The sequence below is a fragment of the Meles meles genome, chromosome 3, assembly GCF_922984935.1.
Source record: "Meles meles chromosome 3, mMelMel3.1 paternal haplotype, whole genome shotgun sequence".
Lineage (NCBI taxonomy): Eukaryota > Metazoa > Chordata > Mammalia > Carnivora > Mustelidae > Meles > Meles meles.
The window spans coordinates 96,224,064-96,368,242 of NC_060068.1; the positions used below are offsets into that span (position 1 = coordinate 96,224,064).

Genomic DNA, 144,179 nt, shown 5'->3' on the forward strand with positions numbered 1-144,179 from the left:
CTTTTGCCACCTTTACCTCTATATCCTGTACTTCCTGTCTATCTTGGTTGGCTTCTGCTCTTGGCCTGCTTCAGGGACCATTGGGGAATATACACATTAATTCCTGTGTTTACAAGGCTCGCCATGCTTCCTAAACTAGAGTCCTCATCATACTATCTACTGTTCATGCTTGGCATGTCATGCTCAAATCTGGATACTTAGGGATGACGCCATTGGGGTCTGAAAACTGATACTTGAAAGGTTCCATTTCCCATATGGCTGCAATGCAAAGGATGCATTTGACTTCTTGATTTAGTTTTTGCTTTTTTGGCCCACTACCCATACTATTCCTTCCTGAAATCACTCTCACACTGTTTTTTCACTTTAAATAATAGAAATTTGCTTCTTTACTTGTAAATGTCTATCTTTCTCATCCAAACATGAACTCACCATTCCCCCCCTTTTTTTTTTCCATTTAGAACCTGATAAGTTTCTCAAGAATTTTATTTCATTTTCTTCTTTTGACTTCAATATTCAGCCTCTAAGATGATGTTTGGACACTCTAAGATGATGTTTCCCAAAAGGGAGTACAAAGACTTCACAGACACAATCCCAGCTGGCTTCCTCTCTCACAGGAGGCCAGCCAGATGCCCTGTACCCTTTCTTGTAGCCCATCAGCAGACAGAGCCCAAGCTCTAGAACTCACCTGCTTGGGTTCAAATCCTGACACTGCCACTATCACTGTGTACCTTTGGTTGGTTTAGTCATTAAACTTCAGTTTAATCTTTCCAAGATGGGGATGATAATCCTAGGTGCTTTGTAAGAATTATCATGAGGATTAAAGAACTGATGTGTACGGGGGTGCCTGGGTGGTTCAGTGGGTTAAGCCTCTGCCTTCAGCTCAGGTCATGATCCCAGGGTCCTGGGATCGAGCCCCACATCAGGCTCTCTGCTCAGCAGGGAGCCTGCTTCCTCCTCTCTCTCTGCCTGCCTCTCTGCCTGCTTGTGATCTCTGTCAAATAAATAAATAAAATCTTAAAAAAAATAAAAAAGAACTGATGTGTGCAGTTAGAACATTCAGCACCAAGACTGGCACACATGAAGTCATCAGCAATCACAGCTTCTTATTGTTCTTGTCATTGCTGTTTCTAGGAGGGGGAGGGGCAGACAGACAGGCAGAGAGAGAGTCCCAAGCAGGCTCCTAGTAGGGAGCCCGGCACAGGCCGATCTCACAGCTCTGAGATCATGACCTAAGCCGAAACCAAAAGCTGGATGCTCAACTGACTGAGCCCCCAGGTACCCCGGTAATCACAGTTTTTATTGATACTCTCTCCAGCTTTCTGGGTCAGAAAACAGCCTGGAGCTCATCTCAGTCTTAGATGATATGTGCTTCACATCAGCAGTGGCTGAGCTACTGTGAATACTGATGCTTCCAACTGCATGACCTCCCTCCTCTGCTTTTTCTCCCCTTTCCTTGAAGTCAAGACATCTTCAGAGGTTCATCCACAACACACAGGAATCCATCCCTCCTCTTAACAACTTTTTCACACATCAATCAAACTAGCCAAAAACTGACCTATGGCATATTTTAAAAGTTAAGATTTAGGAAGTACTGCCATAAAATCCAAATCCATCAAATGCAGTGTCCTTTAAACATCAGTGGGGAGCCCTTTCACCCTGGGGAGTAGAATTTGGTCTTATTCACAGAAAGTAGGCTAGTACAGGTTGGGGGCTGAGGAGTTGTGGTCAGCTATACCATAAAAACAATTCCTGCATTCAGATTATCCTTCCAAGTACACTCTGGAACTGGCCCATATGTCCCTCACCAAAGCTACTTCTTTCTCCTTCATGCCCACACTTGCCTTAAAAAAGTCAGGTTTTATTTGGGGGAGAGGCTGTTAAATTTTTTTCATTTTTTTATATCTTTACAAAGTCCTATGTATTAAAACAAAAAGCAAATAACTACTACTACTATTAGCTAATAGTAATAACTAATAACTATTATTGGTGGACTTATTTTAAGAGATTATTGAAGCTCTATGTTGGAGACTTCTCTGAGTAAACATTTATAGTTTCTAAGATATGATTAAGTCATTCCATCAATATAAAACATAAATAAAATCATATTTAACCATAAAAAATGAATTTTTTAACTTATAAACATGGTCAGCCATGCCTATTAAGGAATAGATTAGAGTGTATAATTTAGAAATCTTATGACCTAGGGCACCTGGGTGGCTCAGTGGGTTAAAGCCTCTGCCTTCGGCTTGGGTCATGATCCCAGGGTTCTGGGATCAAGCCCCGCATCGGGCTCTCTGCTCAGCGGGGAGCCTGATCCCCCCACCCCCCGCCTACCTCTCTGCCTACTTGTGATCTCTGTCTGTCAAATAGATAAATAAAATCTTTAAAAAAATCTTATGACCTACCCACCCACATACTTGTTTATTAAACAAGTGTCAAATATCCACTAAGAACAGAGCACAGATGAAGGAGATTCTCAGAGCAATCTACACCGTGGGAGAGGTAAATATGTGTGCCAAAGCTACAAAGAATGAAAAAGAGTGTGGGGCACAAGGAGAGAATGAAATAAAAACCAACAAAGAAAGCAACTGATCTCAATGTTCTAAACTGGATCCCCAGGGTGGTGGCAGAAAGGGGTCTTATTAACATTCTCAGTCTCAGCAGTATGGTTAAGAGATGAGAGTCTGGGGACAGGAGATAATCACTAAGGCATGGCCTCTATGGGCACATGTGTGAGGAGCCCCTAGTCACATCCTCTGCACCCACAGGGGAAGTTCCATCCAATTCTAGAGTTCTCCTCCCTTCCTCATGCCTGTTAAGATTCAGACTCCCATTCCAAAGCCATGCTAACCCTTGTGGAGATACCTAGTTCCAAATACATTCTGGATTTCTGATTTTATCCAAGCTGGTGGTGCTCATGCTGCAACGTCCCCTCCACTGGCCCCTGGCAACCTCCTGCCCATCCTCTGAGACTCAGCCCAGGGGTCCTCTTCCCCCTCCTCCGGACCCCAGGTCCAAGGGCTCCTCCCTTCACCTTTATACACTCTGTGCTCCTTTTCTGTATACATCAACCACATTGTGCCCTGTTACCTGTGAATGGCATTCCACACATTAAACAGCTGGGGCAGCACAGCAGTGCCCATCAGAACCCAAGCTGGCTGTTCCACATCCATGCACAGCAACCAAGGTTAGCTTGCTCCAGTACGGCTTTCACCCACAAGATACCAAACTCTATAAAAATAAGGGCAAGCTTTTATTCACCAATAGATCACCAGGGCCCAGCAGGTTTAGTAAGGGCTTGTGGATTGACTAAGTCTAAGATTACTTAGAAAGGAAAGATCATGAGAAGCTTGTGATGAGGATTAGAGTACAGCTTCAAACCACCTCAGCTTGTTATCCTTACATACAGTGCTCATGCTCATGCCTTACTCAGGGTTTGTACAGCTATATCACAGTCAGACTAGGCAAAAGGAAAGAAAATGATATGTTATCCTTCCAAAAGTTCATCATAAAGGCCCCCAAAGGTTTTAGATGTAGGTTAACTAGCTAAGCATTCATAAATTCCAGTCAGAAAACTTACTACCTTTGGGAACAGTATCCCAGAGCCCAGTATTTGTAAAGCCATCTCCTCTATCTCACTCATATGAATTCTTACTACTTTTCATATTTTTAAGTAGTCCAATAGATGATATTCTTAGTTGACTACTGAATTATAATATATCCCTTTCGTATGACTGGGGGTTAAGTTTAAGAACCGAAGCTTATTTTAAGAATATATAACTGATAAAAATTCTTCTGGTACACCAAAATTACAACAGAGGTTAGAAGGTCTTCGAGCAAATCACACATCAGCTTCACTCTCAAAACATCAATTATGTTGTATGATCTCATTACCAAACTACTCTTGGCTCAAAGGCAATTATAAGGGGAGTACTATAGTAAATCCAGAATCTAAAGGCTGCACTTGGTGCCCTATGGACTTCTCTGCTGACATGGCTTTGTTCTATATTCCGGATCAGAGAGTCATACATGGTGACTGGTACTAAAAGCAATGTGTTTTCTTTTCAGTTTTGTACAATGTGTGTGCAGTTTGCTATGGCTCTAAAAAACAAAAACAGACATTTCCAGATGTTTCATCCTATAGCCATAAAACATTATTTTAATCAAAACCTTGCTTGGGGTGCCTGGGTGGTGCAGTGGGTTAAGCCTCTGCCTTCAGCTCAAGTCATGATCTCAGGGTCCTGGGATCAAGCCCCGCATCAGGCTCTCTGGTCAGCGGGGAGCCTGCTTCCCCCTCTCTCTCTGCCTGCCTTTCTGCCTACTTATGATCTCTGTCTGTCAAATAAATAAATAAAATCTTTAAAAAAAAAAAAACCCTGCTTGTGTTACATGAAAAGGAAGGACACAAAACCATCCAGTGTGAAGGTTTGAGGGTGAGTTCTTTAATTTTGTTGAAGGAGAATTGATTTTGCAGTTACAGAAAAAATTAAGGGATAGAACAATCCTGGTCAGAAAAAAAGCAAAACTATGCATTTGTAGTGAAACACATTCTACCATAATGGACTCTCAGCAGGAAGGTTCCGAAGGCACATTATAGGAAAAGGACTGGGAAAACACAGAGAAAAGTAATTCCAAAATTCTTTATCATGCTGTGCTCAAAGATGAAGACTAGACACTTACAGCCTGGTGGTACCATGATTCTCTAAGAGGTTCATGGGCAAAGACACCAGCCAGCTAGTTCTCATGGCCTTGAACTAGAAGGTACATTGTCAAGTACTACAGAGCTGCTGCTACATCTTACAAAAATGATAATTAATTAATTAATTAACCCAGACAAAGGTGATTTTGGAGAACTCAGATGTGGGCATGAAAAACTGCTTCACTTTAGAAGAGCTGACAGGTAGATTATATCCTATTTACACAGCACAATGGGATCAAAATAATGAACTTTCATAATCGCTGTTTCTCTGTAACATATTACTAACATTCTACATTATATCATGGAACACATTTTACTAGATAGTCTATATTTTTATATTGAAAATAAAATCCAAACAATCCATTAATAGGAAATGATCAGGGGTGCCTGGGTGGCTCAGTAGGCTGAGGCCTCTGCCTTCGGCTTGGGTCATGATCCCGGGATCCTGGGATCGAGCCTCACATCGGGCTCTCTGCTCACCGGGGAGCCTGCTTCCCCTCCCCTCTCTCTCTGCCTGCCTCTCTGTGATCTCTGTCTGTCAAATAAATAAATAAAATCTTTTTAAAAAATAAGAAATAATCAGGGTGTAAATACTGTATATCCTAAAATTGAAGGAAAGTATTAACATTTTCCTAACCATACAGAGGTATGCTGTTATATAATACATTACATGAATCTTGAAAATCAAAATGTTTTAAAGATCAGCTCAAATACATCATTTCAAAATTTATCATATCACTTAATTATGTGCATTATTGTACAACTAGAGTTATTACAAATAAATGAAATTCCTATAACCAGCATTTTTTTTTAAAGATTTTATTTATTTATTTGACAGGGAGAGAGATCACAAGTAGGCAGAGAGGCAGGCAGAGAGAGAGAGGAGGAAGCAGGCTCCCCACGGAGCAGAGAGCCCGATGCGGGGCTCGATCCCAGGACCCTGAGATCATGACCTGAGCCGAAGGCAGTGGCTTAATCCACTGAGCCACCCAGGCGCCCCTCCTATAACCAGCATTTTACCTAATAAATCATGCATCACAGTTAGTCATTGAGCCTCTGTGCAGTCAACATGGACCCAATAACCCTAGTTCCTGAAAAATGTCTGGGCATAGTAAGTGCTTAGTTTGATTTGATTGTTAGGAAATTATAACAAGAAAGAAAATCTGGGGGCACCTGGGTGGCTCAGACAGTTAAATGTCTGCCTTCAACTCAGGTTATGATCTCAGGGTCCTGGAATTGAGCCCCACATTGGGCTTTCAACACAGCGGGAAGCCTGCTTCTCCCTCTCCCACTCCCCCTGCTTGTGTTCCCTCTCTCGCTGTTTCTCTCTCTGTCAATAAATAAGTAAAATCTTAAAAAAAAAAAAAGAAGAAGAAGAAAGAAAGAAAGAAAGAAAGAAAGAAAGAAAGAAAGAGAAAGAAAATCTGTAGTGGTTTACTTTATTGATCACTTTATTGCTTTTAGTTGTTCTCTGATGGATTAGAAGTCTATTTAAGATCCCTAAATTTTGCACAACACAAATGCATGGTAAGTACAGCTATCAGGCCACCCTTGGCCATTCATTATTTTCATCCATTAAAATGATTTCAATCATGACAACATCTTGCGGGATTAGGACCTTAATAGGAAAGAAGTGGAGTTTTCAGCATTGGGCTTCTCATCAAAACAATATATTAAGAATGAAAAGTAAAGCTGGTGTGGAGAAAATGGACCTAGAGGGTAAAGTGAGGAAGGAGTAGTCCTCCCAGCAGTGTTCCCATACCTCACACTAGTTTTCTTTCATCTTGCTTGGACATCTCCCACTGCAGCGGCATCGTTATGTAGAGACCGAGCCAATGCATGCTGACAACCTGTGTGTGGGTTGTCTAATTACAGTAACCTCAGATTTGACCATTTGGTAGCCAATTTTCTCTTTATAAAGGAAGGCCTACTAATGATTTATATAATCATCATCATCATTATTAATACCTCAAAGGCAGCTCCACCCAGAAATGCTGGGAACTGGTGGGACTGGACATGGGTGGGGCCAGTGTGTACCTTTAAATACCTGTCATCACAGCACAGGATCCCCTCTCTGAAGGCAGCTCTAGTGTTTCAGCCTGTTCATTCTCTCCGTCGAACCTGTTGTCTGCTATTTACTCTACATTTAACTTCGGTTCACCTGTCTGGAAGATTCCAGCCAGCACCATGACTGATGATGAGCTGTCTGCCTTGGTGGTAGATAATGGGTCAGGGATGTGCAAGGCAGGTTTTGGTGGTGACGATGCCCCCCGGGCTGTGTTCCCCTCCATGGTAGGACGTCCCCGGCATCAGGGGGTCATGGTTGGCATGGGACAGAAGGACTGCTACGTGGGGGATGAGGCTCAGAGCAAGAGAGGCATCCTGACTCTTAAGTATCCAATTGAACATGGAGTGGTCACCAACTGGGACGACATGGAGAAGATCTGGCACCACACTTTCTACAACGAACTCCGTGTGGCACCAGATGAGCATCCTATCCTCCTCACCGAGGCTCCTCTCAACCCCAAGATCAACCGGGAAAAGATGACTCAGATCATGTTTGAGGCCTTTAATACACCGGCCATGTATGTGGCTATCCAGGCTGTGCTCTCCCTCTATGCCTCCGGGCGGACCACAGGCATCGTAATGGATTCTGGGGATGGGGTTACTCATACTGTGCCCATCTATGAAGGTTATGCTCTGCCTCATGCCATTCTACGCCTGGATCTGGCTGGCAGAGACCTGACTGACTATCTCATGAAGATTCTGACGGAACGAGGCTACAGCTTCACCACCACAGCCGAGCGGGAGATTGTTCGTGATGTCAAAGAGAAGCTGTGCTATGTGGCCCTGGACTTTGAGCAAGAGATGGTCAGTGCTGCTGCATCCTCCTCACTTGAAAGGAGCTATCAGCTTCCTGATGGGCAAGTCATCACCATTGGTAATGAACGCTTTCGATGCCCTGAATCCATTTTCCAGCCTTCCTTCCTGGGCATTGAGTCGAGTGGGATCCACGAGACAACTTTCAACTCTATCATGAAGTGCGATGTGGATATTCGCAAGGATCTATATGCCAACATCGTGTTGTCTGGAGGCAGCACCATGTACCCTGGCATTGCTGACCGGATGCAGAAGGAAATCATAACCCTGGCACCTAGCACCATGAAAATCAAGATCATAGCTCCCCCAGAGAGGAAGTATTCCGTTTGGATTGGGGGCTCCATTCTGGCCAGCCTGTCTACATTCCAGCAGATGTGGATCAGTAAGCAGGAATATGATGAGGCTGGTCCTCCCATAGTTCACAGAAAATGTTTCTGAATAGTTTTCCTGCTAATAGGTTTACATTTTTTTCCTTTTCTAGGTCATAGTGATGGTACTGCTCCTGTCCACTTTCCACTGAGTCAAGGTAAATACTGTGCTCTTGCTAGTGTAGAACCAGTAAACTGATCTGGTTAGAGTACTGTGGGCTCCTGCCCAGCTAACCACATCCTCGCCTTTATCAGCTCAAGGAGAATTCTGATACCACATTCTATGTTCTTCACCTGTAGAATGCAAAGATGTGTTGTCCTGCTTAAATGAAAATTAGTGACCAGGAGTAAAAACAGAAGAAACATCCTTTCAGAATGGATAACTAGCATTTCCAAGCTTTAAAAACTAGTTCATGCTTTAAATATTTAACAATAAACCATCTAATCCTATAAAAATGTGTATGTTAGCAAACATGTCTTATTAGTTAGTATTTTTTGTTTTGTTTTTCTCCTTTGTATAACAGAGATAATGAATTATATGTGTCAATAATATCCATGTATACATAAGTACCTGGGAAATAAAATATTATAGTAAAAGACAATGATAAATTGGCTATCTAAACAGCTAATGGAAAATTTTTAACTCCCCAACAGTCACTGTTTTAGTAGCTACATATTTTAATTGTTTCCTTATTAAATAAGTATAATGAAACAGTCAATATTCCATTAATGTTGTTTATAAATCAACTAAATTTTCAGCTCAGAGTGAAGTTCTGCTGGTGAAACACATATTTTAATGTCTAATTTATTGAATTTCATTCTATTTGTAAAACCATAATGCCTAACTTTTAAAATAGAAATATTGGGGTACCTGGGTGGCTCAGTCAGGTAAGCATCCAACTCTTGATTTTGGCTCAGGTCATGAACTCAGTCATGAGGTTGAGTTCCGCAACAAGTCTCCTGGAGAATCTCTCTCTCCATCTCCCTCTGCTCCTCCCACACTCACACACACGTGTACTCTTCTCTCACTTTCTAAATAAATAAAATCTTTAAAATAAATAAATAAATAATAGAAATGTAATATCAAATTAAGGTCATCATGCTACCATTTGATAAAGAAAATTTTATTTCCATTTCTTTTTTTTTTAAGATTTTATTTATTTATTTGACAGAGAGAGAGATCACAAGTAAGCAGAGAAGCAGGCAGAGAGAGAGGAGGAAGCAGGCTCCCTGCGGAGCAGAGAGCCCGATGCGGGGCTCGATCCCAGGACCCTGAGATCATGACCTGAGCCAAAGGCAGCGGCCTAATCCACTGAGCCACCCAGGCGCCCCTTATTTCCATTTCTTAACGTAACACATCTTGAGTAATTTCTGTAGTCCATAATTTGGGTATTTCCCTAATCAAGAATTTCACTATGGGAAAGCATAGTTATAGCTTCTTACTAAATTATAAATTCTAACATCAGCATAGTAATTCCAATTTTATTCTGAGAAGATTAGAATAATTCTGCTTTATTATACCCAGTAAATAGAAATACTTCTTCATGCAGAGTGTCTCTAAAATACTGACATATTGGAAAATACTAGTGTATCTTCCTACAATCTCTAAAAATTTTTAATGAACCCAATGGTGATTTTCAACAAATTTTAAGGACCAGTATGTTTATTTCAATCTATTCTGGGATTTCTGATTGTCTGAATAACAGAGTTATTTATATCTTTCAGGGCTTTTTTCTGAAAAATTAAAATATATTTAAGCATTGCTTACTAAGGCATCATAACATTCTCAGGAAAGAATAATTTCTTTTTTTTCCTTTTAGTTGGGAAGCTTATACTTGTATTTTAAAAGTCTAAGTTGGAATCTGTAAGAATTTTTTCCTTGTGGCAAAACTTTTGAAAGAATTTACTTGTTCCTTATTTCCTTATTCTGACAACAAAATTTTTAAAAATGTTTTTAACCAAAATTAATCTCCAAAGGCACCTTATTTTATAAAACTTGGGTTTTCTTTTCTCCTTCAATTAATTTTAAATAAATTAAAATTTCTTCATACTTACATGTCCTGTTATTTCTCCTCAATTCTTCCTAAAGAAATGTAGAACAAGCCAGAGAGGATCACTTTTTATATGTGTGACCTATTCATCTGTATGTTATAATTTTGCACCTGGTACTTTTGATCATGTAAACATTAAAAGGCAATTTTAAAAAAAGATAGCTTGTCAGATAAGGTTATAAATCCCTCATAATCTCAATTTAAAAGTTGGGTTTTGGTGGATGATCTAGTCTTCAGGTAATTAGTAGGCAGAGGTAATAACAATAATAACATCTATCATAATATTTATACAGTGCAACACTTTACATTTGCAGAGTAGTTCTCACAAACACTCTGACCTACATTCCCAAATACCAGAAAAAACATACCTCAGCACACATAGAAAATTTATGGAATAGGTAAGGTGAACTTCCAAGAGACAACTATTGAGCTCTGAACCATCAGATGAAAATACAAATTCTATAATGCAAACAAAAATTTAAACCTAGGGTCTTTGGCTTTTCTCCTGTTTATCAACATTGACTGGCTAATGAATTAATTTAATGAAGCCACATTCCATCTCACAACTTCATATTATAGAGTCAATGCCATCTATTTAGGTAATAAACTGACTTGTTTTCCACCAGCAGTTCACCAGATGGGACAACTTGGAAGTAATCTTCACAAATGAATTTCACACCATTGTGATCCCCACTCTCCCTCCATAAGCCACTCTGAACAGCAGTCTAGGGCTGGAATTGTACCACAATCCCCACCTCCCACAAAATAAAATATTAAATAAAATAAGATAAAATAAAACCATTACTTCTTAGTCATAGGCAACACTTTCCTGAAAGTATATATGATCCTAAGTCAATCGATACTACTCTTCCTTAACTTTCAGATGTACTCATTTTCCAGTAGTGGAATAAAGCCATGCTAGGATACAGGACGAGCCTTACATTCACAATTCTGAGAATTTACAGAAGGGGCTAGACATGAGTATTACATGTTTCAGATCACCAAAGAATAATTCTTCGAGTTGAGGGGAGGGCATTACCACACTTATTCACTCATTTTGTAACTGTAAGTTCAATGTCATATGCCATACTTTACCAGAAACATATTTCAAGAACCTTGGGCAATTAACAATTCAGTAGTGGGGGGAAACTATGTGTGCAGTGGAAAATCATATGGTCTCAGGCCGGCTTCTAGTCTAAATTCAGTCCAAGGTACTAAGTACTATGATAATTCAAATATGGACAGTTCAATCCAGATGATCAAAGAATGGTTCAACAAGTAGAAGGAGTCACTAAGTTAAGTCTTAAAGCACATCTGAGTTGTACTAAACATAAACACTTGTCTTAGATGGCTCTGGCACCATTATGATCACTGGCTGGTAGGTGATTAATTTTTATTTTGAATGTTTCCATTAGATTATGCCAGAAACTATAAAGAAGTACATATCTTTAAGGCTCAATTCAATTGTCACCTCTTCTACAGAGCCTTTTCTAGTCTTCCCTCCCTCTTTTGCCGGAAGAAGAAGGAAAAGGAGAAGGAGGAGACAGAGGAGGAGGAGGAAGGGAGGGAGTAAGAAAGGAAGGAAGAGAGAGAGAGAGAAGAAAATTGACAAGTTACTCCTTTGCACTCCCACTGTATCATTTTCATGCATTGGCATCGCCCCTGTAACATGTATCCACATTCTTCCAAGCTTATCTGTCAATAAACTCCTGGAGGATAGAGACAGGGATTGTATTTATCTACCCTTGAAGCTTCTAGGATTTTCCTAGTACCCAGAATAGTAGTAACTCAATAAATATGGTTGGAATGAATAAAATACTGAATTCATGGATTCGGATATACATTGTTAACAACATGGTTCTACCTTATCTGTTTCTTACCACCCTAGTCTCAGGTCTTTGTCTACTAGTGTCTGCTACTTTTATTGGTGTTGTCTTTCCTTTGAGGCATATTTTCTCTTTATCCTTTCTTTCTCTTCTCTTTTTCCTTTCCCATCCACTTCTCCCATGCTTCTCATTATGGAGATCAGTATTTTTACATTTTTTGCTTGTCAATAAAAGTTTCCCATTCTTGTAATTGGTCAAAGCATTAGTTTACCTTATCTTTTGGAGTGTGTGCTAGATATATAGCTGCTGATATTTTAGCCGGCCTCCCAAAAAAAGAGAGGGAAGGAAGGAAGGGAGAAAGGAAAGGAGGGAGGTAGGGGATGGAAGGGAGGTAAGGGAAGGGGAAGGAAAGAAAGAGAAAGGGAAGGAGGAAGGGAAGGGAAGGAGAGAAGGAAGCCCTTCAGCTAGTGTAACAGTATATTCAGCTCTTCTAATCTACTTGCATTCTTGTTAATATTTTTTCTCATTTCCTAAGCTCCAAATTGCTCCAGAGTTGAGTTTAGGCATCTGACTCCCTGATAACTCAAACACTATAATATATTGAAATGCTTTTCTGGTAACTATTCACAGGCCCTTTCCAGAATTTACAAAAGATTCCTGTAAAAAAATGCTTTTTGAAGTTAGAAGCTAAGCATGTGGTTTGCCCAATACTGCTTCCAGATGTTGATAAGTACAGTTGGAATGTCTTTAGGGATATATATATATACACACATATCAGCAGAGAGACTGCTCATTAAAATTAATTGATACTTTAAGACTTCCTTTTTAAATATGAAAGGACCTGTCAGAACTATAGCTGTCATTTTTTTTAAAGTTAACACCATAAGTAATAAAGACTACAGAGCCTCCATGAGTGGCCTGCCTTGTTTTTCATCCCATTCCAAATCTGCTGTCTTAACAACCTTATAATTTTTGGGTTCAGTTAAATCCAGTCAACAGATGTGCCTGTATGAGATGATGACAGATATTTTATCTAGACAACACCCTAACACCACTTGAAAAACAAAAATCTTATTTAATTGGCTATTTGACAACATGTAAGTCAAAAGCCAAGTTGTACTCTCTGGAACTAGGAATGAGGCCTTTCTAACTATACACACACCATGTGAGACAGTGTCTGCTGAATGAAGGAGAACATACACAGACCCAGCAAGAGAGATTAAAATTCCTGCTCATATCCCCTTCATGAGTGTGTTACAGTAAGAGAAGTCTTTCCTAGCTATTTTATAAGTTGGGGTGGACAGAAAATGCCAGACCCTAACATGGTATTTTTAATTCCATGGCTCCTATGTGTTCTTCATGACCCATTCAGAATGTCCCCAGATATCATTCTCTCTTCTTTTAACTGAGAAATTTTAGTTACTCAATGTTATTTTTTCCATTTCTGGATAATGAAGGAAAAGCAGACCTCACCAATGAAGACAAAGTTATGTTCACCAATGGGAATGCTGGGATCTTCTAGAACAATCCAGAGTGTGTATGGTTCATAAATGGAAGGTTTCCATGGAAATATCAGCTTTTTATAAATCTCCAGTTACCAGAGTGATTTAGCAGTTTATTGTATGTGAAATCTACAATGTCTAGATAATGAGTTGGTGAAATGCTAGAAGAAATATAGAACATGCCCCTATTTATTATAAAAATGGCATTAAGTCAATGATGAGAATCAAAATATTACATCCTTGGCTGACTAGCCAATTTTATCAAAATGGAAGAAATTACGTGCAACAAAAACAAATACAAAACATACAATTTTTAAATTTTTATGGACTCTGGGGAAAGAAAATTTGGAGTAGAAAAAATTGTATTGATGAAACAGAAGGAAATAATAAAATAACAATTAAAAGACCATTCTTCCCCTTTACCTGGTCTTGGTGCTGCTTTATTAATGTTTGATACTAGGTATGTCACTGAGTGATTTTTTTCTAATCAGCCAAAATTACAAGTAATAAAAAACAAAATTATAAAACACTACGGTAGTATGAAATATGAATCAACAAACCTTTGCAACAATTGGCATAGTGGGAAAAAGGAAGAGAAGGAGTTGAGATTATAAATGAATGACTCCTATCACAAAGTTTAAACCATCCCCAATTTGAGTTGTGACTACTTCCATATTGGAGTTACTATGGCCAGTAGGTTTGACCACTCTTCAAACATGGGCCCCACAAAGGGACTCTGACCACTCACAAAGTCAGGTACACAGGCTAGGTACAATAGGTGGTCATTGTTTCATTTGGCTTTTGTCTTGATTTTTAGCTAACCCCCAAATGAGTACTCCTTTAATTTAGCAAGAATTCCCTTTTATGTGGATACTGGTGAGAGGCAAGGCCCAGGTTCATAACCATTCATTAGCACCTATAGCCTAAGTTGTCTATCAGAGAGGTCCATCCTGAGATTTTTGACGGTTGGAACATGAGAAAGGGACCCAAAAATGCAGGAACTCTTGAGAAATTATTCACAGCCTCAGTGCATATGGAAGCCATCAGTGGCTATGGAAGGTCCCATGGTAAGAATCCTAAACAGGCTATTACTTTGCCATGACTACAGCTAATTTTCTTATTTTCTAAACTTTTAGTTTCTATTTTCCAGGAATGGAATCTGTTATCTCATCATCCTTCCAAAAATGCCTTTTCTGGCTGAAGCTATCTAACATCAATTTCTCTTACTTGAAATCAAGCATGTTGATTGAAACATATTTTGATACCTGGAAATGGAACTGCAGGTTATAGCCCCTTAAAGAAATGAGCAAATTAGGACTGATCATCTGGCCTGATTTTAGGCCGAAGGCAGCAAAAATCCCATTAGTATTTAGTAAAGGGAATCTTGTAGCTCATGGCAAACAATGGAGAAATAGTTCAGTAAAATATCCCCTGGAATCACTTAAAATGTAGTGCTTTTTGAAGACAAGGCTGTGGGGGACCAGGCTTTTCCTGTCATGGAACAATATAAAATATATGAGTAATGCTACATGGATGAGTGGATGGCTGATTCTGTTGGCTCTGGCCAGTTTAAAAGAAAGAACTGCAAACTCAAATCACTAGATAGGTATATCAAAGCACTAACTAAGCTAAAAAAAAAAAAAAAAACTCCTGTCTCTTAGAGACATAAGACTGAGGTACCTAACAAACAAACTTCAATGATTGAATTCATTCAGTAGACCTTTCGAGTTAAATTTGAGCAATAATGGAAAAGAAAGGGAGTAGAGTTTTTAGGATTTGAGAATTTAGAGGGCCTAAATATCCAGCCACACCCCATTGTAGCAAAGCAACCTCTTTCCCTCACCCAATGGCTCCTTTATCATGAGATTGCTCAGACATGAATGAAACAGCCTTAACTGACGGAGGTAGCTGGAAAGGAAAAGTTAATTTTATCAGTTAGGATTCTTATAGGTAACATATAGAATACCTAAAGGATTTCAACTGAAGAGAATTTAATCTAAAACTATTTACAGAGGTCTGAGAAGGACTATGGAAGAATTAAGTATGATGAGGTAACCAATCCTAGCACCAGGAGGAAACCATCATTTTATCAATAAGACCAAAGGAGCAAGGAAAGGGAGAGATGTGACCAGAACACAGTGAGAGCTGTGAGACAAGAGGAACACCCAATAGGAACTGTGGTTATAAAAGAATATAGTCCCTGGCAAAAGAAAAAGTATTAGGGAAAATAAAAACTCTGAACTCTCATCCTCTTTACTCCCCAGGGCCCTCTGTCTTCCACTGATCGAAACCAACAAAAAGCCAGAGGTCAAGGGAGGCCAGGTGATGTAATCCTTAGAGGTTAGCCTATGAAAGCAAGCAGCAAGACAGGGAGGATAAAGAATGGATAGGAAGGAGCAAAAGCACAACAACCAGTACACCAGTTCTCTCGTCCCACACCATAGTCACTTCTACTATTTCTAGACCTAAAGCCAGAGGCCAGCATGACTGAGGGTGCTCACGTCTAAAGTCAAAAATCTAGGAAAAAGGTTTACACACAAGAAAAAGGAATTATAGGACTTTGCTAGTCTCTTTAGGAAAAATCTTGGAAATCTGTGTACAAAGGATCTCTACTCTTTGCAAAGAGAAAAATCTGACATAAACAGTGCCATGCTAAGGACAGAAAAACATAGTTTTACATCAGGTTGACGTTCTACTTATGAGTTTTTTTAGTAAGTGTAGTTGATTGAATAGTTGGGTGGTGACGCAACTATTGTAAATGTGGCCACAATAATTGATGGAAGCACAGACTAAGTGGCAGACCCAGTTAGATCAAGTTGAGATCCTAGAAATTCCATACTGCAATACAGAGGTAGGAATCAAAAGATTTTGCAAGATAGGAATAACAGAATAGACTGATCATATCCTCTCCCCAATGATATTCCTCTAGAAAACCTAGAGAATGCACCATTCCCCGAGTCCTTGGAATGGAACCTACAGCATCACTAAACAATTCCTATCTGGTGTATTGTTCAGTGTGGCACATTTCCTGGGTTTTTAGATAAGGACCTACACCCAGGGAAGAATGACTGTGGAGTGAAGGTGACATGCTTCACATGGATTCACTGGGCAGATGGAATAGAATTTCAGTTAAAAGTGAACATTTGCTTGGAACTTTTAAAGCATCAACCACTCACATCGGTAAAGTCTGTTCTCTTTGAAAATACAGTGTGAGAAATTTTTGACATTTGAAATTTTTATTTCCAGTCCCAGCAATATTAAGGCTTACAGCTTTAGAAAGGAAACACATGTTATAAAATGTGATGAAATATCAGGCCATTCCAGGGAATATGCTTGAGTAACTTAATATAACTCTAACAAGACTTAAGAGTAGAGATAACCCAAAGGATTCATCTTCTTCCAAAGGCAAATTTCCAGTATTTCCACTAGGTCTCTGTTCATTTATTTCATAAATTGACCAAATTATATATTGCCAACACTAATAAAATGAGGTATAATATATTTAGCTGTATTTATTTCAAAAAATAAAGAAAAATGGTATAAATAAGCACTCTTATGTAGAATCTTCCTAGAAAGGCTAAAAGGACTACCCACTAAAAAAATTCAAATCTAATAAAACTAAGAAATAACTCAACCCTTCCTGATCGGCTTGAATTTAAACAACAGATTGAGCACTTCAAATTGAAAAGGAAAATTAATTTCAAGTAAATTATATAGAACAGGTTGACACTATATACAACTCATGAGTTTTCAGTAAAAAACTGGATTAACGTTATCATTTCAATTCATTAAGTACAGACAATTCCAAAAATGATTTAGTCTTTGCTCCTGAATTTATAATGGAACTTCCCACTTCTCATGCTTGCTAAGTGATTCAAAAAATCTCATCACAATTCTTCTTAGAAATCTCAGGCAGGGACACATTGTGTCTCTCAGTTCTGAGTCAACATATACATCTGTCCAATCCAGCAAGGCAGTCCATGTCCTTGGCTAGAATAACAAAATGAGAAATTAAAAAGAGAATAATGAAATTGACTTCTGGTGGCTTCTCTACTCTCCCATATGGAATGCATATAAATGTGCTCTGACTCCTTCATCTGGCTTCCTAAGAGAGTCTTAGAATTTCAATAAATTCAGAATAATACAAAACACACATTTCAGAAAAGCAAAGAGACCTGTTTCTAAAACCTCTGAATTTGCTCCAAATCACAATGCAAACTGTAAACAACTGGGCAGCTCCCTTTAATTATGTGTGCCATATGTGTTCCTAGCATTTAATGACTTCTTTTTCACAAGAGCTCCTGTCCCTTTTAGAATGACTGAGCATTATATTAAGACATCTAAGTTTAGCTCTTGGTTTTTTGGTTTCAAAACCAGAATGCTACCAGGAAAAACAAAGTAAACTCAAACAGGTGGTAATATAGGTTATTCAAAAAGAGTGAACACTGACAAATGCAGTACCACTCAGTAACTAGATTGTTAGGTTACTAACCTGTGGTCAAGAAGTCATGTTGGAATGAACCAACATGGAAATGAAGGAAGGAAATGTTGGGAGGCATCATGGCTGTCTGTCTAACTAGCCACCAACAGTGACTCCCTCAAAGGATCTGGGTGAATCAGATGATAGGACTGATAAGCACTAAGACATGAGGAGCACACACATTATTGACCCTATCTTAAACCACTTGCTGAGTGAAGAAGAGTAGCAAGTAGACTCTTGAGTCAGACTCACTACTCACTGTGTGGATTTAGACATGTAAAATAACGTCCCCAGAACTCGGGCTCCTCATCTTTAAGCTTAATCTTATAGTAGAACCTCTCTCATAGGATTACTGGGGGAATTCAATGAAATTGCATGCTACAAGTGTGAGCACTGTGCCAGGCACACAATAAAAAGGAGACAGATACTATTTATTAATGATGGTTATAAATATGTCCAGAGTAAACAGAAACCAGAGACAAAAAATGAAATAAATATCACCAGTATCTTTCTGCAGGCAGATCCATAGCTCTTTTAGTGATTGAGAGGAGATGGAAAGAGAGAAGGGACCTGGACCAGGGCCCTCACACAGGCTCAGAGCCGCCAACTACAGTGAAGTAATGGGACCAAAGCAGCTAACATCCCTCTTAGCACAAGGCAAAGGGGCCTCTGGTCAGGGTCTTCTGTTTTAGAAGACCCTGCAAAACACAAAGACTGTTTTTCTTTTTAGCCTTATATAAAAGTTTTTTGAAAGTTTAGTAATTGGTTGAGTGAAGGAAAGGTAAAGGAGGAGGAGGAATGGGTGGAACAAGCCACTGTCAGGCAGCAGGGGGAACTGAGAGCCCCGCAGTATGGTTGTGGTAGACGGCAGGAGAGCGTCAAAGGGGATCAGAACCTCTGCCTTTGCTTTTAAGTTGAAACAACAAATTACGTGTCAGATGTATCTGGGCAGATGGATTTCCCCAAATAACTGCACACCCTCCCTCTCTTGTCTTCTGTTCCAGTAGTATAATTTTCAAAAATGCCTAGAACTATGTAAAAACCCCAAGAAAAAAAAAAAAAGAAGTATAGTGCAGGACAACACATGCTTCCCAGTTCTGTAGGAGTTAGACTTGGTCTGTAGTTTCCATCCTGAGTCCAGACAGTCCCAGTGATCCAGCAGGAGTACTGTGCATGAACCCAGCTTCCACGTGACCCCAGCAGATCTATAATATCGCTCCAGTTCATGGGAAGTAGGGCTGGACCCCAGTGGAGCATTGTTCCTTAGCTTCCAGAGCACCAACTTCTGGTCCCAGGTAACAGCTTGCAGGGGTCCCAAGCCGGAAGCTGGCCAGGCTTTGGGTATAGTGTGGCTTATAGTTTGCAAATATTGGGACATACGGTATGTGCACCCCAACTGTACTTTTGCCCTGGGTGCTGTTAAATACTAGGGGCAGACCAAAGGCAGTATTTCCTTTCATCATCCCTAAACCCATCACTAAAGGAATGTTAATGAACCAGACAGGCAGAAGGTAGCCATCTCCTACCAGCTCACACACAAAGACTGAGCCAGGGTCATATAAAGAACAGAAGAGCTTAAAAAAAATTTTTTTTAATTTAAAAAATTAAAAAATAAAAAAATAAAATAAAATAAAAAGAACAGGAGAGCTGAACAGAGAGGACTCTGCTGGAGAATAAATATCTTCCAAATAAATTTAGTTCTCGAGATGTAAAATACAGTTTCTCTGCACATCAATTTAATGAATTCTATCTGAAGTCAAGAGAAAACAGATTCAGAATTCCAACCACATCCTCTATGGTAAAGGAAATTGGATTTGCATTAACAGAATGTCCATAAAACTCTACAAATCCAATCCTCTTTCATGTCACATGGTCTTCATCTGAGAAAGGATGTGGTGGTCTGGCTTGTTTCATAAGATAGCTCAGGAGAACGGTGTCTGGCAAAGCCCTGGGAGGCCAACAGCCTGGTTTCCTCAGGAACTCTCATCTGCCACTGTCTCGAATCCTTGCCAATTTCTGTGTCTTGAGACCCAACCTTCCACAGGGAGGTTGACCACCCACAATCCATTGTCCCAACCCATCCTGTCTGACATTTCCAGTATGGAGTCTCATCTAAGAAAAACTGCTGCACAAATACACAATAAAATGTCTTTCTATGGAAATACTCCAAGAAGGAAAACAATCAAGGGTAGTGAAGCTGATCAGAAAGAATCCTGTTAGCAACAAAACCCCAACTCTTCAGCCAAGAAAATAAATGAGCACGTATGGTGGAGAAAAGGCGGGGAGGGAAGCAAAGAGGGCAGTCATGCTAAGCAGTCCTAGGTGTAAATTCAGATGGCAGCTTCAAGCCAGGGGACAGTGCAGGGTCAGAACGTCCCTCCTCAACCATGCTGGGGGCCTGGGGACACACCTCCGTCTCCTTTCCATCCTCACCTTCTTTGTCCCTAATGCTCACCTCTCTTTCCTCTTGTTCTCTATCCACCGCTTCATTCCCAAACCTATAAGCCAAACACATGGACACCAAGGCTATTGTCAAATGTCTAAATGGTGCCCATGGCATATCACAGCAAAGGAGTCTATCTCAGGAACAAAGAAATAAATAGAGACCTCAAGTCCAGAGCTTTAAAAAAAAAAAAAATCAATCTTGGCATACAGAAACTGCTTTTAGAACAATCAGTGCACAACATTCCACACTTCCCCCTCAAAGCCCTCAGGCTCTTCTGAAAGGTCAGAAGAACACAGACAAGGTAGTATAAAGTCTTTTCCTTTCCTAAACAATGTAATCTTTGTAAGTTTAATATTGGTTTTCTGAAGTGCTCTGTAAATTCCTGTCTCCCAACCCTCAGCTTCAAGAGTGCAATACAGCTCCCTGGCACAGGCTCCTTTTTTCCTTCAAGGGCACACTTTTATTTTATTATTTAAATTCAATTAATTAACATATAGTGTATTATTCGTTTCAAAGGTAGAGTTCCATGACTGATGAATGTTATACAATACCTAGTGCTTAGTACATCAGGTGCCTCCTTAATGTCCATCACCCAGTTACCCTATTCCTCCACCCCTTCCTCTCCAACAACCCTGTTTGTTTCCTATGAAAAGAGTCTCTTATGCTTTGTCTCCCTCTCTGATTTCATCTTATTTTATTTTTCCCTCCCCTCTCCTATGATCCTCTGTTTTATTTCTTAAATTCTGCATATCAGTTGAGATCTTATGATAATTGTCTTCCCCTGATTGACTTATTTTGCTCAGCATAATACTCTCTAGTTCCATCCATTTCCCTGCAAATGACAAGATTTCATTTTTTTGATTGATAAGTAGTATTCCATTGTATATATATACACCACATCTTCTTTATCCATTCACCTGTTAATGGACATCTGAGCTCTTTCCATAGTTTGGCTATTGTGGACATGGCTGCTATAAACATTGGGATGCACATGCTCCTTCAGATCACTACATTTGAATCTTTGAGGTAAATATCAGTAGTGCGATTGCTGGGTCACAGGGTAGTTCCCTTTTCAACTCTTTGAGAAACCTCCATACTGTTTTCCAGAGTGGCTGCACCAACTTGCATTCCCACAGTGTAGAGGGTTCCCCTTTCTCCGCATCCTCGCCAACACCTGTTGTTTCCTGACTTGTTCATTTTAGCCATTTTCACCAGTGTGAGGTGGTACTCATTGTGATTTTGATTTGTCTTTCCTTGATGCCAAGTGATGTGGAGCATCTTTTTAAATTTTATTATGTTATGTTAATCACCATACAGTACATCATTTGTTTTTGATGTAGGGTTCCATGATTCACTGTTTGTGTATAACACCCCATGCTCCATGCAATACATGCCCTCCTTAATACCCATCACTGGTCTAACCTATCTCCCTACCCCTCTACCTTCTGAAAACTCCAATTTGTTTATCATCTCCCCCTCTGATTTCCCCCCTTTCATTTCTCCCTTCCTTCTCCTAATGTCCTCTATGCTATTCCTTATGTTCCACATATAAGTGAAACCATATGATAATTGTCTTTCCCTGCTTGATTTATTGCAATTAGCATAATTCCCTCCATGGTCCATATACACAATGGAATATTACTCAGCTCTTGGAAAGGACAAATACCCACTTTTGTATCGACTTGGATGGATATAGAACATTTTTCCATGTCTGTGGGCCATTTGTGTGTCTTTGGAGAAATGTCGGTTCAGGTCTTCTGCCCATTTCTTGACTGGCTTATTTGTTCTTTAGGAGTTGAGTTTGATAAGTTCTTTATAGATTTTGGATACTAGCCCTTTCTTTATCTAATAAAACATTTGCAAATATCTTCTCCCATTCTTTCAGCTGTCTTTTGGTTTAATCAACTATTTTTTAATCTTGAAGTCCCAAGAGTTCATTTTTGCCTTTGTTTCCCTAGCCTTTGGACACATGTCTAGCAAGAAGTCACTGTGGTGGATGTCAAAGAGGATGCTTCCTGTGTTCTCCTCTAGGATTTTGATGGATTTCTGTCTCACAGTTAGGTCTTGAATCCATTTTGAATTTATTTTTGTGTATGGTGTAAGGAAATGGTCCAGTTTCATTCTTCTGCATGAGACTGTCCAACAAATGTCCCAACATCATTTGTTGAAGAGACTTTTTTCCATTAGATATTTTTTCTTCCTTTGTTGAAGATTAGTTGAACATAGAGTTGAGCATCCATTTTTGGATTCTCTATTCTGTTCCATTGATTTATGTGCCAGTACCATACTGTCTTGTTGATCATAGCTTTGTTATACAGCTTGAAGTCCAGAACTGTGATGTCACCAGCTTTCATTTTCTTTTTCAATGTTGCTGTGGCTTTTCTGGTTCCATACAAATTTTAGGATTATTTGTTCCAGTTCTATGAAAAAAATTTGATGGTATTTTGATAGGGATTGCATTGAATATACAGATTGCTCTAAGTAGCATAGACATTTAACAGTATCTGTTCTTCTAGTCCATGAACATAGAACATTTCCCATTTCTTTGTATCTTCCTCAATTTCTTTCAAGGGCACATTTTAGAATGAAAGGAATGGTCTCCTCCATCATGCAGGCTCTTCTTTAGCAGGAAGGAGACTGGAGGAAAGCAGAAGCCATTGGCTACTAACCACTGGACTTCAGTGTTGGGGTTGTAGTTCTCCTATTTGGGATCTCTCTGATGCCACAGTCCCTCTACCCTCCCACTCCTACATCAACTGCCTTGGATAATAAATTGGAAATTTCATGATTTCCTCAAAACAATTCCCATTTCTCTGGCTAGATTAAAAGCCATTCATCTTTGTCTTACCCCACCCCATTTCCATATATCCCCTAGTCCAGAGCTTTTTCCAGTCCAGTAGATTCTGAGTTTTGTGTTTGCCACCCAATAGCATAGCCAAGAGTTCTCTCCTTCCTGGAAAATGGGGAAGTGTAATATACAGAGACCCCTATGGGCAAAGATGAATGCCACAAAGCAGCTCCATATACTGAAGAACACAAGCTTCAGAGTTGGACCAAACTGAATTCAACCAACCTGACTCTGCCAGTCCTTATAACTTGGGAAGCTACTTTCCCTTTTTGCACTTGTTTCTCTGTCTGGAAAATTAAGATAGTAGCACCTACTTCATAGCACAGATATGTATAGAGTACAGTAGATGATATAACTGAATGACCAAAAAAAAAAAAATCATTCACTAAGTGTCATGAGGTGATTTCATTACTTTTTTTTAATTTTATTTATTTTTTTATTTGTTTATTTGTTTATTTACAGCATAACAGTGTTCATTGTTTTGGCATCACACCCAGTGCTCCATGCAGTACATGCCCTCCCTATTACCCATCACCTGGTTCCTCAACCTCCCACCCCCCCGCCCCTTCAAAACCCTCTGGTTGTTTTTCAGAGTCCATAGTCTCTCATGGTTCATCTCCCCTTCCTTTTAAGAAATAACAGCTTAAGAGAATCAGGGGTTAGGGTGAGATCCCCAAGGGCATGCTCAAGCCATTGAAAGTATTTGCTAAACTGATTTCAGAAGAAGGTGACAGCTGACAAGTAGAAACCTTTGGTGTAGCAAGACAGAGTTGAACTACTCTGGGTAAGAAAAGAAATAGGGAGGGGCACCCAGGTGGTGCAGTTGGTTGGGCTTCCAAATCTTGGTTTGGGCTCAGGCCACAATCTCAAGGTTGTGGGATCAAGCCCTACATTGGGCTTTGTTCTGGCATGGAGTCTGCCTAAAGTTCTCTCTTCCTCTCCCTCTGATCCTCCTACTCATATGCTCTCTCGGTCTCTCTCTGTCTCAAATAAATAAATATTTTAAAAAACAGAAATAAGTTTATGTTTGGGAGCTGGAGAAGGGAAGTGGGAGAGGAAGAAGCATTCATGGATGATTGCAACTAGGGAAAAGAGAAATCAAAAGACCTCATAGTGCTTGAGAAAGGGCTTTATGGAAGAAAGAATGTGCCCATGAGCATTAGTAAGATGTTTGCTACAGGTGAGCAATATAAATGTCCTTTCTCATCTCTCCTGTGAAATTATTAATAATGTCTATATTGTTGACCTGCATGTATTCTTGGGGGCCTTAAAGAAATGCTTGGTTCTACCCCTAGGTGGACCTGAGAGAAATCAGAGGACAGGACAGCTAAGCTTCACATTACATCCCAGAATTCCTTTACCAAAATCAAAATGGATCTTATGGTTGACATATTTATGTAATATGCAATAGTTTTTCATTTTTCCCCAAATACTGTTCCAAAAATCAATGGCATCTTACAATTTAAAAAATCCAATATTTAAGAAGTTTATGGTTTGAGTACTTAATGAGTGACTTTTTTTTTCCCTCTACTCCCCCACATGCACTATGTGTATACAAAAAAGAATAAACAGTATTATCCCACTAGGCTTAGAAGAGCTACAATGCAATAGGAAAGGGGGAAAGGCCAAAAATAAACTTGAATTTTTGAAGTCATAGTAGAACCAATATACTCCGATCCTCTGCCAAGAACTATTGGCTAATTGTTACTGTTCACATAAAGCACTTTCCTCAACCCACTCAATGTACTGCTTCTGCTATTCAGTACCAAAATCCTTGGTTGGTACCCCTTCCCTAGGTGGCAGGGGAACACCCAAATTAATGAAGTACCCCTTTGCCCTGAAGGAGATTACTGTTTAAATGGATATGGCAAGTCCAAAAATAATAGGGAAATCAAACTGAATGTGCTAAGTCCTTGAAGAAAGGAAAAGAAAGGCAATGGGTATCAGAGAAATGAGACAAGGTACTCATTTGGTGGAATCAAGAAGGATTCCATGAAGAGGATGATACTCAAGACGGAAGCTAAAGCTAGGTACAATTTTCATAAGCAGTTTTGAGGGTAGAGAGGACATTCTAACCATTACCTTATGTTATTATCACCCATCCTCACAACCACAACCATTACCCTATCTGTCAGCTGGATAAAATGTCATGTTTTATTGGATTTTTAATGCACCTCCCACTTCAGATTCTTCATCTCTGGTTCTCTTTTCTTATCACGTACAGATCAAAAGCTAGACTATAAACAACACATCTCAAAACACCCAAGACACCCTCAAACTATACCACTTCTCTGGGTTCACTCAACTCTCCTGGTTGTGTCCTTTCCTTCTTCCTTTCCAACATGTTTCATTCTTACCTCTCAATTTGTCCTCTCAGAGCCTAGTAGTACATAGCATAGTGAGAACATGAACTCTGGAGTAAGAAATACCCATGCAGAACCTATTTCTGCCACATATCAGCTATATAATATCTAACACAACAGGTAACCTCTCTGAGCTTCCAGTTCTTATTTATAAAGTGGGCTTAGGACTAAATAAAACAGTGTGCGTCAGGGTGCCTAGAATGGGTCTTTTTTTTTTTAAGTAGGCTGCACCTGTGGGTCTTCAAATCATGACCCTGAGATCAAGACCCAACCTGAGATCAAGAGTCGAATGCTTAACAGGTGCCCCTAGTATGGGCCTGTCTTAGGAGGTCAGCCTGCTACCAGATCTTCCATTCTCCATATGTAGGATGCTTGTCTATCAGCTCATCACCCACAAATAGCCTTTACTCAAACTTGTGCATGAACTCCAAGAGAATTTACCACCTACCGGAAGAGAATGAGTGTCTTTTCCCACTGGGACACACTCTAACCAAAGCATACCCTTCTCTCTCAGGACATGGCAGGATAATTTTACTCCTCAGGATAAATTTACTCCTCTCAATATGAGAACATTTTGTTTCTAATCAGTTTGTTTATGCTCTGTATCTGTTTGTATTTAAACAATCACTGATATGTTTTTTTTTCCTATTTATTTATTCTCTAAAGTGAATTTAGCTTAGGTGGCTATCAAATGTGTCTTGAGGGCTGAGATCGGACCTGTTTCATCTGGTTTGCACAAACCAGATTCATTGTCTGAAGGGGGCAATGAAAGGAAAAGCACTCAATCAGTACTGTCTAATGTTTGCAGATCTACAGTAAACAGTAATATTTTCTAAAACCTTCATTCCTCACAACAAACTGTCGTCCCAGCAGACCTTCATGAGGTAGGTCAGAATTATCCCCATATATAAACTAAGAAACCAAGCACAAAAAGGTGGGAAGAATCATGCAAAGCCGCACAGTACAGTGTCAAAAGACTCTGGTAGCTGAAGTTTCTGACTGCTGGCCCAAATAGCAAAGTGGTAGGGGCAGCACAGTGACATAGAGAAATGCCAAACTTGGATTTTAATCTGGGGTCCATTTCTTTTTCTTTTTTTTAAGATTTTATTTTATTTATTTGACAGAGAGAGATCCAAAGTAGATAGAGAGGCAGGCAGAGAGAGAGAGAGAGAGAGGGAAGCAGGCTCCCCTGCTGAGCAGAGACCCCGATGCGGGACTCGATCCCAGGACCCCGAGATCATGACCTGAGCCGAAGGCAGCGGCTTAACCCATTGAGCCACCCAGGAGCCACTGGGCTCCATTTCTTAAAACGTTTATGAATAGGGACAAGTGATCCAACCTCTCCAAATCTCGGTTTTATCATCTTTATCATCATAGTGGATACCTACACTTCGTAGAAACATGCTTAGGATTAAAGGAGATAACAAAGGCTTCTAGAAGAACTCTTGCTAAATAGTAGGCTCTCAACAAATCCTGCTGCTTTCTCTTCTTTCCTTCTTGGCTTTGTGAGAAATTCTAGGGACCAAAAGATATGCCATTTAGCAGAAAGTGGATCAAAACTGGAAGAAGTTCCTATTTGGGGGCCATGGTAGCCCATGACCAGAACAAAACTGTGGCATGATTATTTACAGGAAACCTAGAGCTATGAACTAGAAGCAGAATAGTTGTTCCTTGTTTTAGGCTTTGACCACTACTCATGATTTACCCCTAGAATCACTTTCTTTACTCTCCTCTGGACCTTTGACCCATGGTAGACACTGAGAGACAGAGCACAGTGGCAGTTAACTAGAGGAACAATGCTTTCTAAATAGGAAAAATCACCTAAAGATCAGTCCTCTCTCTACAAATCCCATCCCCATCAGCTACACCCATGATCCCCATGCTGTGAAATTTGTGAGCCTTAGGCCAGCACTGGCCAGGGTGGATAGAACTTTCTCAAATCAGTTCTTATCATTCAGCCTAACAATAAATGGCTCCATCTATGCAGTAAAGGACAACCAAGACAATGAACTCAGCTTCTAAAGGGGCAATGCTCCCAAGCACAACACACAGATTAGTATGGTTGGGACATCTACAATTTAATTTGTCAATAAAGTGTCAAATATAAACTTATTTTGGTTGTCCCATGCCTAAGACCAGAAGCCAGCCACATTCCATGCCCTGGATTCTTCAACAGAAGCATATCACTTCCTATTTTCTTAACTAGTGACTAACAGCAAAAGACAGGAGGCTTCAGAGATAACCCATTACAGGAAAATCAGCTAAGCCCAAAACAGACATGTCCAAGCCCTCTCTTCTCTGTTTATGCCCTGATGCTGGTTTTCTCTGGCAGAATCAGGAAAAAGTGTAGAGGGACTGCCCGGTTCTAAGAATGGATATTAGCAACATGCATGTTGCCTTTTGCATTGTGTTACAGTCCTTGTGAATCAGGCTCACCCTCTCTGAAGACATGGCAAAAACAGTGTTCAGCTAGTCACAGGAGAGACAATGGAATTCAGATCTCAGAATGAGAAGCCCTTTGGTAATGTATCTTGGAGAACTCCCAACTCTAACTCCGAGTTTTGCTTATGTTGACCAGAGATGGGGGTTAGCAATTGTCACTTCACCCATTGTACCCTGCATGGATTCCAAAGAAAATAAAGCAAAAATTCAGTACAATGCAAATTTTATTTTCATCTGGTCTGCTGTGAAAAATAAATAACATGGTATCACAGTAGGAATGAGTGTTTCTAGATATTTTGATTATTTTGGATCCATGGTCTGAAGTCTTTACATTCCATGCAAAGGCTTTGTTAGACTGTGAAATCTTCTAATTTGGTGTGACAGAACCATATACAGGGAATCCTATCAAAGAACATCATCTGGCTTCTTGGCTTACTCTGAATATGTAGACCATTCATTCCTTTTCCCCAGTTTTCCTCACTCCTTGAGTTGATCTCTCTTGACTGCCTCAAAATTTATCCAGCAGTTTACCCAGTGCATGTTCAGAAAAGATCTCTTAGGTGCCCTGCCTCAAATACCCAATATAGCTGGGTGTTCTAACCATTGCCTCCAGTGTGGGTCAGAAACTGAATAAAACTCAGATTCCCTCCACTTAAGGATAAGCCCACCCCTAGGAAGAAATGATCCCTTCATATGGGCCCCTTCTTGGGCCACCCCCCGTCATTACACAAGTTCAAGCCTTCTGCATTTCTTACCTATCTCTTGCACTAGCCTCCTATTTGAAAGCTCCACATTTCACTTCTCCCCATTCCAATCCAACTTCCACCACTTTTTGATAAAAATTTTTTAAACTCAGCTCTGATTATAACAACCAACTGCACAGAATCCTTCCTGGACCAACTCCCTACTGAACTGAAGTATGGGTTCTACAACAGCCATTCAAGGCCTCTCATGGCCTGACCCAATCCACCTTTCTATCCCTGTCTTCCTCTGCCTTCCTAAGAATGACCTCCAGCCAATACAGACTGCCCACTGTGTCTTGACAGCACCCAGTAAATTCTCATTTCCATGCTTTTGTGAATACTTATTTGCCTAGAGTCCCATCTCAAATCATAACAAATTAGGAAAACCTAGGTATCACCCTAAGAAATACTACATTCTATTGTTTCCTTTTTCTGGCCCATTCCTTTCTTTAAAATTGTCTTAACAATCCATTCTTCCTGTGTGGTTATTTGTTCATATGCATTTGATAATTTTGCTGCGCAATGTAATCTAATCTTTACATTGCCATCTTGGATCTAATAGGTTGTTTTGAGTTGAATTGTGTCTCTCCAAAAAGTAGATGTAAAAGTCCCAGCTCTCAGTACCTCAGAAAGCAAACTTCTTTGGAAATAGTGCCTTTACAAGGTAATCAAGTTAAAACTAGGTCATTAATGTGGGTCCTAATCCAGTGAGATTAGAGTCCTTATAAAAAGGTAAAATCTAGGGGCATGTGGGTGGCTCAGTGTGTTAAGCCTCTGCCCTCGGCTCAGATCATGATCCCAGGGTCCTGGGATCGAGCCCCACATCAGACTCTCTGCTCGGCAGTGAGCCTGCTTCCCCCCCTCTCTCTGCTTGCCTCTCTGCCTACTTGTGATCTCTGTCTGTCAAATAAATCAATAAAATCTTTAAAAAAATAAAAAATAAAAATATAAAATATAAATACCAAGACAGAAACAAACAAAGGGAAGACGATGTGAAGAAACACAGGGAAAGGATGACCTTGTGATTGAAGTGATACATGTATGAGCTGAGGAACACCAAGGATTGCCAGAAAACACCAGATGCTCGCAGAGGCAAGGAAGGATTCTGCCCCAGAGGCATCACAGAGGCATCCACATGGTCCTGCCAACACATTGATTTCAGGCTTTCAGCCTCCAGAACTGTGAAACAATAAATTTCTGTTGTTCTAAGCCACCCAGTTTTTGGTACTTTGGTACAACAGCTCTAGGAAACTGACACACAGGTCCTCTTTGCTCTCTTCTTAGGCCTTTTGACTACTCACTGCCTCTTCTCCTTTATTTTTTTTTGTAGTTTTCCCTCCATTTATTTCTCATATACTCACTCTTTCTACTTCCAAGCTTTATATTTGTCACATGAGTTTTCCTGTCACCTTACAATATTTATCTATATTTTAAAAGCAACTCTGAAAGATTTCGCCAATGTTTTTGAAGGAAACACATGAGTCACCACCTTTACATCCTCACTCAGACAACTCTGGTCCTCCCTTGGTGACTGATCACCACTACATCCTAAGTCACTTATTGAGAGAGAGAAGGCAGCCCGTTACACCCCAACATCCGCACCAGCTCTTTAATATGACTAATTGGTAGGACTTTCTGGAAGATCAGTAATTCCAAGACCCCTCTGGAGAGCCAGCTCACAGTGAGTGAGTTTGTTGTTGTTGTTGTTTTAAGAATTTATTTATTTATTTGACAGAGAGAGAGCACAAGTAGGCAGAGAGGCAGGCAGAGAGAGAGGAGGAAGCAGGCTCCCTGCTGAGCAAAGAGCCTGATGCGGGGCTCGATCCCAGGACCTGAGATCATGACCTGAGCTGAAGGCAGAGGCTTAACCCACTGAGCCACCCAGGCGCCCCTGAGTTTGTTGGTTTTGTCTAAGCCATCCACACTTAGGATTTTTCAGGATTTTCCCTCAAAACTAGTAATGGCCAGGATTACTCAAACATAAACCAAAATATATATTTATTTGTTTGATAAATATATATATGCACTTCACCACCACCTTGGACAAAGCACTATACTAAACACTAAGAGAGAAAGGATAAGAAGTCAATGTGTAAGACACAATTACTCCTTATAAAGTTTCTTAGGATAAGCAGTAGAGACACACACAAATTCCACAAGAGTTCCTAGTGCATAAGCAGATCCAAAATTGGACCCCAGGGTAGAAAGTCACTTTCAAGTACCACCTAGAGGCATGCCCCCCCAACCAAGATGTTTATATCCTAATCCCAAAACCTGTGAATGTGTTGCCTTACAGGTAAATGGGCTTTACAGGTATGATCACGTGTAGCGTCTTGAGTTGGTGGATTATCCTGGATTATCTGGAAGGCCAGATCACAAAGGAATCACAAGGGTCCTTGTAAAACCAAGAGGGAGGCAGAAGAGCTAGAGTCAGAAGAAGGACCTGTATGGACAAAAGAAGAGTCCCAGACAAAGACAATAGAAGATGCCATGCCATTGTCTTTGACAATAGAGGAAGGGGCCACAAGCCATAAGATGAATGTGGGTGGCCTCCAGAAGTTGAAAAAGGCAAAGAAATAGACTTCCCCTGAAAGCCTCCAAAGAAACACAGCCCTGTCAACCCATTTTGGACTTCTGACTTTCAAAACTGTAAAATGATAATGTATGTTGCTTTAAGTCACCAAGTTTATGGTAAGTCTGTTACCACAGAAATAGGAAACTGATACACATGGTTGTCCAGGAAATGGGAGGATGGGCTGAATGACAGATACACTCTTCCAACCTGCCCAGGTGCAGACCCATTCTAGTCCTGTGGCCTAAATTCCAGGAATCCCTAAGAGCTCTCCAACTGCCCCAGGTTCTGAAGTGTGGAACTTGGTCCCCCTATGACCAACCAGCACTTCCTCTAGTCCCTACAGTGCTGTCATAGGAATGCATGATCTGGCCTGCAGGACATTAATAAAGAGAGTGGTAATTTACTGACAAGCCAAAATACAGTGGGTATTCTGCTATGCCCACCATATATTCTACCTCCAATTTCCCCAATTACTTTACAGAGTAAATGGTAATATTCACATTTTAAAGATGAAGAAATTGGACATTAAAGGGACAATATGAGTTACTCAGATTTTCACAGATTTGAGCCCCACTTTGACTAAAGTTTGATCCTCTCTGCCTCTAATGTTTGGGAGGTGTCTAAAGTGATGATCCTCTCTGTTCCCATCATTCCGGCACCTCATGTTTCACTATCTCGTGCACAGATGAGCAATATCACAATTTCACTAAATTCTGATCTCACCTGAATAGTACAAGCCCTCCAGCTTTCTGTCAGTCTCACTAATTATTTCTGATGGGGCCCACAGGATGTCTCTGGAAATCTCACAAATCACCATCACTGTCCTCCCCTCAAAGCCCCCTCATATCGAGTCCTGGAAGGCCTCAAGAAGACAGTGGCTTCAGTCCGATGCACTTGCTGGTGTCTATGCCCTCTGACAGTATGGTTCCTAAGGCAGGAGTACCTCCAAGACTCCCAAAAGAACACAGCCTTCCTGCAGCCCTCACCAAGCCACAGCCATGCTCATTCCTGTGCAGGGGCTCAAAGAAGAGTTTTGTCACTGCTCTGTGTATCCAGCCCCAAAGCAATTCTGCTTGAACATCTGTATCTCAAGAAGTCCCTCTCAAAATAGCCCCACCATCTGCTTGCAGCCCTCCTCTATAAAATTCCCTTTCCTTTGTTCATCATACTTCTCACCATACTTCCTCCTGCCCTCCTCTTTGCAGACTGCTGCCTTCCCATACCCATCAACTGACCCAAATCACTGCCAATGGGTTGCCAGAGTGACCCCGTCATAATAAACCCTGAGACAGGTGGAGGACATGAATCCTGGATCACAGCAAACTGGAATGGCTCCAACTTTACACAGTGTGTGCAATTTACATGCCTGTCACCTCCATTGTCATGCTTGGTCTTCACAGTAAGCCTCTGAGGAAGTGATCTCATGTGTTTGTTATAGAAGAAAAACCTAAGACTTGAAAAGGGAAGCAGCTTGTCCAGTGATCTAATAAATGGAGGAGCCAGGACTAAATCCTGGGCTTTAACTCCTATGTTCAGGGTTCGTTCTTCTCAAACACGCGCACAGAGGATAGGGGTCCTAGTAAGGCAAGCATGCTGGAAAGCCTTGAGAACTGAACCTACCCTTGGGCTTGAGCAGACCAAATTGTTGGAAACTTCAGAATCTTTGGAGACTGAAGCTGTAACTCAACACTTCCCTCCTCCAAGAACAATAAGTGCGCCTTTCTCTCTAGGACAAGCAGGCATTCAAAGAGAGAGACAGAGGAGGCCTAGCCAAGGAAAATCTGCTGTGTATATCCAAGGAATATGAGCAGAGAGGCTTTTCCCTCTTTGTAGGAGACCAGCCTTGGGGGTCGTCTATGTCTTCCAAAGTGAAAACCAGACAAGCCAGAAAAGGCCCGAAACCCAACTGAGTACAGAAACTTAAGGAAACACAGAAAAGAAAAAACAATAAATACTAAGGGCTAGGGCTTTTGTAAGCTAAAAAAAAATTTTTGATTCTCCATCCAGACTAAAAGGCTTGTTTTCCATGTTCACTAAAATAGAATATGGCAAAGATAATAAATATATAAAGAATAAAATGCTTTATCTAAAGTCTGCAAGCTTTCCCCAAATTAAAACTAAGTGTGGTGAGGTATAAAGAACCCTTTATATAAGCCCTTGTGATTTAAGCTTCTCCAAAAAAAAAATCATTTCCCAAGTCTGATTCATACTCTGCTCTTATAATCACACACAAGACTGAGGTCCTAGTAATGTCAAACAGAAAAGGGAAAAGAAAAGGGCTTCTCAGTCACTATTGGGAACAGGAATCCAGGGCAACCCAGTCTCTTACAAACTCCCCGCTGGAAAGACCAAGGTGTGTGTGAACATCACACGCTGAACAAGTCACTATGTGACTGAATTTGATTTTCAGGCCAATATGTGCAGTTCACATCTGCGGGATTAACATGGGATATATGTTCACACCTAAAACACCCCACACTATAATTCTTCTCTGGCCCATTGGGCTGAGGGACTGGGGCTAGGTCAGATATTCTGTGAGAATTTTATCCATTGCTTTGTGCCCAGTACCTAGAAGAGTTCATAGCAGATCATAGGTACTCAGTAAATAAACAGTGGATGGCAGGATGAATAAAGATAGCAGCAAACTTGCCTGATGCCACTTTGGCCTCCTACCCTCATTTCCCAATAATGGAAGTAGCAGTTATAGACAACTTGGGACCCTATACAGTAACGGTTAAAAGAAACTTCAGAAGGATGCTTTGATTCATGAACTGTGGCCTCCCCGAAATGCTTTGAGGTGACCAGCTTCACCTGGAAAAACAAAATTCTCAACCACTGTGGAACCAAATTTCCTGACCAGTAAGTAGCTCCATTGTTCTAAAGGTACTACATGATTTTCGATTCAGCAAAGCTGATAAAATCTGCTTCCATGAAAGTATTCCAAGTGCTGTTGGTTGTTGATACTCCTAGAGTAGACCAGCAATGTTCCTTTAAAACAAAAACCAAAAAAGTAGCTTCTTTGAATTCACCTACTTCTCTCCTTTATCATTCCTCCAGTCACTAGTGCTTAAAATCCCGACACCCACATTAACATCCACTTACTTTTCTTAGGCCAAATGCAATCAGTATAGGCTGGCTGGCCTTTCCTTTGTATCACCTCAAATTTGTTCCTAGATGTTTATGACACTTGCCCAAGTGATCTGGCTGCTTTTCAGACTTACCCTTTCCACCCTGACACCACACCTGACACTGATATTGAAAAAAGAAAATCTGAGCCCCATTGACTCTCAAACTTATCTCCCCACTACTCACACAGAAAGCCTTGGTGCGGTCATATTTCCCATACGTACCAGCTACATTTCTGCACATATCAGGTACATTTCTGCCTACACTACTCCTCCTGCCACAACTGTCCCCTCACTTGCTCTTTACTTGCCATTAGCATAGTTAAGTGCCTACAATGGAAAAAGATTAGGACTTGAGGCCATACTTCTATGTTTGAGACTGCCTCTTTCTCACCAGTGCAGTGGGAATCCTTTTGCCAGAAACTGCATAGAAATGAGATCAGCAGAAGAAATAAAGAAATAACCTGCTTACTGCTCTACTCTCCCTCCAGTACATTCCAAGTATGTGCAATAAACCATTTCTTCTTCCCTAGAGAAGGAAGGTGCAAGAGGTGATGAAGGTCCTGAGGCCACAGAGCTGCCTCTTATTCCCAGGAGTATACCTCCTTGAGGGCTGCCCCTGGACCCACTGCTAAATGAGACCTTTAATAACCCCCTTGGGACTCAAACATTCAGGGCAATAAGTATGCAATTCCACAGAGCTGTCATTTCAGGGGTCACACAGAGTTGACCTATCTCCCTTGCACTATTTTTACATCTGCCCAGCACAATTTTTTGCTCAGTCCCAGGTCCACAAGCCAGCCAGGATTTTCTTGTCTGGGAGCTGTGGCCTCTCTCTCAAACACCCTGGATTTAAATAAAGCAACACTCCCCCCACTACCTCTCATTTCTTCAAAACCAGCTCTTCCCAGACACTGATGAGAACCAGTTGAGAGTCAGGATTGGAAACTCTAATGTCCACGTCCATGTCTCCCCATCCCTCATCATCACCTCCTCCCACAGGGCAGAATGAACAGCAACCGATAACTTTCAGATAACATAAGTTCCAATAGCAAAAACACACACATGTATACATTATAAGTCAATTAAGTCACTCTCAGCATTTTCTCTTTTCTCAAATAAAATGGGTTAGAGAAGTCCTGCCAATCAATGTTTCTGTGTGAACAGATTTTATCTACTGATGTGCTGGGACGAAGAAGCATAGAGGGAAAGCTCCAGAAAGCAAGACACCCAAGTCCTACTCCCATAAGTAAATATGGAGGGGCAAACCTGAGCAAGTCTCAGTTGCTTCTTCTTCTTCATCTTCATCATCTAACTTCATTTGTTGAGTGCAAAGAGCAACATCTTCCTTGCCTGACAGAAAGAGGGCTAGGCCAGGTAATCTCTTTTTTTTTTTTTTTTTTTTTAATTATTTTTTTTTATTTATTTTTTCAGCGTAACAGTATTCATTCTTTTTGCACAACACCTAGTGCTCCATGCAAAACGTGCCCTCCCCATCACCCACCACCTGTTCCCCCAACCCAGGTAATCTCTTGATCTGCCTTCCAGCTGTGGAGTCTATGGATGGCTTGGGTATAGCAGGAATAAGAACAGGATATGGAAGCCTGGCAACAGTAGTTCCCAGCAGGCTAGGGGGAGGACTGGATTTTTGGTTGCTATACATGGGGGCTGGCTCATGGGGGAGCAGGATGCTACTCGTATCTAGTGGGTTGAGGGTGGGCGCTTGTGAATAGCCTATAATGCACAAGATAGCAACCCCCCAAGCTAAGAACTGCCTAACCTAAATGACAATAGTGCTGAGGTTGAGAAATCTAAATTAATCAAGATAGGACCTTTGGGAAAGGTGATGGAGTGAGTGAAGGAGTCCCAACATCCCCTATCCCAAAATGAGGTGAACTTTTCCCATCTTGTGCTTCAAACCAGGGAAGGGCAATATTTATATACATGAAAGTAGAGGAGTTTCTGCTACCAGGTAGATGGATACAGGCTGAAGGAAAACACTGACTTTTGAATCACAATTCTTCTCCCCTAGGAGGTGATATAACCCCACTTCATGTAAACATGAAAAATCTGTCCCTCATGTGGAAGATTGAGACCTGAAGACAAGGTAAGCTGAGGGGACAACCAGGAAGGCCTGCCTCCACTCAGCGTCCATTTTGCTCCAGTTGATGGGGCAAATAAATAAAATAAAGCCATCAGGTCCAAGAGCAAATACAGCTGCACCAAACCAAAAGCCTGCAAGTGGAAACAGGAGGGGTTCTCATGAGGATCCTTCTCAATCCAGTGGAACTTAGGATCTCCATTCTCCCTTCATGGGGACCTTCTTTGACACACTAGCTAGTTGTTCCAGGATAGAAGTGACACCCTTGGGTGTCAGGCTATGCCTTTAGGTGAAATCTGGTTGCTGAGAGCTTGCAACACCTGTAGCAACTTCCATGGCACAGAGATTAAACTTCATAGAGATGAATTTCTTCACTATTAACTCCTCAAGAGGCCAGGTCCCTCCCAATATTTCCCTAGCCCATGAGGATTTCCATCTACAAGCATCATTAAAAAGTACCAGTCTCCCTGCAGAGGTGGTTCAACATCCACAAATCAGTCAATGTGATATGCCACAATAATAATAAAAAAAAGGATAAGAACTACATAATCCTATCAATAGATTCAGAAAAGGAGGGCACCTGGGTGGCTCAGTGGGTTAAGCCTCTGCCTTTGGCTCGGGTCATGATCTCAGGGTCCTGGGATCAAGCCCTGCATCGGGCTGTCTGCTCAGCAGGGGGCCTGCTTCCCCCTCTCTCTCTCTGCCTCTCTGCCTACTTGTGATCTTTCTCTCTGTCAAATAAACAAATAAAATCTTTAAAAAAAAATAAATAGATTCAGAAAAGGCATTGATAATATAGCATCTTTTCTTAATAAAAACAAAAACCCTCCACCATGTAGGGTTAGATGGAACATACCTCAACATCATAAAAGCCTTATAGGAAAGACCCATAGTGAATATCATCCTCAATGGGGACAAACTGAGAGCTTTTCCCCAAGGTCAGGAATACCACAGGTATGTCCACTATCACCACTGTTGTTCAACATAGTACTGGAAATCCTAGCCTCAGCAATCAGACAAAAAAAAAGACATAAAAGGCATCGAAATTGGCAGAGAAAAAGTCAGAATTTCCCTCTTCACAGACAATGTGATACTCTATTTAGAAATCCCAAAAGACTCCACTCAAAAATTGCTTGAACTGAAAAAAAAAAACAAAAATTGCTTGAACTCATACAGGAAGTCAGCAAAGTCACAGAATATAAAATCAACACACAGAAGTCTGTTGCATTACTGTACACTAGCAATGAAGCAGCAGAAAGAGAAATCTAGGAATCAGTCCTGTTTACAATCACACCAAAAACCCTAAGATACCTAGGAATAAACCTAATCAAAGAGGTAAAGAATCGTACTCTGAAAACTAAAGAACACTTATGAAAGAAATCAAGGAAGACACAAAGAGATGGAAAAACATCCCATGCTCATGGATTGGAAGAACAAATATTGTTAAAATGCCTATACTACTTAGAACAATCTATACATTCAATGTAATCCTTATCCAAATACCATCAACTAGAGGTACCTGGATAGCTCAGTCATTAAGCATCTGCCTTTGGCTCAGGTCGTGATCCCAGGGTTCTGGGATCAAGCCCTGCATTGGGCTCCCTGCTCAGCAGGAAGCCTGCTTCTCCCTCCCCCACTCCCCCTATTAGTGTTCTCTCTCTCTCTCACTGTCTCTCTCTTTCTGTCAAATAAACAAATAAAATCTTTTTTAAAAGTACCATCAACTTTTTTCACAGAGCTGGAACAAATAATCCTAAAATTTTCATGGAACCAGAAAAGACCCTGAACATTCACAACAATATTGAAAAAGAAAATGAAAGCTGGTGGCATCACAATTATGGACTTCAAGGTGTATGACAAAGCTGTGATCATCAAGACAGTATGGTACTGGCACAGAAACAGTCACCTAAATCAATGGAACAGAATACAGAACCCAAAAATGGACCCTCAACCCTATGGTCAACTAATCTTCGACAAAGTAGGAAAGAATATCCGGTGGAAAAAAGTCTCTTCAACAAATGGTGTTGGAAAAATTGGACAGCCACATGCAGAAGAATGAAACTGGACCATTTCCTTGCATCATACACAAATATAAATTCAAAATGCATTCAAAACCTAAATGTGAGACCAGAATCCTCTAGCAACCTCTTTGACCTTGATCACAAAAACTTCTTGCTAGACGTGTGTCCAAAGGCAAGGGAAACAAAAGCAAAAATAAACTCTTTGACTTCATTAGGATAAAAAGCGTTTGCACAGCCAAGGAAACAATCAACAAAACTAAAAGTCAACCTTTTATGAATATACCAAGATATTCACAAATGTCTTAACAGATAAAGGGCTGATTTCCAAAATATATAAAGAACTTATCTAACTCAACACCCAAAAAATAAAATATCCAGTCAAGAAATCGGCAGAAGACATGAACAGACATTTTTCCAAAGAAGACATCCAAATAGCCAACAGACACATGAAAAAATTCTCCACATCACTTAGCATCAGGGAAATAAATACAAAACAAAACCACAATGGGATTCCACCTCACACCAGTGAGAATGGTGAAAATTAAAAAGTCAGGAAACAAAAGATGTTGGTGAGAATGTGGAGAAAGGGGAATGCTCTTACACTATTGAGGGGAATGCAAACTGGTACAGTCACTCTGGAAAACGGTATGGACGGTCCTCAAAAGTTAAAAATACAACTATACTATGACCCAGCAATTGTATCCAAAGAAAACAAAAATAGTGATTTTAAGGGGCACATGCACCCCAGTGTTTATAGCAGCAATGTCCACATAGCCAGACTATGGAAAGAGCCCAGGTGTCCTTCAACAGACAAATGAATAGAGAAGATGCAGTATATAGAGACATTGGAATATTATTCAGCCATCAAAAAGAATGAAATATTGCCATCTGCAATGACCTGGATGGAACTAGAAAGTATTATGTTAAGCAAAATGACTCTTAACTATAGAAAACAAACAGAATTGCTGAAGGAGAGGTGGATGGGGGGATGGCATAATTGGGTGATGGACATTAAGGATGGCACATATTGTAGTGAGCACTGGGTGTTATACTCAACTGATGAATTTTTGAACTATACATCTGAAACTAATAATGTACTATGTGTTGGCTAACTGAACTTAAAAAAAAAGTCAGAGAAAGACAAATACCATATGATCTCACTCATATGTATAATTTAAGAAACAAAACAGAAAAGGGGGAAGGAGAAAACAAAATAAAGTAAGATAAAAACAGAGAAGGAGGCAAACCATAAGAGACTCTTAACTCCAGGAAGCAAAGTGAGGGCTGCTGAAGGTAAAGTGGGTGAGGGGATGGAGTGTTTAGTTGATGGGTATTAATGACTGCACTGATGGAATGAACACTGGATGTTATATACAGGTAATGAATCATTAAATCTTACTCCTTAAACTAATAATACATTCTATGTTAACTAAATTGAATTTAAATAAAAAACTAAATATAAAAAAAATTTTTTTAAACTAAATATAAAAGCAACAGTTTCAAGCTTAACATATGGTTAGGTGAATCTAACTGCAACCAGGTGAACTTGAGAAGACCCAAACAAACACAGTCAAGTTTTTTAGAATCACTACCATGCTGAAAACATTCTCTTCTCATTCATGGATGTGTAACCTAAAAAAAAAAAAGAAATTTTAGGGACCCTTATGTTTATTATAGCACTATTCACAATAGCCAAGATATGGAACCAACCATATCTTGATTGGTAGATACCAAAGTATCTACCAATAAACAACTGAATAAGGAAGATACTGTATATATACGCCATGGAATAATATGCAGGCATAAAAAATAATGAAGCATCCCATTTGTTACATGGATGGAACTGAGGGTATTATGCTAAGCAAAATAAATCAGATGGACGAAGACAAATACCATACGATTTCACTCATATGTGAAATCTAAACAAAACAAATGAGCAAACAAATGAAAAACTGAATCAGTCCAGTAAATACAAAGAACAAACTGGTGATCATCAGAGGGAAGCAGGTAGAAGGATAGGCAAAATGGGAACAGGGGAGAGGGAGATACAGGCTTTTAGTTACACAACGAATAATTCATGGTAATCAAAGGCACATCATAGGGACATATAGTCAATAATATTGTAATAGCATTTTGTACAGTGGCAGAAGGTAGCTACACTTCTGGTGAGTACAGCGTAACATACAGAGAAGTTGAATCACTATGTTCTTGCACACCTAAAACAATATAATATTGTGTGTCAACTATACTCAGAAAAAAGAATTAAAAAAAAAAAACTTAGGGATCCTGGTGGTAGGTATTAAGGAGGACACATATTGCATGGAGCACTGGGGGTGGTGCATAAACAATGAATCTTGGAACACTGAAAAAAATAAATAAAAAATAAAAAAAAAAACTTGGGGATCATGAAAGTATTCTGCAGCATTTAAGAAAGAGGTAGACAGGGCGCCTGGGTGGCTCAGTGGGTTAAGCCACTGCCTTCGGCTCAGGTCATGATCTCAGGGTCGTGGGATCGAGTCCCGCATCGGGCTCTCTGCTCAGCAGCGAGCCTGCTTCCCTCTCTCTCTCTCTGCCTGCCTCTCTGTCTACTTATGCTCTCTCTCTCTGTCAAATAAAAAAAAAAAAAATTTTTTAAATAAAAATAAAAAATAAAAAAAAAAAAGAAAGAAAGAGGTAGACATAGTGCAAAGGAGACCAAAGAAAACAATTTGGAAGAAAGACTTACCATTTTAAGAAAAATTAGGCAGCAACTGTTTTCCTTGTTAAAATTAATACAAAATCTTGATTTTAAGAAATAAAAGATGTGGTGCCTGGGTGGCACAGTGGGTTAAGCATCAAACTTTTGGTTTTGGCTTAGGTCATGATCTCATGATCATGAGATCAAGCCTGTGTGGCGCTATGCACTCAGTGTGGAGTCTGCTTGAGACTCTCTCTCCCTCTCCCTCTGAGCCTCCCGTTCGTTCATACTCTCTCTCTCTAAAATAAATAAATAAATCTTAAAAAAAAAAAAAAGAAATAAAAGATGAGAGGATAAGACCTAAGAATAAGTAAAAAAAAAAAACAAGCCTCCAGAGATAAAGAACAGATGCAATAAAAATGCTATAACAAAATTTAAATTTTTTGTTAAAGCAGTACTAAGAATGCAGAAAATTAAATCACATGTAAAGGATAAACCCAAAAATTTCACCCAGAAGCAGAAGAAAATGACAAAGGGAGGGAAAGATTGAAAGGGAAAATTATTTTTTAAAAAGAGGGAAATATTTATGTGCATGACAAAAGCACCCGATACAGGGATGATTAGTGTTTTTTTCAGAAGCAATCAAAACAAGTGAATCAGAAGTTATATTATAAAAAGAATGTCCAAGAAGAAAACTTCCAGGAATTTAATAAGGATTACCTTAACCAAAAGAGTATGGCAGCAAGTCACATTCAAGGGCAAGACATAACAACGCAATGTGTTTTCTGCTTTGTTTCACTGGGACTCTCTCCTTCTCTTGGAAGCCAGCCTCCATGCCATGAGAAAGGCAAGCAGTCACATGGGGAGGCCACGTGTAGGTGCTCTGGCCAAGGCTTCCAACTAATGTCCCAGTCACAGGCAGCTTCAAATGCCAAACACGTGAGTGAGCCTTTGGGTAATTTCAACCCCCAGGCAGCAAGTTACCTCTAGCTTTCAAATGTCCCCAAATGCCCCCAAGAGGAGCTGTCCCTATAAGCCCTGGACAAAATGCAAGCTCATGAGCAAGCTGAATGTCGGTTGTTGTTTTAAGCCACTCTGCTCAGGGGTTTTATTACACAACAATAAATAGTTTAAACCAACCAGAAGCTTCCCAGCCCAAAGAAGGCAAAACAGATTATTAAGCAGTGGCTCTTACATGGTGACTTGGTGTGGCTGCCTCAGAACTGAGACAAGAGTAACATGAGGGGAGCAGCGGATTCAGATTCATGTCCCCCCCCCCACACACACATTATCATGGAAGTGGCTGCCATGGAGCTGTTCTGGGCCCTGAGAAGACTAAATCTTCAGAGGCTTTCCAAAACACCCACCGTGGTTATCTAAGAGACTCCTTGGCAATCGCCTACGGTTAGTATCTGTTGGACGAGTTCTCTACGCACATATACACCAAACACTGCAAAGTTATTTATGTGACTAACAAAGACATCTTTCAATATTTACAGTTCAACTTGGAAAGTTCTTTGCCAATGGATCCAGGAGCTACTTTGATGGGATAAACAAGGAGGATTATACTCCAGTATTTTTAAACCAGCTTTGAACTGTAGCAAACTACAACTCCCCAAGGTGTTGGGGGAAGAAAATTGCAATGTCTACCTAGCACCTGCGGATCTGAATTCTCTTTGCGACTGACGCCCCATTCCCAATGGTTCCTGAAGCCCTCCTTCACTGTGTCCTGTGGAAATGGGACTTCCCACTTGCCTTGGGCCACCACCACCAGTAGAACCTAGGAGCTTCCCAGGAGCTGTAAGAAACTGTTCTGGGCAGCTGACTCATCCCTAATGTACTCCCTCTGAGAGAGCCAGAACAGCTGTTTAAAACACATAATAAACCACATGACAGTTGGGGGGCGGGGCACGGGTTGAGAGTAGAAAGTACTGAACCTTTTAAAAACAAAACAAAGGGCTTAGTATGTAGTGGCCAAGTATACAAAATTTACTCCTGCCCACTGAGAGGCCAAGTAGGGCCCATTGAAAACAGAGGTATCCTTTTTTACCTCAGAAATGAACTTCAGTGAAACTCAAAACAGAGATGGAAGAGAAATGAGGGTAGGCCCAGTGTGGCTTAATGAACAAAGCAGGTGGGTGTAGAGGAGACACTCACCAGCCTTTCTGATATCATGTCCCAGATTCCATCTCACCTGGCCCTTTGGGCCCACTTCCTGTCACCAGCACTCTCCTTGCCCACCTCAGCACCTCACTGGAATGGTCCTCCCCACCTGTCCCTCTACTGACCATGAAGACAAGTGCAGAGGCCTGTTTTCACATAATAGTTTTATAAAGAACTCTACAAAGAAATTTGACAGGGAGCCTCAAAAACAACCAACACAGGGAAATAACAAAGATCCAGAAATCTTACCAAGTTCTAACATCTCGGGGTGGAGCAGGACAGCAGCCAGGGGCCACGTGGGATCTGACTAATCACGTCCTCACTGGAGGCTCACAGAGGAACAAGCCCTGAGAAGATGATCAGCCTATAACTGCCTTTCTTCTCTCCTGGTCCCAACCAGGCTTTGGGAAGGCTTCCTCCAAAGACTTCATCATGGTCTTTATTGTCAGATTAACTCTGCCCCTTCCAAGAAAAAAAAAAGTATAAAAGTTATATTTTTAACAAATGTTCCCACAGGAAACCAATAGTCCCCTAATCCCTCCCCTCTTTACTTGCAAAGTTGGCATAATTTGAAACTCCCAGGATCTTAAAGTCTAGACAAGCCATAATTCCTCAGGTTTGAGAATTTTCCTGTCCTTTACTGAGTTCATTTCCTTCCATTTTTTTCTCATCTCTTTTTTTCCCCTTACACTCACTTTAGTCTAGAACATTATCTTTTTCTTCCCAAAGATACCAACCAAGTTTTTTGAGCTTCTTCTATACCTAAATTTTAGTCTTTTATGCCCTGGCATTCTCCACCCAGATTCCTATCATCCCCTCTCCCATGTCATGCATAACAGACTTCACTTCCCACTATCAGGGATTCCTAGACTCCCAGGCCCCCAGTGGAGCCATTACATAAAGCCTCCTGTCCTACCCATGTAGTCTCGTGCTTAGTAACAGCTCTGAATTAGCTAACAACTCCCACAGCCTGTAACACTAATAGAAATATGGTAAACTATTCAAAGATTAGCTTTGGTCCTAACCAAATCTTTGTATCCAGTGAGTAAATCTGTCTATCTGCAGTAGAAAAACAAAACAAAACAAAAATTATAGCTAACATTTAGTAGTGCTTTCTATATGCCAGAAATTATTCTAAGCATTTTATATACATTGTTTCATTTATTCCTGATTTTACCTACTCTGTGAGGTTATTGTTATCCCCACTTTACAGGGGAGGAAATGGGGGCCCAGAGAGGTTACACAAATTACAGGTAAATTTTCCTGCAGGAGTAAGTGGCAGAACCAGGATTCAAATTTGGGCAATATGGCTCCTGAGTTTGGACACGTCACCATGATGCCCTATTGCCCATAAAATATGAAGAAAAAACATTTGGGAAAAACCCAAGATCACCCTTCATAGTGGAAAGAGCAATAAATAGAGTCCAAAATCAGCGGTGGCCCAAAATAGCTATATGATATGGAGCAAAATACTTAACTATCTCCACTTCGGTTTCTTTATCTATAAAATAGGAAGAACCATACTAATTCACAGTTGAAATTATACCAATTCATGATTAAATAAGAATATACAGGTACAATATACAGGTTGTACTGTATGTACAACATACAGGCAAATAAGAATAGATAGGTACAGAATATACAGGTACATTATCCAAGAATATACAGGTACAAGAATATACAGGGAAATGTACTCTAGTAATTGCACTCCTTTGCTTGACAAGAGAGGCCAGAAATAACAAATACCTCAAAAAGAAACTGATTTAGATCACATATTTTAAAAAAAAAAAAAGAAAAAAAGAAAAAGCAAGAGGTAGGCAGTCCCAGTTTGGTTTTTACATCTCCACTGTGTCATTAGGGGTCCAGATGCTATGTTTCTCTACAATCCTTAGCACCACCTTCAAGATTATCTCATGTCCAAGATGGCTACTGCAACTCCAGCCATCATGTCTACTTTCCAGGGGAAGTAGGTATTAAATATTAGAAAGCGCCTGCACTAGTCTTGCTAATTCTCTCCAGGTTAGTGGACTTTCCCAGAATTCCCACCCAATAACTTCCTACATTTCATTGGTTAGAACATAGTCACATGACCATATCTAGCAGCAAGGGATGCTGGGAAACAAGGTCTCATTACTGAATGAAATCAGGATTCTCATCCTAAATAAAAAGTAGATGGGAATATTGGTTAGGCAACCGGCAGTCCTAGCCACAAAACAATACTAAATTTTATTGAACATCAACTTCCTGCCAGACATTTCACGTAAATTTTCTCATTTGATTTTCGTAACAACCCAGAGAGATTTGGAAGTCATCATTACATTTATAGAGAAGGAGATGGGCTCAGAGAAAATAAGCAACACAGGTCCGTTAGGGGAGCAGATACAAACCAGATGTAACTTCAAAATTTGAACTCTATCCTCAGCATTCAGCCTGCAAAGTTTCCTCCACAGAAAAATACTTTGCAAAACTCGGGTACCATGTTCATCTTTAAGACTTCTGTTGTATTAATACTTCAGATTATTTCTCAGTTTCTTCCCTGGAGAATGTGAGGGAGTAACTTCAATTACTTTGTAAGAACTGCAGAAACAGAGCTGCATACCATTTCCGTTTGTGGGGGAGAAATAGTCATTAAACATACACACATATGCGTCCCAGTTACTGATGTCCATACTTTGAAAGCATTTCCTGGCCTCTCTTTCCATAGTCAAAATAAACAGGCAGAAAAGGTCACTTGTGCCGAAAGCAGACTATCAATGTGATTAATACCTAGGCCTCAAGTTCCAAGTCCCCCTTCCTGCAGCCAGATTGTTTATATTACAAAGAAAAGATGATCTTGATCAGTTCTGAAAGGAGGGATGGCAGAGAACACAGAAGCACCACAACAGAGTTCCGCCTTTGCATGCTGGCTCCATTCCAGAAGTCAGAGTGTTGGAAGAGTGAGGAGGTGCAATGCAAGGAAGGAAACAGCAATGTCTGAATTGTTGGAAACAGGCTTTCCAAACTTTGTGCTCAATCTCAGTAGAAGCTTCCATGTAATTCACTTCCCTGCCTAACTAGAAGACAATCCTGATTTGCACCCACTGGGCATAAATTGTTGCCATTACTCATTCTCCCTACAGAGTGACCCTCAGGATATGTAGATGACTCACCTGAGAGTGAGACCTTGTTTTTCAGCTCCCTCCACACTGCAGGTAAGGAGGTTGATTTGCAGGCATCCAGGCCCTCATGACTTCTACAGTCTTTTCGAGTGTCCAGAATACTACTACCCTGCCCACACAGCTATATCGCTTTGGGGAGAAATCAGGTCTTTTATTCCACTTCAGAGATACTATATATATGACCTATTAGTATTCTTTCCCGATAGCTGATTTTGAGAAGAAGAGAGAATAGGGACAACATTCAAAAAGAGTCTGGTAAATTGAAAATGAACTCCTTCACCTTCCAAGTTTTTCTTTTGGATTAATCTAGATAAAAGTTTTTCTACTAACAAAGGTCTTGCGAAGCAAAAAGAGTTCTGATGGCGGGCAGGAGGGACGGAGGGAGGAAAGAAAGGAGGGAGAAAAGGGGGGAGGAAGGATGAAGGAGGGAAGGAGGGAAATGGAAAAATGGGGAGCAGATATATTTTCAAAGTATAAAAAGCATGAGAAGAGTTGGGTAGGGGATGAAGGAGCCAAAAGAGGAGAGAAGGGGCATCTAAGAGTTGGAGGAAAAGAACTTCTGGGAGGCAAGAGAAAGACAGAGAGCTAAAAAGAAGCCTGAGGCCTTCTCCACCTTTATACTACACAACATCTCCTGGAACCAGCATCAAAGTACAACAGAAAGGAGTTTTCTCAGACTGAATTTGTACCAGGACTCACATGGACTTCTAGCAGTGAAGCTGGAGGGCAAAACTTAAAACAAGGAACTAGAGGATGGGGCATTTCACGCCAGTAATACAGGAAAAGACAATTGGCTGGAAGTTTGGCACCTACACTGGAGGCTGGTAAGTGCCGTCTGTGTGCTCTCTATGCCAGGTAAATGCTGCCCCTGATGGATGATGCGAAGTCAGAGTGGAAAGAGCCTCTGAACCAGGTTTCAAGATCTCTTGCTGACTGTCAATGCTGTTCTTAGATCCAAGTAAAGGGTGGTCCTGTCTTGGACACATAACTGCAGCTCTGACTAGTTTCTATAAAGCAAGGATTTCATATGGCCAAGGGGAGTTCACATCTCCCTTCTGGACCACTCTCTGAGTACTGAAGGTCTTGCTTACCCAAACGTCCCCAAGCCTGCTTGCTGGCACGGCACTAGGATTCTTCCGAGGTCTGCCCTACTGGTAATGGGCGGCACAGCTAGTGTGTGCCAAGGCAAGGGGTAGCTTTTTGAAGGAGGGAAGAAACAGAACTTGGATATGGGCACACAAGCCCCTTCTAGTCCTGTTGGATTTGATGTTGAAAAGGAAAAAGAATGAGTGATGTCCAGGAACCAGTTCTTCCGTGCTATACCACAGCAATAGAAACTGTGAAGAGTTTAGAAAGTCAAATTTTAAACCTGGCCTTCCAGATCATTATCGAGATATGTCTGTCAAGATAGAGAGATAGAACATATATTATTCAACACCTTGTAGCTTAACTTAAAATGTTGACCATTTAGACATAAGATATGTGGGCTTCTGTTTGTACTCTTGCCCTTGCTTTTCATGTTTGGGGGTGAGCCCACTGGGTTTCACTAAAATCACTTCATTCAAGCATTAGACCCAAGGACAGGACATAATGGAAGGAAGGGGAGAGTGTCTAGGTTCTGTCACCAACTATCTGTGTGCCCTCTCAAAGCTAGGAGGCAAGAAGTTCCACTAAGTTTCAACATTCAGCAACCAAGGAAATCTAGGGCTCGATCCACCAACAGGGAAATGAGGCAGACAGGGTTTTTCTAATGTTAAGCTAATGAGGATTAATGCAAAAAGAGCTTCAATATCCTGCCTTTGCATTGTTCATTTTTCCACTGAGAGAACTATTTTTAACAGACCCCTGAATAATAAGAAGAAAACTCTCCACAGACCTAGAGTTGTGGAAAATCTGGCACTCCAGGACCCACATGATCACATTTTTGTGTGATTAGTACAAGGTTTTTCAGATAGGTATTTGTTTGCATTGTAGAAACAGTTCCAAAATCAATAAGAAATGTTATACCTTATCGCTCCCCAGAAGGGAAAAACAATAAAGAATTTTGTAAACCACGTCTGGGAGGCTGAGAAGTGCATGCATTCATGTCTAATGCAGAACAATCAGAGCCCTGGAGACAGCATTTATCACACCTCACGTCAGGAGCCGTTTCTCCCAACCAGAGGAATCAGCCCAGAGAAACCACAACACAAGAAGATAAGACTAACAGATGATTTCACTTTCCTTGACACCTGTGTTCAACCCAAACAGGAGAGGGAAGCAGGAAGCACAGACCCCATTAAAATGCACAGGAGCCTATGCTTTCTGTGAGAGAACAAACTAGTTTCTGTTTGAGTGATATGATAACTCATTTCCTAAATGGACAAAGAAGCACATAGAGCAGTACATGTCAGGGAAGTGCCAGCTCAAAGCAGAGAGATAAATCATATCACATGAAAATGAAAGAGAGCTAGTCAGGGGCAACAACATGTATGAGGATACAGCAGTTCACAGAAACCAAAGAAAGACAGATCATCCATTGTGATGTGGCTGTCTACACCATGATGATGGGGTTGGGAACAGAAGAATGGGATGCAGGTGTGAGAGAAGAGTGTTGACGTTGTATTTGGAGAAAGAAAAAGGAGGGGCCCAAAATAGTACAAAATATAACCTTGGGTGAAAAGAAAAATCATGCCACCAAGAGAAATGAAGAAGGATCTGGGACGGGTCAGACCTAAGGTTAAGGTGGTAGCTGGATATCTAGGTAGGGCTGTGCCATAGGTGTCTGGAGATATGAAGAAGAAGCCAAGAAAAGAATACATAGCTGGAGCTGTGTATTGGGAATCATTCAAAATTGGATCAGAGATGAAACCTCCAACGCTACTTTATGCTGAGAGGAAAAAGTGGATATTGCATAGAGGAGCATGGTTAGGTTCACTGTTATGGAATGGAAGAAGAATATGTGGCCAGATAGGAAAGAAAGGAAAGGGAACAGAAGTGGAGTATGGGGGGGAGGAAGGGAAGGATGGAAGAAAAGGAAGGAGAAAAGAAAACAATATCTGGAGAGCTAGAAAGAGAAGCAGAACATGAGAGTAAAGAAAAAGATTCAAAAAGCAGAGTGAAACCAAGTTTAAGTTAAGAAACCTAAGAAAAGGGCGCCTGGGTGGCTCAATGGGTTAAGCCGCTGCCTTCAGCTCAGGTCATGATCTCGGGGTCCTGGGATCGAGTCCCACATAGGGCTCTCTGCTCAGCGGAGAGCCTGCTTCCCTTCCTCTCTCTCTCTCTGCCTGCCTCTCTTGTGATTTCTCTCTGTCAAATAAATAAATCTTTAAAAAAAAAAAAAAGAAACCTAAGAAAACATACGAGGATGTTCAAATTGGAAGTGACATTTGGACAATAATTTAGAGGGAATGTCAGAGCTAATGTCAGGCGGACAGGTTGAGGATAAGGGCAGAGGAATTAGAAAATACAAGTGTGCTCTACTCTTTTGAGTGGTTAGGCACCAAAGGGATGATAGCCAAGACATCAGCAGCAGAGGACACAAGAGCATGACTTTAAGAAGGGAAAACCAGTCAAGTACCCAGCAGGACAGAGGTGGCAGCTTCCTGAGGCCCATTCTTGTTCCAAGAATGCCAGAAATGAATAGGTTACCCCACAGCTACTGGGCAAGTGCCAAATAACCTCCATGTTTCTCCAATCTGCTTCACGGCTATCAGTGCTGATTAGAATTGAGGGTCTGGAATGTGCCTGGATTTCCTCAGAGAAAGAAGTAAAAGAAACACAAGACATTGTGATAAGCAACACATGCACAAAAGTTGGCCAGAGCAGTTCCAAAGGTAAAGGTTGATCTTTATGGGAAATGACTCAAATGTCCCCATGGATCTACTGAAACAGGGCTTTTACAGACTTGAGTACAATAGGCTATCAACATGAATTTAGGGACAAAGGAAACCTATAATGGCCACAGAGCTGCCATTCCCTTTGGGTGACCCAAGACAAGCTCCTCAATGTTTGAGCCTCCATTTTCTTATTTAAGAAAAATAATATCTCCCTGACCTATTACACAGGGTGCTGGGAAATGAAGATACATCATAAACTAGAGAGATCTCTACAAATATATATTTTGTAATTTTTTTTGTACCACTGAAAGAGATAAAATTGAATTGTTAATGGTTTCAGGCACTTGAAACATCAATTTTAGCAATTCAGTAATGTGGCAGGATACAAAAATCAACGTGCAGAAATCAGTTGCTTTCTTATACACTAACAAGGAAAATATAGAAAGGGAAATTAGAAAATCAGTCCCATTTACTATAGCACCAAGAGTTGTAAGATACCTGGGAATAAACCTAGCAAAAGAGGTAAAGGACCTGTACTTGAGGAACTACAGAACACTCATGAAAGAAATTGAAGAAGACACAAAATGAGAGAAGAGCATTCCATGCTCATGGATCAGAAGAATAATCATTAAAATGTCTATACTGCCCAAAGCAATCTATACTTTCAATGCCATCCTGATCAAAATTCCACTGGCATTTTTCAAAGAGCTGGAATAAACAATCCTAAAATTTGTATGGAACCAGAAGAGACCCCAAATTGCTAAGGAAATTTTAAAAAAGAAAGACAAAACTGGTGGCATAATGTTGCCTGATTTCAAGCTTTACTGCAAAGCTGTTATCACCAAGAGAGCATGGTACTGGCACAAAAACAGACACATAGACCAGTGGAACAGACTAGAGAGCCCAGATAGGGACCCTCAACTCTATGGTCAAATAATCTTCAACAAAGCAGGAAAAAATATCCAGTGGAAAAAAGACAGTCTCTTCAATAAATGATGCTGGGGAAATTGGACATCTACGTATAGAAGAATGAAACTCAACCATTCTCTTATACCATACACAAAGATAAACTCGAAACAGATAAAAGACCTCAACATGAGGTAGGAATCTATCAGAATCCTAGAGGAGAACAAAGGCAGGAACCTCTTTGATATTGACCACAACAACTTCTTTCAAGACATGTCCCCAAAGGCAAAGGGAACAAAAGCAAAAATGAACTTTGGGGACTTCATCAAGATCCAAAACTTCTGCACAGCAAAGGAAACAGTCAACAAAACAAAGAGGCAACCCTCGGAATTGGAGAACATATTCACAAATGACACCACAGACAAAGGGCTGATATCCAAGATCTATAAAAAACTCCTCAAACTCAACACACACAAAACAGATAATCACATCAAAAAATGGGCAGAAGACATGAACAGACACTTCTCCAAAGAAGACATACAAATGGCTATCAGACACATGAAAAAATGTTCATCATCATTAGCCATCAGGGAGATTCAAATCAAAACCACATTGAGGGGCGCCTGGGTGGCTCAGTGGGTTAAAGCCTCTGCCTTCGGCTCAGGTCATGATCCCAGGGTCCTGGGATCGAGCCCCACATCAGGCTCTCTGCTCAGCAGGGAACCTGCTTCCCCTTCTCTCTCTCTGCCCGCCTCTCTGCCTACTTGTGATCTCTGTCTGTCAAATAAATAAATAAAATCTTTTAAAAAACACTCACACATTGAAATACTACCTTACACCAGTTAAAATGGCCAAAATTAACAAGACAGTAAACAACAAGGGTTGGAGAGGATGTGGAGAAAGGGGAACCCTCTTACACTGTTGGTGAGAATGCAATTTGGTGCAGCCACTTTGGAAAACAGTGTGGAGACTCCTTAAGAAATTAAAAATAGAGCTTCCCTATCACCCTGCAATTGCACTACTGGGTATTTACCTCAAAGATACATATGTAGTGAAAAGAAGGGCCATCTGTATCCCAATGTTTATAGCAGCAATGGCCACAGTCACCAAACTGTGGAAAGAGCCAAGATGCCCTTCAACGGATGAAAGGATAAAGAAGATATGGCCCATATATACAGTGGAGTATTATGCTTCCATCAGAAAGGATGAATACCCAACTTTTCTATCAACCTGGATGGGACTGGAAGAGATTATGCTGAGTGAAATAAGTCAAGCAGAGAGTCAATTATCATATGGTTTCACTTACTTGTGGAGCATAAGGAATAACACAGAGGATATTGGTAGAATGAGAGGAGAAGTGAATTGGGGGAAATCAGAGAGGGAAACAAACCATGAGAGATTGTGTCCTCTGAGAAACAAACTGAGGGAGGGTGGTGGGAAGATGGGTGAGCCTGGTGGTGGGTATTAAGGAGAGCACATATTGCATGGAACACTGGGTGTGGTGTATAAACAATGAATTTTGGAACACTGAAAAAAAAATAAAAAATTTTTAAAAAGAAGTATCAATTTTAAACCTTGTATATCATGATAAGCTTACATCAAAGTTGCACTTAAATCTGCTGTCTGAAATAGTCAAGAGGAAAGATCATGCACACGGAAGTAACTTGGGAACCTGCTTTTCCCTCTACTCTTAAGATTAATGATGCAAACAGTTTTTGATGAAACATGTTTATGTGTACTTCTTCCAAAGTTTCACTTTGAGTGTTATCAGCAGAGAAAAATGGAAAAGTAAAAGAAATCAGAATTCTTCCCACTGATCAGGGGACTTTAAAATTTTTTAAGTTTTGCTTCAATCTGACAAAAGGATTTTTCATTTTATATTTTATGTGGGTAGAAAACAGACTAGCAAGGGACTAATTCAATCAAGCTGTTATATTTTATGAGTTCATTTGAATTTCCTGACTGAATTACAGCTTCTTAATTCAGTTTTTTTCCATTTAAATTTTGGTGTTATAAAATACATTTCCATAGAAAAAATCTGGTCTCTTTATCTGAGAGCTCTCTAAATCTGGGAGCACTTAGTAGCCAAAAATAGAAAAAACAATTTCTTTTTTTTAAGTTCAAAGAATCAGCAGCTTTTGTTCCTACAGAAATCAGAAAGGTAGAGAGATTAGGGGTCAGGTATGATTAAATACCAAGATACAAAGGCTGAAATACCTGACTCAAAAATTTAAATTGGAGCATAGTTAAGAGTGAAAAGAAATAATTTTACTCAGATATACAAAGGGCCTTATTTAAAATGGAATACCAATGATATTTTGTTTCTATTAGGAAACAAATATATATCCTAGTGCTTTGCCAGTGTCGAGAACATATCAAGGTTTTCAATGAATATATGTCAAATGACCTAAATTACACCATAAGGAGCTGAAGTTATATATGATGAGATGAAGAATAATTCCAAGTGAAATAACATAGCTACCAGCCTTACTCAGACATATTATTAGTATTCAAGCCCCTCACTTGGAAGTTAAATAGAAGGCTGGATTCTTAACTCTTTGACATGGTTTGCTTGCAGTTCTGCCTCAAGACAAAATATTTCTAGACAACCTACCAAATCCATCCCTTACAGGGATTTTATAAGATATCCAAATTTGAAAGTGAAGTAGACTAGGCAAAGTGAAGAAATTAGGTCTGAAGGATGTTTTTCTTCCCGTAAACAATGCTGTGGTTTATAAACCTATCTCTGTTTCTAAGTTGGAATGCTTTGGACAAATAGTAAATATGGTGCCTTCAAAATACAAAATTTAAGAACATCACCATGCTTAGTGTAAGGCCCCATTTGCTTCACTGGACAAAGACTATAAATCATCTGTACTTGACCTTCCTTATGATATTCCTCAGCTAGCTCTCAGACACATTTATTGAGTATCTACTATTCTCCTCAAAATAACCCTGCAGAATTCAAAAATAGAGATAATCTAGCTCAAAACACCTACGTAATAATTGGCAGGATCTGGGGGCACTTGAGTGGCTCAGTCTGGTAAGTGCCTGCCTTTAGCTCAGGTCATAATCCCAGGGTCCTGGAATCGAGCCCCACATCTGGCTCCTTGCTCCATGAGGAGACTTCTTCTCCCTCTGCCTGCCACTCCCCCTGCTTGTGCTCTGCCCCTCTGTCTCTGTGTCAAATAAATAAACAAAAAATCTTTAAAATTAAAAAAAAATTGGCAGAATCTGGATTTATATCCAAATATGCCTGATTCACCTTTTTGTTCATGTGGTTATTTCCATCTGACAAAAAAATCAGAGGATAGTTTACACTCACCACCTCCTGTTCCTTCCATATAAGGAGAAATCTATACTCTAGTGATTCCCCGGAGTCCATGGCCCAAGGAGTCAACTCCTCTGTGAACTGGAATGTGATCTCAATGACCAATATTGCAAAGAGCTGTACATTATGGGCATGAAGAATCATGCATGCTGCCTCTCTTCATCAAAGTGTGGCTCCCAGCGACAATACAGGCCAAAGAAAAGAGGCCATCACCTCCTAACCTGGTCGTTTTCCTCCCCAGAATGTTTGCCAACTTCTGAACCCCCTGGAAAACCAATATTTCCATTGAGTCCCTTAACAGAATGGCCTTCCAACTGTGTTTGCTCAGTCTGCTTGTATTTACTACCTAAAATTTCAACTTTGTCCAGTGCCCAAGGGTCTTGGCAACAGGAGGTTTCCAAAAGTCTAATAAATAATTATATGCAATATTTACTGCAGTCTATTCCTATTACACCAGATCCCATTAAAATCAAAAGAAAAAAAAAATGCTGATTCTTTTCCCAGAGCACTAGACCATATGCTGTAAAGTATCTCCTTGTTAGGCAAAATAGGCAAAAGGATTTGGGGGTTTTTTAAAGACCTTTTCCCTCAACTCAAATAGAGCCTTTCTGATATAAAGACTCTTTGAAGGTTTCATTACCACTTGTTAGTTATGAGTGCCTCTCCTGTTATGTATGGTTTGAGCCAAGGCTAATGATGCTGAAATGCCAAAGGAAAACCTTTTTTAGTGGCATACATCATCTTTCCAACTGGAGTTGGAAAACTAACATTTGAACATTTGCCTTTGAGATTTTCCTGCTTAATTTAATAAAGCAAAACTACACATCTGCCCCTCGATCAGCTCCTGCCCCAACGCAACTTCTATTCAATTCAAAACATATTTGCCATACTCCTCCTTTTCTCCATTTCCATGAGAGAAATTGATGAAGAAAATGTGGACAACAATTACTGTCTAATAATGTCTTCTGTGGCATTGTCTGACTTCCATAGCATTTCCATAAACACCATTTAATTTAGCCTTGCAAAAACTCCGTGAAGTAAATACGAGTGTAGTGATTTTCCAGATAAGGAAATTATGGCTCAAAGAATTCTAGCCCAAGATCACACATGACTGTAAAGAAAAAAGGATTTCCTTCTAACTAGGTGGGACCATACCATTAAGTTCTATCTAATAGTATTTAAGAAAAAAAAGGCATATGCAGCTTCCAGAAAGGGTGTGAGTGGTACCATGCAGTCTTTCACACCTTTCTTCTTCCTACTTGCTAGAATGTGGACACGATGGCAGGAATGGGAGCAGCCACCTTGGATCATCAGGTAACCTTGGCCGTGGAGGTCCTACTGGCAGAGCCACAAGCTAGAAGGAACCTGGGTATCTGCCAACCTTGCGAGGCAAAGCAGCCACATGATACTAAACAGCCTACATCCTGACATTAACATGAAAAAGAAATAAAGCAAGATGAAAAAGCCAACTCTTAACTTTTTAAAAATATTGTTATTTTGATTTTATAACTTACTCACAGTTGAACTTACCTTTAACTGAGAACTAAGTCTAACTGATAAGCAGCTTGACTTCTCTACAGTATGATGGAGAGAAATAACAAGAAAAAAATGATTTGATGAAACTCGATGGCTTCTTTGCAAACAGCCCATTGAGATGGTGACTCTTATGGTGCTTAACACAGCTGTTTGACCAATTAATTTGCATTAAAACTCATTTTGCTATCTTAGTCCTCTTGGGTGGAAAAGCAACCATAATTGCATACTCCCTCTAAACCAAACTATCTAACCTCTCAAATGTTAACCTTCCCTAAGTAGCAGCTAGTGGAAAGGCAAATCATGGAGGTAGAAGTTAAAACCACTGATGTGAAGTTTTGAAAGGTATTCTGCTAAATGTCTAGTTCTGATACCAAATCATTCATTACACCCTCTGTCTGAGACACAAGACTCTAACAAGTGGTCTTTCCACCCTGAGGGCAGCCCCCTGAGGAGCTCCCATTGTCTTTTCATTCTAGGTCTGGGCTGGGGGACTGCCAGGCAAATCCTATCAAGCTCTGTTGGAAACCAGGCAGTCAAGAACACATCACAGGCCCAAGCTAGAGAACACACCTCAAAAAAGCCCATCCAAGGCATAGCTCATCTGGGACCAGGCCATAGCTGTCTGCACCAGGCAACTGGGGGATTTGGGCAACAACTGAGAAGTCCAAACGGGAAGCATGGTAGGGAACAGGCACTCCTAGTATTTGCCAAGCCTGTAAATCATGGGGTGTAGCACTGGACAATGAGCTCCAGACTCTGCCTATAAAACCAGAGCTTCTAAAGGCGCATGCTTGGCCAGAGCTGTAAGCCCTTATCACTAAGTAGCGTCTCTCATCATTTGGATGAGGAGGTAAGGGCTTGGAGAGGATGAGGGACTTGCCTGCAGTCTTGCATGGATTTAGAGGCAGTGCTGAGCCGAACACCCATGCTCACCACTCTAACCTCCCGCCCTTCCGCCCTACTGTGCAGCCTCAACCTGCTAAAGTTTTTAAGGACGTGGCCTAAGCTCACTCCCCAACTGCTGTACCCCACACCACTCGAATAAGGAAACTGGGAATAGGGTAGTCATTCCCCTACATGCAGCACCCAATCCCCCGTGCCCAGCAGGTCTCGCTTATCCAGGAGTTCAGTCACCATCTCTCTCAGGAAGCCACTCTGATTCCTCAGAGTATGCTAAAAGCCCCTTCTCTGTGTCCCTAAATACTCTGCATGTGCCACAATCTTAAATTTTATCCTGTTAAAATAATCTTGTTTGCTCAGATGTCTTCCCCCACTGAAATTTAAACTCTGTGAGGGCGAAGACTCTTACTTATTTATCTCTGCCCCTAATGATCTGCACTGTTTCAGTATTTTATTTATAACATTCAATTTAATTCTCACATCACCCTTACTGTACCCATTCTACAGATGAGGAGATGGGGGCACAGAGAAGCTCTGGAACTTGACTCAATTCCACAGGAAAACTATGTAAGGGGCAGAGCTGGGATTTAAACTCCTAAGAACCTTGAATCACTCTGTTGTACTGTTTCATCTACATCAAATTAGGAGTTCCATCCTCATTTTTCAACAGATAGTCAAGATACTTGTTTTGCCCCATCATCTCCACACCTGGAATAAGGTGGCTGTAGCAGACCATGGCTATATCCTGCCTGTGCCCAGGGTATGTGACACCGTGCTCAAGTGATGTCCAAATGCTAGTAACTGTGTCTCTTGCCTCTGGGGCTTTTTTCCAGAAGTCTCTGCCCACATGAGCCATATCAGAATGCCAGAGAATTTAATTTCTCCAAGGAGCCTTCAACCAACAACTCTGGGGAGTTGCTGTTTAAATGCCCCAGCTCCCTGGGGTCATTCTGAAGCATGTGTTTGCACCATTTCTCGGAGTTCCCCACAGGATTAAGCCCCAGGTGCCCACTGTGGTAGCCTGCATGGTACCACATGCTGTATTATTGCCTTCCCTTCTTGGTATTGGAGTCTGATTCCCCTGTGAAGTACTCTGTACTTCCCAAGCACACTCTTAACACTTTCGCCTCAAAGTCTACTTCTGCGGGATCCCAGGTGCTGTGTTACACAGCCATGAGGGGCTCTTTCTTCTTATATAGCTCAGTGGACAATTCCAGGTATCTCTAAAATGCTATCAGTTCAACTGACTCCCATTTGATAATGATTTATGGAGCACCTACCATGTGCTAGGAATTATATTAGGTTCTGGGAATGCAAGAATGAACACGTGCAAAGGGAGATGGACAGCAAAGTACAAAACTGTCAGGGGGTTACTGGAGTAGATACAAGGGGTTCCTAACACAGATTAAAGGGGAGGGTGCCAACTAAGACCTCCTAGAAGAAGTTCTATCGAAACTGATGAGTTGAGATAATCAGGTTTACCCTGTGTCAAGGAGGAGGCAGGCAGAGGCAAAGGTGTGCAGGGGTAGTCTCTACCACAGTGAGCAGACTCCACATCAACTTTCATTGATCACAGCTGCACTGGACCAGTAAACTCCAAAACCTCCCCACACGACTCATTTTCACAGGATTCCTCTAATCACTGTTTTCCTTTGGAGCCAGGTTCAATGTTTATGAATAAAGGGTTAACAAAAACATGGTTCTTTCCACCTGAGAATTCGACCCTCAGTTTACTTTCTCCCTCTGTCTCTTGGTTAAGCTGATAAAAATGATGTCATCTCTGCCACCAGGACACATTGCTCATAAAAAAAAAATTGGTCCTGATTTGTAAACTGCTTCAGGACAGGGTGGAACTATGAAGGGACCATAAGCACAGGAGGGGAGTTGTTATAAAATGTCTGGGGGGCATGAGGTTTCTCCATCAGGGCTGTTTCTGTACCCACTGGACAGGTGCTTCCTTCCTTCCTTCCATATGTGGGGCCCAAAGAGAGTCACTCCGGGCCAGCTGCTGGGCAGTGGCAAAGACTGCTTGAATGCCTCCCACGGAAAGGAGCACCTGACGCTGGCCCGCTGGTACTCTGGGCTTCCTGGTCCATGGCATCCTGAATAGACCGGGGCCAAGGGGGACAGGCGCATCACTTGAGTCTAACTGATTTGTTTTTTAAGACTTTATTTGTTTATTTGTCAGCAAGAAAGCACACAAGCAGAGGGAGTAGCAGGCAGTGGAAGAAGCAGACTCCGCGGGAAGTAGGGAGCCCAATGCGGGACTGGATCCCAGGACCCTGAGATCATGACCTGAGCCAAAGGCAGATGCTTAACCAACTGAACCATCCAGACGTCCCAAGTCTAAATGTTTAATTGACTCTGAGAAGAAGGTGCTCTGGCAGGCATTGCAGTATCTATGCAGAAACTCATCACTTAACTCTCAAACACTTCTTATAAAAGCCATTGTTGAGGAAGGACAATGAAATAACCATATAATTTTTCCTGTATTTGTCCCTTTGTCACAGTCCCTATGCTAAAAATCACACTCATCATTATTAATTATGAATCAGTTTTACCTTGTACTAAGGCCCTTTCTCTCTCCGAAATCTCCCTCCCTCTGTTGGCTTCCCACTCACACACCAAATATCATTAAGTCACAGCACTTTTCAAACACTATTTGTCCTTCCACATTTTTTTTCCTTCCACATTTTAAATTCAACCTAGGCTCCTTCCCGAGCTCCCATCTATTTAGATCCCCTCTTACTCATTTTTGTTCTGATTTATCTCAACACTTCTATGGGTCCCAGCAGAATGCTTTCCTGGACTGCCAAGTACATGTTACGCTCTGAGAATCTTTTCTAAAGCAAAACTCACCTCTTTACTGAAGGCTTTCCATCACTGCACAAACCTTTCTTGTCACATCCACCTGACCCCCCCCCCCCTCCAAAGCATAAATATAAAGAAAATAAACCTATAAAGAAAGAAATTACAAAGCTGTCAAATGGCCAGTTTTCTCATAGGTTGGTTTTTAGCATTAAAAACACTTTTGCCAGTATCTTTTGTTACCTGCTTTTATCTTAAAATAGTTTTTCTACAGAAGAAGAAAAAAATAGTAAGCGAACAGTGGTGTTGTGAGACAATTTAGGTCCTTTCCACTGTGGTTAAAAAAAGAGACTTCATGTGAGGCTTTCACAGCTCCCCTAAAGATGCAAGACTGTGACTTCAAGATCTTGAAATATCTACAGCAGAGGAAAAGCTGTATGCATACTGGAGAATTCAATGAGAATTCTGGGCAGGGAAGAGAATTCTGATTTCCTAAGAGGAACAAGCATCTGGGAACCAGCAGTTTTCTTTCTAAGAAAAAAACTGTTCTGCTATTTGAGTATGACAAAAAAATTAAAAATAAAACCATAAGTGAAATGCTCTAGGTACATTTAAGAATCAATTCAAATTAAAAATGTGTAACAGAGATTCTGTGTAGTATTATATTTTTATAAACATATTTATATTTATTGATTTTTCTAAATCATATTATCCTAGAAGTCTAGGGGTTTTAGCTAATGAAGATACGTTTAAAATTCCTTGTAGGGGCGCCTGGGTGGCTCAGTGGTTTAAGCCTCTGCCTTCAGCTCAGGTCATGATCTCAGGGTCCTGGGATTGAGCCCCGCATCAGGCTCTCTGCTCAGTGGGTAGCCTGTTTCTCCCTCTCTCTCTGCCTGCCTCTCTGCCTACTTGTGACCTCTCTCTCTGTCAAATAAATAAATAAAATATTAAAAATAAAATAAAATAAAATAAATAAAATTCCTTGTAAAACAAAAGGCTAGAATTCCTTTATGGGTAAGTATCCCACCGCCATGGACCTTGAAAGTTGGACCTTAGGAATGGTAACTCTCTACCACCCCTTGCTGGCACCATCCGTAATTGCAAGCACAGCTACTGAAAGGAGAAATTTAACCCCTGAACCACTGAGGATGCCATGAGCTCCAGGGCTTTGGAGCAGTATCTACTGTTGTCTAGTTTGTTTGCTCTGTTTGACAACATTTAGACAGAGTTTTAAACATTGAAAAGTAAATGAGAGAGGAAGACTAACAAAGGAGAGTAGAGAAAGACTTCAAAAAAAGAAAAAACTGGGTGCCTGGATGGCTCAGTCCGTTAGTCCACCTTTGGCTCAGATCATAATCCCAGTGTCCTAGGATTGAGCCCTGTGTCAGCTGCAGCAGGCTTCCCACTCAGCAGGGAGTCTGCTTCTCTCTTCCCCCAACCTGCCCACCTCTCCCCACCCCCAACACTCCTGTGTGCACGCTCTATCTAACAAATAAATTAAGTCTTTTAAAAAATGGAAAGAAAAGATTCTCTACTTTCAAGTTCCATCCGTATATAAACTGGCGATATTCCCTAGTGTCTGTACGTTTGTCTTCCTGACTTTTATGAAAATATATTCGATTTTGTTTACTTGACCGACACAAGACTTCATTAATCACCAAAGAGCAATAACATATTACTGAGCTCAATGATGTCCCAACCATATCGTCATCATCACTGCACTTAGCAACAGTCTAGACCATGTAACCACTTATTATCAGAAACCAATCAAAGAAGCTCCTGGAAACAATGACTTCTTCATATGGCTCAGTCCCCAGCTCTCAATACCCTCACTCGCTCCTTTCCAATCAGTTTTATTTCAGTTTCTCAAGTACCCCACTATTTCTCCCACATCCAGATCTTTGAATATGCTGTTGTTTCTGCCTGGAATATTCTCCTGCTGCTCACTTGGCTCACTCCTCTATCAGATCTCACATCAGCATCATTTCCTTCAGAAAGGTCCTCCCAGGTCCCTCTCCCAGACAAGTGTAGGAGCCCCATAGCCCTCTGCAGGCCCCAGCACAGCACAAGTCCATTAGCAATTCATCATTTAAAGTACCTGTCCCCACTAGACCCTGGGCTTCAGGGAAGAAGGGACCATCCTATTGTACCTACTACCATATCCCTGGAACACGGTGATATTCAATCAACATTTACTGAATAAACAGATGAATCAATGAAACAAATACACAACTCAGGCATAATCTGCATTAATACCACATTAACACATGGCAATCCTCCACAGGTTGTTAGAGTCAAGACTCAGCTAGTGACAACAAGCACAAAAGCAGTCATGCATCTTGGGGCGCCTGGGTGGCTCAGTGGGTTAAAGCCTCTGCCTTCGGCTCAGGTCATGATCTCAGGGTTCTGGGATCGAGCCCCGCATCAGGCTCTCTGCTTGGCAGGGAGTCTGCTTCCTCCTCTCTCTCTGCCTGCCTCTCTGCCTACGTGTGCTCTCTGTCTGTCAAATAAATAAAAATCTTTAAAAAAAAAAAAAAAAGCAGTCATGCATCCAAACGTGAGGAGACTCTTAAGTCCTTCACATCAAAAACCAAAAGTCAATTCACAAAGTTATGCCTTTAAAGCAACTAAGAGATAGAAGTATTAAAAAAAAGGGGGGGGGGGGGCAACAAGGGGTCAGCCAGAGGAGCAAGATGGCAGAGGAGTAGGAGATAGAAATATCATCAGGTACCAGGAGTTCAGCTAGAGAGTTATCAAACCATTCTGAACACCTACAAACTCAAAAGGAGATTGAAAAGAAGAAGAGCAGCAATTCTAAGAGCAGAAAATCGACCACTTTCTGGAAGGTAGGATGTGCAGAGAAGAAATCAGAGGCAACATTCAGGAAGATAGACAGCAGGGGGGTGGGGCCGACTCCTGGCAAGCAGTAGATGTGCAGCAGAGCACAAAATCCAAACTTTTAGAAGTCTGCTCCACTGAGGGACGTCACTCCAGAGGCTAAGCAGGGGCTGGAGCTCTCGCAGGGACAGTGTGGTCTCAGGACCAGTGGGGTCACAGAAAGACCGGGGAAGTCTGAGGGTGGCAGAGCTGCCAGGTAATGGACTGGTTGAAGCTGGCTACAGAAATGGAGCCGAAGAGTGAGTTCTCAGCTTGGAGTTACCTTAAACCATAATCCAAGGCACTGTCAGACCACTATTCTTCGAGCAGGGACCCCATGAGTGGCAGATCCGGAGAGACCCCTTCCTTTATCCTCCAGGAGGAGTGGTGCAGTAGTGTACTACAGGAATCAACTGGGTTTAAAGGCTCCAAATGGGGCCATGCACCAGAGATAGAAATGCTCTGTCACATGCCCGGTGAGCACGGGGTGCAGCTGGAGACCAGGGAGAGGGAAAGGATTGGCTGCTTTTCTCTGAGGGTGTACTGAGGAGGGAGGAGCAGAGCTCTCAGCTCCTATGGGGCCAGAGATTGGGAGGCCGCCATCTTCATTCCCATCCTCCCAAGCTGTACAGAAAGTGTTCAGGGAAAAAAAAAACTCTGAGAGGGAACCTGAGAAGATTACTTAGCCTGGCCCCTGGCGAGGATGGTGCAATTCCACCTCTGGCAAAAACATTTGGGAATCATAGCAACAGGCCCCTCCCAAGAAGATCCACAAGAACATCTAGCCAAGACCAAGTTTACGGATCAATGAGAATTGCCGAACTTCGGAGCTAAAGGAAAGCAACACATAGAATTCATGGCTTTTTCCCCATGATCCTTTATTCTTTCAAAGTTAATTTTTTTAATTTTATTTTTTTTCTTATTCCATTTTTTTAATTTCCACCTTCCTATTTTAATGGTTTTTAACTATTTTATCTTATCAATATTGTTTTTAAAATCATTTTTAATTTTTTTTGTTATAGTCATATTTTATCCCTTCATTTTATTTAACCTTATTTCTTGTATACATATAGGGGTTTTTTTTCTTTAAAGTTTTGGGATACAATTTCTTCTAATAGAGCAAAATACACCCTAAATCTAGCTCATGGCTTTGTTCTAGTCTCCAGCCTGATCACATTATTTCCTCTATATTTTTTCTTTTCTCTTTTCAACCAACTTCTCATCTTATCAACCGCTTATCCTTTTTTAGAATCTTTTTTAAATTTTCATCTTTACAGTCATATTCCATCCCTTCATTGTGCTTTCCCTTATTTTTGTATATGTACAAAAATATATTTCTTTATTTAAAATTTTGGGAGGTAGTTTCTTCTAAGAAACCAAAATATACCCAAAATCAAGGGTGTGGCTCTGTTCTATTCACCAGTGTAATATATACTTTTTTCTCCCCCCCAATATGTCTTCCCCAGTTTCAGGTCTCTTCTGATTTGGGTAGTGTATATTTTTCCGGGGTTATTGCTACCCTTTTAGTATTTTTTTCTCTCATTCATTGATTCTTATCTGGATAAAATGGCAAGGCAGAAAACTCACCACAAAGAAAAGAATGAGAGGCAGTACCAGCAACTAGGGACCTAATCAATAGGGACATTAGTAATATGTCAGAACTAGAGTTCAGAATGACAATTATCAAGGTGCTAACTGGGCTCAAAAAAAGCATGGAAAATATTAGAGAATCCCTTTCTGGAGAAATAAAATCCCTTTCTAGAGAAATAAAAGAACTAAAATCTAACCAAGTTGAAATTAAAAAACTATTAATGAGGTGCAATAAAAAATGAAGGCCCAGACGCCTGGGTGGCTCAGTGGTTTAAGCCGCTGCCTTTGGCTCAGGTCATGATCTCAAGGTCCTGGGATCGAGTCCCGCATTGGGCTCTCTGCTTGGCAGGGAGCCTGCTTCCCTCTCACTCTCTCTGCCTGCCTCTCTGCCTACTTGTGATCTCTCTCTGTCAAATAAATGGATAAAATCTTTAAAAAAAAAAAAAATGAAGGCCCATACTACTAGGATAAATGAGGCAGAAGAGAGAATTAGTGATACAGAAGACCAAATGATAGAGAATAAAGAAGCTGAGCAAAAGAGAAACAAAAAACTACTAGACAATGAGGGGAGAATTCAAGAGATAGTGAAACCATAAGACAAAACAATATTAGAATAACTGAGATCCTAGAAGAAGAAGAAAGAGAGAGAAGGGCAGAAGGTATATTGGAGTAAGTTATAGTGGGAATTCCCCTAATTGGGCAAAGAGAACAAGCATCAAAATTCAGGAGACACAGAGAACCCCCCTCAAAATCAATAAAAATAGGTCACACACCACCATCTAATAGTAAAATTTACAAGTCTCAGACACAAAGAGAAAATCCTGAAAGCAGCTCAGACAAGAAGTCTGTAACATACAATGGTAGAAATATTAGATTGACAGCAAACCTATCCACAGAGACCTGTCAGGCCAGAAAGGACCAGTATGATATATTAAGAGCATTAAAGGAGAAAAATATGCAGCCAAGAATACTGTATCCAGTTAAGCTTTCATTGAAAATAGAAGGAGAGATTAAAAAAACCTTCCAGGCAAACAAAAAGCAAAAGAATTTCCAAACACCAAAACAGCCATACAGGAAATATTGAAAGGGGTCCTCTAAGCAAATAGAGAGCCTAAAAGTAACATAGACCAGAAAGGAACAGAGAAAATATACAGTAACAGTCACCTTATAGGTAATACAATGACACTAAATTCATATCTTTCAATAGTTACCCTAAATGTAAATGAGCAAAATGCCCCAATCAATGTGTATTCTGATACACAAGGTATCAGAATGGATTTAAAAAAAAAAAAAAAAGCAAGACCCACCGATATGCTGTCTGCAAGAAACTTATTTTAGACCCACGGACACCACCAGATATAAAGTGAGGGGATGAAAAACCATTTACCATGCTAATGGACATCAAAAGGAAGCTGGGGTGGCAATCCTTATATCAAATCAATTAGATGTTAAGACAAAGACTATAATAAGAGATGAGGAAGGACACTATATTATACTTAAAGGGTCTGTCCAACAAGAAGATCTAACAATTTTAAATATTATGCCCCTAACATGGGAGCAGCCAATTAATAACAAAATCAAACAAACACATCAACAATAATACAGTCATAGTAGGGGATTTTAAAACCCACCTCACTGAAATGGAGAGATCATCTAAACAAAAGATCAACAAGAAAATAAAGGCCTTAAATGACACACTGGACCAGACGGACATCACAGATATATTTAGAACATACAATCACAAAACAAGAGAATACACATTCTTCTCTAGTGTAAATGGAACATTCTCCAGAATAGATCACATCCTGGGTCATAAATCAGGTCTCAACCAGTACCAAAAGATTGGGATCATTCCGTCCATATTTTCAGATCACAATGCTTTGAAACTGTAACTCAATCACAAGAGGAAAGTTGGAAAGAATTCAAATACATGGAAGCTAAAGAGAATCCTACTAAAGAATAAACGGGTCAACCAGGAAATTTAAAAAGAATTTTAAGAAGTCATGGAAACAAATGAAAATGAAAATACAACTGTTCAAAATCTTTGGGATGCAACAAAGGCAGTCCTGAGAAGAAAGTACATAACAATATAAACCTTTTTCCAAAAACAAGAATGGTTTCAAGTACACAACCTAATCCTACACCTAAAGGAGATGGAGAAAGAACAACAAAGAAAGCCTAAACCTAATAGAAGAAGAGAAATCATAAAGATCAGAGCAGAAATCAATGAAATAGAAACCAAGAGAACAGTAGAACAGGTCAAAAAAACTAGGAGCTTGTTCTTTGAAATAATTAATAAGATTGATAAACCCCTGGCCAGACTTATCCAAAAGAAAAGAGAAAGGACCCAAATTAATAAAATCATGAATGAAAGAGGAGAGATCAAACCAACACCAAAGAAATACAAACAATCACAAGAACATATTATGAGCAGCTTTACACCAGCCAATTTTACAATCTGGAAGAAATGGATGCATTCCTAGAGACATAAAAACTACCAAAACTGAACCAGGAAGAAAGAGAAAACCTGAACAGACCCATAACCGGTAAAGAGATTGAAGCAGTCATCAAAAATCTTCCAACAACCCTCCTACACTGTTGGTGAGAATGCAAGCTCGTGCAACCACTCTGGAAAACAGCATGGAAGTTCCTCAAAAGTTGAAAATAGAGCTAACCTATGACCTAGCAATTACACTACTGGGTATTTACCCTAAAGATACAAACGTAGTGATCCAAAGGGGCACATGCACCCGAATGTTTATATCAGCAAAGTCCACAATAGCCAAACTATGGAAAGAAACTTAATGTCCATCAACAGATGAATGATAAAGAAGATGTGGCATATATATACAATGGGATACTATGCAGCCATCAAAAGAAATGAAATCTTGCCATTTGTGATGAAATGGATGGAACTAGAGGGTATTATGTTTAGCGAAATAAGTCAATCAGAGAAAGAGAACTATCACATGATCTCCCTGATATGAGGAAGTGAAGATGCAACGTGGGGAGCTTGGGGGGTAGGAAATGAATAAATGAAACAAGATGGGATTGGGAGGGAAACAAATCACAAGAAACTCTCAATTTCACAAAACAAACTGAGGGTTGCTGGGGGGAGGGGAGTCGGGACAGGGTGGTGGGGTTATGGACATTGGGGAGGGTATGTGCTATGGTGAGTGCTGTGAAGTGTGTAAACCTAGCAGTTCACAGACCTGTACCCCTGGGGCTAATAATACATTATATGTTTATAAAATTTTTTTTTTATTTAAAAAAAAAATTTTCCAACAAACAAGAGTACAGGGCCAGATGGCTTCCAGGGGAATTCTACTGAACATTTAAAGAAGAATTAATGCCTATTCTCCTCAAACTGTTCCAAAAAATAGAAATGGAAGGAAAACTTCCAAACTCATTTTATGAGGTCAGCATTACCTTGATCCCAAAACCAGAGAGAGACCCCTTCAAAAAGGAGAATTACAGGGGCACCTGGGTGGCTCAGTGGTTAAGCCGCTGCCTTCGGCTCAGGTCATGATCTCAGGGTCCTGGGATCCAGCCCCGCATCGGGCTCTCTGCTCAGCAGGGAGCCTGCTTCCTTCCCCTCTCTCTGCCTGCCTCTCTGCCTACTTGTGATCTCTCTCTGTCAAATAAATAAAAATTTTTAAAAAATCTTTAAAAAAAAAGGGGGGGGGGAATTACAGACCAATATCCTTGATGAACATGGATGCAAAAATTCTTACCAAAATACTAGCTAATAGGATCCAACAGTACATTGAAAGGATTATTCACCATAACCAAGTAGGATTTATTCCTGGGCTGCAAAGTTGGTTCAACATTCACAAATCATTCAATGTGATATGATACATTAATAAAAAAAAGAACAAGAACTATATGATACTCTCAATAGATGCTGAAAAAACATTTGACAAAGTACAGCATCCTTTCTTGATCAAAACTTTTCAGTGTAGAGGCACCTGGGTGGCTCAGTGGGTTAAAGTCTCTGCCTCCAGCTCAGGTCATGATCTCAGGGTCCTGGGATCGAGCCCCCCATCAGGCGCTCTGCTCAGTAGGGAGCCTGCTTCCCCTCTCTCTCTCTCTCTCTCTGCCTGCCTCTCTGTCTACTCATGATCTCTGTCAAATAAATAAATAAAAATCTTTTTTTTTTTTTAATTTTCAGTGTAGGCATAAAGGGTACATACCTCAATATCATCAAAGCCATCTATAAAAACCCATAGCGAATATCATTCTCAATATAGAAAAACCGAAAGCTTTTCCCCTAAGGTCAGGGACACAGCAGGGATGACCACTATCACCACTGCTATTCAACATAGTACTAGAAGTCCTAGCCTCAGCAATCAGACAACAAAAAGAAATTAAAGGCATCCAAATAAGCAAAGAAGAAGTCAAACTCTCACTATTTGCAGATGATATGATACTTTATGTGGAGAATCCAAAAGACTCCCCTCCAAAACTGCCAGAACTCATACAGGAATTCAGTGAAGTAGCAGGATATGAAATCAATGCACAGCAATCAGTTGCATTTCTATACACCAACAGCAAGACAGAAGAAGGAGAAATTGAGGAGTCAGTCCCATTTACAATAGCATCCAAAACCATAAGATATCTAGGAATAAATCTTACCAAAGAGGCAAAGAATCTGTTCTCAGGAAACTATAAAGTACTCATGAAAGAAATTGACGGAGACATAAAGAAATGGAAAAAAGTTATATGCTCACAGATTGGAAGAACAAATATTGTGAAAATCTCTATGCTACCTAAAGCACTCTGCATATTTAATGCAATCCCTATCAAAATACGATCGATTTTTTTCAAAGAAATGGAAAAAAGAATCCTAAAATTTATATGGAACCAGAAAAGACCCCAAAATAGACTGAGGAATGTTGAAAAAGAAACCCAAAGTTGGCAGAATCACAATTCCAGACTTCAAGCTCTATTACAAAGCTATCATCATCAAGACAGTATGGTACTGACACAAAAACAGACACATAGATCAATGGAACAGAACAGAGAGCCCAGAAATGGGCCCTCAACTCTATGGTCAACTAATCTTCAACAAAGCAGGAAAGAATGTCCAATGGGAAAGATAGTCTCTTCAACCAATGGTGTTGGGAATATTGGACAGCCTCATGCAGAAGAATGAAACTGGACCATTTCCATACACTACACACAAAAATAGACTCAAAATGGATGAAAGACCTCAGTGTGAGACAGGAATGCAGGAGAACACAGGCAGCAACCTCTCCAACCTCACCCACAGCAACTTCTTCCTAGAAATATCACCAAAAGCCAGGAAGGCAAGGGCAAAAGTAAACTATTGGGACTTCATCAAGATCAAAAGCTTTTGCACAGCAAAGGAAACAGTCAACAAAACCAAAAGACAACCAAAAGAGTGGGAGAGGATATTTGCAAATGACATATCAGATAAAGGACTAGTATCTAAAATCAATAAAGAACTTATCAAACTCAACATTCAAAGAACAAATAATCCAATCAAAAAGTGGGCAGAAGACATGAACAGACATTTCTGCAAAGAAGACCTCCAAATGGCCAACAGACACATGAAAAAGTGTTCAACATCACTTGGCATCAGGGAAATATAAATCAAAACCACAGTGAGATACCACCTCACACCAGTCAGAATGGCTAAAATTAACCAGTGAGGAAATGATAGATGGTGGCAAAGATGCAGAGAAAGGGGAACACTCCTACACCGTTGGTGGGAATGCAAGCTGGTGCAAACACTCTGGAACACATTACAGAGTTTCCTCAAAGGGTTAAAAATTGAGCTACCCTATGACCCAGCAATCGCACTACTGATATTTACCCTAAAGATACAAATGTACTGACCCGAAGGAGCACGTGCACCCAAATGTTTATAGCAGCAATGTCCACAGCAGCCAAATTATGGAAAAAACCTAGATGTCCATCTACAGATGAATGGATAAAGAAGATGTGGGGGTGTGTGTGTGTGTGTGTGTGTGTGTGTGTGTGTGTGTGTGTAGGAATACTATGCAGCCATCAAAAGAAACTAAATCTTACCATTTGCCATGACATGGAAGGAACTAGAGGGTATTATGCTAAGCAAAATAAGTCAATCAAAGAAAGACAATTATCATATGATCTCTCTAATATGAGGAATTTGAGAGGCAGGGTGGGGTGGGGGTCGTGGGGGTAGGGAAGGAAAAAAATGAAATAAGATGGGATCAGGAGGGAGACAAACCATAAGAGACTCTTAATCTCAGGAAACAAACTGAGGGTTGTTGCGGGGTGGGGGTGGGATAGGGTGGCTGGGTTATGGACACTGGGGAGGGATGCTATGGTGAGAGCTGTGAATTGCGTAAGACTGGTGATTCACAGACCTATACCCCTGGGGCAAATAATACATTATATATTAATATTTTTAAAAATTCTTTAAATTTAAAAAAAAGTGATCAGCCATAACTAAATCTAAGGAAAGCCCAAGAGTCTGTGTGTGAAACATTTGGGGTTGTTTTTTATTCATTTCCAAAATGCTGTGTGGGGGTTGGCATACTGAAATGGAGATGACAGACTGAAAACAGAAAATGTGCATAAGTCCCAAATCAGAAATAAGGCAAGAGAGTCAACCCTCTGGAAAAGCAGTTTGCAGGTGGAATTTCACAAGGTCTATGTGCACTCAAATGTGACCCTGAGACAGGAGCCCATTTAAGTTTGAAATAATAGTGGCAGCTGACCTCCTTGAGCCACCACCATACCCCTTGCAATGTGATAAGCAGGACCTCATTTAGTCCTTTAGACCACAGAGTCCTTGGAAACATCTTATAAGGTAGGCACCACTACATTCTCCTCATACAAATGAAGTAACCAAGAGCTTAAATGGTTAAATCATTTCACAAGGTTATATAGTTAATTAGTGTGAAACCCATATTAAAACTCAATTTGAGGGATACAAATTCTTCAAGTTACTATACTATAAACCACCCCAATCAAAATCCATGCCCTCCATTTTAGCTATATCTGCCTCAACATCTGTCCCTTCAAGGACATTTCTGACCCCTCCACACCATTCTCCCAAGTGCTCAGTGAAAGTATCAGAATACTTATTTTTAAGTCTGTCTCCCCTGAATAGCCAGAGACAATGTCATAAAGAAAAACAGAGAAGGGCTCTCCTACAGAGGGGAACCAAGGTTGGTGTGTTGCAGCGTCCAATCAAGGTGCAGAATGATGATATGATAGTAAAGCCCCATTTACATATGTGTTTTACTTCCACATACGTGTCATTTTGCATGTGTGTGCTTATTTATGCACATGTGTCCTTATGTGAGCCTGAATGCTCAGGATAGGGCCTAAAAGCATTTACACCAAACTCTAACAGTGATGATTAATGGGGAGTGGAATTAGAAGGGCTAAAGGGGAAACATTTTAGGTCTCATACTCTGTAATGCTTGTAGCACTTTACAAAAAGCCAGTTAGGTCATATAAGTCACCCAGCCCATTTTCTGCTTGGAAAGAGAATTGTCTTGTTGCCATTATGACAGAAAACTTTCTTCCCACCAATTTCAGAGGCTGTCCCAGACTCCTAATTCCTTCCCACCAGATACCATCTTGCTTATTTCTGCTGGAACTAACTACAATTTCCACCTTTTTTTTTCTTCTTTCAATATCCTAATACCTGTTTGATAATACCCACTATTTCTTACCAGTTCCCAGAACACTTCAGGGCACTCTGGTCCCTTTGCCCACAAACACTTAATTCACACTAGGCCCTGGGATGTTCTGCCTTCAGATAGGTGGTCTGTACCCATTGTCCCTAACATTTCCTGTCATTTCACCTGTAGGTGAAAACGAAATAATCTTTAACTCATCCACCTCTTAAATTTCCCATATCACCAGGTTCTGTTTTTGCCCCTGTTGTTTCTCAAATACACAATTAATATATGAATGTGCTCTTTATAGAAGAGTAGAACTGCAAAGACATGAATCAGGTAAAAAGTGAGTCATCCTTGACTTTTCCTCTAATTGCAAAATTAATCACTAAAAATGCTTTGTGTGTATCCTTCCAAATATGTTCCAATGAATTCACAACCTAACCAGACAATTTGTTACTTGGCTTTTTTCATTCCTTCATTCCTAATATATTTCCTGTCTTTTCATGTCAGCATTTTGGGTCTGCCTTATTCCTTTTAATGGCTCCATGGCATCCCATGGTGTGACTAGCATAATTAATTTAGGATGCTATTAAATTAACATAAGACCAAACAGTAGTAAAATAAACTAAATTAATAGAACACTACTGTACTGATGGACATTCAGGGCATTTCTACTTTTAAACTATTACAAGCAATGCTGCAGTGAACACCCTAGCACATGTCTCTTCATGCCCATAGAGTATTTCTACAGAATAGTTCTTAGAAAGAAAATGCCTGCTAATGTCAATTTTGGTAAATTTAACAAATTGTCATCAAAAAGTGTGTCTCTAGCTTTATGGTATTTTCTTATATCTGGCAGGACAAGAGAGTTTCCCTATCTCTCACAGATTATTCTTATTCTTTGAAATTATTTTAATGCAATTCTCATTCAGGCCAACTTTACAATCAGTTTTTTCAAGCTTCACTGCTGTTTTTGTGTATGTGAGATAAGAACGAAGAAATGAAGAGGGTAGTCACTCAGTTTCCACCAACTCCATGTCCCACCCTGTGGCAGAAGTGGCCAGGACCCTGAAAAAGCAGGCCTGCAAGGCCCACAAAGACAAACTTCCTCCTCCTTGTCTACTGGCCAGAAGGGAAGATGGGGAACAAAGGCCTTTCTGGATCCTACCTGGTCTGTTGGCCTCCTGCTTCAGGCAGCAGTGGCCTCAAGGGTCTTAGGTCACTGGGCAATCAGAAAGACTCCTATGGCTCATCTCAGAGAGGGTATGGGTCACAGGAGAGCCAGCCCCATCAGCCACACTGCAAAAGGGAGGGAAGAAGCTTTGAAGCCAGACAGACTGGGCTGCTACCTGGCCTCCAGTGTCTGTCGGTGTAAGCCGAGGTAAGGCAGGGGACTGCTCTGTGCCACAGCCTACCTGGCTGGTAGGTAATACGGAGATAACTACCGCTTGCTGTAAGGACTATGAGGTGAGGACTAGCAAGTGCATTTGTGAAGTGTCTAGCACAGCACCTGAAGCAGGTAAGAGTACAATAGGTGAGAAAAGGGAAAAGGGATTGTTTCCACTCATCTTCTATCCCCCTCCAAGTGTTTCTCTTCTCCTCACCCCTACCCATCCCCACAATGCCACCATGACAGCAAAATGTGACCTGCCATCAGTCACCACTTACTGTGAATGTACTGGACGGAAGGGGCCATCACATTTGTCTCAAGGATTATTCAGGCCAGGAGCCCAGAGTTCTCATCTACTTCTCCCGGCCACAGCCTTGGGGCCTAAACCCTGAAATTATTCTCCTACGAGGCAGTCTCCCCCATCTTCCTCCTCTATTAATCCATTCAACAAATCTTTAAAGAGTACTTGCTCTGTGCCATGTGCCATAGTAAACTTGGGGACACATTGGAGGCTCAACACAGTCCCTGCCCTCAAGCAGCATGTGGTTTCTCTCCTCCCTTCTTTCGCACAAGCACTTATGTGTATGTGGCTGTGAGCCAGGATCTGTTTTCAACATTTCCCTCTGCTCTCTAATGCCACCCATTGCCAGCTCCCCCTCCTTGAAGTAAAACTATAAAATAGCCCTGCCAGCAAGAAGATTCAAAAACGTAACCCTAAGAAACTCCTATCAGCACCAAGGATACACCACTGAGAACCCTTGCTGTTGGAAATCCTATCAGGAAATATGAGAGCAAGGTAAAAACAAACCAGCTTTAACCAAAGACAGAGCTAACGCTGAGCGTGTTAAAGCAACCCTGCTCTGGTCTAGGAGTCAACCAGTGTCCTTGTCAGTACTTCTGTGAGAGTTAGGACTGCCTGGGCGTTCCTGGTAACTTATACAAGCTGGGCTCAACCACTGCTTGGGAAGACTATGTTTCTAAATGCAGAGCTGCCTTGCCAGGCAAACTTAATAAAGTAAGGTTTGTTTTTCAAAATTGAAGTCTGTTATCTCACCAACAATGCTTTATCCCACCATTTCCATGACCAGGAATCCCTCAAATTAGTTTGAGTCCCTCAGTTTGGGTTGGTTCACCAAGTACAGATAATAACTAGATGTGCCACTAAAAGATTTTTAGGTGAAGAAAGGGAGGCCCAGAATAAAAAAGGAATGCAGAGAGGTTAGAGTGGAGTCTGTACTCTGTAGACATAAACAAACATGATACAACTGTTTCCAGTAAATGCTCCCAACAACACTCCATCAAGCCCCCCGATCCTACGGGATGGTCTGCTCTAGAAAGTATACCCCAGACTGATGCATAACTTTTCAGTCACACAGAATCAAAAAAATACATTTATTTCAGTTCTTTAACAATCCACCCAGTTCATTTTAGAATTTCAGTCTAAGGGCACCTGGCTGGCTCAGTTGGTAGAGCATGTGACTCTTGGTCTTGGGGTTCTAAGTTTGAGCCCCATGTTGGGTTGTAGAGATTACTTAAAATAAGTCTTTTTTTTTTAATTTTTATTTTTTATTTATTTGACAGAGAGAGAGAGAAATCACAAGTAGGCAGAGAGGCAGGCAAAAAGGGGGAAGCAGGTTCCCCACTGAGCAGAGAGCCTGATGTGGGGCTCGATCCCAGGACCCCGAGATCATGACCTGAGCTGAAGGGAGAAGCTTAACCCCCTGAGCCACCCAGGCACCCCAAGTCTTTTAAAAATAAATTTAAAAATAGGGGCACCTGGGGGCGCCTGGGTGGCTCAGTGGGTTAAAGCCTCTGCCTTCGGCTCAGGTCATGATCCCAGGGTCCTGGGATGGAGCCCCGCATCAGGCTCTCTGCTCTGCGGGGATCCTGTTTCTCTCCCTCTCTCTCTCTCTCTGCCTGCCTCTATGCCTACTTGCGATCTCTGTTAAATAAATAAATAAAATCTTTAAAAAAAAAAAAATAGGGGCACCTGGGTGGATCAGTTAGTTAAAGCCTCTGCCTTTGGCTCAGGTCATGATCTCAGGGTCCTGGGATCGAGCCCCGCATCAGGCTCTCTGCTCAGTAGGGAACCTGCTTCCCCTCTCTCTCTGCCTGCCTCTCCACCTGCTTGTGATCTCTGTCTGCCAAATAAATAAATATTTTTTAAAATAAATTAAAATAAAATAAAAAATAAATAAACAAAATTTCTATTTAAGACATAAAACTATGAGAGTTCAGAACAGAGGTGTGGGAAGGTACAGTGTTCTCCTATCTCTCAAATGGATTCAAGATTGTGGCTTCAGCCTCTCTCTCCTACCTCTATGGTCAAGAAATACCTGATATCTGAAAAGATTAATTCAAGATCTTTGTCCTTTACCACACATAAATGTTTCTGGAGCATTTATATATTGTTGAGGGCAGAGGGAAAAAGAGAAAGATTTTTACATCCATTTCTTGTTGTATAATATTGACTTTAATATGTACATGGTTTCAGGAAAAACTCATGATTAACTGTAAATGCTGGAGAATTAACATTTCTGGATTAAGGATTAACATTTCTGCCACTGACAATCATTCATCATGGCCCTGTACCATTTATGGGTATTTACCAAGTACCTGTTAGGCATACCAATGAAATACCAGGTCAATTCTTACATAAATGAAATTGTGCACATGTATTCTGAGTGGTCATTACTCGTATCCTTGTCTGCTTATGATATTCAAAACATAAAGTAAACAATGAGTCCAACCTCACATATAATTTATGTGAAACTGAATTTATTCAGTAGGACTGAGGGCACTAAAAATAATATGGCGTTCGTAACTGGGGAATCTGCAGACAGGTTGCTCAGATTGTTCACTTAGTAAAGAAACAACCATAAAAAGTTCCATTAGTACCTATTAAAATGAAATGAACAAATTCAGAAGAATCCGCCCATGAGAAATATTTTTAAAATAAAAGAAAATAAAGGGGCTCCTGGGTGGCTCAGTGGGTTAAAGCCTCTGCCTTTGGCTCAGGTCGTGATCTCAGGGTCATGGGATTGAGCCCCACATCAGGATCTTTGCTCAGCAGGGAGCCTGCTTGCCCCTCTCTCTGCCTGCCTCTCTGCTTACTTGTGATCTCTCTCTGTCAAATAAATAAATAAATAAAATCTTTAAAAAAAAAAAAAAGAAAGAAAGAAAGAACAGCTAAGAAAATGTGACCTGCGCTAAAAAAAGAAAAAAAAATCCAAAAAGCCCTGTTTGAGAGACATTTAATAATAGAATCTTTTTTATTCCTTTCCTGTGGGCATTATTCAGTTTGAGCTGAAATTGCACCTTGAATGATTCATTGACAAGTAGGAAGAATATGAATCTGGATTTACATAAAGATGAGTAAGACAAATAGAATATGTTTAGATATTTGAAAAAAAAAAAAAAGCATACACACATATACATCCCCCAGGATGTGCGGAAAGGAGTCTGGGGGAGGCTGAAAGACACACAAGACAGCCCAGTTAAATTTCCTTTGAATGACTACAGAAGAGAAGGGGCTATAAAGTGAGAGGCCCCTGTCAGAGAGGCTCCATTTGGCCCCAGGGCCTCATTTCCCTCCACCAGCAAGCTGGATCGGTGTAGAACTGAGTAAGTGTCAGGCCCAGGAATGCTTTCTTGCTTTAAGGCTTCTGTTGCCATAGGAAGTCAGTCACTCTCTAGTTTCTGAAAGGTGGTTAATAATCAGCTTGGGAGAAAGCAAATTCTGTCTCAAACTTGAATTCAGCTTACTCTTGTCTCTGATACTGTCCTCATGGGTGTCAGTACTAAAAATTCAGAATATCTTGGGAACTCATATCTGGGAAAAGATGCTAGAATCTAAATACTTAGGAAAGAGTCCAAGAATCCATCCAGACTCCTCAGCATGGGTCTAGAAGGTATGACTACAAAATTAGGATGCACGTATGGTGTGAGCATGTATTTCAACAAACAAACCTGTACATGCATAAAGAGATCCGTACCATGTCCTAAAAAGTAAAAGGGGATATATGATTAGTCCAACAATACCATCACTGTTTGAAACTCTTCAAGAATTCCTCTTTTGATAGTACCTTCCAAGCTAGTTTAAAAGCCTCCCTAGGAAACCTATACTTGGACTTTACAGACATACCTTGTGTAATAAACACATAATATTATGTCAATGGCACATGCCACTACTATTCCAGAGCGAGAAAGAATGAACCACTCTTGCTTAACCCAGTAGCAGAAGCACCAAACTACCTTAAACATGAGTCTGTCTCTCAGTATCCCTTGCCTGTGCAGGCTGTCACCCCAAACCACGGTCTGGTCCCTGTGCCGGGAGGCTATGGGTACTGATGTGGGTTGCATGGTGGGGAAGAAAAGAAAAAGGTTCTATCTGCATACATCCATTAGGATGACTATTATAAAAAATTAAAAAACAACTGTGGGTAAGACTAAGGAGAAAGTGGAACCCTCATGCTGGTAAAAATGTAAGATGACGCAACTGCTACAGAAGACAGGACGGTGTTTCCTCAAAAAATTAACCAGAATTATTACATGAATCAGCAATTCCACTCCTAGGAATATACTCAAAATTCTGAAAGCAGGGGCTTGAAAACATATTTGCACACCAAAGTTCATAGCATTATTCGTAATAGCTAAAACATGGAAATAACCCAAGTGTTCAATGACAGATGAATTGATAAACAAAATGTGGCATAGACATACAATGGAATATTACTCAGACTTAAAAAGGAATGGAATTCTGATGCAGGCTATAACACGGAAAAACATTGAGGACACTAAGCTAAGTGAAATAAGCCAGACACAAAGGGACAAATATGGAATGATCCCATGTCCCTGAGGTAGCTGAAACAGTCAGGCTCAGAGATGAAAGTCAAATGGCTCTTGCCAGGGACTGGCAGGGGGAGAGGGGGAGGGACAATTATTGTTTAATAAGCACTGAGCTTCAGATTGGGAAGATGGAAAACTTCTGGAGATGGACAGAGGTAATAGTTGCATGATAACGTGACTATACTTAATACCACTGAATTGTAGTTAAAAACAGGCAAATTGGTAAATCTCATGCATAGTTTAAGACAGTAAAAAAAAAAAAATACATCTACAAAAGCAAAGTCAGAGGAACTTCTTGTGTCTTCAAACCTTCTAGCTCTTAGCCGATTTCCTACCCACACAACTTGGTACACACAAAATTTCTCCAGGACCAACCCCAACGTTTGAAGTTAATTTGTCTGTCACTCCCGACTAGATCCTGGTTTGAATTAAGGAAGGAGAAAAGAAACTTCTCAATGATGAGATTTACTTCTAAAAAGGGTTGCCAGATTTGACAAATAAAAACACAGGATCACCCAGTTAAATTTAAATTCCAAGTAAATGTCAAAAATTTTTAGTGTATGTACATCCTAAATGTTGCATGGAATGAATTTATATCAAAAAAAATTTTATTTATATATTTGATAGAGATCACAAATAGGCAGAGAGGCGGGCTTCCTGCAGAGCAGAGAGCCTGATGCGGGGCTCAATCCCAGGACCCTAAGATCATGATCTGAGCTGAAGGCAGAGGCTTAACCCACTGAGCCACCCAGGCATCCCTATACCAAAAATATTTTGTAGTCTACCTGAAGTTCAAATTTAACTGGGCATCTTGTACTTTATCTGACAACCCTAGTCCTAAATGAAATTGTTTCTAGTTGATGATACTGTCTCTTGCCTACAAATGCTGGCTCTATTTAAAGGCTGCTACTGGCTGAGTCTGCTGCACTCAGGCATGAACCAAGCTGTTATCAATCCTTGGAGCGCAGAGAACAGAAAATAAAACACATATCTGGTCACAGTCACTTTCCCCCATTATGCAACTGTCCATTTATCTCCAAAATCCAACACTTCAGCCCTTGTCCTCAGCCTGAGGGTTAAGTACTATTCTGCTCTACCCATTAGCTTAGCTCTCCATGGGAGCTAGGGTTTAGAGGAGCCTGGTGGATTCTATCAGTCCTCCCTAATTGGTCATTAGATTTAGAAATATTACACTGAAAAGCTGTTTACAGCACCGTTTTTAGCTCTCCTTATCTAAATATGTCTATAATGATTTCCAACAGGAAGGACATTTTAAAAACTATCACTGCCAAGTTTTTCTGTAAATACATCCCCTGGGTTATTAAACGTGTAGTACAACTCTCAAGTAAACTTCATGAAAAGGACAGTCTATTCTCCATCTTATACCTAAAGAGACAGACCAGGCACTGACTTTCTCAGCCAACTGTCCACTCAACACCCATCACTTTCTTCTCTCCACCTGCCTTGCCACTCCCCAGACTTGCTTCTTCCCTTAAAATCTGGTGCTGAGACCGCATGTGTGTTTCCCATTCTGACGCCACTTGCTCATTCCCTTTGGCCTGATTGTTCTGATTGCTGCAGCCCCAGAAGGAAATACTCAACAGCACAAAAATAAAACTAATGTGAAATTGGTCATAAGGGCTGTTTGCCCTTTCCAGTGTCACTTCTAGACCTGCTACTCAAGGAGCTCAAAACTAAAAGAATACACCCAACCCCTTCCACTGAGCCCGTTATGTTCTCACTTTCCTAGAACAGAAAAATGTAATTCAGTTCAGCCAATACCTCTAGGGTTCCCAGGATACAGAAGGCACCACCAACTGATGCCAAGAAGCCACAGTATTAAGACATTGTCACTGCCTACGGAGCACTTAAAGCTCATAGAACCTGAAAGTAAACCAAATGCTTTATAATTGTTTCCTTAAGACATCTTAATTGAGTGAGGCACTAACATGAAATGGCTTAATTCCTGCTTTCAATCACCCTTCCCACTTTCCCTTCCTTTAATAAAATTTTGGATGCATTTTATATTTTTTTGGTCACTCAAAACTATTAAAAGATCAATTCTGGTTTTTGTGGAGGTTTTTAAGATTTTATTTATCTATTTATTTGACAGAGACTGAGAGAGCATAAGGAAAGGGAGCAACAGGCAAAGGGAGAGGGAGAAACAGGCTCCCTGCCTAGCAGGGTGCCTGGACCCTGGAATCATGATCTGAGCTGAAGGCAGCTGCTTAACTGACAGAGCCACCCAGGCACCCAAGACCAATTCTGTTTTAAACTCCATTCCCACATGTGATTCAAAACTTTTCCTCCAAGCTCTGGCTCAGGGGATTTGGTGATAAAGCCATGTGATCTGTTCCTTCACTCCCCATCTCACCTGGCTCCCCAAATGGGAGATGGGAAAACCCTCTTGTCCCGGGGCATATCATTTCCTCACCTTTTTTTTTTTTTAAAAAGATTTTATTTATTTATTTGACACACAGAGAGAGATCACAAGTAGGCAGAGAGGCAGGCAGAGAGAGAGAGGAGGAAGCAGGCTTCCTGCTGAGCAGAGAGCCCGATGCGGGGCTCAATCCCAGGACCCTGAGATCATGACCTGAGCCGAAGGCAGTGGCTTAACCCACTGAGCCACCCAGGCGCCCCTCCTCACCTTTTTTCCTCCACCTTTTCCTTCCAGGTATATTCCCTTCACAGTTGGGGACTGGGAGATACAGGGAGGAAAAGTCTTAACTGACAGCCCATTGGTGGAGACGGGTACTATTTTGCTCAGGTTTAATGTGGTCCCTGCTAATATGGTGGTATTCAAAATAATGGTGTGCATGTTTCTCTTGGGCGTTGTTCAGCTCGACCCCTACCCTTCCTCACATCGGCTGCAGACGGAGAATCACTTTACCTGGTCCAGGGCATATTCAGGCCACCCGAAAGCCTGACTCTAACCCCGGTGCTCCTTCATGTGGAGTTAGAGGAATCACACACGTCCCCTTTGGTACTCTTTGAAGGGGACTGAGCAGTGAGGAGCATGCCCACCCTTTCTCTCCTTTCCCCCAAGAAACTATGTCCCAGTTCCTTCTCACCCCACTATACAGATTCCTTCCACAGGACCATCAGGTTCAGAAATCACCAGATGAGAAGCAGCTTGAATCTCATATTCAAGAACACTCCTTTCCTTCCTTTGGGGATATATGTCATGCTGTCCCCAAAACCCTCTCAGCACACTCTCCTCTGTGCCAGTGGCAGCTGCGAGTTGTTCCTTGGCAAGCATCCATTCAGGGAGGAGGATGCCAACGTCCCTTTTTGACAGCCACACTCAGTCTGGGAGCAATTCCCTTGGATCTGGGAGGATGGCTGGAGCATTTCCAGCTCATCCACCACTCCTGGGAGGAGACAGAAAAGGCTCTCTCACCATAAACACTCTGCCTGCCTTGGACTCTCCTACCCGTCCAGTGCTCTCCTCACGTAGGCCTCAGGGTGGAGTGAAGGGTGTGGCAACAGAACTTTGTTTACAGCTTGGGGTTCTTATGGCCAATTCCAGGGCATCAGGAAAATTCCAACTCAACATCCCCACTGCTGCTCCTAATCTCTGAAGGACACTCACCAACTGGTACCCTCAGCTCTCCTAGGCTTATACTTGCCTTAGCCCACTGACTTAGTTCAGTCTGTCATTTAACACTCAGCTTCCACAGGTGTGAGCCACCTCACGCCCTGCGGAAATGGTGAAGTGATGATGAGCGTGGCAGAGGGAAGAAACAAACAAGTACCTGAAATGGAAGAGCTGGTCTGGAGGTCGGAGAGGTAAACAAGACACATCGGTGGGGTACTGTGCCGCTCATTTTCCCTCACAAGCAAACACTTGTGTCTTCCAGAGCTTTCATGATGTTTAATATGGTAATCGATGGCACGCAGGAGCAGATACGAGAATCCATCTATCTTCTATTAACCCAGACATGAGAGGGATGTGCAAAATACGTACAAGAATACCATTTTGTCTCCCTCCTTTTGTTTTGTAAAATACAGTAAGATTTTAGAAAATGTAATTTCCATTAACATGTAAAGAGTTTCTTTAATTCTTTTAAAATAATTATTTAAAAAATTTTTTCTCGGTTTTCATTTCTAATACAGTAAAAATCAACAGATAAAACTCATATAAACAAAACTCTCTGGGGTCTGCTCTGGACTGAATGTTTGTGTTCCCTCCAATTTCCTATGTTGAAGCCCCACATGATGGCATGGGGTGGGTAGCACCTGTGGGAGGTGATTAGATTGCAATAGGTCATGAGGTTCGGCCCTCTGTGACAGGATTACTGTCCTTAAGAAAAGGAAGAGAGAACAGAGCTTTCTCTCTCTCTCTCTCTCTCTCTCTCTCTGCGACATGAGGATACAGAGAGAAGGCAGCTGTACAAGCTAGGAAGTGGGCTCTCACCAGGAATAAAAAGTGCCAGAAACTTGATCTTGGATTCCTGGCCTCAGGAACTATGAGAAATAAATGCCCATAGTGTAAGCCACCCAGTCTGTGGCATTTTGGTACGGCAGCTCAAGCTGATTAAAACAGGGTCCTTAATCATTTTGAAGAGGCTGAAGGTTTTGACAATAAAAGATTTGAGAAACACTAGTCAGATCCAATGATCTGTATTCAGAATTTATGCTATATTCCAGCCATAGCTCTTGGCAATTGTCCCTTCCGCAATGTTCTCCTTTGGAGACCAGGATAATCTGAAGTCTTTCCTCACCATACCTTTTAAGTCTCTTCCTACATCCACCTACTCCTCTAAAATCAGGAATTCCTTAGAGATCTAGCCTTGCTCTTCCCTGCTTCTGTCCTATATTCTGGTCAATGGCTTCAACTCTTACCCTTTGTATGTGTGTATCAAATTCTCTTCCCCTACCCTATACTGAGACTTCCCACTTTCCCACTGGACATGTGGCTGTTAAACAATGCCTCAAACTCAACATGCCTGAACCCCAACACCTAGTCTTCCTCCCGGGTCTTTGCTTCTAAACTGAAACTCCTCATTCCAAACACAGCAGTTAAAATACCAACCAAGTCTGCCTCCCACAATGCCTCCTACATCTGCCCTTGCCCATCCATGAACCCCAGCTTGGCTCTTGCCCTTGTCGTCCATCACTCCTATGTGTAGTTCTGCATGTATTCCTTTGACCTCCAAAATGTACCTTCTCAAATCCATGCTTCAGGACACCACATGACTTATCCTACAACTGCTAGTCAAATTACATTACTCCTCTATGCAAAACTCAGGTCTAGGGATGCCTGGGTGGCTCAGTGGGTTAAGCCTCTGCCTTCGGCTCAGGTCATGATCCCAGGGTCCTGCTGGATCGAGCCCCACATCGGGCTCTCTGCTCAGCAAGGGAGCTTGCTTCCTCCTCTCTCTCTGCCTGCCTCTCTGCTTACTTGTGATCTCTCTCTGTCAAATAAATAAATAAAATTTAAAAAAAAAAATAAAAAATAAATAAAAGAGTTTAGTACAGGGGCGCCTGGTGGCTCAGCCAGTTAAGCCCCCAACTCTTGATTTCAGTTCAGGTCATGATCTCAGGGCTGTGAGATAGAGCCACTCATGGGGCTTCATGCTGGGCATGGAGTCTGCTTAAGATTCTCTCACTCCCTCTCCTTCTGTCCCTCCCCCACTCTCTTGCCCCCCCAAAAAATAGATAAATAAACGAGGCCTGACATATTCAAATCTTAGTTTCTGTTTTTGTTATTGTTAATTTACCCATGTTTATCAAAAACTGCTCATTCTTCAAGGCCCCCTACAAAATGGCACTTCCCCATGGAAATTCCCTTATTTGCCTTTACCAAACCACCATTAACTCCTCCCTCTGCCTCTCAGAAAAACTTGTCACTCAAGTTGAAATATTTATACTCTGCTTTGCATTCTAATTAGTTCCTTGGATGTATGTACATCATCCCAAAGCCTTCCCCTGACACACACACACACACACACACACACACAAACGCACAAAGTGGCAAACTCCCATTAATCTAGGGCCATTTGGGGCTCCAGATAAAAATTTCCATTAGATCCCCTTTGATCGAGTATAACACCTGTTTTCTTTTTTTTTTTTTTTAAGATTTTATTTATTTATTTGAAAGACAGAAATTACAAGTAGGCGGAGAGGCAGACAGAGAGAGAGAGGAGGAAGCAGGCTCCCTGCTGAGCAGAGAGCCTGATGCGGGGCTCGATCCCAGGACCCTGGGATCATGACCTGAGCCAAAGGCAGAGGCTTTAACCCACTGAGCCACCCAGGCGCCCCTAACACCTGTTTTCGAGACCTAAGCCCCCACTGACAACATTGCTCTCAATGGTACTTGAGGGCACAAAAAAGCTTTCCACGTTCTATTTTTACTTCTGTTGCTATAGTAAATGGCTAGTTCTTCTTCATATCCCCGCTCTTCTAATTTGCCTCTAATTACACCAAACTCCTACTTAATGACTTTTAAAATTTTTTTTAAATGTTTACTTTCTAATTCTCTGGAAATCACAGCTTTCTCTTAAGCTTTTCCATAAAATCTGTGAGACCTATTTAATGGTGACATAAAAGAAAAAAAAAAGATTTTAAAAGACCTGCAATAATATCAATAACCATAAGATGACCAACTACAAAGAGCTTTCAATTTTTTTTAAGATTTTATTTATTTATTTGACAAAGAGACATAAATTTATTTATTTGACAAAGAGAGGGAATATAAGTAGGGGGAGTGGGAGAGAGAAAACAGGTTTCCTCCTGAGCAGGGAGCCCGATGCAGGGCTGTATCCCAGGACCCTCAGATAATGACCTGAGCCAAAGGCAGGCACTTAATGACTGAGCCACCCAGGTGCCCCAAGATCTTTCGAATTTTTAAGGTGTCTCTCATCCAAAACACACAAATTTTCCAAAGAAATTCATGGTATAGATATAAAATATTTTGGATGTCAGAAATTACATATTTTGTTCATTTTCATTAAGATAAGATGGTTGCCAAATGAATAAAACTGACTTCAGCTCCACTCAAAAGATATTTTCACATTCTAATTAGAAATCAGAATGGAGCTAACTGTAAATCTGAAGGAGCTAGAAAAATAAGAACAAAACCCCAAATTAGCAAAAGGAAGGAAATAACAAAGATTAGAGTAGAAATAAATGATACAGAAACAAACAAACAAATAAAAAAAAAGAGAGAGAGAGAACATATCAATGAAACCAGGAGCAGGTTCTTAGAAAAAGTCAGGAAAATTGATAAACTGCCAACCAGACTCATCAAAAAAGAGGGGGGGAGGGACACTTGGGTGGCTCAGTAGGTTAAGCATCTTCGTTCAGGTCAAGTCACGATCCCAGGATCTTAGAATCAAGCCCCAATTTGGCTCCGTGCTCAGCAGGGAGTCAGCTTCTCTCTGCTTCTGCCCTTTCCCACCGCACTTGTGCTCTTTCTTTCCCTCTCTCAAATAAATAAACAAAATCTTCAAAAGAGAAAGAAAGGACTCAAATAAAATAACAAATGAGAAATGAGATAAAACATCCAGCCACCACAAAAATACAAACAATTGTAAAAGAATATTGTGAAAAATTACATGTCAATAAATTGGGACAACCCAGAAGAAATGGATAAAGTCCTAGAAACATACAACCTACCAAAACTGAAGAAAGAATATGTAATAGGAAAATGACAGTCTCTTCAACAAATGGTGTTAGGACACTGGAATGAAACTGGACCACTTTCTTACACCATACACAAAAATAAATTCAAAATAGATTAAAGACCTAAATGTGAGTCCTGAAACCATAAAAATCATATAAAAGAACACAGGCAGTAATTTCTCTGACTTCAGCCATAGCAACACTTTTCTTGATGTGTCTCCTGAAAGCAAAGGAAGCAAAAGCAAAAATAAACTGTTGGGACTACATCACAATAAAAGCTTTCTGTGCAGCAAAGGAAACAATCAACAAAACTAAAAGACAGCCTACAGAATGGGAGAAGATATTTGCAAATGACATATCCAATAAAGGTTTAGTATCCAAAATGTATATAGAAGAGATACAACTCAACACCCCAAAAACAAATAAATCAATTGAAAATGAGAAGACATGAACAGACATTTTTCCAAAGAAAACATACAGATGGCCAATAGACACATAAAAAAAAATGTTCGACATCACTCGTCTTCAGGTAAATGCAAATAAAAAACAATGAGGTATCACCTCACACCTGTCAGAATAGCTAAACTCAACAACATAAGAAACAATAAGCATTGCAAAGAATGTGGACAAAGAGGAACACTATTGTACTGCAGGTGGGAAGGCAAACTGGAGCAACCACTTTGGAAACAGTACGAAGATTCCTTAGAAAGTTAAAAATAGAACTAACCTATGATCTGGCAACTACTACTGGGTATTTACCCAAAGAATACAAAAATAGGAAATCAAAGGGATACATACACCCTTATGTTTACAGCAGCATTATTTACAATAGCCAAATTATGGAAGCAGCCCAAGTGTCCATCAATAGTTGAATGGATAAAGAAGTGGTATATAAATAATAGTGGAATATTATTCAGCCATAAAAAAGAATGAAATCTTGCCTTTACAACAACATGAATAAAGCTAAAGAGTATAATGCTAAGTGAACTCAGTCAGAGAAAGTTAAATACTATATGATTTCACCCATATGTAGAATTTAAGAAATAAAACAAACAAGCAAAGGGAAAAAAATAGAGACAACCAAGAAATAGACTCTTTTTATAATTATTATTATGTTCAGTTAGCCAACATATAGCACAAAATTAGTTTTTGATGTAGTGTTCAATGATTAATTAGTTGTATATAATACCCAGTACTAATCACAACATGTGCCCTAGACTTTTTTTTTTTAAGATTTTATTTATTTATTTGTCAGAAAGAGAGAGAGGGAGAGCACAGAAGGGGGAGCAGCAGGCAGAGGGAGAAGCAGGCTCCCCACTGAGCAGGGAGCCTCATGAGGGAGTCGATCCCAGGACCCTGGGATCATGACCTGAGCCAAAGGCAGATGCTTCATTGACTTGAGGAGTCCCAAGAAACAGACTCTTAACTATAGAGAACCAACTGATGGTTATCCCAGGGAAGATACATGGGACAATGGGTGAAATAGGAGAGGGGATTAGGGAGGACATTTGTCACGATGGGCACTGGGTGTTGTATGGAAATGCTGAATCACTATATCGTATACCTAAAACTAATGTAACACTGTATGTTGACTATAATGGGGAAAAAGAGAAATTCCTAACAGAATAATCCCATTCTCTTCTTAGATATCTGAGGTGTTTTGTTTTTGTTTTTTTTTTTAATATTTACATTCATGAACTACCAGGAAAATAATTTAATGTAAAAAATAAGGTAGGGGTATATTTTTTTTTCAGATGGCTAGCTTGCAGTCCCCAAACCATTGATTGAATAAATTATCATTCCTCAAAAAAAATGAGAGAGAACAGAATGAAGCTAACAAAAATTTTGCCCAAGCAAAGGCTCCATAGTTTCCTGTCCAGACCCTGCACTTCATGGTTTCATTTTTGCTACAGTAAATCCTAAAGAAGGCACATACAAACTGAACCTTCTAATTTTGCCTATGTGTTTTTTTCCCTCCTCAAGCATTTTCAAATTGAAAATAAGCTTAGTTTACAGGAAGTTGGAAATCATTCTGTTTACTCCACATATTCAAGGGATGTACATACAAATATTTACTGGACATGAAAATTCAATGTCATAACACAAACCATCTGACTTCAGGACTTTGAATATGTACAGCAATGATTAACAACAGATGAAAATTTTACATTCTCAGAGTTCCACATTTTGAACTTGGGCTTGCCTTTCAGGGTAGGTGCTCATTAGGGCACTGTAGGGCTTTTAAGAAGCATGTTTTCGTTGTGAAAATTTGTTTCTATAGACCCATTCAAACAGAGAAAAACATTATTCTCTGAAATGAAGTGTGGTTAAAAATAGAAAGCAAATTAATACCCAATCTTTAGGATTTCCTCAGCTGAACTCTGATCCTGTCCAAAAAGAGATTATTGTGAAATCTTTCCTTTTAGCTAAAACACATGAAGAGCTAAATGAAGCACAGTAAAAGAAACATCACAGCAGTGGAAGTTACAAAATTCTCTGCACTTGCTAGTAAGGAAAGACAGAGTTTGCACTTCACCTTGATATGGTGGTGTTTTCTCAGATTCCATGTCTTTTTTTTTTTTTAAGATTGATATTATTTATTTGTTTGTTTGTTTGAGGGAGAGAGGGCATGCACAAGCTGGCAGAGGGGCAAATGGAGAGAGAGCCTCTTAAGCAGACTCCGTGCGGAGCACAGAGCCTCACATGGGGTTTGATCCCAGGATGCTGAACTCATAACCTGAGCCAAAATCAAAAAAATCAGATGCTTAACTGACTGAGCCACCCAGGTGCCCCATATTCCAGATCTTAAGTCATCTAGGTCACCAGGTCTATAAATGATTCACATAATTACAAAACTGTGGAATCCAACCATTTCATTTACAGATGAAGAAAAGTAGTAACCTGTCCAAGGTAAAATTTCTATTTATAGTGTTGGAAGAAGACCCCAAATCAACTGACCTTTCACCTCAGTGTTCTTTTTATTCCAAAACTAAGTATGCCACAGCGCTCTTGCCAGACTCATGATACTAAGAGTTGCAGGTCACTGTAGGAGGAAACAAGAAGAAAGCCCAAGTATCTGGAGCAAACTGCTCACATCTCCCTGAAGGGCTGGCCCTGAAATCACTAGGAAAAATTCCACTCAAGAGGCATGCCTGGGACAGGAATGGCCAGAGCCCACCATTAGGAAACAGATGTCTATGAGTGGGCACTAGAGAGCTCTCTCTAGGGTCATGCTAGCAGAGGAAACCTCAGCCGCCAACAAAGGAAGGAGGCATGTTCACTGTAGCCTGGAGCTACATGCTGTTTTCTGCCGGGGACTCACAGCCTCCTCGTGGAACAAAGATTCCCCTATTAGTCTGCTCTAGCTGCCATAACAGCGCCACAGGTCATGTAGCTTCAACAACAGAAATTAATTTTCTCACAGTTCTGGAGGCTGGAAGTCAAATCAAGGTGTCACCAGAGTTGGCTTCTTCTGAGGTCTCCCTTCCTCCTTGGCTTATATATAATCATCTCCCTGTGCCTTCACATGGTCTTTTCCCTGTACATATTTGTGTCCTAATGTCCTCTTAAAGGACATCAATCATATTGGATTAGGGCCCACCCTAATAATATCATTTTAAACTAATTCCTTCTTTAAAGACTCTATCTCCAAACACAGTCACATTCTGAGGTACTGGGGTTAGGACAGCAACATATGCACATGGAAAAAAGTCAGTCAGTCCATAACACCTCCTGACCATATCCAGCAACCAATGGTCCATCTTCTTGGCTGAATCTCTTCCCCAACACATTCAACAACTCAAATGTGCACCAGATGCACATTCAAGCTCGTGCCGACCATGCCTGCATGGCCTTCCTCTAAATGCAAGAAATTGCCCCATCAACCAAGCTGCTCTTCTTTCCACTGCTTTGCCATTTCTATTACCATGTTTCGTTTAGCTCTTCATTTGTTTGGCGAGAAGGAAAGATTTCACAATAACCTCTCCAGGAAAAACACAGGCATACTAGTCCTCCCTCTCCTTTCCTCCCTTCCTCTCCCTTCTTCTCTCTTTCTCTTTCTCTCTCTCTCTCACACACACACACACACGTATACTCACACACATACACTCATTCTCACACACAATCTCACAAACTCTCTCACACTACTCACACTCCCTCACACTCACACACATTCTCACACACACACAGTCTCTCTCACACTCTCTCTCACACACAGGAGTATTTTCCCCACTCTCTTGAAGATCTACCATAAGTCAGAGCATCCAATTCCATAAACAGAGAGAATTTCCAAAGCTCTGAAGAGCCAGGAGAAGTCCTAAAGAGCCCTCCAGAGATCCACTGGGGAAGAAGCTGCCTTAACCCCTTGTGGTAGGCAGAGCTCTAAAAACTGCCCCCAAGATTTTCAAGCCCTGACTATTCACTCATACACTAATCTAGACTACTGTGAAGGGACTTTGCAGATGGAATTGAGGTTGACAATGAGCTGACTTTCAAATAGGGAGATTATCCTGGATTATTCACGTGGGCCCAGTATAATCGCATAAGCCCTTAAAAACAGAAAACTGCAGAAGAGTCTCTCAGAGAAGTGCTGGGGAAGAAAAGAAGGTCAGGGGGACTCAAAGTGTGAGAAGTACTCCCCACCTCTATTTCTGGCTTTGAAGATGAAGGAAAGGAGCCATGAGCCAAGGAACATAGGCAGCCTCTAGAAGCTAAAAAGGACCTCCAACTGAAATCCAACAAGAAAATGAGGACCTCGATCCTACAAATGTATGAAACCTAATTCTGACCAACAAAACTGTGAGATAATAAAATTGTATTGCTTTAAAACATGAAATTGGCGGTAATTGATCACAGTGGCAATAAAAACTAATATGCCTATCCTGTTTTTAAATGTCATATCCCTACATTGGTCCCTTTTACGAAAGAATTTCTTCTCACATCACCTACATTTACATCATTCTATGTGGCTGGCATTACCCTTTACCACTAATTCAGCATCCACATTAAACTAAAATCCATGCCGTGTTTACACAAAAACTCTTAGAACCAGTAGCTTACATCCTAAACATGACACCACACGCACATATGTCCACAGTTGTATTCCCTGCCCTGGAGACCTCCTAGGACAGTTAGGGGCTGACTGTACCCTCCAGAGGTCACAGATGCCTCTAGGAACCTCTGCCCTGCAGATAGATCCTGAATCCGATCCCAGAAGGAACTGTCCCAACCTGCCACATTGTTCTTTGTATGCTCACTCTTGTGACCTCACATAGTAGTCGGAAATAAGAATGGCATGGATTTGCTAAGCACCACTTTGAAAGAAATGAAGGTTTAGAAATGCCCACACCATCTGATGGATAAAAATAGCTATAGGAAAAAAGGAACAACCCAAGCTGCAGGCAAGAATCTACTGAGAGAACAATTAAAGAACACAGCCCTGTTTTGGCACAAGAGTCTCAGGAGAGAAAAAGTTCCAACCCACTTCCCGGGCACCACCCACTCAGCAAGGTCTCTGCAGCACAGAATCCATGTCTGTAAGTAGAAGGAGCTGGGGTTTCTTTAGCTGCAACAAAGAGGCCTTAAGACCTGAAACAAATTCCTACGATTCTAACCCACCACCTCTCCCAAATGGTATCCCCAAGTTCCAGATCCTTGTCACTGGTCGCCTGCTAGAAATTTCTTTCCAAGTTCCCACGGGCACCTCAGACATTACTAGAACACAAATGAATCCATCACCTTCCTCTCCAACATTCTCCTATCCTTTATTGGACGCTTGCCTCATGCCTGGGACTCGGCTCCACATTTTACATACAATATTCACTTAAACTCACAAATCAGTATTTACACAGAAAGTGCATTGCACACAGGTTACGTTGCTTCTTTACACTTTGCTCCGAATCATCCTTGTCACCTCTGTGAAGAAACAGCTTCCTTTCCCTCAGAGACACTAGATGGCTCCTGGCCATCTCGCCTGTCAATGCAGTGAGAAAGAAGGAAACGCTGAGAAACAGAGCAGAAGTACCAGGGAGGAGGGAGGTGGAAGGACAGAGAGAGGAACGGAAGGAGTGCACGCGGTCTGCCAGCATCACTTGAATGTTTAGATCCGGTGCCTGTAGCCACTTCTCAAATTCCTTTTCACCATTACTTTCTGTCACCTGCAACCAAATGTCTTCACTAATATATACTCTTACAGAAATTGCTTGTTATTTTTATTTTCTTTTCCTCCTCATCGTGATAGTCATGCAATTGTGATTCATGAAATAACGCAAACACAATGTGTTTTGAGTTAATAATTCAAATCTATCCAACATAAATAAATCCATTGCGTGGTAAGTCGAAGTTTCACAGGTTTCTTGGGTCGGCGGGTTATTGTTTTGTGTGTTAAGCTGCCCAAACTTTTATTAGCTACTAAAAAATACTAACTAATCAACAAAAAAATAGGGTCCTTTAAAAAGAAAAAAAAATGCTCCCCATTAGAATTTACTCCAACCTGTGGTATTTTCTAAATGTCTTTGTGTTATATTTCCCTTCAAAAATTTTAATTCTGTAATATAATCATATTTAAATTTTAAAATTGGATTTACAGAGATTTTAATAAAAATTAAATATTTTAAATTGTTTACTATTTTTCAAGTCATTTTGTTAAAAAAAAAAAAAGGAGTGTTGCTTAAAAAAAAAAGAAAAAAAGGAAGACTAAAATGCCAAAGTGATACATATATAAATGGCGACTTAGAAATGAACTTGACAGAGCACATGGGTGGCTTAGTCAGTTAATTGTCCGCCTTTGGCTCAAGTCATGATCCCAGAGTCCTGGGATCAAGCCCCACATCGAGTTCATTGCTCAGTGGAGAGCCAGCTTCTCCCTCAGCCTGCCAGTACCCCTGCTGGTGCTCTCTCTTCTGACAAGTAAGATCTTTAAAAAACAGGAAAAAAAAGAAACAAACTTGACCTACAAGGGTAGAGTGACTCATATCTAAAGTAAGGATTTTGAATTTCTTTTTAGAAAAAATTAAAACACATTTTTATAAATTTATGAAAAAATATTCATTCAGTTAGAAATACTCCTCCCAAGTGAAAATCAGTAGGGCCTTTTTGCAAGGTCACTTTGGCAGCACCTACGAAAAGGTCACAAGCACACGCAGAGCCATCCCACCTCTAGAAATCTGTTCTTCGGATGAGAATGTTTACTGCACAAATGAGAAAAACTGGCCACCCCTAAATGTCCTTCAGCAAAATTAAAGAAGACATTTACATACATAATAAAATATCCTGCAGCTATTAAAAGGAAGGTACTAACCTGGAAAGATATTTACTATATATTAGTTTAACAAGAGTAACTTCCAGAGCCATCTATACAGAATATTGGAATATAAAATATACAAACATCACAAAGCAACAGTAACAGCCTTTAAACTCTGGCCTCTTCTTGTCCCTCCTGAACAGAATGACCTTTTCAAAGTATGTCTCTTGTCATGTGCATCCTCCACCACATGTCTCCCTCCACCACACCCCCGGTCCCATTTCTTCCCACTGCTCTAAGGATATAGATCAGAATACAACTCAAGGTCTAAAGCCTGCTCACCACTGATCTTCCTGCTCCAGGATTCCACCACGATCCTGCTTCAACAGCAGGCCTTTGTGCATGTTTTCCCTCTGCCCGCCTATACCTCATGTCCCAATGCCCTACTCTACCTCTTCCCCTAAAAACTGATAAAGTCCACTCATCTCTGTAGATATTTCCTATTTCCTCTCCAGATCTATTCTGCACCATTCTTCTCTCTGCTGTCTGCCCTAAGATGCTGGTCTACTCAGGACTACCTCCCTTGCCCACTGGCCTCTGCTCAGCTATAGCCAACAAGGGGCCCCAGCAGGAGGTTAGAGGGAAAGAGGTGAGGAGGGCTGCTACAGTATTTCCTTCCTCAGCTCCTTCCCTTCAGGGTCCCTTCAGAGTAAATAAATGTTCCTTTGAACAAAAAATCCCATGAGGCTCTCTCCTTGTGGGTTCTTTTTTTTTTTTTTTTTTTTTTTTTTTAAATATTTTATTTATTTATTTGACAGAGAGAGAGGTCACAACTAGGCAAAGAGGCAGGCAGAGAGAGAGGAGGAAGCAGGCTCCCCGCGGAGCAGAGAGCCCGATGCGGGGCTCTATGCGGGGCTCGATCCCAGGACCCCGAGACCATGACCCGAGCCAAAGGCAGAGGCCTAAACCACTGAGCCACCCAGGCGCCCCATCCTTGTGGGTTCTGAATCTGTTCCCTTATCCTTTCAGCCCTAGGGAGGTAATAGTCCCGGTATTACTATCCTTGAGATGCTGCAGTCTCCCTTATGGCTTTCCTGTACTCCTTTGTAAAGAGTGCTTACGTTAGATTCTCTTCAAATACTGTCACTGCATGGGCCAAGAACCTGACTGACAGATCATCCTTCGTCTTGGCTTAAATGTCACTTCCTCAGAGAAACAGACCCATAGACAGTGTTGCCCTGTATAACAGTCACCCTATTAATTTATAGAACTTACCCTGGTTTGTGTTTATTTTGATTTCCAGATTTAATTTCTTTCACTCTCTACCTGGCTCTCTTCTTCTCTGCACTCCCCATTATACTGTAAGACCCTTGTGGCAGGGGCAGGGCTCGGGGATTTCTTCTCATTCTTCGTTGTAGCCAAAACAAGTAGCTCAGTGTTTCCCACACTTAGCACTTGCTACTGAACACAGCATTTAACTCTGTATTGTCGTATTATTGGTTATATTCTTACTATGGCCTTTTCCTTCAGAAAGAAAGCACTGACTGTATGTCTTCTATCTGTATCACCACCCTACAGGCAGAGGCAATTAACAAATGTTTCTTTCACTAAACTGAAGGCCTGCGGGGAGCCATACACTGATTCAGGAGGATAGTCTTTGACAATATTCACTTTGGCTCAGACTTTGGAAAAACACCAAAGATCAAACACATACTAAAAATACTGAGTGAACAGTCTGAGGAGGAATAAATGCACTATTCTTAGAGTTACGTTTATTTTCCTTCATGATATGAAATTCTTTTATCTTTTGTCAATACACATGGACTGGATTAAGTTGAAAAGATTATATTCCCTTACTATGTGGTCCCATAATGTCTTTCCCCAAAACTTATATACCTCGGTTGTTCTAAATGTCATTTTGTTAAAAAATTTCTTGTCCTAAAATGAGTAAAGAAAACGAAAGGTGAAATGAGATGGATATATAATTATACCTTGAAAGAAATTGCAGCAAATGATATGCAAAGAAAGATACCAGAGGTAGGGAGTGCAAGGAATGACAGGCGAACTTTTTCAAACCCTGTGAGCTTTTTTACTGTTCTGCTCACTATGAATGTCTTTAAAAAGTATAGCAGAGTTGATCATTAGAAAGAAATTCAGCATAAGATAGATTACGTCAAAGCACCTATTTGGAAAGCAGCTTGTCCCCATTGGAACATTACAATTTAAGACTGGGTTCACCAGCAGACTTGGTACACGTTATATAATTAATAACATAAATGATCCCAAAGTACTAATAGGTATGCAGATTATAGAAAAAATAACTTGGAGGATCATCAATTTGGCCCCAGCTAATCATTTAGCTAAGAAGTTATGGCAATGACATATTTATAGACAATCATTTTCCTTTCCTTTTTTTTTATAATTAAGAATTCATCATGCATGATTTGTATAGTGCATGTAGCTTAAAAAACTTTCCAGAAATGCTTACACAAAGCCCATTTCATGTGTGCCTGTGTGCATGCGTGTGTGTGTGTAGGCAGAGAGATTAAATTTTATCCATTGACATTACAACTGTATTAAAAGGGGTGACTGTCCTTTTCAAAATAATCATTGGAAATTCTAAATATTTGTATTCACATTTAGAATTTCAGTTGTAGAGGTGCCTTGGCAGTTCAATTAATTAAGCATCTGCCTTCTGCTCAGGTCGTGATCCCGGGGAACTGGGATCAAACCTCACACGTGGAGGGGGGGCTGTCCCTGCTCAGCAGGGAGTCTCCTTCTACCTCTCCCTCCACCCGTTGCTCCTCTGCTTGTCCTCTCTCACTCTCTCTCAAATAAATAAAATCTTTTAAAAAAAAGAATTTCAGTTGTAAGAGGAGATTCATGGAACTAGTAGTCAGTAGTATTTATTTTATTTCTATAATATGGAGGAATCTCAGGAGTAAAACGAAAACAAGAATGTACAGCAAGTGGGTTAAGTGCCCAAAGGATTGAAAGTAGAACTAAGAAAAAAGATTTGAGTGACAATTACATGGTAAAATGATGCAGTCAAGTTTCTCCCGCCTCATCCAATTTGGATGGCAGGCCTAACGGCAACACTGAGGTTGGGAATCTAACACCTGGCCATACAGCCTCCTGCATTCTTAGTAGAAGAGTTTCATCACATTTTCATCACATCACATTGCTATAATACTTGCATAATATTTAGTAGCTAGCTTCTCCCTCACCTCCAGCCCCAAAAATAAAAGTCAGAGGCAGTAGGGAATACTGATGTGTGTGTGTGTGTGTTTTAAAAGAAAATGTCGGGGCGCCTGGGTGGCTCAGTGGTTTAAGCCTCTGCCTTCAGCTCAGGTCATGATCTCAGGGTCCTGGGATCAAGCCCCGCATCAGGCTCTCTGCTCAGTGGGGAGCCTGTTTCTCCTTCTCTCTCTGCCTGCCTCTCTGCCTACTTGTGACCTCTCTCTCTGTCAAATAAATAAATAAAATATTTAAAAAAAAAAAAAAGAAAATGTCATCATAATGGAGGTTACTTCCAAAAGATTTTCTACAGATAAAAGTTCTCAGAACATTTGACATTTCTGCAGACTAACACCTAAGAATTATGTCCTCTTGTGCCATCAACTTTCCAGAAAATTCTCTGATTAGGGACCAGAGATGGACTTCAGAAATAGTTATTAGGGGCACCTGGGTGGCTCAGTCAGTTGAGTGTCCAACCCTTGATTTTAGCTCAGATCATGATCTCAGGGTCATGAGATCGAGCCCAAGATGAGGACATGCTCAGCGTGGAATCTGCTAGATTCTCTCCCTCTCTGTCTCCCTCTATCCCTGCCCCTGATCGCGCACATGCACACACGTTCTTTCTCTCTCTCTCGATAAATAAATATCTTTAATTTAAAAAAAAAATAGTGGGACACTTAGGTGGCTCAGTCAGTTAAGCGGCTGCCTTCCGCTCAGGTCGTGATCCCAAGGGTCCTGGGATCGAGCGCCGGATCAGTCTCCTTTCTTCCTTTCTCAATGGGGAGCCTGCTTCTCTCTCTGCCTCTGCCCACCACTCTACCTGCTTGTGCTTGTTTTCTCTCTGACAAATAAATAAATAAATCTTAAAAAAAAAAAAAATAGAGTCAAGACAGTTGAGATGATGATACTGGGCCCACAGAGGGCCCAGAGTCTGCAACCTGGTTTCTCTCCTCCTCATCTCCAACTCCCTTTCAATTTCTTCCAGACTACTGGACTAAATGCCAGGTCACAACAGTAAGTTTTGAGGTGAGAAAGTAAGGCTTGGGTACTAGAAAAGGACAAAGGATATGAGCTGTCTTTTAAAAGAGCAAATTGACTAATGGCTTAATAAATAGGCTTCCTCTACTGAATGAGGCAAAAATAAGTTGAATGACAATCCCAAGTTAAAAAAGAGACGGTAATAGCTGACCCTTAATTACAGCAGGTTAGATCAAGAGATGGCTCTAATGAGCAGGAGATTGCAGGAATTAATGACTCCCTCAAATGGCTTCTGGTTTAACCTTTTCCCAGTGTGTTCAGAACCATCTACATTGTAAACCAAGGGCTTGTGTCCCTAGGCAAAACATACAATTTCTCTGAGTCTCTATTCATCTCCTATAAAATAAAATGAAATTCAGAGCACATAAGAACAACTCAGGGAGTTTTTTAAAACATAAATTATCATGTCTCATTCCAAGAGATTTTGATTCCATAGATGTTACTCAGGAATCTTATTTTGTAGACATATAGTTCCCAAATTTCATTCTACAACATATTATGTGCACGTGGTTTTGCTTTTAATTTTTAAAACTGTACCTTTCTAATTCTTATTTAATTTTTTTAATATTATGGAACATGAAATGTATATTTTCTGTTGACAAAGTATAAAATAGATGCCAATTTGGATGACACACATAGAGAAAAAAAATTAACATCCTTTAATTCAAAAAATTTTTTTAAAGATTTTATTTATTTTTTTTTTTTTGGAGAAAGGAAATGTGAGAAAGAGATAGATCATGAACAGGGGGCAGAGGGGAGAGAGAAGCAGATCCCACACTGGGCAGGGAGCCCAATGCAGGACTCAATCCCAGGACCCTGGGATCATGACATGAGCAGAAGGCAGATGCTTAACTGACTGAACTGTTATGTGCCCTAATTCAGTAATTTTAATTCTAAGATCTATTCTAAGAAAATTATCCCAAGAGTAAAGAAAAACTTTGGCACAAAGATGCTCATTAACACACTATTTTAGCAGGCAATTTAGTAGGGAAAAACCTCAAAATGTCAGAAACAGAAGAGTTGAATAGTTGAGTAAATAAAGGCCCAACCATAAAAAAATATATCATAAAATATTTAAAATTATTAACATGGTGAGTTCTAATGATGAATTCTTATGACCTATTTAAGTCCTAATGCTATATGAAATGATAGTACAAAATATGTGTGTGTGTATGTATATATACACACACACATAAATCTGATATAGGTAAAGAAAAAAAATTAATGCATAGAAAAGTATAGGGAAAAAAATATATTAATGGAGCACCTGATAGTTATTTCAAAATAAAAGTGTAAAACAAAAACATAACCATCATAATAATCAATAAAATTTTAAAGAGAAAAAATTTATTTTTAAAAATTTTTAACATTTCCCACATCATTTTTATCCTATTAAGTAACTTAAGGAAAAGAAGTCCCTGCCAAAAAGTATATGAAACACTCAAGGAGTCTTTCAGAAGCTGCTGAAGTCATTCTCCTGGAAGATACGAAAAGTCGCTGTATTTTCTGTCTTTGGATATGACTAAGGTATAATGACCCTGGCTGGGGTAGAGAACAGGACTCTTTTCAACTCTCAGGATATCCTCAGCATATCCTTCTCCTTACAATGATCATTTCAGTGGACACTGAGAACACTTTTACAGAGAACAGAAAGAACTTTGTTAGTACTAGGGTGTGAAGGGGATTTCTTTCCCCTACTTTAATCGAGACACACACTGAGTACTGAACAAAGTGAAAAATAATACCAAAAAAAAGTGAGAAGAATTCAAATATCAAGTTCATTAATGCTCAGGCTGCTGTTGGAAGACGCGGCTCATATTGCTATCAGGTGGGCTTACTAATGCTGGCCCACCACCCGCCTCCCCGCACAGAACAGTGCTCTCTGCACAGCCTCTTCCCAAGAGACAAAAAGAGGGGAAAGGCCTGCATACACCTGCCCAGGTGATCCTTCCAAAGTCAGCAATCAGACTGTCACTCTTCCTTCCAAGTGACTAAGGAGCCAGGTATGTTACTAGGGGAACTCAAGCCACATGACAGGAAATATGAGTAAAGAAAACTGCCCTACCACCAAGTGTCCTAGCACTGCCATAACAAATTACCACAAACCTGGTAGCTTAAAACAGCACAGAACTCTTCCCTCACACATCTGGAGGCTAGACATCCAAATCAAGGTGTCAGCAGAGCCATGCTCCTCTAAAGGTGCTAAGCAAGAACCCTTCTCTGTCTGTTCATAGCTTCTGGTGGCTGCCAGCAATCCTTGGTGCTCTTTGGCTTGTCATCATAGGACTCCAATTTCTGCTTCCATTGTCACACAACATCGTCCCTCTAGGTGAGTCTATGTGTTCACATGGCTTTCTTATAAGGACAGCAGTCATTGGATGTAATCCAATAGGACCTTAAGTTTACTAATTACATTGGTATAACCCTAATTCCAAATAAAGTCACATTCTCTGGCTCTAGAAGGACATCAGTTTGGAGGGACACTATTCAACTTAGTACAACCACCATGAACAAGAACCAGTGCATTAGTGGTCTTTAGAAACATGGTCCTTTCTAAAGGGTAGAGCACACTTTGTCATGATTATTTTCTCCCTTAAAGCATCTTTATAGAGGAAGCATGGTTAAAAAGAACATGACCAATAAAACTAAGATCATAAATACTAGGAAAGCAGTCACATAACTGTTGCAGAGGGGAGAACACTGTTGCCAAGAGCCAGGCCTAGACCCATCTATGTTGCCCTGGTTGGTGTGGTTATGCAGGAGGTGATTCAGTAGAAGATGCAGGTGTCTGGTGCAGTATTACTCATTGTTTGTTGGAATACTGCTACCAAGAGAGAGCTCAAGTAAGAACTATACCAATACTTTGTTCGGTATGTTCCAGGTAGGACTGGTAGAGCCAGGTAGATTTCCTTTCCTGTGCATCATAGAAGTATAGCATGTTTCACATCCAAAGAGAAATAAAGGCAGAAATCCATACAAGGGGCAGACCACTTGGCTTTGCCCAGGAGGGTCACCAGACTCTTAATTCTGATTTAATTGTACAAGGTCCGTCCAGTCCAGGGACCTACTTGTTAACCCACTTACACAGGCATCTATCTACCCATCTCTCTTCAGATACCCAAAATATCGGCATATTTAACTTTAACTCAGGACTTCATGTAGATGTCTAAAGGAATTCTAATATGACATTTTAATTCTTCTTAAAGGACTGTTGATAACTCTTTTTTCTTTAAAGATTTTATTTATTTATTTGACAGAGAGAGATACAAGTAGGCAGAGAGGAAGGCAGAGAGAGCGAGAGGGAAGCAGGCTCCCTTCCGAGCAGAAAGCCCAATGCGGGACTTGATCCCAGGACCCTGAGACCATGACCTGAGCCGAAGGCAGCGGCTTAAACCACTGAGCCACCCAGGCGCCCAGACTGTTGATAACTCTTAAATCCCATGGCTAACAAAGCATTTCTCATCCTGTCTAGTCCTTTTCCATTTGTCCTGCTTCCCTTGTTCTGCGTCTTCTGCACAGCAATGTCTCCTTTTTATGCCAGGCCCCTCGCAACTGAGGAATCACATTTACTTTATGATTCTTTTTTTTTAAGATTTTATTTATTTATTTGACAGAAAGAGAGATCACAAGTAGGCAGAGAGGCAGGCGGGGGGATGGGGAGGGGAAGCAGGCTCCCCGTTGAGCAGAGAGCCCAATGTGGGGCTCGATCCCAGGACCCTGAGATCATGACCTGAGTTGAAGGCAGAGGCTTAACCCACTGAGTCACCCAGGTGCCCCTACTTTATGATTCTTATATGAACTGGTCCAAGAACAGTCTCTCAGTGTCAAATCCTCCACAGATGGATGTTTAAAGAAGGCCTTGTTTGTTCTCAATATGTAAATTGCTGGCTTCCAGTTTTTATTTCTTAATAAAAACACTTTGGTTAGACTAAGTTCTGCCTCTCTCACCAGTCCTCTCTGGGTCTATATCTCTTCCGTCCCGTACCTGCAGGCACCTGCCTGTCAATAGTACCTTGGAGAATTACTCTGTGGCAGCAAGGATGTAAACTGGAGCCCCATTAGCCAGGGACACCATCAGCCATGCTTTGTTTGGCCACATATCATTTTAGAAAGGTGATCTTCAGGACACCTATCTGGCTCAGTCAGTGGAGCATGCAACTCTTGATCTTGGGGTCATGAGTTTGAGCCCCACACTGGGTGTAGAGATTACTTAAAAATAAAATCTTAAGATATATAGATAGATAGACAGACAGACAGACAGATAGATAGTTGGACATCATTGCCAACCTTTAAAATTAGAATTCAAGGAGGAGTCAAGATGGCGGAGAAGTAGCAGCCTGAGACTACATCAGGTAGCAGGAGATCAGCTCGATAGCTTATCTAAACATTGCAAACACCTACAAATCCAACGGGAGAGCGAAGAGAAGAAGAACAGCAACTCTAGAAACAGAAAATCAACCACTTTCTGAAAGGTAGGACTGGCGGAGAAGTGAATCTAAAACGACGGGAAGATAGACCGCGGGGGGAGGGGCCGGCTCCCGGCAAGCGGCGGAGGAACGGAGCACAAAATCAGGACTTTTAAAAGTCTGTTCCACTGAGGGACATTGCTCCAGGGGCTAAACCGGGGTGAAGCCCACGCGGGGCCAGCGTGGCCCCAGGCCCCGCAGGGTCACAGAAGGATCGGGGGTGTCGGAGTGTCGGAGAGCTCGCAGCTATTAGAACGGAGAAGCCGGCTGGAGAGACAGAGCCGAGGACTAAACTCTCAGCTCGGGGTTACCTTGAACTGGTCGCGGGCTGGGTGAGCTCCGAGCGCGGCTAGAGGCTGGGGATACGGGAGTGATTGGGTGCTGTCCTCTGGGGGCGCACTGAGGAGTGGGGCCCCAGGCTCTCGGCTCCTCCGGGCCGGAGACTAGGAGGCCGCCATTTTCATTCCCGTCCTCCAGAACTCTACGGAAAGCGTTCAGGGAACAGAAGCTCCCAAAAGCGAACCCGAGCCGATTACTTAGTCCGGCCGCCGGTAAGGGCGGTGCAATCCTGCCTCGGGCAAAGACACTTGAGAGTCACTACAACAGGCCCCTCCCCCAGAAGATCAACAAAATATCCAGCCAGAACGAATTTCATCTATCAAGGAGAAAGCAGATTCAATTCCTAAGACAGCAGAGCAATTCCAGAGGAGGAGAAAGCAAAGCACGGAACTCATGGCTTTCTCTCCATGATTCTTTAGTCTTGCGGCTACTTCAATTTTTTTTTTCTTTTTTCAATTTTTTTTCTTTTTTCTTTTTTCTTCTTCTGCTAAATTTTTTAAAACTTTTACCCTTTTCTTTTTTAACATTTTTTGACTAGTTCATCTAAATATATATATTTTTTCTTTCTTTTTTGTATTTTTTTATTTGTTTTATTTTTTAAATTTTTTTCTTTCTTTTTTTTTCTCTTTCTTTTTTTTTTCTTTTTTTTCTTTTTTTTTTCAGAAGCTGTTTTATCCCCTTTCTCCCCCCCACAATTTGGGGTCTCTTCTCATTTGGTTACAGCGCATTTTTCCGGGGTCTTTGCCACCCTTTTAGTAGTTTATTTGCTCCTTCATATCCTCTTATCTGGACAAAATGACAAGGCGGAAAAAATCACCACAAACAAAAGAACAAGACACAGTACCGAAGGCTAGGGACCTAATCAACACAGACATGGGTAATATGTCAGATCAAGAGTTCAGAATGACGATTCTGAACATTCTAGCCGGGCTCGAAAAAGGCATGGAAGATATTAGAGAAACCCTCTCTGGAGATATTAAAGCCCTTTCTGGAGAAATTAAAGAACTAAAATCTAACCAAGTTGAAATCAAAAAAGCTATTAATGAGGTGCAATCAAAAATGGAGGCTCTCACTGCTAGGATAAATGAGGCAGAAGAAAGAATTAGTGATATAGAAGACCAAATGACAGAGAATAAGGAAGCCGAGCAAAAGAGGGACAAACAGCTACTGGACCATGAGGGGAAAATTCGAGAGATAAGTGACACCATAAGACGAAACAACATTAGAATAATTGGGATTCCAGAAGAAGAAGAAACAGAGAGGGGAGCAGAAGGTCTATTGGAGAGAATCATTGGAGAGAATTTCCCTAATATGGCAAAGGGAACAAGCATCAAAATCCAGGAGATGCAGAGAACCCCCCTCAAAGTCAACAAGAATAGGTCCACACCCCGTCACCTAATAGTAAAATTTACAAGTCTTAGTGACAAAGAGAAAATCCTGAAAGCAGCCCGAGAAAAGAAGTCTGTAACATACAATGGTAAAAATATTAGATTGGCGGCAGACTTATCCACAGAGACCTGGCAGGCCAGAAAGAGCTGGCATGATATATTCAGAGCACTCAACGAGAAAAACATGCAGCCAAGAATACTCTATCCAGCTAGGCTATCATTGAAAATAGAAGGAGAGATAAAAAGCTTCCAGGACAAACAAAAACGGAAAGAATTTGCAAACACCAAACCAGCTCTACAGGAAATATTGAAAGGGGTCCTCTAAGCAAAGAGAGAGCCTAAAAGTAGTAGATCAGAAAGGTACAGAGACAATATACAGTAACAGTCACCTTACAGGCTAATAATGGCACTAAATTCATATCTCTCAATAGTTACCCTGAATGTTAATGGGCTAAATGCCCCAATCAAAAGACACAGGGTATCAGAATGGATAAAAAAACAAAACCCATCAGTATGTTGCCTACAAGAAACTCATTTTAGACGCAAAGACACCTCCAGATTTAAAGTGAGGGGGTGGAAAACAATTTACCATGCTAATGGGCATCAGAAGAAAGCTGGAGTGGCAATCCTTATATCAGATCAATTAGATTTTAAGCCAAAGACTATAATAAGAGATGAGGAAGGACACTATATCCTACTCAAAGGGTCTGTCCAACAAGAAGATCTAACCATTTTAAATATCTATGCCCCTAACGTGGGAGCAGCCAACTATATCAACCAATTAATAACAAAATCAAAGAAACACATCAATAATAATACAATAATAGTAGGGGACTTGAACACTCCCCTCACTGAAATGGACAGATCATCCAAGCAAAAGATCAACAAGGAAATAAAGGCCTTAAATGACACACTGGACCAGATGGACATCACAGATATATTCAGAACATTTCATCCCAAAGCAACAGAATACACATTCTTCTCTAGTGCACATGGAACCTTCTCCAGAATAGATCACATCCTGGGTCACAAATCAGGTCTCAACTGGTATCAAAAGATTAGGATCATTCCCTGCATATTTTCAGACCACAATGCTCTGAAGCTAGAACTCAATCACAAGAGGAAAGCTGGAAAGAACCCAAATACATGGAGACTAAACAGCACCCTTCTAAAGAATGAATGGGTTAACCAGGAAATTAAAGAAGAATTGAAAAAATTCATGGAAACAAATGATAATGAAAACACAACAGTTCAAAATCTGTGGGACACAGCAAAGGCAGTCCTGAGAGGAAAATATATAGCGGTACAAGCCTTTCTCAAGAAACAAGAAAGGTCTCAAGTACACAACCTAACCCTACACGTAAAGGAGCTGGAGAAAGAACAAGAAAGAAACCCTAAACCCAGCAGGAGAAGAGAAATCATAAAGATCAGAGCAGAAATCAATGAAATAGAAACCAAAAAAAACAATAGAAAAAATCAATGAAACTAGGAGCTGGTTCTTTGAAAGAATCAATAAGATTGATAAACCCCTGGCCAGACTCATCAAAAAGAAAAGAGAAAGGACCCAAATCAATAAAATCATGAATGAAAGAGGAGAGATCACAACTAACACCAAAGAAATACAGACAATTATAAGAACATACTATGAGCAACTTTATGCCAACAAATTGGACAATCTGGAAGAAATGGATGCATTCCTAGAGACATATAAACTACCACAACTGAACCAGGAAGAAATAGAAAACCTGAACAGGCCCATAACCAGTAAGGAGATTGAAACAGTCATCAAAAATCTCCAAACAAACAAAAGCCCAGGGCCAGACGGCTTCCCAGGGGAATTCTACCAAACATTTAAAGAAGAACTCATTCCTATTCTCCTGAAACTGTTCCAAAAAATAGAAATGGAAGGAAAACTTCCAAACTCATTTTATGAGGCCAGCATCACCTTGATCCCAAAACCAGACAAGGATCCCACCAAAAAAGAGAACTACAGACCAATATCCTTGATGAACACAGACGCAAAAATTCTCGCCAAAATACTAGCCAATAGGATTCAACAGTACATTAAAAGGATTATTCACCACGATCAAGTGGGATTTATTCCAGGGCTGCAGGGTTGGTTCAACATCCGCAAATCAATCAATGTGATAGAACACATTAATAAAAGAAAGAACAAGAACCATATGATACTCTCCATAGATGCTGAAAAAGCATTTGACAAAGTACAGCATCCCTTCCTGATCAAAACTCTTCAAAGTGTAGGGATAGAGGGCACATACCTCAATATTATCAAAGCCATCTATGAAAAACCCACCGCAAATATCATTCTCAATGGAGAAAAACTGAAAGCTTTTCCGTTAAGGTCAGGAACACGGCAGGGATGTCCATTATCACCACTGCTATTCAACATAGTACTAGAAGTCCTAGCCTCAGCAATCAGACAACAAAAAGAAATTAAAGGCATCCAAATTGGTAAAGAAGAAGTCAAACTATCACTCTTCGCAGATGATATGATACTATATGTGGAAAACCCAAAAGACTCCACTCCAAAACTGCTAGAACTTGTACAGGAATTCAGTAAAGTGTCAGGATATAAAATCAATGCACAGAAATCAGTTGCATTTCTGTACACCAACAACAAGACTGAAGAAAGAGAAATTAAGGAGTCAATCCCATTTACAATTGTACCCAAAACTATAAGATACCTAGGAATAAACCTAACCAAAGAGACTAAGAATCTATACACAGAAAATTATAAAGTACTCATGAAAGAAATTGAGGAAGACACAAAAAAATGGAAAAATGTTCCATGCTCCTGGATTGGAAGAATAAATATTGTGAAAATGTCTATGCTACCTAAAGCAATCTACACATTTAATGCAATCCCTATCAAAATACCATCCATTTTTTTCAAAGAAATGGAACAAATAATCCTAAAATTTATATGGAACCAGAAAAGACCTCGAATAGCCAAAGGAATATTGAAGAACAAAGCCAAAGTTGGTGGCATCACAATTCCGGACTTCAAGCTCTATTACAAAGCTGTCATCATCAAGACAGCATGGTACTGGCACAAAAACAGACACATAGATCAGTGGAACAGAATAGAGAGCCCAGAAATCGACCCTCAACTCTATGGTCAACTAATCTTCGACAAAGCAGGAAAGAATGTCCAATGGAAAAAAGACAGCCTCTTCAATAAATGGTGCTGGGAAAATTGGACAGCCACATGCAGAAAAATGAAATTGGACCACTTCCTTACACCACACACAAAAATAGACTCCAAATGGATGAAGGACCTCAATGTGAGAAAGGAATCCATCAAAATCCTTGAGGAGAATGCAGGCAGCAACCTCTTCGACCTCAGCCGTAGCAACATCTTCCTAGGAACAACGGCAAAGGCAAGGGAAGCAAGGGCAAAAATGAACTATTGGGATTTCATCAAGATCAAAAGCTTTTGCACAGCAAAGGAAACAGTTAACAAAACCAAAAGACAACTGACAGAATGGGAGAAGATATTTGCAAACGACATATCAGATAAAGGGCTAGTATCCAAAATCTATAAGGAACTTAGCAAACTCAACACCCAAAGAACAAACAATCCAATCAAGAAATGGGCAGAGGACATGAACAGACATTTCTGCAAAGAAGACATCCAGATGGCCAACAGACACATGAAAAAGTGCTCCACGTCACTCGCCATCAGGGAAATACAAATCAAAACCACAATGAGATATCACCTCACACCAGTCAGAATGGCTAAAATGAACAAGTCAGGAAATGACAGATGCTGGCGAGGATGTGGAGAAAGGGGAACCCTCCTCCACTGTTGGTGGGAATGCAAGCTGGTGCAACCACTCTGGAAAACAGCATGGAGGTTCCTCAAAATGTTGAAAATAGAACTACCCTATGACCCAGCAATTGCACTACTGGGTATTTACCCTAAAGATACAAACATAGTGATCCGAAGGGGCACGTGTACCCGAATGTTTATAGCAGCAATGTCTACAATAGCCAGACTATGGAAAGAACCTAGATGTCCATCAACAGATGAATGGATCAAGAAGATGTGGTATATATACACAATGGAATACTATGCAGCCATCAAAAGAAATGAAATCTTGCCATTTGCGACGACGTGGATGGAACTAGAGCGTATCATGCTTAGTGAAATAAGTCAATCGGAGAAAGACAACTATCATATGATCTCCCTGATATGAGGACATGGAGAAGCAACATGGGGGGGTAGGAGATAGGAGAAGAATAAATGAAACAAGATGGGATTGGGAGGGAGACAAACCATAAATGACTCTTAATCTCACAAAACAAACTGGGGGTTGCTGCGGGGAGGTGGGATTGGGGGAGGGGGAGCGGGCTATGGACATTGGGGAGGGGAAGCGAACCATAAGAGACTATGGACTCTGAAAAACAACCTGAGGGTTTTGAAGGGTCAGGGGTGGGAGGTTGGGGCAACCTGAGGGTTTTGAAGGGTCAGGGGTGGGAGGTTGGGGGAACAGGTGGTGGGTAATGGGGAGGGCACGTTTTGCATGGAGCACTGGGTGTTGTGCAAAAACAATGAATACTGTTACGCTGAAAAAATAAATAAAATGAGAAAAAAAAAATTAGAATTCACATGAAAATCAGTATTTTCTTCAGGTCACCCAGAAAACTCTGGCAAAACTGGTTTGGAGGATAGTATAACTGCTCCCCTTAAATGAGTCATCCATTTCATATATTTCTTATATTAGTTTCAGGTATACAACAGAGTGATTTGACAACTTTATTCATTATGCTGTGCTCACCACAAGTGTACCTACCACAGGCCACTATACATTGCTATTACAGTATCAGACTATATTCTCTATGCTGTGCCTTTTATTCCTGTGACTTATTCATCCCATAACTGAAAGTCTGTACCTCCCACTCCCCTTCACCCATTTTGCCCAACTCCACCCCAGGCATGTGTTTCTATCATTTCCATAAACCACCTGGTCACTGGAGGCACTTGGGTCCAATCCCTGGCCAACATCATTCTTAGTGTTATGTAGGTTCACACATACATAAAATAATATGTAACAACAATAATTCTATAGTTGGTGTATAAGACTGGCAGGGAGCCCTTCTCTCATGCCCCCATGTTCCAGATCTGGTGCATTTCATCACGAAATGTGAGAGTTCTGCTGTCCTGCTGCCAAAGCATCTCCCCTGATACTTGTGTTCAGCCCTGGACCCGAGGGCTCTCTGCTCTGTGTTGCCCTGGCTGCCCAGGCTCACTGTTGACTGTCAACAGCGGGCCTCCTTCTGAAGCCCACAGGATGGTAGAAAGGTGACTTGAGGATCAGGATCTTCTCCTCTGTTTCCCCTGATGCTTATCACACGCCCCCATCCCATTTTGCCAATTAGAGAGTCACTTCCAGGCTCCCTTGGAAGTCTTCACTTGCTAACCAAGTTAAGCCCCACTACACTAACACAGGGCACTTAAACATACTTACCATCATGTTTGTGATGTGTATGTGTTGTTATTAGAGAACGGCACCTCAGAATTGTGGTAAGATGGAAGACAGCACTATTTGGGTAGATCACCTTCTTCTCTTCTCCAACACTGTCACCAGTTCCCTGCACTGGAGCAATCTCACATTTTGCAGAGCTTGAGAAAAGAGCCATCAATGAAACCAAGCCAAAGGGTTTAGCTGCAAGTATCAGCAAAACAGAAGCCAAGTGTATGCATTTGGGTGCCATGGACACAGTGGCAGAGCATTGGGGAGAGCAGATCACTGACACCTTACCCTTCATCTTGGTGTTCCAGCCCCCCTTCCACCCCCTGTTACACACCCACACACCCACATGCAGCCCCCACATACACACACAGGCTCGTGGATGGTGGACAAGGCATCAAGAAGCACATGATCATCTCCTGGATCCAGAAATCAGTGGGAGAAGGGTGACTTCTCACTCTCCAGGTGACCCATGTGCAAAAACTCCCAGGAGGGCCTCTTCCAGCTCTGCCCTCTGATGGATGGGGCCACTTCCTGCTCCAAAGTCCCAGAGCCCCTTCTCCAGCTTCAGCCAAGGGCTTCCTGTTTGTAACCCACACCCACTTCTCTGGGCCAGAAGAGTATGTTGCTTTGCACAGTAGCTTGTTAACACAGTGACGCCTGCTGCATGCTGTGAGGGGGGACCCATTTTTCTATTGTAACATGGAAGTTTACATGTAAGCCATCAGAGGTTTGAACCCATGCAGCTAATAGAAACAACTGCTCTCTGTTTTCAGAACCAGAAACATCATCCACAGCCAAAAGACAAGCAAGAGTCCCTGGGTCCATGTGCAGCGTTCAGGCTACCCATGCACTCCAGCTAAGCAGGCAGTCCTTTAAGAGTCACATCCTTTCCTGTCACACTCTCCCCAGGATGCAGTTCTGCAATCCTGCATTCACAGAAATTGCAAGAAATCCGGAGACCTCAGCCCAAGCTGCACGCTGGCTCTTTAAAATGAAAATAATGAACATTAACATCATTTTACTTTGGCTGTATCTGTGCCTGCCGTGTAGGTGGGCAGTGAATCATCATGCAGAAATTCTTTTGGTACAAAAGTTCAACATAAAGACTCCACCAAATAAACAGTTTTTATAAAAAGGCTTCATGCGACAACAGTCCCTTCCCAGGCATCAATTCCCGGAAATGATGAAACATGAATCATTAGCATAGAACAGCTCATATTCCAAATGGAGTGTAACTACTCCCGGGTAACCGTACTTCTCTTAGCCAAGGGGCCAGCTTGGGTGATGACACAGCACGCTTTGCCATGTTGTCCTTATCTGATCAGCTGGTGCTTCAACACTGAGCTGGACCATTTCTGCTCTGTAGAGGTAGTGGTTCAGCTCGATTTGCACTGCTTTTATGAAAGCCTCACCGAATCCTTTCACTCAAACCAACCTCCTTTGCAGGAGGTCAAAACACTTGTCTGCCTTGTTTATTGCCCACTGTTCTGCACTGTCTTCACAATTAATGTCCTAAATAGCTCTCTTCCTATAATTGAGCCTCCTTTCTTCTAAATTCTAATGTAACAGGATTCATCATCAGAAAATTTTCTTTTCTGGTTTATGTGAATTATGCAAAATGAAAATGACTAGTTTCGGTGAAAATTAGCAAAAGGGAAAGAAAATAAGGGATAATAAGCAGAAGTGAAGCAGATGGGAGAGGAGGAGTGGAAGTCATAAAAGACAATAATCGTTAACGTTAATTTAGTGCTTACTATGTACCACATACTGTCCTAAACCAATCACATATATTGTCACTTAATCACCCTAATCCCCATGAGGCATGTACTTCCCAAGAAACCCATTACCCAGAGGAGGATATGGAGCTCCAAGAACTGTTATAGAATCACCAACCAATCTCCTCTACTTCTGGGCTCACAACAAACCATGCTCTTATAATCGTTTTAATTATTGGGCTATTTCTTTACCTCTCCCTATGTCCATACCCTCTGCCAAGTGACTGGAATTCCTTCCACTAGGGATGGGGTCCATTTCCCTGCCCCTTGGCTTTGGGCTTAGCCATCTGACTTCTGTGGGCCATTATAAGCAGATATGATGCCCTTGCCTTATTGCTCTTCTCTGCCTATAGTGGGTGGAATAGTGTTCCCCAAAACTCATATCTACCTAGAACCTCAGCATATGACCTTATTTGGAAAGAGGGACTTTGCAGATGTAACTATGGTAAAGCTTTAGATGAGATCATACAGAAGTAGGATGGACACTAAATTCAACGAGAGACAGAAAAGAACACAGCCCTACAAAGAAAAGGGTCATAGAAGTTAGAGACAGTGTTTGCCACAAGTCAAGGAACACCTGGAGCGACCAGAACCTAGGGAAAGCAAGGAAAAATTCTTCCCTAGAGCCTTCAGAGAAAGCATGGCCCTACTGATATCTTGATTTTTGGACTTCCAGCCTCCAGACTGTGAGTGAATCAATTTCTGTTATTTTGAGCTGCCCAGCATGTGGGATTTTGCCATGGCAGCCCTAGAATATACCGCCTATGCTCCTGCCACCACTTTGGGAAGAGCTTCCTTCAGGTGGCTTCTGCCCCATGAGCCTGGACCCAGGATAAACACATGGGGAGTGGACCAGAGCCCAAGCTACCCAGCCAAGCCCAGTCAAGATCATCCAGGCTGCACCCAAACTTCAGATTCACAAGTGTAACCATAAATTTTTACTGTCCTCACGAAGTGAGTCAAAGTGCTGAGACAGCTCTAAGTTCTGGCCCTGAAAAGCCCCACACATCATTCTTCATGCTCCTTTCTCTTCCACAAGAGATCACAGTCTGAACAGGTGCCTGTCTTCCTTCTCTGCTCAGGAGCATTGTTGCTGTTTTTGTCATTGTTCTACTCTACTAAAAATAAGCTTCTACTGGACCAAGCCTGTGCTTTGAAAGTTTATTGGTTACAGCAACTAGCATTGCTTTAATTAGTAAAGGGAAGATGACTAACTTGTCCAAGGTCAAACAGTGATTAAATAATAAAAGTACAATTTAAAACCACATCTGTCTAACTCCAGTGTCCAGATAATTGCCAATCGAAACCGTGTGCCTCCTATATTAACAGCAAAACATTGGGAAATGTAAAGCAGATGCCTTAGAACTGGACCCTTGTGACATTTGACAACAGAAAAGTTACTGAAACCAGTGTAGGTAGGTTGCAGAAGTGGAGGGTAGGTTAGCAGAAGCAGGCCCTAAAAGAAAATTCTGAGGAGGCAGAAAGTAACAACTCCCAAGTTATCCAATAATGATAACTACTATATATAGCATATACTTTGTGGCAGACACCATTCACAGGGTTTAGCTGATACCGCATATAATTTGTTCCACCACCCTGTAAAGGGTGCCGTTACTATCTTTGCTGTGATGAGGAAACTGAGGCACACAGAGAAGTTGAGTGACTTGCCCAAGAACACACAGCTAGAACCGACAGAGCTGGATGGAAATCAAGCCCAGGCAGTCTGGCTGCAAGAGATAGAAAGGAAATTCATAATACATTACCCATTTTTTTTTTTTAATTTGACAGAGATCACAAGTAGGCAGAGAGGCAGGCAGAGAGGTGGGGAAGCAGGCTCCCCGCCGAGCAGAGAGCCCGATGCAGGCCTCGATCTCAGGACCCTGGGATCATGACCTGAGCCAAAGGCAGAGGCTTTAACCCACTGAGCCACCCAGGTGCCCCATACCCATTATTTTAAATTATTCATTTAAATATGGAAAATAGCACTGATCTTATCTTTATTTGGTATCAAGTCATTGGTGTTCTGTTTTAGAGCATAAAACCATGTACAGAAAGGCTTTGCAGAGGCACTTCTAGGCTGTAGCCTGGCAGGGCAGGAATGGCCTGATGATTGGAGCTCTGCTGGCTGACTGATGGCAACTCCAATCCAGACTCTGCCATGTAAAGCTTAGTGACCTAAGCCAGTAAGTTAACTTCTTAAAAATGTCATTTCCTCATCAGTTATGTGGAGATAATAAAAGTCCCTACCATGAAGGATTGCTGTGAAAATTAAATGAGAAAACCCACTTAGCATAGTGTGTATCACATAAAGAGAGCTCAAAAACCATTTCCTATTCTTTTTAAATATTATAATGGAAGTCTATTGTCTAATTAGTTGCCAAATAACATGTATTCTACCGCTATAAGATCCCTAAACCTGAAACTTTCTGCTCCACTTTAAACATTGTTCACCTCCGAGAGCCATTTTAAATGGCTCCTGAATGGATTTCTCCACCTACCATATGTGCCTCCTCTTCTCCATTTTTGTGAGTTGCTGGTAGTTCCCAGTTCCAGTGCTCAGCTCCTCGCTCGTCACTCACATGACAACCTTTACTGGCACCTCACTGATTCCAAGCATTCCATTCTCCTGCTATTCCCCTCTCCACACTACCTTATACTTCATTTAAACTGGACATCTCATTCTTCCTTAAACAGGCCTCATGATTCCTTGCTTCATCTTTACTATCCCAGTACCTCCATCTCTCCTAATGCAATTCATCTTCTGTTCCCCACCTCAAATTCACCTTCTTTTTTTTCTTTTATTTGACAGAGAGAGAGAGAGATCACAAGTAGGCAGAGAGGCAGGCAGAGAGAGAGGCAAAAGCAGGCTCCCCGCTGAGCAGAAAGCCCAATACGGGGCTCGATCCCAGGACCCTGAGATCACGAACCAAGCTGAAGGCAGAGGCTTAACCCACTGAGCCACCCAGGTGCCCCTCAAACTTACTTTCTTCAAGATTTTTACTTTCCCCTTCCCCTCAGTCCCACTCAATTAAATGTATGACCTTCCCTCTCATTCCCAAGGCATTGTCTTTGTGGCTCCTTCATGTCTTGTATCTTAATATGCCTTTTTTTAATATGCCTTTATTAAGAATTATTTTGGAATATGACTAATCCAGTCACACAAGACAAGCTTATTGAAGACAGATAGAGACTATGTCTTCTCAACTTTTTAATACAGAAAAGATGTGGGCGCCTGGGTGGCTCAGTGGGTTAAGCCACTGCCTTTGGCTCAGGTCATGATCTCAGGGTCCTGGGATCTAGTCCCGCATCGGGCTCTCTGCTCAGCGGCGAGCCTGCTTCCCTCTCTCTCTGCCTGCCTCTCTGTCTACTTGTGATCTCTGTCAAATAAATAAATAAATAAAATCTTTAAAAAAAAAATACAGAAAAGATGTGTCCCATGGGCAGTGGGTTATAAATGAATGCTCACTGGTTATTTAGGTTTAGCATGCAAAAGTTTTATCTCTCATATTAAAAACTTGATGATGGAAACCATATGTAACTTACTGCTACATCCTCGATTTAACCAGTGCTCTGCACAGTAATAAGTATTCAATAAACGCTTGTGAAATGAGTAAGGTGAGAGACTGGATATGTGGATGGATGGATGGATGGATGGATGGATGGATGGATGGATGAATGTATGGATGGAATTTATCCATTTCTCCAAGTTCTTTGGCTATTACTTCTTACAGTCATGAGCCCAACTGCCAATTCACTTTGAAAGAAGTGATACTCAGCTGTACACCCACTGATTAAAAACAGGGCATTCCTGACCCACTTTTGACGAACTGGGCACACAAAGAAACACAACCCTCCTTCCTTAAAAACCAACAAGCTATTTTGTAAGGGATGTCCTCTCAGCAATATGAATGCAGCTCTGCACCTGACTCTGCACCTGCAGGGGCCACCTGCTCAGCCACTGTTTGGAGCAGGCTCTAATGCTCCACAGTAAACAATTCCACTACATTTGCTTTTAGAGGATAAATGCAGGACTGACTGTAGAGAGAGTCAAAGGAGCAGTCACCTTGGCCAGGCAGGCCTTAAACAAAATCATGAAGGAGGTAAAATGTTTACAGTGACCTCTACTTACCCTTTCTGCCCAATCACCCACCCTTCTAAACTTCATTTCAATCCACAGGGATCCAAGGTGTTTATGCAGCCTTGTTCCCGTTGTGGAAGAAATCTAATAAAGCAGATAAAAACTAATTCACAATAACATGCTGGTGCCCTCTCAAGGGGAATTATATTTTAAAACAGAATCATTGAGACAGGACAGTGTAAATCCAAAGAACTGACTCCCTAATTCTCGAAAGTTTATGTCTCAAACAGAAAGTTTCTGTCTCAACCAAACAATAGCGTTTAAAGCAGACCATGAATCCAGCCATGTGTTTTAGATACTCTTAAGTCCATACAGACAGCCAATGAAGGAACTGTCCCTGTAAGGACAAGGTAGCCCATAGACTGGCCTAGAGTACATTGTTCCAGTGCTGGTCCAGTAACTCCCAAAACCTCGACCTCAGAGACCTATTGTTAAGAGGGCAAATTTTTGCATTATATGCCCAAATAAAATATTCATGGATGCCAGGTATAAAAGGCAGTTGATTCTGTGCTCTTCAAGCTGGCAGACTTTCAGCTTACCTGGGCTGGCCAATGCCAACAAACTCCGAGGGCCTCTCCACAAGATACAAAGGAAGCAATGGGACCCACAACCACTCAGGCTTTTAGTTATGTTAGATATTATGTGTATCCTTTATACCACCGATAATCCGCCATAGGAGAAAATCAAGTAAAAGCAACCTTGAACTAAATCCCAGGCATCTTTCTCACCCATCCTTGAACACAAATCAGGCGCTATGGTCTAGCCTAACTCAGCAGTTACTGGAATCTGCTAAGGAAATTGCAATGGATGTTAGGTTTTAGTTATAGGTTATCATTAGGGCATCTGTGAAGATCATAGGAAGGACAGGGTCTATTTAAAACACTGTAGAGTGGGGTGCCTGGGTGGTGCAGTTAGGCAAGCCTCCAACTCTTTGTTTTGGCTCAGGTCCTGATTGAGCCCCATGTCAGGCTCACCACTCTGTACCGAGTCTGCATAAAAGATTCTCTCTTCCTTACTTCATCAAGATCAAAAGCTTCTGCACAGCAAAGGAAACAGTCAACAAAACAAAAAGGCAACCCACAGAATGGGAGAAGATACTTGCAAATGACAGTACAGACAAAAGTACAGTATAGATCCAGGATCTATAAAGAACTCCTCAAACTCAACACACACAAAACAGATAATCATATCAAAAAATGGGCAGAAAATATGAACAGACACTTCTCCAATGAAGACATACAAATGGCTATCAGACAAATGAAAAAATGTTCATCATCACTAGCCATCAGGGAGATTCAAATTAAAACCACATTGAGATATCACCTCACCCCAGTTAGAATGGCCAAAATTAGCAAGACAGGAAACAACGTGTGTTGGAGTGGATGTGGAGAAAGGGGAACCCTCTTACACTGTTGGTGGGAATGCAAGTTGGTGCAGCCACTTTGGAGAACAGTGTGGAGATTCCTCAAGAAATTAAAAATTGTGCTTCCCTATGACCCTGCAATTGCACTGCTGGGTATTTACCCCAAAGATACAGATGTAGTGAAAAGAAGAGCCATCTGTACCCCAATGTTTATAGCAGCAATGGCCACGGTCACCAAACTGTGGAAAGAACCAAGATGCCCTTCAACAGACGAATGGATAAAGAAGATGTGGTCCATATACACGATGGAGTATTATGCCTCCATCAGAAAGGATGAATATCCAACTTTTGTAGCAACATGGACGGGACTGGAAGAGACTATGCTCAGCGAAATAAGTCAAGCAGAGAGAGTCAATTATCATATGGTTTCACTTATTTGTGGAGCATAACAAAGAACATGGAGGGCATGGGGAGATGGAGAGGAGAAGGGAGTTGAGGGAAATTGGAAGGGGAGATGAACCATGAGAGACTATGGACTCTGAAAAACAACCAGAGGGTTTTGAAGGGGCGGGGGGTGAGAGGTTGGGGAACCAGGTGGTGGGTAATAGGGAGGGCACGTATTACATGGAGCACTGGGTGTGGTGCAAAAACAATGAATACTGTTACGCTGAAAAATAAATAAATAAATAAATAAATAAATAAATAAATAAATAAACTATAAAATAGGACAGTTTGGAAATTAAGAGAAAATAAAGAAGAAAAAAAAAAGATTCTCTCTTCCTTTTCCTCTGCCCCTCCCACCCGTGCTCACTCAGGTACTCTTTTTCTCCCTCTTTCTCAAATAAATGAATAAATCTTTTTTTAAATGAATAAATAAATAAACACTGAGTGCTATGAATTGTGTATGACTGATGATTCACAGACCTTTAACCCTGAGGCAAATAATACATTATGTTAATAAAATAAAATAAGAAAAAATAATTAAATTAAAAAATTTAAAAAGAATTCTGCCTTTTAAAAAAATGTCCTTTTTTATTCATCCCAAGGTTAACTGATTATGCTAGTCTGCCACATCTTGTAAGATCGTAGGTGTGGCAATTAGGAGTTACAAGACATGTCAAAAACCTAACATGGACTCTGAGAAACAGACTGAGGGTTTTGGAGGGGGCTGGGTGAGGCTGGTGGTGGGTATTAAGGAGGGCACATATTGCATGGAGCACTGGGTGTGGTGCATAAACAATGAATTTTGGAACACTGAAAAAAATCAAATTAAATAAACTTAAAAAAAACCAACATGCCTTCAGAATAATCCAAAAATATTAAATGTTCAGTGGAATTTTACTAATGTATTTTTTGTCCAATTTTTTGGAAATTGCTACCCTATATGTATACATTATAAGTAACACTTCTCCAGAGTCAAAATATTTATTAATTAGGAAGTTAAGAAATATTTATAAAAATATTTTTCAATCAATAAAATTGGTTTTAGATATGTTTCATTGCAAATCCTCTAAACAACCATACAAGTAGATTATTAAATTTCAAAATTTTTATTTATTTATTTATTCACTTTTAAGTATGCTTCACACTAGGTGTAGAGGACTTGAACAGAGAGGGGAGAGGGCCTGAGCTCATGACCCTGAGCTCAAGACCTGAGCTGAGATCAAAAGTCCGATGCTCAACTGACTGAGCCACCCAGGTGCCTGCCTCTGGAGATTATTATTTTTATTATTATTAACATCATTATTATTTTATAGGTTTGGAAATGCTCATCAACATCCCTGAAGTCATAGCAACTAATAAATGATGGTTTCCAGGACTCAAATCCAGGTCCTATCTTGTAACTCAATAGTCCATGTTCTTCTCATTGCACTATGATTCTTCAGCAAAATCTTCCAGCATTTTCCCATTCTCTGCTGGGGGAGGGTCCCGTGGACTACTGCAGTAAGTTCTCTGGTAGTGACTATTACCCTCGATAGTCCCAAAACAACAAAGAACATACTGATTAGCACACTCCCCTTAGCTCTGGGGTCCCCAATAAAGACTTGTAACACCAACAAATATTCTCTGAACAAGTGAATTCATCAGAATCTAGACCCTAACTGTTCACTTATGAGGCCTTGGTCACTTTCTAGGAATGAGGAACGCTTTAGAGTACGTGGACATACATACACACACACTGCGTATCCATGTGTGTAGGAGCACAAACATATGTATGTATGCCATACACTCCATCAATTACTACCAAACCTTGCCAGGAGCTAATCAGGACCTAATTTGTGTGAGGCGTCAAACAATAATTTAGGAATCTCTGATGTTCATATACCCCACAATTATGGTCAATGATAAATCTGGAGATGCTGACAGCCACATAAAATCTCTCACTCCATCAATGTTTCTCTAAAGTAGTTGCCTCGGCAACTGAATTCCTTAATCTATGTCGCTGCCTTTATGAAAAGCACTAATAAATGTCAATAGACAAGATTATACGCTTCTTTCTTCTCATAGAAAAAACTCACTATGCACCGACTGGAAACCAGCAGTGTGTCATTAGTTGGGAGTGGTAAGCCATAGCACTGCTGATCGCTGTAAACAGAGGTGTCCGTATGGACCAGCAGCTGAGCCCGCGCATGCTCTTTGAAAGCGCTCCGGTCTCTTGGCCACAGTTCACACACAAATAGCAGGATAATACCTTGAAATTGAGATCTGCGTACAGGAACCCTTCTGTAAACAAGTCTACCAAACTGACCCGCTGACTCTGGAAGAGCTGCTTCCCACTACAGCCCTGGATAAGGGCAGGACTGCATGAAAATGCAGTTGTGTTCATCAGAATTCTGTGAGATTCTCATCTCAGAAATACAATTCAAATTGACATGGGCAAGGAGGGGATGGGACGGGAATACAGCCCACCTCAAAGACGGCTACTAGATATCACTCTCTCTCTTATTTCTGCCTCCACATGCCAGCTCTCTCCACAAGCTAGAACTACAACTTCTAGAAGCATCTGAACTCATTCCATCTAGCATCATGCCCAGAACAGAGATCTCCATCAATTTTGATGTGAAAAGTCCCAGAGAAACATTCTGATTGCCCCAGACTGGGTAGTAAGTTCCCTCATGTGGCTCAGAGGTCAGGGGACTATACTATACACTATATACCGAAGTGTTCTAGCTTGGAGTTCAGAACTTTATGGCTGAAGGAGAGAGGAAGCTTGCTTTCTTTTTTCTTTTTTTTTTTTAAATATTTATTTATTTATTTACTTAAGAGAGAGAGAGAGCAAGAGAGAAAGCACAAGCCAGGGGGAGAGGCAGAGGGAGAAGCCGACTCCTGATTGAGCAGGAAGTGTGACACAAGGCTCAATCCAAGGAGCCTGGGATCATGACTTGAGCTAAAGGCAGATGCTTAGATGGACTGAGCCACACAGGAACCCCGGGGGGTTGCTTTCTAAAAGAAGGAGTGATGCATGCACACCAGGACAACACACTGTGTGACTGTGTCACAGAAATCAGGAAGAAAGATCTCCCTAGAAAACTGGCTCCCACTCAAACAGCCCTTCCCAGACACCAATCAGAAAGTGCCACCAACCATGAAAACCCCACTTGTCCTGTTTTCCAAGACCTAGCTGGAAAAAGATGGGATTTGGGTATAAGTTCCTAAGCTCAGAATTCAGCCTTCTTTTCAACACAGGGGTGATTTTCAATGGAAATGGAAATACACCATAAAGATATTTAAAACTTTATCAGAGCAGTTTGGATTATCACAGTGACATGGAGTACGACTGGCAATTTTTTTTTTTTTTCAGTTTCTTTTAACTAACATATATGTATTGTTTGTTTCAGGGGCACAGGTCTGTGATTCATCAGTCTTACAGAATTAACAGCACTCTCCATACACATACCCTTCCCAATGTCCGTCCCCCAGCCACCCTCCCCTCCAGGAACCCTTTGTTTCCTGTGATTAAGAGTCTCTTAAATTTATTTTATTTTCAGTGTTCCAAAAGTCATTGTTTATGCACCACACCCAGTGCTCCATGTAATTAATACATGCCCTCCATAATACCCACCACCAGGCTTACCCCACCCCCACCCACCCAAAATAAAATAAAATAAAATAGTCTCATATGGTTTGTCTCCCTTTCTGGTTTCATCACATTTCACTTATTCCTCTCTTCCCTCATGCCTCTGCCTTGTTTCTCAAAGTCCATATCTCAGCCATATCATATGACAATTGTCTTTCCCTGATAGAGTTATTTCACTTAGAATAATACCCTCTGGTTCCATCCATACCATTGCAAATGGTAAGATTTCATTTTTTGATGGCTGCATCTTCTTTATCCATTCTTTATCCATTCATCCGTGGGTGCACATCTGGGCTCTTTCCATAGTTTGGCTATTGCGGACATCATTGCTATTAACACTGGGGTGTACATGTCCCTTCAGATCACCACATTTGTATCTTTAGGGTAAATAACCAGTAGTGCAGTTGCTGGATTGTAGGGTCACTCTATTTTCAACTTTTTGAGGAACCTCCATACTGTTTTCCAGAGTAGCTGCACCAGCCTGAATTCCCACCAACAGTGTAGGAGGGTTCTCCTTTCTCTGCATCCTTGCCAACACCTGTTGTTTCCTGACTGGTTAATTTTAGCCATTCTCACTGGTGCAAGGTGGTATCTCACTGTGGTTTTGATTTGTATTTCCCTGATGCCAAGTGACATGGAGCACTATTTCATGTGTCTGTTGGTCATTTGGATGTCTTCTTTGCAGAAATGTCTGTTCATGTCTTCTGCCTATTTTTTGATTGGATTATTTGTTCTTTGGGTGTTGAGTTTGATAAGTTCTTTATAGATCTTGGATACTAACCCTTTATCTGATATGTCGTTTGCAAATATCTTCTCTTTTGGTTGTTGTTGTCTTTTGGTTTTGTTGACTATTTCCTTTACTGTGCAAGATTTTAATCTTGATGAAATCCCAATACTTCATTTTTGCCCTTGCTTCCCTTGCCTTTGGCAATGTTTCTAGGAAGAATTTGCTGCGGGTGAGGTGGAAGAGGTTGCTGCCTGTGTTCTCCTCAAGGATTTTGAAGGATTCCTGTCTCACATTGAGGTCTTTCATCTATTTTGAGTTTATTTTTTGTGTGTAGTATAAGGAAATGGTCCAGTTTCATTCTTCTGTATATGGCTGTCCAATTTTCCCAACACCATTTGTTGAAGAGACTGTCTTTTTTCCATTCTTTCCTGCTTTGCTGAAGATTACTTGACCATAGAGTTGAGGCTCCATTTCTGCGCTCTCTGTTCTGTTCCATTGATCTATGTGTCTGTTTTGTGCTAGTACCATACTGTCTTGATGAGTATAGCTTTGTAATAGAGCTTGAAGTCTGGAATTGTGATGCGACCGACTATTGTTTTCTTCTTCAACATTCCTCTGGCTATTCAGGTCTTTTCTGGTTCCATACAAATTTTAGAATTATTTGTTCCATTTCCTTGAAAAAGTTGATGGCATTTTGATAGGAATGGCATTAAATGTGTAGATTGCTCTGGGTAGCATAGACATTTTCACAATGTTTGTTCTTCCAATCCATGAGCATGGAATGTTTTTCCATTTTTTTGTGTCTTCCTCAATTTCTTTCATGAGTATTTTGTAGTTTTCTGAGTACAGAAAACTATATCTCTGGTTAGGTTTATTCCTAGGTATCTAATGGTTTGGGTGCAATTGTAAATGGGATTGACTCCTTAATTTCTCTTTCTTCTGTCTTGTTGTTGGTATATAGAAATACAACTGATTTATGTGCATTGATTTATATCCTGACACTTCACTAAATTCCTGTATGAGTTCTATGAGTTTTGGAGTGGAGTCTTTTGGGTTTTCCATATAAAGTATCATGTCATCTGCGAATAGAGTTTGACTTCTTCTTTGCCAATTTGGATGCCTTTTATTTATTTTTGTTGTCTGATTGCCGAAGCTAGGACTTCTAGTACTATGTTGAATAGCAGTGGTGACAGTGGACATCACTCCTGTGCTCCTGACCTTAGGGGGAAAGCTCTCAGTTTTTTCCCATTGAGAATAATATTCATTGTGGGTTTTTCATAGATGGCTTTGATGATATTGAGGTATGTACCCTCTAGCTCTACACTGTGAAGACTTTTAATCGAGAAAGGTTGCTGTACTTTGTCAAATGCTTTTTCTGCATCTATTGAGAGAATCATATGGTTCTTGTCCTTTCATTTATTAATGTAGTGTATCACATTGATTGACTTGCAGACCTTGCAGCCCAGGAATAGATCCAGCTTGGTCCTGGTGAATACTCCTTTTAATGTACTGATGGATCCTATTAGCCAGTATTTTGGTGAGAATTTTTGTGTCCATGTTCATCAGGGATATTGGTCTGTAATTCTCCTTTTTGATAGGACCTTTGGTTTGGGGATCAAGGTAATGCTGGCCCCATAAAATGGAAGTTTTCCTTCCATTTCTATTTTTTGGAACAATTTCAGAAGAATAGGTATTAATTCTTCTTAAAGTGTTTGGTAGAATTCCCCTGGGAAGCCATCTGGCTCTGGACTGTTGTTTATTGGGATACTTTTGATTACTACTTCAATTTCCTTACTGGTTATGGCTCTGTTCAGATTTTCTATTTCTTCCTTTTTCAGTTTTGGTAGTTTATATGTCTCTAGGAATGCATCCATTTCTTCCAGATTGTCTAATTTGGTGGCATATAGTTGCTCATAGTATGTTCTTATAATTGTTTGTATTTCTTTGGTGTTGATTTGGTCTCTCCTCTTTCATTCATGATTTTACTTATTTGGGTCCTTTCTCTTTTCTTTTGGATAAGTCTGGTCAGGGGTTTATCAATCTTATTCTTTCAAAGAGTCAGCTCTTAGTTTTGTTGCTCTGTTCTACTGTTCTTTTGGTTTCTATTTCATTGATTTCTGCTTAATCTTTATTATTTCTCTTCTCCTGCTGGGTTTAGGCTTTGTTTGCTGTTCTTTCTCCAACTCCTTTGGGTGTAGGGTTAGGTTGTGTATTTGAGACCTTTCTTGTTTCTTGAGAAAGGCTTGCATCGCTATATACTTCCCCACTCCTCAGTGCACCCTCAGATAAAAGCAGTCGAGCCCTCCCATCTCCCTGGTCTCTAGTCACACTCTGAGCTCACCCAGCCTGTGACTGATCATTTCTATCTCTGAAGCTTGGCCCTCTTTGGAGTCTCCAAACCCAGCAGAATCCTGCAGCACACTTCCATGCTGCTCCTCCCAGGGGAGGAAGGGGAAATCTCCCCAGATCTGCTCCTTCTTGGGTCCCTTCTCAAAGAGCAGTAGCCTGACTGTGCCACTGACCATGGTTTGTGGCACCCCAAGCTAAGAGCCCCCTCCTTGGTTCCATCTTTGCAGCTGGCCTCCCCACTCAGATGGAGTTCTGCTGCACTTAGGCACCCCAGGCCACCCAAGGGTCCTGAGACCACACTGCCCCAGCAAGGGTTCCACCCGCCCCCCCAACTTAGCCACTGGAGCAACGTCCCTCCACAGAGCAGACATCTAAAAGCTCTGATTTTAGTGCTCCACTGCTTTGCTGCTTGCTGGTACCAGCTGATGGAGGCTCCCTCCCCCACCGCCATGGTCTGTCTTCCCATGTATCACCTCAGATTCACTTCTCCGTATGTACTACCTTCTAGAAGTGCTTGCTTTTCTGTTCATAGAGCTGCTGCTATTCTTAATCGCCTGTGGAGTTCATCGGTATTCAAATGGTTTGATAACTATCTAGCTGAATTCCTGGGACCAAACAAAATTTAGTTCTCCTACTCCTCCACCATCTTGGAGCCTTACAACTGTTTTTTTTTTTTTTAAGATTTTATTTATTTATTTGACAGAGAGAGCTCACAAGTAGACAGACAGGCAGGCAGAGAGAGAGAGGAGAGAAGCAGGCTCCCTGCTGAGCAGAGAGCCCGATGTGGGGCTCCATCCCAGGACCCTGGGATCATGACCTGAGCCAAAAGCAGAGGCTTTAACCCACTGAGCCACCCAGGTGCCCCCACAATTGGCATTTAATAGGAAGGAGCCAGAGATGCCTTGAAAAGAAGACATTGCATTTCTCTAACTCTTATTGCACACTGTCAAATATTCTTAGTGTCAACAATATCCAGATGAATGATGCCTGTTTCCTTTAAAACCAAGCACATTCATCACCAGTGGGTACAAGTATATGTGTCTTGCAATAAGACCTCTAGTATGGTTATGCCTGAATTTGCATGTGTGCATCATTTTATTTTAAACTGATTTCTTTTTATTCTTTATATTACAGTTAGATCATATTGATTTTTTAAATTATGTGTTTTGAACTTCTATGATCTATAAATTTAATTTCTAGAAAATAAAGGGGGGGTATGTTACAAAATGTGTATTTAAAAGGTAAACATAGAAGGAGTTGAGAATCTCTGAACTATACCAACAGCAAGGGGAGGACCCTAGAGAAACAGAGAGAGATGGGAATACCAAATGAGAGAATAAGCAATCAGGGATGCAGAGAGCTTGAATGTAGGCAGAAAGAGAAAATCAAAAAGAGAAAGGACAGGGATGAAAAATGAAGCCATCTTCCCCAGCACTCCCTCCCCCGACGCCCAACACTGCCCATCATCCCCTCCACACTCACCACCACCACCACTACCACCCTGCCTTGGCACCTCTCCCGCATGCTGAAAGCGCCTCTCTCTCACACTCTACAATCCTGTTTCTCTTGTTCATGATCTTCCCCAGCCTGGCATGCCCGCTGACAGCATATCCCTGGCAAGATCAACCACAAGCAATTACTTTCGAGATCCTAAACCCAAACTTCCCATGGACTCTGCCCCTGAGCTGTGAGGTGACAACCATCAGAGAGAAAAACAGGTCACTGGCCAGATGCAGGAATGGAAAGGAAATGTCTACTGGAATACTACTGTGCAACTCTGAAAATCAAGTACAGAGACTAAGTAGAAATATCCACATATGTCAAGCACATCTTAAGTCAAAGGCAGTATATTTCATTTTATGTTCCCTATAACAACATTTTTTAAAATGCATGATTATAGACAGCAACTTAACATGGCAACAGCAGGATATCTCAAAAACTAAAAATTAGTTACTGTGATAATGCTATTGAATTTAACAATTTTTTCTTTAATAGTTACCATTACAATTAAATATTTCCCCCAAAAAGCTGTTCATTTCACTTTTCTTCTACTTCCCTACTCAAAGCATCTCTTCTTCCCATTGATTTATTCCTGGACTTTTCCTAACTGGGAAATCAACTGAGTCATTTCTTCCACTAATAATCCTCCTTCAACTTTCCTACCAAGAAAAAAAAAAAAATATATAAGCTTTACTGGGAGGTTAGCAATTAGTATCAGGTGCATTGATTTTTCAACTTAAAAACTGTTTTCCATAGGGGTGCCTGGGTGGCTCCATGGGTTAAAGCTTCTGCCTTTGACTCAGTTCATGATTCCAGGGTCATGGGAGCCAGCCCCACATTGGATTGAGCCCCGCATTGGGCTCTCTGCTCAGCAGGGAGTCTGCTTCCCCCCACCCTCTGCCTGCCTCTCTGCCTACTTGTGATCTCTGTCTGTCAAATAAACAAATAAAATCTTTTAAAAAAAAAACTGTTTTCCATAAATTTCTCTCAGAATGTTAACATGAGCACTGAGTATTATACATGACTAATGAATCACTGAACACTACATCAAAAACTAATGCTGTACTTACTATACAGTGGCTAACTGAACATAATAAAAGAAAAAAAAAGAACATTATCAATCATACCCTTCTGCTTAATGCCGAAATAAGCCACTTAATTTGATAACAGACTACTGTAACTCTTTAACATAACAAAAGCCTACAGAACACATGCACCAGACGTGTGCATCTTGAAGGAGAGTAGACTGAAGCAGAATTTCTTTTAAAGCCAGATTTAAATTTTAGAATACAGATAATGGTGGGATTTTTTTTAACATTTTTTAACATTTGTAAGAATCATAGCAAAGTTTATTTTAAGCTTGTGCAGACCAGCTGGCAGTGGATGGCTCATATTATCTACATCACCTTAATTAAGAATAAACTAATATGTAATTATGTTTTATTGACCATAGAAAATCAGAAATGTAGAACTTCATTCTTTATGACTTCTCTGCTTCTGTCAACATTGTTGACCATTATCTCCTTAAAATCTTTCTTTTGAGGGCACCTGAGTGGCTCAGGTGGTTAAGCAACTGCCTTCAGCTCAGGTCAGGACCTCCAGCCCTGGGATCAAGTCCCGCATCGGGCTCCCAGCTCCCTGGGGAGTCTGCTTCTTCCTTTGACCTCCTTGCTTCTCATGCTCTCTCACTGTCTTTCTCTCTCAAATAAGTAAATAAAATCTTTAAAAAAAAAAAATCTTTCTTTTGATTTTCACAAAACTCCACTACCTCAGTTTGCTTCAGTCCTCTTCCTATAGGTATAGACAATTTCCCCACTCTGGAGGAGGAAGCAGTGAGAGGGACTGCTCCTCTCAGCAGAACTGTGCCCAACAAGAAATTCAAAGTAGAACCTCAGGCTGGTTGTCATAACAGTCAAAGAAGGCATTGTTGGACAGGGTCAGACAGTTAGCTCAGACCAAAAGAAATTACACTTCAAGGAATTCAGAGAAAAGATAGCTTGTTACCTGATCAGAAAGACTTTCTAAAGCGGTTCTAAAAACTCACTTCAGGTGGAGCTTCCATCTCGGTCATTATACCCACAAGAGCACCCCCAAAAGATGCCACGCATCCCCCCATCCACTCCCCTCACATCTTCCAGCCTGGAAATCACCTGCCCACATCTTTCCTGAGTTCCTATGTTTCCTCAAAGCTCCTTGTGTTCTCTCTCCATGAAGTTTTCCCTGACTGCCTCCGTTCAAGCAACAGTTCCCTCCTCTGAACTTCGTGTCTTGGATTCTTTATTTGGTACTTAGCATAAGCTAGTGTCATCTGCTTCTTGTGTGGTTTTAAGATTTTATTTATTTATTTGACAGAGAGAGACCACAAGTAGAGAGGCAGGCAGAGAGAGAGAGAGAGAGGGAAGCAGGCTCCCCGCTGAGCAGAGAGCCCGATGCGGGACTCAATCCCAGGACCCCGAGATCACGACCTGAGCCAAAGGCAGCGGCCTAACCCACTGAGCCACCCAGGTGCCCAATAAGTTTTTTTTTTAAGATTTTATTTATTTTTTGACAGACAGAAATCACAACTAGACAGAGAGGCAGGCAGAGAGAGAGAGGAGGAAGCAGGTTCCCTGCTGAGCAGAGAGCCTGATGCAGGGCTCGATCCCAGGACTCTGGGATCATGACCTGAGCCGAAGGCAGAGGCTTTAACCCACTGAGCCACCCAGCGCCCCTGCTTCTTGTTTTTGCACATGAGCCAAATCTCCCAAACTATACTGTAAGCTCCTCTAGGACAGAAACTACCTCCCCTCTTTCTCTAACCCCCATAGTTCAAATAATGGCCAATGAATGTTGTAAAGATAATAATGATGCTTACTGTCACTTCCTGACATCCATTCTCCACGATGGTTCTTTTGAGTGAGAAGACTTGGAACCCGGCCTCTGGTCTTATCCACTCCCCAACTGCCTGTTGAGTCACAGGATCAAACCTACTAAAATTCAGTTTCTTACTCTTCAAACGGCCATAGATTCTACAGAGGCACGGCTCATAGCTCAGTGAGCAAGTGTTCACAAATACTTTGAGCTGCTCTGATGACAGATGTCACTTATTGATGTTATTCTTCAGTGGATGTTGTCTTGCTCCTGGCATGTTTTGTGGAAGAACAAACAGACTGCCTTGATTCTCTGTATAACTCCCTAACCCTTCTTGAGTTCACACTAGACTCCTTGTCCTTAATCAGCTATGCAAATAGGACTTAAACTCATCCCTAGACATGACTACATCACCCTCTTCCTCTTCCTGCTTGAGAGGGTTCTCAGGAAGGAGCAGGGAGAGCTAACCCAAAAGGGAGGATGGGCCTATGTAAAGGGACCATTAAGTTACACCTAAAAATTTCGCATAAAGGCAACTGCTCATTGTAAAGAACATTCTAGTTCTTTATAATTCACAGCCTACAGCGTCTTACTTACTGAAAGTACCAGATGTGGATCCTCTAAGGTACTCCAAATGTTGTAGTTGCTGAGTACCTGTGCCCACTAGAGCAGACTGGAAATTTTGAAACAAATTAAAAGAGATAATATAAAATTTGGAACTGTGGTTTGCCCCCCTTAAAATTTTCTCAGTTGTTTTCTTAACTACCCTAAGTTTCATTTTTTGGTTTAAAAAAATGAGGAGTCCAATCTCATGAAAATGATGGATAAAAATGGTTTTAAAATGCCTTCTCTTGGGTGCCTGGGTGGCTCAGTTGGTTAAGTGACTGCCTTCGGCTCAGGTTATGATACTGGAGTCCCAGGATCAAGTCCTACATCAGGTTCCCTGCTCAGCAAGGAATCTGTTCCTCCCTCTGACCTTCCCCCTCTCATGTTCTCTCTCTCTCTCTCTCATTATCTCTCTCTCAAATAAATAAATAAAGTCTTTAAAAATAAATAAATAAAATTTTTAAAATAAATAAATAAATAAATGCCTTCTCTTGTTAAGAGCTTAAACAATTTTTCCTTTCATTTATAGCTATAGCCATTGGATTCTTAATTATGAAAGCAGTTCATCAGACATGAAAATTATTTTCCCCAGATTTATTTAATGGATTTTCAACTAAACTAGCAATGTAAATTTTTTAACTTTCAGTCTTTTAAAAAATCCAGACAGATGTTTTCACTAGAGGTATGCATTCTGAGTTCTAATTGGTTATTTTCATTGTTTGTTTTAGTTTTCCAAGTGTCATGTCCATGTCTATTTTTTTTAAGATTTTATTTATTTATTTGACAGAGAGAGATCACAAGTAGGCAGAGAGGCAGGTGGGGCAGGCGGGGGGGTGGCGGGGGCAGGCTCCCTGCTGAGCAGAGAGCCTGATGCTGGACTTGATCCCAGGACCCTGAGATCATAACCTGAGCCAAAGGCAGAGGCTTAACCCGCTGAGCAACCCAGGTGCCCATTGTGTCCATGTCGCATTTTGGCTCTCCCTTCACGGTGATACAAGGCCACTATTTCTCGCACTGCTCTCTAGTTCAAGTGTTTAAGAGAGTTAACACCTGGGGTTCCTGGGTGGCTCAGTCGTTTAAGCATCTGCCTTCAGCTTAAGCCGTGGTTCCAGAGTCCTGGGATCAAGCTGGGCATCAGGCTCCCTGCTCAGAGGGGAGGCTGCTTCTCCCTTTGTCCCTCCCCCCATCCTTCCTCATGTGCTCTCTCTCTCTCTCAAATAAATAAATAAATAAATTGTAAAAGCCTCATAAACCTGTAATCTATTTTTTAAAAAAGAGAGTTAACACCTTATCAACACTAATTTAATATTAATAAATGTTGCTAAAAAGTTATGTGAAGGGGTCCCTAGGTGGCTCAGTGGGTTAAAGCCTCTGCCTTCGGCTCAGGTCATGATCCCAGAGTCCTGGGATCGAGCCCGCATAAGGCTCTCTGCTCGGCGGGGGGCCTGCTTCCTCCCCTCTCTCTCTGCCTGCCTCTCTGCCTACTTGTGATCTCTGTCTGTCAAATAAATAAATAAAATCTTTAAAGAAAAAAAAGAAGTTATGTGAAAATGAGTCATTTGAAATCATATTTAGTAAACATAATATTCATATCTTAAGGGATTTTTTATCTAATCATGAAGTAAAAACTCAAAGGCTAATGAGAAAGACAAAAAAGTAAGCAAGCGTTGTACTGTAATGATAAAAGCTATAACTGAATAAGCAGTAAATGTTAAAAAAAAACACTAAGTGTTCAAAAAAAAAAACACAAGAGATTTGAGAAGAGTACAGAGGACAAAGGAAAGTCAGAGAAGACTTCCACAGTTCAGTGACTCCTGAGTGGGACCTTTAAAAGAAGTAATTGCAATATTAATAGTAGTAGTAGTAGTAGTAGTAACAGTACAACCATAAATAAGGCATTGCACCTAGCATTTTTACAAGCACCATCTCATTTGTCTTTTATTTCTTTAAGATTCATTTATTAATTTATTCATTTATTTGCAAGAAAGAGCACACACAAGGTAGGGGAGGGGCAGACAGAGAGGGAGAGAGATTCACACGTAGAATCTGCACTAAGCCTGCCACCTGACCAGGAGTTTGATTTCATGTCCCAGAGATCATGATCCTGAGATCATGACCCAAGCCAAAACCAAGAGTTGGATGCCTAACCATCGGAGCCACCGAGGCACCCCTCATTTGTCTTTAACACAATCCAGATAGGATCTCTACATCACAGACAAGGAAACAAAGACTTTTTTAAAAGGGCGAGATTATATAGCCGGTATATGGTTGTTCCAAATGATTTCAAGGAACTAGCCAGAAAAGGAAGAACTAGGATACATTCAGATTTTCCCTAATTCATCCACCAAGCCCGAGTCAGCTGAGCTCATATTACTACCCACTTATAAAAAGGAAGGTGAAGGGGGCGCCTGCGTGTCTCAGTGGGTTAAAACCTCTGCCTTTGGCTCAGGTCATGTTCTTAGGGTCCTGGGATCAAGCCCCGCATCGGGCTCTCTGCTCAGCAGGGAGCCTGCTTCCCCCCCTCCCTCTCTGCCTGCCTCTCTGCCTACTTGTGACCTCTCTCTCTCTCTCTGTCAAATAAATAAATAAATAAATAAATAATTTAAAAAAAAAAAAAAAAAGGAAGGTGAAGGAGAAGAGGAAAGGAAATTCCTCTTATCATCACCCTTTCCCACATCAACTCAACTCTCGTATCCAACCAGGACCTCAGGACAGAATATTTTCATTCTGAAGAACTCTTCCAGGACAAATGTTTAGGAGGTTGGTAATGTTACATTTAATCAAAAGAAACATTTGAATACATATGACACATTCAACATCTTGACCTAAACTTCTTCAGAATGACTCTCACCTTACGTTTTCCAAAGGTGAAATAGTCATAATATTTCCTTTGGAAGTCCCATAAGTGGTGAAGGTAGGATTTGAATCCAGGCCTGTTTAAATCCAGAGTCTTTCATAAAAATCTATTATAAAAGCATTGTTTTTATAACATCCCATCCACCTATTAATTTGCATATACAATAGCCCAATACATTAGTTTCTTTTCAGAGTCTGATTCCCAAGACTTCACTCAATTTGTATCTGCATCTCCTCCTCCACTAGACAAATAACCCTTGATTTATAGATTACAGAATTATTAAACAAACAAATACCAACTGCCAAACATTACATGGAGGGGGTGAGAAACAAATTATATAAGAGCAATTGTTGTTTTGTGAAACTTTTTAAATGTAAAGTTAAATAACATATTGTTTATAGATAATACATATATGGAAACATACTTTAAAAATCAACAGAATGATAAATATACAATTCAAGACAATGGTTTCATGGGGAAGGAGGATGCTTGAGTTGAAATGTAAATGAGAATAGGAGAGAGATTTATATGGCAGGTCTTAAAACTTAAAGGGAATGTTCTCATTTTTAAGCTGAATGGTGAGTATATGGTTATTACTTAGCTACTCTTGATATTATCAATATTAGTTTAGATGTATGAAAAAATTTTGTGATTTTTAAAGCAAGCCCAGTTGCTCCCTTCAAAAAGAAAAAAAAAATCAGGGGCACCTGGGTGGCTCAGTGGGTTAAGCCGCTGCCTTCGGCTCAGGTCATGATCTCGGGGTCCTGGGATCGAGTCCCGCGTCGGGCTCTCTGCTCAGCAGGGAGCCTGCTTCCCTCTCTCTCTCTCTGCCTGCCTCTCTATTTGTGATCTCTCTCTGTCAAGTAAATAAATAAAATCTTTAAAAAAAATCAGTATTTTTGCTTTATATCGAAGGATATTTGCACATTAAGGTTAACATGTCATCATCTTGAAGGGACATCTACCCATATGGACACCAGGTAAAATCTCCCCAAAACAAGCCTCTATGGGGTCGCCTAGGTGGCTCAGTCTGCGAAGCAGGCAACTCTTAATTTTGGCGCAAGCCCCACGAGGGACTCTCCAATCAGTGGAGAGTCTGCTTCTCTTCTTCTCCCTCTCCCCCTTCCCATGCTCATGTGCACAAACTCTCTCTCTCCCAAATAAATAAATAAATCTAGGGGCGCCTGAGTGGTACAGTTGGTTGGGCCTCTGACAATCAATTTCTTCTCAGATCACAGTCAAGGTCATGAGATCAAGCCCCACTATGGGCATAGGGCATAGTTGGCGCTGAGTAGACTTGATACTCCCTTTCTCTCCCTCTCCCTCTGCCCTTGCCCCCTACTTGTTTTCTCTCTCTTTCTCTGATAAATAAATAAATAAATAAATCCTTAAAAAATAAAATAAAAACAAAATAAATCTTAAAAGAAGAAGAAAAAGAAGCTGCTATGACTTTGAGTAGACAAAATCCAGTGACAGTTCCTGGGTCTAACATTGTTTGTCCATTATCACAAAACACCTGTATTGACAACTACTGAAACCAACAGTAATTACTGCAGGAAGTTTGACTGATTATTTGGTCCATATCCAAGGCATTAAAAGGGGAATATGAGATTTTAGAGGCTAACATCAACAACAGACCAAATGATATCCTTGATTTTTGTTTTGTTTTATCTTGTTTACTAGATTCAGTCAGCCATCTGTGGAAAATTATTCTGGGAACACAGCCATTATTTTATTCAGCTTTTTGTTCACTGGCTTTAATAAATTAATGAGGTGTTAACCAAATTCACATGCGATAGACTATAACAAATGCACAGGTCTGAGGATCTGGACCAGCCCTGTCGATCATTGTAATCTCTCCAGGTACATCTTTCCTCCCTCTCCTGGAATGATGGGCATTCTCCATGCAATGATGGAATTGATGGGCAAAACTAGGGAAAGTCTATCAGATCTATACTAATGCTAAAAGAAAAATGTCTCTATGTCTTGGAGACTAAGAGTACCTCCTTAGGAACATCAATAATTTTACCACCTGCACATAATAAACATGCCATCTTTACCACAAGTTTCTAAGGAAGAATGATTTTTAAAGGAGAGAGAGGGGGAATAGCAGAACCTCAAGAATTCCAAATAAGGATCTTCCAGAAGAGGAAAAATGAGTTTGTTTTCATTATTCCATCAAGATTCAGAAAACAATGAACTTTCCTAATTATCCATAGAGATTACTTGGTTGTACAAAACAACACAGAACAAATACAGGTTCTTTCTTGGCTAAAGTAATGTGATCTGTCTGAATGGAGAACAAAGCCCTCAAGTTGTGCCAGTCAGTTTCTAATTGGTTCTAACGCCCTCATATGAAGACTATTTCCCTCCCTGCCCCACAGCCCTCCAAAGGAACAGACTTTCTTCCTCACATTTGAAATTAATTTTCTCATCAAATGCTCCTTCAATGATACACCAATATTTTTTTTTCCGTTTGTGCATTTATTTTAACACATACTCACTACCATCAAAACATGATGTCTCGGAGCATCTGGGTGGCTCAGTGGGTTAAAGCCTCTGCCTTAGGCTCAGGTCATGATCCCAGGGTCCTGGGATCGAGCCCCACATCTGGCTCTCTGTTCAGCGGGGAGCCTGCTTCTTCCTCTCTCTCTGCCTGCCTCTCTGCCTACTTGTCATCTCTGTCTGTCAAATAAATAAATAAAATCTTTAAAAAAAAAAAACGGCAAAACAATAAAAAGGACAACAAAGCAAAAACCCTCCCCTAATCCCACATCCAGCCTCCAAATACTACTCCTTTTCTCTGCTCCCCTCAAAAGATTACTTATGCTTCGTCTTTTCAATCCACTCTATGTGTCTTTCAACCAACTCTAAAGTGACTTTCAATCTCCACCTCTCTGATCAAACCACTCTTGTCTCAAAGCTGATGACCTTCACCTTGACAGAGCCAATGTCAATGCAACCCTCAATTTACATGACTTCAAGCACTGTTTGCACAGCAAATCCCTCCCACTTTGTTAACATGCCTTTCATCAGATCTGCGCTCTCCAGGTTCCTTCCTAGCTTAGACCTTTTTCTCTTCCCCCACCCCATCTGGAAGACCTAAATGATGCCCCAGCATTCTTGTTTGGCCCTCTCTCCAGTTTATGGAGACTCATCACCTATATGATCTCATCCAGTTCTAGGTCATTACATGTCATCTACTCAGATGGCATCTACCCTCTCTCCTAAGCTCTGAACTTTTACAACCAATTGCCAACTTATAAATCCAGTTCTCTACTTAACATCTCCTTTTGGATGTGTAATAGACATGCTTAAATTTAATATGACTCAAACTGAACTTCTGGTTGTATTCACTTACACTTACACCAGGCTTCCCTCATTTCAGTTAATGACTCAGTCTGGGTCACATGCCAAATTTCAAGTGAAGGAGGGCATTATTACCAGAAAGGAGGTGGAAAAGCCTGCAGGCCAAGCCAAATTAGTTATTTCCACAGTCCACGACCTACCACAGCCCTCAACTACCCTTGCTACTCAGCAGGATTTTGCCTTCTGCTTTACTGGGAAAATTAAAGCATGTACCAATCCTTACTCCTTTCTTCTAGTTCAAAGGGAGCTCTCCACCTGTGCCCTTGGTCCTGTTCCCTCACTTTTCCTCATTGGTGGTGCTCCATTGATAACCCCCTTTCCCTGCACTTCAGCCTTTTTCTCCCGACTGGCGTCTTCCCATTAGCCTAGAAACATGTCAAATCTGTACCATCCTAAAAAAGTTCTAACTCCTGTTTATATTTCTCCTTCTCTTTTTAGTCAAGCTTCTTAGGTACAATTCACTCTTTGTACTTACTTCTCACTATCCCCTCAATATCTCAGCAACCTGGCTTCCATCCCCCACTGCCCATTCCCTCCAAGGGACTGCCTAAAAGTTTAGCCAGGAACAGCTAAGAAATAATGGTCCAATTATCTCAAGAATTAGCTTAGAAAAAGTAAATAGAGAGCCTTAATAATTTTAATTTTATAGTAAATATTACTGGTAGAAATAATCAACTCAAAATAATGACAAAATAAAAAATACACGGAAAACTTCTAACAGATTTTTTAAATTTTTTTCGTTGAGTTAGAAGGCACACAACGTTATATTAGTTTTAGAAGTAGGATGTGAGAATTCAACTTCTCTATAGGTTATGCTATGCTCTGACCATGTAGTTACCATCTGTCACCTTATGCTATTATGCATACCATTGACCATATTCCCTATGTTGTATCTTTTACTCCTGTGACTTATTCATTCCATAACTGGAAGCCTGAACAGATTTTTTTTCAGATCTGATTGAATAATTACATTTTGTTATAAACTAAAAATTATCCTATGAGAAATAATCAAAAGCATATGAAACTAGCCACAACTAAAGTTTCACGTGCTAAAAATTAAATCTGATAGACAAATCAACCATTCTTGACTAAATCTGAATCTGTAACATTTGACTGGGTAAATTAGGTTTGGTTGACACAATTACCACAAAATACAATTCAATAACTATAAGCTGGCGAACTGTCCTTGTGAATTTTTCATGAAAAAAAAAATTGCTCTGAAGGAAAATAATTTTGGTAAATAATGAAAATAGAAAATAATGGATTACTTTAACTACCCTGAATATAAAGTTGATTAAGTCATTGAGTTGGCTTTATGGAATTAGCTCCATTAAATATGCTGCCACGAAATTTTATCAAGCAGGGATAACACTATTTTAAATGTTACATTCACAAATACAGAGAGGAACACCCACTGAGTCAAGCCAGCAGGGTAAAAACATCTATTTGGTTGGAACTGCACAACTGAAATATCCTTCCAATCCAGAGAGAGTTTCTTCATTTCCCAGACCAGCCTGCTGCTTTGCTAACATTTTTTGTAAGCAACTTTGTACTGAAATTATTGCCAGAATATAAGCCCCTCAAGGGAAAAGTTGTTGTTCCACCCATCTTTTCATCTACGGTGCCTGATTATAGTGTCTCAGTAAATGCTTGATGAGTGTCCAGGAAAATGAATTCGGTAAGTCAATACCTGAGGATAAGGCTTCTCAAATTTAATGTCCATCAAGCTTCTGGATATTAGAGTTAGCATCTCTGATATGATTCTCTTAGTTTCCCACTTGTTTGTTACCTCGTGGGTGATGAATGCCTGTTGCAATGAAGAAATTACATTCATGATCCAACCAGAACTAAGAGGGGTGAGCCGTGACATGTGCCTTTTATAGAGAAAGCAAAAGCATCTCAAGAAATTGTGCCACAAGCTTTCACTAATGTCTCTGGCCTTGAGCTGTGTGGATGCCCATCCCTCACCACAAGGGCAACTGCAAGAGCAAATGTTTGTTCTTCTTGCTTCTCTGGTGAAATGGGCACGAGAAGAAGGATTTAGAATGATGATTGATTTGACCAAACAAGAATGTCTGCCATACTGCAATCACAATTCCTCCTCTACCCAGTTCCCCCCAAAATAAAAACAACAATAATAGCAGCTCACCCACCTACAGCACCTACTATGTGCCAAGGGCCAGACTAAAGCTTTGCACCTATTAATTTATTTACTCCTCACAATAACTCTGAGATTTTATTATCCCTATTTTATAGATGAAGAAACTGAGGTACAGATAGGGTAAGCAGCTTACCCAAAGTCACTCATCTGGTAAGTGACAGAGTCAAACTCATACCAGTTAGGATTTGGAGTTTATGCTCTTAACCCCTACACTTCATAGATTCAAAAATAAACTAATGATAAGTGGACCCCTAAGTAGCTACTGTCCAACACAGCTGTCATCAGCTTTTATTGCACCATAAGAGCATCACCCAGTCAAACACACCTCCAAAAATCGACCTTTATCTTTCAATATCTCTTTGAAATGCAGCCCCAGGATGGGGTGAACACTATTAATATGCATTAAAATTCAAAACTTGTCCTATTGCCCGGTTTATTTTGGGTCTGGTTATTTTTCATTGTACATCTTGGCACACGAATCCTGTCCAAACTGCAGGTCTGATAGGAAAGTCTTGCAAATGAGGTCCCAAGACAACAGTAGGCATGTCCTAATTTTATTATAGGCCTGTCTTCCAAAATGGAGGATATATTCAAATTCTCAACAACACTGAGGCCCCAAGGTTCCTCTAAGAACTAAGCCCATTTATCCTAACGAAGATGTGTTCAGGAAGTTCAAACATTCAAGATAACTTTTCCTTGGAGCCATGCATGTGGCATAAAATAAACAAGGAAAAATGATAAAAAAAAATTACCTCTTTCAGAAGTAGTATTAATATTAATATTATATTTATATATTTAATATTAAGATTAAAAACCAGGATTGCATGCCATTGTTTTCAAGTTTTAAAGATGAAGGGTTATATACATTTCCAAATTAAAAATAACTTCTTTGGGGCACCTGGGTGGGTTAAGCCTCTGCTTTCAGCTCAGGTCTTAATCTCGGGGTCCTGGGATCGGGTCCCGCATTGGGCTCTCTGCTCGGCAGGGAGACTGCTTCCCCCTCTTTCTGTGCCTGCCTCTCTGCCTAATTGTGATCTCTCTGTCAAATAAATAAATAAAATCTTTAAAAAATAAAAATAAAAATAACTTTTTTCTTTTTCTTATAACAAAAGTAATATATATTCATCGTAGAAAATTTAACCCCAAAAAATAAGAGAGAAGAGAATTTTAAACACCCCCAATCACACCATTCATAGGTAACCACTGTCACTATCTTGGTCTATGCTATATTCCCATACATATACGGGATATGATAAACCCCCGATGGTTTCTTATTAGGCTCTAGATTGACAACTAACATAATCAGACCATATCAGAATTAGTTCTTTGTTTCCAGGCAGTGGCACTGGATACTCAGCCTGAAGAAGTAAAGGAGGTATGGAACTGGGGCAGAGAGTTAACAGGAAAATAATAGGAACAAAAAAGGAATAAAGGTAATGAATTTCAGGCAAGGGTCCATAATCAGAGACCAGACTCAAAAGAGGCAGGGCCAATCCCATTTGTACATGGAAAACCAGTGACCTCTGATCCAGGACAGGGCAAGAGTATGGCTTTGGAAGTACATTATAGGCACAGTGGTAATATCAGATAGAAACATGGGTCATTTCAGGAATTCCATATAACAAGCAGAGATGAGTAACAGAATGAAATCTAGCCCTTGGACATAGTAGCACCAAGGCATGAGATGAACCGTGGGCAAACTTCTACTAAAGCACAAAGCAAAGGGACCTACCCCGTGAAACCGGGAATGGAGTGGACTGAGAGTCGCTCAGAGAAACAATAATAACAGATGCAGACAAAAGAGAAACATGTGGCTCAATTACATTGAGGGGAAGTGTGAAGTGCCTGGCCCTTCCAATTCCAGGCATGGGACAATCAGAGCTATTTTTAGTCCTGCTCATTTGCCCTTCGTTGGTTCTGAGAAAAGAGCAGGGCAAATACAGATGGCGTTCATCCTGAGCAACAGGAAAAAGTTAAGACCAGCTGATGTGGGTTACTGGATCAGAGTATCCAGACCACCTTCATGACGGAGCTGAATGCAATGGTGGTACTGTTGTTATGTGGCTTATTTTGATCATGGAAGTAGTGTGATCGTAGTGTGATACTACTTGTGATTAGTAGTGTGATACTATTGGTAAACATTCTTAGTATCCATCAGCTAGCATCAGAATGGAAGACTGATGAGCTGAACATACTGGAACCAGCAAGAAAAGCCCCCTTCCTCCTGCAGTGTTCCTCCAGTACCTTCAATCAACATCATTGTTCTTGCTGCACAGAAGAAATGCTTAAAGGGTCCAGGGCCATTATCTCAGAACAAGCATGAAGGATGGAGATGGAACTGAGAGGCAACAAATTAATAACTGACAAAGATGCTCCACAGTTTGTAGAATTTGAGTCTCATTTTTGAATCTTTGTGTTGTTGCTGCTACTGCTATTGTTTTAATGAAAACCACTCTATGCCTACAAAGATTTTTGCTTACCAAATATTTTTTTGAGGTACATTTCACAACACCCAAAACAACAGCATCATCTCTAGCCCTTGAAATGTCACTGTGTTTCATGCTGAGGAATGTGGATTCCAATCAGTTCCTAACACTTGCCCCACCACCACCCTGGTCCAAGCCATCATCAGCTCTCCCCTGCCTCCTAACTGATTTCCCTGCTTCTACCCTTGTGCATTTGTCCCTATAAATTATCCTCGACACAACAGCCAGTAGGATCCCTTTAAAATCTAAACCTGTGTAAGTCACTCATCTGCTCAAAACCCTTCCATGACTCCCAAAACTTCTCAGAGTAAAATCCAAAATCTCACAATGATCTACTATGGCCTTACAAAGATCTTCCTTTACCCCACTAGAACCTGATCTCTGAGAGGTAGGGAATTTTGTCAGTTTTATTTAGTGTGATATTCCGGACTCCTCAAACAATGCCTGGCTCAGAGAAGATATATTTGTTGAATAAACAAGTGCCCCCTACCTAGGAGTGCCTCAGCTCTGAACTTGCTTTTTGTGAGACAATATATTTCTTCATTGACGGAACTCAGCCTGAATAAGGATATCATGTTATTTGTAGACAACCAACTCCTAATAGTAAATTGTGCTATTCTATCTAATCCCAGAAAATCAGCCCAGTATAATTCACTAGATATCACTGTTCTTTAGAAGAAAGGAAGGAAGGAAGGCTGGGAAGGAGGGAGAGGGGGGAAGAAAAGAGAAAACAAAAGGAAAGGAAAGGGAAAAGAAAGAAAATGAAAAGAAAAGCATTAAATTGACCCAAAGATCTATCAAATATTTGGCCAACAGATACTTTATTTTCCAGTAAGTAGTATATTCTGTAGCCTGGGGCTCTTATTGATGAGTTCACAGTCCCAAAGCAAGGTGAGGAAGGAAGAGGTAATAGAATAGAGTTTTAAGTATTCAGACAAAGAGTTTATTTCTTTTCTTTTCATTCAAACATGCACTTCTACTTCATCTGAAACATTTTTTATTAAACTTATATGATACTTCCATTACAAATAAAGGACACTGGGTAATAATTCTATTGTCTTTCATCTCCAGAAATAAATTATATTCACAGTTCTGCTCATACATTCATCCCACTCACCACTGTACAATATGCATAAAACCAACCCCAAATTCATCACATCTAACAAATACTAATACTAATTAATGAATGCCTACAAGTCATAATTTTCCTTTTGGCAACTACTAGTTTAAGTCAATTATCAAAAGTCTTGGAATGGCGAGTGGAGTGGAGATTTATTATCTTCTAGAGAAGGAGTAGGAAAAGAATATTAGCCTTCTTAAGTCACTTGTTCATTCAATTAATAATTATTGAGTAATTATAATGGGCTCTGATGACTAAGACAAATATGGTCCCTGTCCTCGTGAGGTTAATGGTCTAGAGAAGTGTTGCCAAAACTTCTCTAGTTCTCAGATGGTAATATTTTAGGTTTGCATCCAATGAGGTCACATACTCTGCCATTCGAGCATGAAAGCAACCACAGACAATTCATAAATGAACAACTGTGGCAATATGTGCTGGTTGGACAAAACATGTTGGGGGCCCAAATATGATCTATGGCCATAGCTTGTGGATCTTTGGTCTACAAGAACAGAGATATTAATCGAAAAATCCCTTTAACAGGTTTAGAATTCTATATTGTGACAAACGCTACAAAGAAAATTACAGGGTTAAGAGCATAACAAGAAAACCTATCCTAGCCCAGGGATGCTAGTAGAAGATATCCCTACAGAGAGAAGATTTGACTGAGGAGAAATTGAGAGCTGGGCGAAGAAAGAGTCTCCAGGCAGAGTGAGCAGCATATGCAAAGGCCCTGAAGCAGACAGTAGCATGAACTGTTCAAGAAAGGTAAAATTGGCTTTTCTCCAATGCTCAAGGGTAAGAGGAGGAATGGGAGCTAGAACCAGAGAGATTGTAGGGGCCAGAGTACACAGGACCTGGTGGGCCATGCTGTGGATCTGCTCCATATCCTGTGAGCAATGAGAAGGCCTTGACAGGGAGTGACATTCACTGAATGAAACTCGAACACCTCCAATGAGACAGGCACTCATCTACAATAAACACAAAGTTCCTGTCTTCATGGAGCTTACATTCCAGGGGGTAGCCAGAAATCCAACAAAAAATGTGCAATATAATGTCAAGTAATGTACTTGTCAAGAATGTCTAGTAAAATAAATGTCAGGAAGAATACACCAGAATAAATAGAGAGGAGTGGATGGTGCTCTAACCAAATTTGTGTTTTAACTATTCTGTTTGACATGAAGAGACTATATTGGTGAAGGCATGTGTGGGATCAGAAAACCAGTTAGTGGGACTACTGAAGTGGCCCAAGTTATTAAAACATAATAATAATAATATAGCCTGAATTAGGGTGGTAGCAATAAAGATGAGAGAAATAGATGGGTTCGAAAAATCTATAAAGCTAAGTTTCCTGGCCTTAGTGACAGATTCATTATGAGAGCTAAAGTATAGGGTGGTGTTGGCATGAAGGGTGACCTTCAGGTTTCTTATTTTATGCAACTCAAAAGGAAAGAAAGGAAACCTGGAAAGGAAACCTGGAAGTGGTCAGCTTGGTAGGGAAGGTGGAAGCTCACCTTCAGACATGTCAGTGTGTAGGTCCTGTGGGAGATTCAGACAAAGATGGAGAGTAGACAGTTGGATAGTGATGGATTTGTGTGCCCATGGACAGAGAGCTCTGACCAAGTGAGGCAATGCCCAAGGAGCAAGAACTGCCCTGCCCCTGGACTGGGCAGAGGAGCCATCACCTAGACTAGGGCTCAAGGCCAAGGATATGGCCCTTGATTCTGGTAATGTTAATGATAAATGCTGTGGTTCTGTATTTAATGTTAAAATCATGACAGCTGGCCGCCTGGGTTGAGCCTCTTCCTTTGGCTCAGGTCATGATCTCAGGGTCCTGGGATCGAGTCCCGCATCGGGCTCTCTACTGTGTGGGGAGCCTGCTTCCTCCTATCTCTCTCTCTCTCTCTCTCTCTCTCTCTCTCTGCCTGCCTCTCTGCCTACTTGTGATCTCTGTCTGTCAAATAAATAAATAAAATCTTTAAAAAAAAAATCATGACAGCTAAGGGGTGCCTGGATGGCTCAGTGGGTTAAGCCTCTGCCTTTGGCTCAGGTCATGATCTCAAGGTCCTGGGATCAAGCCCCGCATCGGGCTCTCTGCTCAACGGAACCCTGCTTCTCCCTCTCCCTCTGCCTGGCTCTCTGCCTACCAGTAGTCGATCTCTCTCTCTCTCTCTCTCTCTGTCAAATAAATAAATAAATAAATAAATAAATCAATCAATCAATCAAAGTCATGACAGCTAAAATTTACTGAGTACTAATATGTGTTGGGCACAGATTTAATGTGTGGGCACTCATTTAATCCTGACACAATCCTATGAAGTATGAACCATTATTCTCTCCATTTCAGAAATGAGAAACCAGAGTCTGAGAATTTAACCAGCACAAGGTCACAGATGGTAAACAACTGAGTCAGAACCCAACCGTAGTCGGTCCGACCTCCAGAGCTGAGCTTTTACAGACTGATAGCAACCTGCTAGTGACAGACTCAAAAGAAAATGCTGGTAGTCTGGGCTACATGTAAAGCACAGCCCATCATAGGGGGAGCTGCACCCTATGACTGAGGAAGCCAACAGGGAGGTAAAAGCCAGAGCTGGGAGCCTAGCAACAGTGACAGCCTCAGGGGGGACGTCCAGGACATTCAGAAAGATCAGGGTTTTCCATTGCTACTGGTGTTATTTTGACACAAATTCCTTCCTTTTAGCATCCTTGGGATAGTGGAGTCTAGAGAAACATCTGGAGATATGTAGGCGGAGCCTAAGGATTATGTTAAAATGACTGTCACCCCTAAAACAGTGGTTATTAAACTTTTATAGGCTTAAGAGTCCATGGGGAGGTTGTTAAAAATTCAGATGCTATAATCTCACCTCTAGAGAGTCTGAGTCAGTAACTCTGGTATCTGCCTTTTTACGAGCACTGGGCGATCTGGTCTGGATGGTACTCAGTTCATAGCTTGAGAACCCTCCCTGAAGAGTTTTCTCTTCTTAGCCTCTCATCAAAGCAGCTCCAGTTAATTCTCCTGAAGTTTCAACTTAGAATTATCTACTGATGAGTAGGAAGATGTACAACAATGTGCAGCAACACTCACGGGAGTAGGCAGTTGGCTCTCACAAGCTTTTGCATCGTCTAAGTGATCCAGGCCTACAATAAAGTAACACAGAGATTTTCTTCTCTCCAGAGCAAAAAGGTCTATGGCATCCGCTGATGGGTTAATAACACCCTGAAATGACTGATAGCATTTGGGGCATTTTTTTCATTGACTTAAGAGAAAGAAACTTCAATTGAGGATTTCAGCTTTTCAAAGAAATAACCAGTTTTCCTCAAACCAGATTTCACAATGTCAATTAAATGACAGGTTCACTTCCTGGTGGTTGGCAACCAGGCAGCTTGGGATGGATGACAAGGACACAGCAGGCCGAGCCTTCCAGAGCTCTCAGGTGAATGGATGATGGAGTGTCTCTCTTCAGGATGCTGACTCCAGCTTTCTCTTTTGATATTTGTCTGTTTGTTTTTCCCCTGCCGGCACATATTGATTTTTTTTCCCCTGGCATAGCTTCATAAGGGTGAAAACTGTGTGCTCAGATAATGCTGATATTTTTATTTCATCTTCAGAACAGATACTCGGAAGTTCAAATACAAGTTACACCCACCAGTCAACCCCCTTTCCCAGAAAAAAGAAAAGGTAAAAAGTAGGATCACACTAAGGAGGGTATCCTCTCATCAAAAGCTGGAAATAAGGGGCATCTGGGTGGCACAGCCAGTTAAGAGTCCAACTCTCAGTTTTGATTCATGTCGTATCTCAGGGTCACATGATCCAGTCCCACATCTGTCTCTGTAGTCTGCAAGGATTCAACTTGGG

General features: G+C 40.9%; 1 protein-coding gene across 2 annotated transcripts; it reads left to right on the forward strand.

The window, feature by feature from the left end:
• Positions 1 to 6,886: 6,886 nt before the first annotated feature.
• Positions 6,887 to 8,017, forward strand: ACTBL2 (actin beta like 2). Of its 2 annotated transcripts, XM_046000970.1 has the most exons (2): positions 6,887 to 7,015; positions 7,142 to 8,017. In XM_046000970.1, exons 1-2 carry the CDS (start codon positions 6,887 to 6,889, stop codon positions 8,015 to 8,017), a joined length of 1,005 nt encoding a protein of 334 aa, XP_045856926.1. The 2 variants fall into 2 exon arrangements, with proteins under 2 accessions (XP_045856926.1, XP_045856925.1); XM_046000969.1 differs by having other exon boundaries at positions 6,887 to 8,017.
• Positions 8,018 to 144,179: the final 136,162 nt, after the last annotated feature.

Excerpts from the sequence above, each read along its gene's own strand:
- ACTBL2 (XM_046000969.1), top strand. The coding sequence starts at position 6,887 with ATGACTGATGATGAGCTGTCTGCCTTGGTGGTAGATAATGGGTCAGGG.